The sequence below is a fragment of the Chlorocebus sabaeus genome, chromosome 1 (genome assembly GCF_047675955.1).
Source record: "Chlorocebus sabaeus isolate Y175 chromosome 1, mChlSab1.0.hap1, whole genome shotgun sequence".
Classification (NCBI taxonomy): domain Eukaryota; kingdom Metazoa; phylum Chordata; class Mammalia; order Primates; family Cercopithecidae; genus Chlorocebus; species Chlorocebus sabaeus.
The window spans coordinates 54,178,613-54,322,791 of record NC_132904.1 but is presented as its reverse complement, the minus strand read 5'-3'; the positions used below and the strand labels follow the sequence as shown (position 1 = coordinate 54,322,791).

The window sequence follows — 144,179 nt, the reverse complement described above, 5'->3', positions numbered from 1 at the left end:
TGAGGTCATACCCTTTTTGTCCAATCACATTTCTATTCAGTTGTCAATCATGCCTATGTGAAAAACCAAAAGGACAGGGTTTGGAGAGCTTCTGGATGGTTGAACACATGGAGATTACTGGAGGACGACAAGGGCATGGAATCTCTGTACCCCTTCCTCCCTGCCTGGCCCTACGCATCTCTTCAAGGTTATCCTTTGTAACAACCTTTATAACAAATCTGTAAATGTGTTTATATGAGTTCTGTGAGCAGCTCCAGCAAATTAATTGAACCCAAAGAGGGGGTCATGAGAATCCCTACTTAAAGCGGGTCATTGGGAGTTCTGGAGGCCCAGACTTGCGACTGGTGTCTGTGGGGTGGGGGGCAATTTTGGGGGCCAAGCCTTCACCCTGTGGGATCTGACGCTATCTCCAGGTAGATAGTGTCAGAATTTAATTAGAGGATACCCAGCTGGTGTCTACTGCTTGGTGTGTGGGGAAAAACCCCCTTACCTTTGGTCATTGAGTTCTTTGTTGGTGACTGTTTTGGTGGCGTGAGAGCAGAGGAAAACCAAGGCTCAGGAGGTTTTCTGAAACAGAGGCTTAAAACATTTTCTTTTTTCTTTTCTTTTCTTTTTTTTTTTTTGTACAAGCATGATATTTATTTATTTATTTTGTCTTTTTTATTATTATACTTTAAGTTCTAGGGTACATGTGCACAACGTGCAGGTTTGTTTCATATGTATACATGTGTCACGTTGATGTGCTGCACCCATTAACTCGTCATTTACATTAGTTATATATCCTAATGCTATCCTTCTCCTCTCTCCCACTCCATGACAGGCCCTAGTGTGTGATGTTCCCTACCCTGTGTTCAAGTGTTCTCAGTGTTCAATTCCCACCTATGAGTGAGAACATGTAGTGTTTGGTTTTCTGTCCTTGCGATAGTTTGCTCAGAATGATGGTTTCCAGCTTCATCCATGTCCCTACAAAGGACATGAACTCATCCTTTTCTATGGTTGCATAGTATTCCATGGTGTGTATGTGCCACATTTTCTTAATCCAGTCTACCACTGATGGACATTTGGGTTGTTTCCAAGCCTTTACTATCTAGAATTAGAAATACCATTTGACCCAGCCATCCCATGACTGGGTATATACCCAAATGATTATACATCATGCTGCTATAAAGACACATGCACATGTATGTTTATTGTGGCACTATTCACAATAGTAAAACATTTTCTTTTTGGTGTGAGAGACCCTCCCATTCTTTAGTAAAAACGTATTTACTTGCATGTTATTATTGTCCTTACAAACTTGTTTTTCCCTAGAGCAATTGATTTTGCTTTAGGTACTAGCTGAAGGTCTAGAGGCAATACAATTTAGGATTCTTGTCTAGAAATCAGTATGATTCAATTCTGTTCAAGCCAAATGATATCCGTAGACTCCAATTGTGTGCAAGCCCTGTGTGGAGCCTCAAGTCATCTGCGTTAGTCCAGCTTCCTATTCTTGGAAATCGGCTTTGCTTGATTGGACCTATATTGGCAAGTTAATGTTTGATAGTGGCCTGGCCTTTATAAAAGCATACAATTTTTCAGACGACTCCTTCTCAGGATAGAGTATCTTTGCTCGAAGGAGTGGATTTATTCTGTGTGAGCCAGGGAAGCAGGCATGAAGAAGGGGCATTCTGAAAGGGCAGGGAAGATCTTTTGCACCAGCTGAAAATGCCATCACATGGCTCTCCACCTGCCTCTTTTGAAGATTGACTGTGGAGAGGTGGACTGTAGGTCTGAAGTGGGGAGATACCTTATATTCTTCCAATTTCTCTTTGTTCAGTGGAGAGTAAAGAAAATTTAAATAAAGAGAAGATTTCTAGACCAAGTGCTAACTTTAGTTATCTGTGACATTGGGCTTCATTTTATTTACTCTGTGAATGAAGGGTTTAGAGGAAATTATTCTGGATCCTTCTAAGTCTTACATTTTCTGACCCTATGAGCTGGCTCAGGTAGGTCTTTGTTGAGGTTGGTGTCTACAATGAGGAGGCAGTTCTCAAAGTTCTTTAGTGGTTCTCTTTTTCTTCTTGTCATTGCCAACGGTTTTAAGATAGATTCTGTGAAGTTGACACAGGAGTCCTAAATTGTTTTCCTTACTTCACCCCTGTTGTTTTTGGTAAGTGTCCAATTTCAAGCTTGCGTATTGGAATAGTTTACATTTCTATATTGTCATTTGCAAGAGAAGCACTCTAGTGTAGGGAAAGGAGCATGGGCTTTGCAGTCACTCTGACCTTTACCATTTGACTAGACCTGTGACCTCAGAAAGTAATTTAACTTCTTAAACATCCAGTTTTCTAATTAATAAAAATGGCAGTAATTATCCTCACCTCTCAGGGAAAGTGTAGAGATTAAATGGGGCAACATGTAAAATGACTATCAGTAGATGCTCCATAAATCAGCCAGCCCTCCCTTCCTTCCTTCCTTCCTTTCCTTTCTGTCCTTCCTTCCTTCCTTCCTTTCCTTTCTTTCTGTCCTTCCTTCCTTCCTTCCTTTCCTTTCTTTCTGTCCTTCCTTCCTTCCTTCCTTCCTTCCTGTCCTTCCTTCCTTCCTGTCCTTCCTTCCTTCCTGTCCGTCCTTCCTTCCTTCCTTCCTTCCTTCCTTCCTTCCTTCCTTCCTCCCTCCCTCCCTCCCTTCCCCTCCCCTCCCCTCCTCTACCTTCCCCTCCCCTCCCCTCCTCTCCCTTCCCCTCCCCTCCCCTCCTCTCCCCTCCCCCTTCCTTCCTTCCTTCCTTCCTGCCTTCCTTCTTTCCTTCCTTCCTTCCTTCCTTCCTTCCTTCCTTCCATAATGATGGAAGTTACATTTTTATCAGTATGTTTGCACATATTTGGACTATTGAGGGATTCTATGTGGCTGGGTGGGGTTTTTCTCCTCCCTCCTTCCTCCTCCTGGATAGGGCACAAACCCGTTTAACAGGAGAAGATGGTAGCATTCTAATCTGTAGTAAATGCCCACAAGATGGGAGATCTGTGTGGTGTGGGAGATCTGGTTTTTTCAGCTAACACACAGAGAGAAGACCACTACTTAGGTGCTTTCCCTCTTTTCTTCACTCCCTGAGAACTGGATGAAGCTGATAAAGCTTAAGGATTGACAAACCAGTTTCAAACTCATAGACTTACAGGGCCAGGCAGGTGATATATAGGAGGGACATGGGCTGGGTGTGAAAAAAAAGGCAACAGCATTAGAAAGTTCATAGGAAAGGACACCTTTACTTTGGCATGAGTGTGCAATAGAGAGTCATGAGGACTGTGGTGAAACAGAAAGCAGACCCCATTGAAAGGGGACAGCCACTACTCAGTATCAGATAATGATTGCTATGAGGGAACATGGGTTCTTTACTTCCAGATCCTTCCATTTTTAGAGGAAACCTAGAAATGTAAACATGTGAAATCTCTTGATTTTTAGTGCCTGGCAATGAAACCAAATTTTAAGATTATACTCCGTGGGCCAACTGAAAAAGATTATGCCAGTAGGTTGTGGCATCTGGGCTAAAGGAACCACGGAGGTGTGGGAGTCACTGGTGAGGGGAAGAAGATAATTAGCAGTCTAAGGGAGAGGGAAAGAGAAAACTAGAAAAGCAGGGCTGTCAAAAGTGAGACAGGTGAGCCATCCTGAATCTCTAGCTCCCTGGTGAATTCTGAAATGGATGGAAATGTAGGGCCAGCATCTCGAGTAAAGGACTGTTTAATGTGTATGTACTTGGCCAACTCAAAATAAAATGTTTGGAGCATGAATAGCCCCATATGATATATGCTGTTTGGTTGACATATGCTTGTATTTTAACAACCAACGTTGTCCCTTTTATTTTTGCAAACAATATGGTATGATCTGGTCCTCACTTTAATTTTACATGAAAGGTATAATGCATCTATGTAAATAAGAGAGCAAAGACGTTTTCTAAATGCTTTAATTTTTTGTCACAAATATTTCTGCCTCTCTCAGGCCCTCCTTGCTGGAAAAAGGAGGGCTAGTGACACATTTGTTAATGGCACTTTAAAAATGTGCTTTGGTATATAGAGGTAAAAATGTACTTCTTGGGTATGTTAATAATAAATTAAGGTTATAATGGTTGCCATATTAGAGAAAATGAATAAGATTAGCCTCAGCAAAAGTAAAAATTAGTCTGGAAGTAGATAAGCTAGGGATATCAAAACTGAAAAAAAAAAAAAAGCTTCCCAGATAGCATTCTACTATATGCAATTTTTTGATGAATAATATTCAATTACAGAGTGTAATACCTTGCACAGCACTTGACATATAGTAGCTATTCAGCAAACGTTTGTCGAATTTTATTACTTTTTAAACAAATTACTGAGTAATTTCCCTCAGTAATCATTTCTGTAACTCAGATAAAAATACAAATTTATGTTTTTATTTTTGTTACTTATAAAAGTATATTTCCTAGAGAAAGTATCAGCAGTGGTAGAGACCAGAAAAAGTAAGTGTGTGTGTTCTAAACACTGATTCCAACTCAGTGTGTTCAGAGAAGAACACTTTGACCCTGTCTGTGTTTACAGTCCCTGATGACAGTGTTCTGTTGGTTTCCTCAGCCTTGTTGTATTTCTTTCTTTATTTTGGCTTTACAGACATTAGGTCTCAAGTTATGAGAATCTCCCTGGCCTTCAGGACCTAAACTTTTCTGTCATTCTTTTGCTTTTACCAGGCTCAGAAGGACATGCCAGGTGGGATACGTGTTTCTCTTCAGAGCTGAAGAAAAGGTCTGAGCTGTGGAATCAGTAGAGAAAGCCTTCGTCTCAGTGACTCCTTGGTTTTCAACCCACCTAGCCTCAGGCAGCCCGGAGGCCCTTTTACCGCTGGATACTGATGAGATGTTTTAGGTCCTTGCACTTTGCAAAACTCCTTTCTCCCAGTGGGATATTATTAGGACATAGCCAGGCTAGAAAGGCTGTGGGAAGCTTTGGAGGTAGGAGGATAGGATCCAGACAGGGTTGCAACAGGAAGTAGGGCATTCTCTTTGGTGCACTCCATAGTCCAACGGCAGTCCTGAGCTGATTCCAGTAAGGAACTAAGGGTGGACTTTCTTCTTTGGTTCTTTGGCCCATTTGATTTCCTCAGCTGGGGCAGGGTGAGGATGGTGAAAGAAACCAGCCTTAGGTGTGTCTCCTCATTTCTGTCTCATCTAAACTTCAGCTTCCAGGCATCGCACGGTAGTTTTGCTTGGACTCTTGGGCTCTTCTGGGTTGTTATCTGTTTTCTTTGATTCTTCATTAGGGTTGATATCATCGGCCTTCTCCTCCTTTACTACTTTGGTTTCAATCATTTCCTTCTGCTGATTCTTGTTTGTAAAAGGAAAGGCCTTCACATACCTTTAGGCATAAACATGAAATTAAAGTGAGAGACTCTGTGTAACACGCGTAATAATAGATAACACTTTTTTGGTCATGGTACATATTGGCATAGTACACTGGATACCTTTATTTCAGGGTGATGCTAGCACATGCATGCTCGAATACATTAACACATCACCACCTTAATGGATTCATTTAAGTGGGAAAATATGTTTGCAGGCCAGACTTTAGGCTGACCACATAATTCTTCCCATAAAAACAAAGAACCAGAAATCAAATAGAGCATATAAATTTTCCCCAGATGTCAATTTTTTTTATTTCTTGATTTTCAAAGGACAGTCATTGACTGATGACTGGATGACATGCATGTGCTGAAATAGAAAAGACTGGGCGGAAGGGAGAGAGATGAGATGAGAGAGAAATTTACAGTATAAGAGGACTGCTATCTCCATTTTGATCAGCAAAATGCCAATAGCGACCTTGAAAAAGCACAGGATAGAAACTTGACAAAGATTACAAGACTAGCAGTGCACCAGCAACCCTACCTTTTGACATAGCAAACTCCAAGACCAGCTGCAGCACCAAAAAAGAGGAGAGCAAGCACTAGCAGAGCCGTGGGGACACCTGCAAGGAACAGAGACATGGCCTGTTGGTCCTTCACTTAAACATTGTGTGTAATGCTCATTGAATGATCCAGGTGATTGAGACAGTAGATAGTGCAGGAGAAAAACCTTCTCTGTAGCCCTTTATGATGTTGGGCCCACACCAGCTTCTTTGCTTCATGCTTGTAGAATCATTGGCCTTGCCTCTCATACTCTGTCAATTCTATCAGTTGCAATATGACAGAGTTCATTTCTCCTCCATGGCCTTAAGACCTACTCTAGTCAACAAGCCTGCCCGAGAAAGCGATGACTGGAATAAAGTCATAGGCCTTTAGGGTATATATTTTAAAAAGAACTTCTACATAGGAACAGATAGTGATTTATTTTTAAAAGTCTTGAGTTTTCAACAGTGAAATTCTTTTATACTTATACTTTATAGCTTAATCACTAAGGTTCTTTACAGCTCTCAGATTCTATGACTATGAAAGTTGAGTTTGTGTTAAGCTTTTGTTAGTATTTGACAGGTCCTGAGTGCCTCATCTAGAGACAGGCAGGATTCTACGAATTGTCTGTTATACATGAACATACATATATATGTAACATAGACACAGAAACCATTTACCTCCAAACCCAGCAGCTTCATTCTTGAATGCTGCTTTATTTTCAACAAATGGTTCAGTTTCTGTAGACATGGTGCTAGTTTCCATAAAAACTTCTGTAATGCAAATCAATTTTTTTCTCCGTGGAATAGAAGTGGAAGCTGGAGCAGGAGTAGTAGTAGTGGCAGGTGCTGTAGAGTAAGGGGATGCCACCGAGTAGGTACTGTCACTGACAATAAATTCTGTTGTGTGTGTTGCAGTTTGAGTGTTGAATATGGGATCTTTGGTGGTGATAATTTCTGGAATGCACGAGTTAGTCCAAGTATCTGTCGGGAGAGAGAAACATGAAATAAAAGTATTGCAACAGCCTCCTAACTGTTCTTCCTGCCTCTAGTCTTACTACCTCCAAACCCCTTATACTGCAGCTGGAATGGTCTTTAAAAAGCACATCTAATCATATCACTTCCATCCTTAGAAGCTTTAGTAGCTATCTCTGTTATATGGCCTACAAGGCCTTCTGTGATTTGGCCCCTGCTGACATGCCAGCCTCATCTGCTCTTTTTCTCTCATTGCCCCTGCCATACTGAAATTACTTGAAATTCCTTGATACGCTTTATCTTACATCCAAGCCTTGCACCACGATGCTTTATTCACCTTTATGACTCTTTGCCTCTCTTTATTTAGCTTACTCTGACTCATCCCTCAGGTCTCAGATTGACCCTCTATTTTTCTCAGGCAGACTTGTTGACTTGATTGGGTCCCTAGGCATATGTTCTTGTACCTCCTTGTCACAGTTCTCATTACACTGTTCCCCACTGGACTGCAAGCGGGCTGGAAGCAGAAACCTCATCTGTCTCGGTCATCATGGTATGAGCACTGTGTGTGGTACACAGAACGGGCTCAATAACTATTTGATGAATAGGGAAGGAAGGAAAAGGGAAAAGAAGGAAAGTATAGATTGGAAGACCAAATATACACATGTGGTGTCACTTCAGGACAAAGATATGCTAAGACCTATTATTTTTGGGCTCATTAAAAAAAAAAGTGAACACAAAGGGGCCAGGAAAGGGATAAGGGTTTGCTTTCCAATCTGTTGAATATGCTAGAGAGGAAACACTTGTTAAGCATCTTAATCTGAGTTGATCATGGCAGTAAGTGTTTAAACAGGTATCTCATTGAACAATATTATCAAACCTTTGTTTACACAGGAGGGAACTGAAGTTTCGAGAAACTGAATAACTCACCCAAAGTCACATAGCTAGTAAATGGCAGAGCCATACAATATATTATAATATAAATTTGCATCTATTTTAAGTCCCTAATTATTTATGGCAGTGGGTAGCATCAGCTGAAATGTTTGCTATGAATAAATCATTATTCTATTAAGTGATTCATTTTTGAAAATTAAAATAAATACCAATCAAAATAATGATACTATTGATAAAACATTTTGACCACATGTGTACTGTTTTTACACTATTCATTTTACTTCGAAAAGACCTCCATTCAAATACATATAATCCTTGGCCTTATCTTCCCGGAACTGTTAACTATATTTCTCATTTTTAGCACATGCTAAGCCCTTCCTTCAGAAAATGAACATTTTTGAGTGTCAGGGGCAAAAAACATACTGAGCTCAATATAACTGAAAATACAGAGAAATATAAGACATCGCTCCCACCTCCAGAAGAACAGAGGATGCATTTTGATAAGGATAGGGGGAGATCACTAGGGAGTCAGAGGACATGGCATTTGGGCAGAGTATGGAGGATTAATGTGTTCATTCAACAAATGCTTATGGAGCACTTACTCTGTGCCAGGCATGGTTCTAGGTGCTAGGGACATGGAGCAAACAAGACAAAGGGTCATTCATGCTATTGGAAGGATAGAGATAATAAAAGATAGTAATAAATAAGCCAGAAATTTCAGAGGATGATAAATGTTGAAAGGAAAATTAAGCAGGAGATGAATTAGACTGATGAGGTGGATAATGGAGGACAGAGGGTGACAAGAGAAGGTCTCTTGGGGAGGCAATATTTACACTGAGTCCTGAATGATGAGAAGTAGTCAGTCATTGAAGATCTGGGGCAGAAACATTCAAAGGAAAGAGAACAGAAAGTTTAAGAGCCCATTTGATGAATAAGAAGGCCAGGATGACTGAAACAGAGAAGCAGCACATCTAGTATAGAAGAGGGAATAGGATATCCCAGTCAATAGGAATAGCATAATCTGAGAATCCAGAAGTTTTAATGTGTAGTTATGTTAGAAAAATGACAATGAGCACAGTGTGACTGGAATGTAGGGGGTGTGTGTGTGTAAATGGAGGTATGAAAGACTGCAAGCAAGAGATGAGACTGGGAAGATAGATTGGAGTCAGACTATCAAGATTTATAATTGCTATGTTAAAGAATTTGGAATTTATTTTGTAGAAGAGGGAATTTTCAACTGAGTTTCACAAATCTTCCAAATTATATACAAAAGTCCTCATATATATCCACTTTCATGTACAAAAGGCTTCACAATTTACATCATATTCTCAAATGGGAGGTTATCTGAGGCTATGGAGCAGAGTGGTAAAATAATTATCAATGGAAGTGTGTGGAGGATGAGATGCAGAGCAGAGCGGGTATAGTCCAGGAGCAAAGAAGGAGGTTATTGCAATTCCATCGAAATAGGAGAATCAGAAATTTCTGGACTCCTAAAACCTAGAGATCTTCTACGGAGAGGTGATTCCCATCCCTGGCTGCAGGTTAGAATCACCTGAGAAGCTTCTAAAAACTACTGATGTTCCAGGACTCACCTCAGGCCTTGTATATTACTGATGTGTGGTCATCATCCTGGAAGGTGCTACACTGAAATAGCATGACTCAATACAGTTTAGCTCAAGATTTAAATCCTGGCTCTGCCCCTTATTGACCATGACCGCAAGAAAGGTACACTCTAAGCATCAATTGCTGCTCCTGAAAGTAGAAATGATTCACAGGTTTCATTTTACTGAGGATCAATGAGATAGTAAATGTCTAGGGCCTAGTGTAATGTCTGGGCGTAATGGTAAGATCTGCAAGAATTTGTTTCCTTGACCTCTCTGTTCATACATGTGCCTGAGAAGGACACAGTATGAAGGAGTAAAAGCAATTGGTGGTCCCTAACTGATTAAGAGTACAGTGTATCTCACCTGGAAGTGAGATGCTCTCCTTCCCCTCCAAACTACAAATAATTTCTCTAGAATGTGCTGAGTGCTCTGATAGATATTAAACACAGGGTGCAGTGGGATCCCAAGGGGAGAGAGAGGGTTATGGAAAATGCATCTGGAGAAGATGGCACTTGATATGTGAATGAAGAGTAGGAGCTGGCCAGGTGATGAAGAGGATGGGCATTGTGGCAGCAGGAACAGCACTACACAAGTGGTGTGTGCAGAGCATTAACAGCGCTTTGACCCCAGACCTCACAGTAACAGCAATAAAAAAATAAAGTTAGGACTAGGAGTGGGGTTTGATTCCCTATTCTCACAAGGATAGCAACAAGAAAGACAATTAGGATAAGGTTTATATGGAGGGTCAGGGTTACTCCGATCCTCAAATCTCACAAGATAGCAATAAAAAGGAAATTACAAAAACAAAAAAAATTAAGGTAAGGTCAGGATTAGCATTAGGATCAGGGTTAGGGAACTCTAATTTTCACCAAGATGTCAATGGACACACACACACATGTACACACACGAGTGCACACACACACACATTTTGAACATCTAGGTTTCTATCCTGATGATATATCTCCATAGATGTGAAACAACATATTTTCAAGGTTACATACCTTAGAATTACTTTGAATAGAAAAAGATTGGAAATAGCTCAAAAGTCCATTAACAGAGGACTGGTTGAATAAACTATGATACAGCCACCCAATGGAGTACTATGCAGCCATTAATAAAAGAGACAAGTCTGTATTAACCAACATGGAGTAATTTCTAAGACTTGAGTGGAAACAGTTAGGTGCAAAGTGGTGTATATAGTATGCTAGTTTTTGTAAGAAAGGGCAACAAGACCACATACAAACACACTCCTTTATACACAAAGCAACACAGAGGAATAAACCAGAAATGAATGAAAGTGGTAGGTGGAAACTGTGGAAGGCATGAGAATAAGACTTCTTTGAATACAGTTTTTAAAAAGTGCATTTTGGGTCATTGAACCATGTAAATATTTTAGTTATTCAAAAAATAAAAATAGGACAAAAGTCAAACCCTAAAACTGATTACAAAGAGAAGTGAATGAACCTCAGTTATTTCAAAATGATAATATAAGTACACAGAGTAGCAAATTTTTAAAGTCACTGCTATACACAATTCACTGACTGTACATCCTTAGAGGAATATCTTCTAAGGACTAAAATATAGGCAAAGAAGTCTTAACTTTACTCAGTAGGTTATTATTCCTAATGCTGGTTTTGTAAGTTTGAAACTTGTAGGATAAGAAAATATATTAATATTATTTATTGTGAATTAATATTTTCATTATAAGAGATACAAACATAAAGTAGACTAACAAGGAACTTGAATTGTTAAATTTGAGTTGGAACTATCAATATAAACTTATGTATATAAAATTGTCTATCTGTCCACTGATAGGACTGAAAAGCAATGACAACTCCAGGAGGAATGAGAACAACTTGTATCCAAATCTTGGTTTCTAATTAACATTTCCCTTTAAAAGGAACTAAGGCTCCTTGGAGAAATAAGTAGCTGATTCCATGCCCGAGATACAGAAAGTACGAAGTGAGCCTGGGACATGGTATAGTGTAGGGAAACCAGGAATTACCTAAAAGCAAATGGGACAAAGGACACACAAATCAACTAGAAGGGGCTCCCACTTGCCAGATTCAGGACAATTTGAGCATCCAAACAAACAAAAGAATAATAATTGTAAAATGGATTATAAGACATTGAACATATTGAATAAGTAAAATGCATGTGCCCATGATAGTGTAAGAGGGAGGAAAAAAGGGTATGTGTGCATCTGTGTAGGTGTGTGTGTGTTTGAGAGAGAGAGCGACAGAGAGAGAAAGATTCTTCATCAAAGATGCCAACTAATAAATGTAAAAGGAAGGATAGATTTAGAAAAATCGCCATTTTCAGTCCCCCACATAATAACTGATTCCAAGAAGGATCATCAATGACTGCTTAAATGTCTAGGTAAAAAGTAGTTGAAGATCAAGATATTTGCATGGTGTCAAAATATCACATTGTAGATCACCCACTAATTGCAAAGGGAAAGATATAGTGTTACAGTTTCATAAGCAGATAGGGCAGTTGCCACTTTAATCAAGTAACCAAAGTTAGCATAATTAGTAGTGGGAAATACTGACATTAAGTGTCGTTTGTCGTGATGTGATCCAAAATACATAATATCATCTATGAAGTACTTTTGCCAAAAATATTGAATATGATCCTAATCAAGCCTCTAGACTTAACTTTCAGCATAAGAAATACACAGAAAATGTGGCACATATACACCATGGAATGCTATGCGGCCATAAAAAAGAATGAGCTCATGTCCTTTGCAGGGACATGGATGAAGCTGGAAACCATCATTCTCAGCAAACTAACACAGGAACAGAAAACCAAACATCACATATTCTCACTCATAAGTGGGAGTTGAACAATGAGAACATAATGGGCACAGGAAGGGGAACATCAGACACTGGGGCCTGTTGGGGGGTAGGGGGGCTAGCGGAGGGACAGCATTAGAAGAAATACCTAATGTAGGTGATGGGTTGATAGGTGCGGCAAATCACCATGGCGCATGTATACCCATGTAACAAAGCTGCACGTTCTGCACATGTATCCCAGAACTTAAAGTATAATAAAAATAAAATAATAAAATAAAATTATCTCTGGAAAAAAAAAGAAATACATGGGATAGGAGTACAAGTTAAATGAAACCATGAGGAAATAGACAAATCCAAGTCCTCTTTCTCTGGCTCTTCTCTGTTTAGTCAGAGGGCTGGGTATCATCACATTGCGGGCTGGCAGGAAGGCAGTTAAAAAGCAAAGTCATTTGACAGGCATTGGCTGGTATGAGGTATGCAGGCATGTAGCTTACCAATTCCCCAGCCAGTGATGATAGACCAAAGAGGCAGAGAAGGGAAGGAGGATGGCAAATACAATGTTGGGAAAAGTCCTATGTTCCAGTCTTGATTCTGCCACTAACTGACTGTAGGACCTTGAATAAGCTAAATCCCTGTTCTGAATTGTAGTTGTTTCATCCATGAAGTGAGGGAACTGGTCAAAGTTTCTCCATGGGCCTTTTCTGTGCCAAAGCCCTCCGGATCAGGGAACTACTTGGATCCTATATTGCCTTTCTGGGACAGCTTTTGCTAATATTGGCTGGTGCACATTTATCTCTGGGATCTTAGAGAATGATTTTGAAATCTATCCTGCGTATGACCTCTCAGCCACCTAACCTTCACAAGGTCAGATGGATGAGTATGTGTGAAGAGTAATAATCAGACAGGGGTCCTTATGACAAACTGAGAACAAGTGAGTATTTATTAAAAGAAAAACTTTCTGAGAAGTGCTTAGGTGAAGCACTTGGGCTAACGCAGCCAAGGTCTTCAAGCAAAGTTAGTGGGTGACTTCATGACCACGAACAAATCAGTGCTACCCTCTAGGTGTCAATTTCTTCCTTCATAAAATGGAGACTGGGTCTGGTTCTTAAAATTATAAGGGAATGTTGAACAGTGGAAAGAACGTGGTTTGAGTTAGACCTGAGTCTGAACCTTTACAGTAATGAGACCTTAGACAAATGCACTTAAATCCTTTGAACTCGGTTTCTTTTTTTTTTTTTCTTTCTTTTTTTTTTTTTTTTTTTGAGACAGAGTCTCACTCTGTCACCCAGGCTGGAGTGCAGTGGCTTGATCCCGGCTCACTGCAAGCTCTGCCTCCCAGGTTCACGCCATTCTCCTGCCTCAGCCTCCCGAGTAGCTGGGACTACAGGCGCCCGCCACCATGCCCGGCTAATTTTTTGTATTTTTAGTAGAGACGGGGTTTCACTGTGTTAACCAGGATGGTCTCAATCTCCTGACCTCGTGATCCGCCTGCCTCGGCCTCCCAAAGTGCTGGGATTACAGGCATGAGCCACCGTGCCCGGCCTGAACTCGGTTTCTTTATCTGCAAAATGGGGATGATAAAGCATACCTCACAGGGAAGTTGTCAAGGTTTAGTGAGATATCCTAGTACAGTAAGCCCTATGGATCTGTAGGTTCCATGTAGGCGGAATCAACCAACCTTGGATTGAAAATATTTGGGAAAAAAAATAACAATACAACGATAAAAAAGCAAATAATACAGTACAATGACTATGTAGCATCTACATTGTATTAGGTATTGTAAGTAGCTTAGAGATGATTTAAAGTGTACAGGAGGATATGTGTAGGTTATATGCAAATACAACCCCACTTTATATCAGGGACTTGGGCATCTGTGGATTTTTGTATATGACAGGGTGCCAGAACCAATCCCCCACTGACACTGAGGGACGACCGTGCATTGCTTTGTCCATAATGGATGCGTTACATAACATCTGTACCTTTATTTCCTTCCCTTCTGCCTGCTTATCTTATAGGATGCAGGGATGGTGGCAGTGGTAATTGAGCCTCCTGAATGTCTTCTCCTGTGTTGCCATTCAGTCACATTTCTCCTAACTTTTTCCTCTGAGGGGCATATTGTCACCCCTAGCCTGGCCAGAGAGACAGTTTTGGGAGAATCAGATGACCGTGGCTGTGATTGCTTCTGCTGCTGCTCAGGGTTACTCTTTCCAGACAGGTCTCAGATTGAGAGATACCCAGAGAATGCCACATGGAAAGGCTGCAGATCAGACTCACCAGATGAGTTGTAACAATAGGCTGCGAACTGTCGGTTCACTGCAACTTTCCAAATCAGGACACCCACCCCATTTTTCCCACACTTGGGGTTTGGGCTAATCCTAGAGATGACCACGAATCCATCTCCAATCCAGCCATAGCTGTAAAAGAATACACACTAGTTGAACAGAAAAATGATTAGAAGGCATCATCTCTATTGCTGAACAAGAACACAGAGCTAAAAAAGAACTCCAGCAGCGACAGTGAAACCAGCTGTTTCTCACCTGCAAGTCTCAAAGCTAGCCTTCCAGGCTGTTTCAACTTGATCTTTGCTGGCCAAAGTTAGTCCCAGCAGCCTACAGGCCTCCTTAGCTTCTGTGAAATTCAGCTGCGGGTTTGCTTTTTTGCTCACAAGGGTGATCCCCATAATTCTGCATGACACCTGGATGGAAAGCTCTGCAAAGGAATCACATAAGTCCTCAGTTTGCTGCTGTCCTTGTTTCCAGCCCTTAGGCTCTCCTTCCTAGCAGAGCATATTGTCTTGATGCAGCAGGGAGGTCTATCTGGCTGGGACTGGGGTTTAGAATAACAGGACATAGACCAGGCATCTGCTGGGCTAGATGGATGCTTGTTCTTGTCCAAGCTGTAAATGTCACCCGATCAAATTCTATCCCATCCCACTGCATTAAGATGCCTTGCCTTGCTCACCACATGGGGGCTTTGGCTACCAGTTGTTGGGGTGCAGTCTAAGGGATGAAGTTACTGCAAACCTTTCTGGAGTCTATAAAATGAAGCATCCGAGACTTTGAGAAAGATAGAATTCAGGGCTCTAGTTGATAGCATAGTTAGCAATACTCCAATGTGGTTTGGGGACACTACTATTTGTGAGATGGGCTGAAAATGTCACACTTGTTATAAAAGAATGTGAGTGCTCTCAGTTCCAGGTCTTTTGGCCATTGGGGGGCAGGCTTACTCAGAAGTTCCTGGAGGAGCTGGCAGTAAACCTTGCATGGCAGAAAAACTAAATAAAGAAAGCAGAATTTTAGAGTCAGACTTGGGCTTAGATCTAGCATATGTCACTTGCTAGCTCTGTGACCTTAGCCCAGATACTTCATCTCTTTAATCTTCAGCTCTTTGAGCCTCATTATTTATAAATCAAGAGAGTCACAGTGTCTACTGAACAGGGTAGTGAAAGTTACATGAGTAAATTCTAAACAAATGTTTAGCATAGTGCCTGCCACATGGTAGGTGCTTAATAAATCACACATAACATTATCATTGTCTTTAAAGCATTTTCGTTTTGGTCTGCTAATGATTGATCACCCCGCAGAAGCTGAGGCTGTTGAAGAGGTAAGATGTGAATAATATTTCTACTCAAAATCTAATGGATTTGGAAATTCTTTTGAACCCTTTTCTCTGGGTTCTGGGATGTACAGACCTGTATGAAATTGCCAAGCTGTATTGTATTCAAGTACATTATTCCTACTGGGCTTCATCCATGAACATTCATAAAAGGGCATTTAAATCTCTCAAATAATTGCTTGTACACAGCTCTGCATATTGGATGCTCAGTCAAATGCTTTGACCACTTTCTAGGTTGATATCTAATGGAAGTTTTTTTTTGAAAACATGAAAGGAGCATTTCTAAGTCCTCCATGTGAACCTTGCTGTGGTGGCAGATTAGGAGCACACACTCAATTATGCCTGATTCTAAAACCCCAGTTCCTTTTATTTCCTTCTTCTTTCCCAAGGATGGATCTTGCTGTCTTGCCCAGGCTGGTCATAAATTTCTGGGCTCAAGCGATCCTCCCGCCTCAGCCTCCCTGAGTAGCTGGAACTACAGTGTGCACCAGTACGGCCAAGCAAGAACTCCAGTTCTTTTTTTTTTTTTTTTTTTTTTTGAGACAGAGTGTTACTCTTGTTGTCCAGGCTAGAGTACAATGGCATGACCTTGGCTCACCGTAACCTCCACCTCCTGGGTTCAAGCGATTCTCCTGCCTCAGCCTCCCGAGTAGCTGGGATTACAGGCATGCAACACCACACCCAGCTAATTTTGTATTTTTAGTAGAGACAGGGTTTCTCCCTGTTGGTCAGGCTGGTCTTGAACTCCCGACTTCAGGTGATCCGCCCGCCTCGGCCTCCCAAAGTGCTGGGATTACAGGCGTGAGCCTCTGTGCCTGACCCTTTTTTTTGTTTGTTTTGAGACAGAGTCTCATCCTGCCACCCAGGCTGGAGTGCAGTGGCATGATCTTGGCTCACTGCAACCTCTGCCCCCTGGGTCCAAGCAACTCTTGTGCCTCAGCTTCCTGAGTAGCTGGGACTACAGATGCGAGACACCATGCCCAGCTAATTTTTGTATTTTTAGTAGAGATGGGGTTTCACCATGTTGGCCAGGCTGGTCTCAAACTCCTGACCTCAGGTGATCCACCCACCTCGGCCTCCCAAAGTGCTCAGATTATAGGCATGAGCCACTGTGCCCAACCCAGCCCCCAGTTCTTAACAATGACACTGTTTTACCTTTCACCGTGCTATAAGGAAATGAACACACACACACACACACACACACACACACACACACACCCCTAGGCTGAACTCCCTGAACACACCATTTACCCTGAAATTTGACTCTTTTAGCTCACGAGCTTGCTATATTGCTCAGGTCTCTTATATAGCTACTTCTTTGGGAATGTATCGCAGAGGTTTATTTGTCACATTATCAGGTGGTCTTACTACCCTCTCATCATATGTCATTTGTACTCTAAATACTATTATTTAGAGCAATGATATACTTATTCTAGGTGAATAGACTTAGCTTTGAATATTTTTTTCTGTTGTTAACTGGCTGTTGGGACATCAAGCAAGTCAGCATTCTCATCTGAAATGGGAATGGATATATCTTCTTCACATGATTTTTATCAGAATTAAATTAGATAACTTGTACCTAGCAGAGGCGGGGCCCAGTAGGAAGTCAACAACATTAGTCATTTTATGCTTTCCTATTTCATTTAGGGATCAAAAGAGGCAGTTGGAATCTAAGGGGGACTCTAGTAACTCCTCCCTTAAGATTTCTCAGGAAACAGCAAACATAGTAGAAATAGTGTATGCTTAGGAGTTAGATATAAGGATGTGGAATCAGATAATAGTATATGCTTAGGAATCAGATAGGGCTGAATTCAAACCCATTATTTATTATGTACTGCCTGCATGACATTGGGCAAGTCACTTCACCTATAAACTGTCTTCTTGAGAGGATTAAATGAAATCGTATATACACACCTAGCTCTGGATCGCTATATAATTGGCCCTCAAAAATAGTTCCCACCCCCATTCACTTACCTTCATCAGCTACTTTATTCTGATATGGTTATGATGACTTTTGGTTGTTGCCAAAAATGTAATTTCCTTAAGAATTTTTTTTTCCCTTGCTAAGCGTAGTCCAGAGTGTGATGGAGTCATTTTCAAAAAAACAGTGTCCAATAGTTTGAATAATGGCAGCTTTGTGGGGAAAAATAGTCTCCCCAGAGGATTTAAAAGAAGACCAAACTTATTTGAAAGTAACAGTATTTAAAAAAAACTAATCTTATAACTCTGACCTCCCTTATAAAATATAATGCAACAATACATAAATCAACTCTGGATGTCTGTTTCTAGCATATTTTATATCTCAGGTCATCTTCCAGCATAGGAACACACATTTTCCTATTAAAGTGCTCAGATTTTCATTTGCCCAGAGCTGCAATGAGTGATTTGTGGTTACAATTTTTTGCCTACAGTGCAAAATGAGGTTTCCATTTAGGCATCTCAAAAGCCCAGCAATCACTTTAAGTCATTCCTTTAGTAGACAGCCGATGTCTTAATTTTCAAACTTACATTTTTACAGATTTTTTTCCTGTTAACTTGCTATTTACTGAATATTTTTTTGAAAACATTGCACTTCATTCATGGTATGATAAAATTAAAATTAAAATAATTATGCTAACACTCCCCAAAACATAAAAATAGGCCAATTTTAGTGAAAGTTACCCATTATTCCCAAGCTTAGTGATTGCTTTGCATTTTTTACAATCATGGTTTGCTTCTTCAATGAAATCTTAATAAAAATTATTACTTTTAATTTTTATAAATAATCTTAAAAAAATTATTACTTCTGGATGCAGTGCCTCATGCCTGTAATCCTAGTACTTTGGTAGGCTGAGGCGGGAAGATCACTTGAAGTCAGGATTTCAAGACCAGCCTGGGCAACAAAGCGAGATCCCACTGCTACAAAAAATTTAAACACCACCCATACAAAAAGGAGTAAAAATCAAATGGTTTCTCTTCAATGTTTTATTTCAAAATGTCCTCATTAAAAATATTCCATAACCAAAAGTAAAAGTCAAGATGATACAAAGGTAAATGTCAATCATTTTGGTGAAGCTGACAATATAGTAAAATATTTTTGCCAGAGCAATACCACCAATTAGACCTGCTGTTGACATTGAGGGTCACCCTCATTCCCAGAAATCCATAGTCAACAGCTTAGGAGGCTTAGGACAGTTTGCAAGATCTTGCCTTGCTTCAGTTTGGAAATCTGGTAAGAAACCTACCTTCTGCATGCAAAGAGCCTTGGACCAGGAGCCTCGTGGTCCAGATGGAAGCGAGAAGCAACACCAGGCTGAAGCACCTGGCCATCGTGCCTACCCCTTCAGAGCCAGAGAAACACCTCAGATGGCCACTGGTGGTATGAGAGGCAGATGCTCAATCACTAGTCTGGATGGAGAGTTCTGGAACTATGCTGAGGCTCACACTCACTGCTCCACTTCATAACCGAGACATCCGGATTTCCCTGCTTTCAAGCTTCTGACTTGTCAAGGTCACTGGGGGAAATGAGTGACGTCCCTTGAACGCCCAGGCTGTACTTTGTGGATGGTCTTCTGGAAAATTTAGCTAATGCTGACTCAGAAAACACACAAATGAGGAAGGCAGATAGCACAGTGTGAACTGCTAAAGGTTCTCCCAATTCCCATATTCCCTGCCGTTCCTCCTCCCCCAGCAGCTCAGTTCTCACACCATTCACTGTTACTGCCTGTGGAGTCCATCATTTATGTACTCCTAGAAACATCTCTGTCCTTAAAGGAGACTGAGCATAAGTTGTGCCTCTTTTCCTCCCACAATTAGTGATTTTTCCACCCAGCTGTTCAGCCTTGTGATCTGCAGGGTATGATGCTGAAGCTCATGAAAGTAAATGTCCATTGAAATACTGAGTCTAGAACCTTCTGCCTTCCTTTGAGTCTCCTTTTACACATTTGAAATCTCTACACCACTACAGGTGATTCCTTTTTCAAAGAAACCAGGCACATATAAACATTCACATTTACATAACACAACTAGGAGGGCAATTTACAAAATTAAACGTTTTACACTTTCCCCAAGGATTTTTAACTTTACAACAGTAATCACCGCAGGGGTGCTTTATAAAATAACTTTCTCTTAATAACTCCTTTAATATTCTGGTAGGCCGGAATTCAAGTCAGATTCCACCTTTCTTGTTCGATGAACACGAGGTTTATCTGTGCTGTGTACTAGCAGAGTGTACTCCATGTTTTTCTAGCCGGATTTTCAGTGGTTTGTGCTTCATGGTAATTATGGAGTTTTGGCTTGTAAGCAATGTCTTGGGCAAAGGTTTATGAGCTTTTTCCAAAATGAATGTTTTTTATAGGAAAAGTATATGGATAATGAATTCTTTTTTATATAAGTGGTACTGGTCATAAAGCTAGATATTTTTGTGAAAAATATCAATTAAAAAAAAAAAGAATCTGCTCTAAACAAATGCAGGGAACTTCTAAGAGACCAGGGAAACAGCCCTTACACATCTCCAATACAGACCTCATGACCTGGGTGAGCACAAGCTCCAGTTTCCCAGAGACATGCATGAGTCTATCATCACAGTACCAGGGAGGCAGACAGGCAGACTCCTGGCCTCTTCGTGATTATTCTTAAAACCTAACACCATGCCCGAAAGAGAGCTAGCTTTCTAGCATTTGTTCACTTATTACAATAAGAATGAAGGAAGACAGGAAGGGGAAGAATGAATCATGGAAGGCAAGGCTTTGTGTCAAGGAGGAGAATGAGAGCCACAGCGATCACCAGCCATAGAATTTCTAAAATACCAACGAAGAGGCCTGAGAAAGGCCACTGTGCCAGCTTTCTATTGCTGTCCAACAAATTACGATAGACTTAGTGGCTTAAACAGTATTCATTTATCATTTCACAGCTTCTATATATCAGAGGTCTGAGTGGGTTCAATTGGGTCCTCTGCTTTGGGTCTCAAGAAACTGACATTAAGGTGCTGGCTGGGCTGGGCTCTTACTCAGAGGCTCTGGGGAAGAATCCACTTCCAAGCGCATTCAGGTTGTTGGCAGAATTCATTTCTTTGAGGTTGTGGGAATGAGGTCCCTGTTTCCTTGCAGGGGGTCAGCCGGGGACCATTCTCTTCTCCCAGAGCCCTTCCATTTTCAAAGCACCGATGATGCACTGAGTCCTTCTCATACTTCTAGTCTCTCTTTCACTTCTACAGTTAGCCAGAGAAAGCTCTCTGCTCTTTTAAGAGGCAGGGTCTTGCTCTGTTGGCTGGAGTGCAGTGGCGCCATCGTGGCTCACTGCAGCATCTACCTCCTGGGCTCAAGCAGAGCTCTCTGCTTTTAAGGACTCATCGGCCCACCTGGATAACCTCCCTATCTGAAGGTCAACTGTACCATCTAATGTAACACAACAAGAGCGATAGCTCCTATTCAAAGGCTCCAGGGATTGGGGTGGGACATTTTTGGAGGGCTATTCTAGAAATTCCGCCTTCCACAGTCACTTAACCTTGATTTGATTCTGATCTGCTTTCTGAGAGAAACTCCCACATCCACTGTTTTCCTCAGCCCTTTGCATCCCTCTGGGAGATTAATTTGTATATAATCTTCCTTGTCCACATTTGAAGTGGATATTAGGGAGTATGCCCTCCTTGGGAATAGCACAGCCTTTGCAGTCTGCTTCCTGCTGGCGTAAGCTAAGATCCCAAAAGTCTTCTTAATTTTTGTTAAAATTTTATTTTTAATGAATACATAATTATACACATGTACATTCTGATGTTTCCATACAAACAAGATGTAGTGATCAGATCAGGCTAATTAGCATATTCATCATCTCAAACATTTATCCTTTGTGTTCGGGGTGTGCAATATCTTCTCTTCCAGCTATTTGAAAATGTTATCGTTATCTACAGTCACCCTATAGTGTCATAAAACACTACAACTTGTTCCTCCTAACTATAATTTTATGTCCTTTAGCAAATCTGTCTTTTCCTTTTCTCTTCCCTTTCCAGCCACTAGTATCCTCCATTCTGTTTTTTACTTCCATGAGGTCTTTTTTTTTAGCTTCCATGAATTAGAACATGTGGTGTTAACTTTCTGTTCATGGCTTATTTTACTTCACATAATGGCCTCCATTTCCATCTATGTTGCTGTGAATGTCAGGATTTTATTTTTTACGGCTGAATGCTATTCCGTTGTGTATGTACACCATGTTTTCTTTATTTATTCATCTGTTGCTGGACACATGTTAATACCACATCTTGGCGATTGTGAATAGTGCTGCAATAAACATAAGGGTGCAGGTATCTCTTTGGTATATTTTCTTTCCTCCCAAAAGCTGTTTCCTCACTTGAACAATCAAAGAGGATTTTAGTCCTGACTTGTGTTTCTTTGTAAATTTCCTCACAAAGTTAGATTTCTGCTTCCATGTGCCAATAATCATACCCCAAATCCTTTCCCAGTCATAATTCCCAGAAGTATTTCTTGTTTCTCAGTACCATACCCCTCAAGTTTAGTGGTGAATACACTAAGTTCATTTGAACTCACAAAGGGCCACATCCTTAATCTAGCCTTTGCCATAAGGCTGAGTTGATCTGTTCGACTGAGACATTTTATTGGCTCCCACTCAAAGCTCTTTTTAGTCTGTCTGGGATTTAGAAGTTGTCAGATTTTCTCACCCTTCAATCTTTCACATTTCTGAATACTCTATATTCTTTTTCATTTCTGCTCCCACATAGCCAATTATTTCTCCTGTAATACTTTGCTAAAGGCAGCCGAGTTTCCATACTCCAACACTGATTCTTTCCACCACTTATAAAGCAATAGGCTAACCATGAGATGCTTTCCAAGTAATCACAGGTAAAACTTTACCATCTTACCATCTTTCTAGCAGTTTTCTTGTTTCTTGCCATGTAGCTGGTAAGCTAGAACCTCATATTTTGGAATTTTGCTATTAAAGTACCCAATTTCTGGTTCAAATGTATGCATTAGTAGGGTAGGCTAACTATTATAAACATTCTGGAATCTCTGTGGCTTAATACATAAAAATCTTATCTCTTATTCATGTCACAAAATTGGGAGTGCTCATTCAAAGATCCAGCTTCCATCTAGTGGTTCTGCCATGTTCTTGGGTCTCAGTGTTCTCATCTGAATCCTCTGGCTTTGGTAGGCAAAGAAGCGAGTAAAAATAGGTGTGAAGTATTGGGCGGGAGAGTTTATTTTTAGGGAACTAGATTTGGAAAGCCCACATTGCCCTGCAGCTAACTGTAAGAAAGACCAAAAAACAGTTCAGCTGTGGAAATCAGGTTGGTTAAAAACTCAGCAAACTCAATCACAGCAAAATGTGTTAATTAAAAAAATCATAGACCAGGAAGATACAGGAAACTGGGATCAGGAATGGGGAAGGGAAGAGGAGTAGGAACTGATCCAGTGCCTGTGAGGTAGCCCATAGTACAACGACCAAGGGTTGGGGACCTCTGACTTGGTTCTGGGATGCACTAATATATCCAAAGGCATCTAATTCTTGGTTGGGGTAAGACTGTAACTCAGCTCCATAAAATGAGGAGGCATTTGGCTGCTGCCAGAGGTTTGGAAATGTGCTTTTATTTTCAAACTCAGGTATGTGACACTCTACAGTTCAATGCTAGCACACCTGTGTGAGGCTTAACAACATGAGGAACTGACAGCCAGTGATACACAAATCCAGCACTCCCTCTCCATTTACTCTGTCAGGCTGTATATGGGGAGCAACACACATGGCTTTGTGGCAGCCAGAAAGTGAAGGTCTTTTTAGGAGGTGACATCAACAATGACACAAACACAATACTCTGCAACTGAAGGCAGGGAACCAGACTCCTAGGGCTAAGCAGAGATGTCAGACTTCAGAGGCATTTGGGGGGACTCTTCTTTCAGATCCACATCCTCATTGAAAATCCAGGGTCTGTTTCTCTCCAGTTCACTACTGCTTGGGCAGCAGCTCCCACTGCTTCAGGCTGGTCTTTGCTTTCCAGAAAAGATAGACCCATGAGCACTTTTTCAGTCGTGCCCTTGCACATATGGCTACTCTTATGCTCCCTTTTGGAGATGTCCTTTTCCTTGACCTCCCTTCTTACAAATGGAATAGGGTGGGAGAGGGCCTGTGCCTGGAAGTACTCTTGCAGGCCTTTCTGTGGGGCAGCTGGAGGTGCAGGAGCTTCCACATCTGCCTTCCTGGCCGTTACTCATCCAGAAACAAAGGTGGGAAAATTGTGACCAAGTGAACAATAAGAGAGGCAGAGATTGAACATTCCCCACCTGGAGTCCTGCTTCCATGGCCACCCTCTGGAACTCCATTTGCATCCTGTCTTTGGCTCTGAGGGCCTCATGTAGCTAAAGCTCCTTCAGTTGTATCCAGACCCCCTGGAAGAGGCCAGGAAAATCATCCACTTGTGCCCCCAAAGTCCCTCTGCCCTGCTCTGTAGCTCTTTACCTTAATGGCACATCCTTGATCAACCCTGGCTTGGGCCTCAGCCATTTTCTAGCTACTGTAAAGGATGCCCCCTTCGGTAAACATCCTGTTTTAAAGTGGGGCATCCTTGGGATGGGGGTCTCTCTGAAGGAGTGACTGCATTGAGCCCAGTCCTTGAGCTTGGAAATGATGTTGCTAGTCTGGTCTCATTCCTGCTCTCTCACAGAGTAGACTGAGAAACAGAATAAGCTGAGGTTAAGAAAGATGTTGCTTTTTGCATTGTGATGGTGGTGATGGTGCTGGTACTGGGAAGCATGCAGCATGTCAGCTGTCCCCAGGCTGCTCTCCACCACCTTGAATGTTTGTTTGTTCTTTTGAACAACATTTACCGACCAACATTTGAACAACGCTCCCAAGCGTCAGCCACCATGCTAGGCACTCACCCGAGAGATGGGTAAGACATGGTTCTTGTCTTTGAGGAAAAATGCTAGGGGAAACATAAATAAATAGGCTGTGATATACTATAGGTAAAGGTCAATAATAATGTTCAAAAAGTGCCAGAAAACATGGAGGAGAGTGTGACCTATTACATTGTGTCTGGTAAGGAGTATGGAAGGAAGGTCATCAAAGTTGGTATGGAGGGGATAATTTTTGCACTTGGTCGAGAAGAGTAACCTGAAGAAAAGAGAAGAAGAGCTGGAGAAAAACTAGTGAGTGGAGGTCCAGTGCTATGAGAGAAACTGTTTAGTTTGGGAGCCAGAGATGGAGTAGCTGATGGGCCACTTTGGGGAGTGAGACTGGAATGTGAGGCTTCCAGCTAGGAGACTATCAGAAGAGTCAAGGAGAGCACAGCTCTGGAGCCAGCCTACCCTGGGGTTGAGCTCCAGCCCACCCTGGGGTTGAGCGTCAGCCCCATGATTTACTAGTTGAGTGTCTTTGTCAAGTTACTTGTTCTTTTTGTGCTTCAGTTTCCTTATTTGAAAATGGGAAGGGTAGTATCCACTTCATATTTTTTTTCTTTTTCTTTAGGACTTAAATGAATTCATGCCTATAGAATACTGAGAACAGTGCTTGGTTCATAGTAAGTCATATATGAGTTTTAGCAATGAAAGCAAACAATATCACTAACAAAACAAAACCGCAAAACAATGACAATAAAACCCACATGGAAATCAACACTCCTACAAAACTGATGAAGGCAATGGCTGTAAAAGTGGGGAGAGAAGTCGAAGAGGGGATGTGCTCTTTCCATTCTGTGCTAAACAACTGGGGATGCTCTGAAACATCCCCAATTATACTTGGGTTGGAAATCCTATCTGAACTGAAGCACTGAGGTGCAAGTTTACCCTTGCATGTAGTCACACACAGAGTAAGACACTGAAGCAGAAAGCACATCTTCTCTCCTCATTCACCTGTGAGGTGGGTTAACTGTTTTCAAAGAGAGAATAGGGAATAGATTGTGCTGTACAGCAGCTCAGAGTTAGCATTTGAAATGGAGACTAGTGAGTCTGCCATTGAAGCCATGAGTTTTCAGTGTTTTTAAAACATCTTCAATCCATGTGGACAGCTCACTGAACAGGTGCCTGGTAACTGCCCCACACTAGTGAAAATCTGTGGGTTGGCTTGGCATGCATCTTATTTATCCAGAGGTACACACCCAGAGCACACTTTTGAAGGGTTTTTGGCTCTGTGCACATGCATGTTGTATGTGTGTACACAACAGTGTGTGTGGACAGATGCATATATATAATAATTCATATCTTCCCATTTCAAGCACTGAGCTAAATTCAGCCTGTACTTTTTTTTTCTGAGAGCCTTTCCTACTTCTGTAAAAAGAAACTCTCATTCCAAAGGAGAGAATGGGAGGCTGAAGTTATTGAAAATGAGATGGGAAATGGGAAGACAGTCACTTTGCAACTCCAAATTCCAGGTCTGATCCTTAGGGTATTAATCATTAAGCAAATTCTTCCTGATAACCGATTACAGAGAGGAAAAAAGAGAGTAAGTTTTTTACTGCCCGCTACCTCCTCCTCCCCTATGCCCCGCTCCCTACCCCCAACCACCAGTGAAGGTGTTTTAGTTCTCCCCAGCCACCTGAGCTAGGGGCAGGAGACCTTCCCTTCCAATAGAGCTCCTTGGTGAAGGTGACTTCTTTATCCACTGGATGCTTTCCTAGGGCAGTTCTGTTGATCCTCAAAGAATATCAAGTCACTGTGTATGAATAGCTCCCACAGAAGTGCCAAATGTTAAAAGAAACCTTCCTCATGACCTGATGGGATGGGATGGGATGGGATGGGATGGGATGGGATGGGATGGGCGGCAGTGTGTCCACACCTGGGCCTGACGTTATACTTGGGGAAAGGGTGGTAGTCTGAGTGTCTCACAGCAGGGCACTGGCTAGGTGTGAGGTTTCCTACTGCTCTGTAGGCTGCTCATGCTGGAGTCCTGAGCTCCACCAGGAGTCCCTCTGGGCTGCAGAGCAAGTGGATCTTCCAAGGGGCCCATCAGCCTGCTCTGCACAAGAGTTATAGGAATTGTAGAGCCCCAGCACAACAGTCAAGACCAGCATCACTGCAGCCATCATCCAGATCACTTGCCAGTGCTGACACAGTTTGGGATACATGACTTGTAAGAAATGGACCAATTCTTCAAATTTGCTGTCAATGAAAAAAAGAGGCAGAGGCTTTAGTATACGGGGCACACATATAATACGCAGACCCATAGTTCTCTCTGCAGATAGCTTCTATACTGTCTTGAGCAATAGTTCTCAAACTCAGCTGTGCCTAGATTAGGTTGGCAGTAATTGTTCAAAATACTCCAAGCATATTGAACGAGGATATCCAAAGTTATGGTCTAGGAATCATTGGCTACATTTTCCCAGGTGATTTTGATTCCACCAGTCCACAGCCTTGATGTTGAGAGCTACTTGTCTAGATCATTCTACCTACTTGTTTGATCATCCATCCATACATGCCCTCATCTATTCATGGGGCGATTCCTGATATCTGCACTCTCCCAAGCCTGGGAGTACAGGTTTGGCTGGCCATGTATCTTTTTAGCACCTAGCTGTATTAATGGTCAGTTCCAAGCTCTAACCTGTCCCTTGCCTCAGATGCATAATTCATTGTTCTCAGTTCCACATCTAACTGTGTCCAGAGTGGAAGGACGGTGCTAAACGCTAAGAAGCTTGATATCTAGTGATAAATGACAAGGGACTAGATCAACCTCAAGAGTTCCCTTCAAAACATTCAAGAGCAGGCAGAAGATTAGAAGCCTCTTGCAATGTCTGGGTGGTTTGTTCATGATGTTATCTCGACCTCATTAATATTTATTCTCTAATTTCTCCCTCTTCCTCCTTTTCTTTCTTCACTCTCTCCACACTTCTTTCTCCTTCCCTTTCATGTGTCTCTTCCTCTCCATTTTTGCCCCTTTCCCCTCTTGATTCCTTCCCAACTGTCTTTCATTTTGTCCTCTCTCTCTCTCTCTCTCTCTCTCTCTCTGTGTGTGTGGTGTGGTGAAAAGACAACAGGCAGATGGCCTGATTTGACAAGTCCATTCTAGAGCTCTCTGAAGAAGCCCTGAGCCCCTTCATTAAGCTAGGATTTCCTGCTGTTTTTAACCTCTAATTCAATTTTAAAAAATAATATGAAAAATGAGAATACTGAGGATTGCTAAACCGAGGAGGTGGGGAAAGTGACGAAAGTGCTTTCTGAAGATCCTGAGGCTCACACGCACACTACAATGACCAAGCCATTGGCTGAGAAGCAGAGAGCTCAAATTCAGAGCTAGCAGAAAATGCATGACTTGCAATGGATTGAAAGACCCAATAAATACCATCCTTAGAAAGGGACCAGATGCTCAGAGTGCCTGCCTGGGATGCTAAGGCCACAGGGAACATTGACAGGTTTCTCTTCCATGTGGGAACCCCATCAGATCATTTCAGTCACAATTAAGGGAAGCACAAAAGTGAGCACATTTGCTGATTTGAAAATCATTAACTATTTTCACAACTGTTGGGAAGGGAGGGTTTAGAAGTGGAAGCTTTTTTTCTCTCAGCCCTTTGTAGATTCTCTAGATTCTATTTAGACAGAGTTGGATGCTAAAATGGAGACTTTGGGGCTGTATTTCTATCCTCCAAAACAAGCTGCCGGAGTGGCCTCTCCCTACTCTAATCCCACTCTTAATTGTGGCTCCAAAGGAAGAGACCAAGATCTGGCTGTGTGACCTTAGCTGGTCACCCCATGCCTGACCTATAAGAGAGGTTAGAAATAGATTAGAAATAGAATTTCTTTAGAAGTCAATTTTTGGCTGTTATAAGTAAACTTCTGTTTCTTGAGAGTTATTGGAAAAGTAAAGGAACCAGAATGTCCTCTTAACCCCACAGAGCTGGTTTGAACAGCTGTTGGGAGAAAAGACAAAAGTTTTATTTTGTCCCCTTATGAGTCTCACTTGTTCAATGTCAGAAGGCTGTGCTCTCTCTTTTAATATGGTTAAGATATTGGGGTTCACCCAAAGTTTATTTAAACTGATCCTCAGGAGAGCAATATTTGTAATATAAATTGTTATATATAACAGATATGTGACTCAGACAAAAAGACTTTAATGTGTGATGTTGAATCTCTTAAGTGATCAGCAGCTGGGCTGAACCCAGTGTTTTAAAAATGCACTAAGTAGGACATGGAACTTTTAATAACCTCAAACCTTGCTTGTGAGTGAGGTACCAACATTTCAGGGGAGAAATCATGTTTGAGAGCAGGTGCATGATAAATGTTACAGGCACCATTGCCATGCAGTGATGACCAGGAGCTGGACAGAAAGGAACCAACCTAAGCCTTACTTCCCCGGGGGTTTCATGAAATGGGAGGGAGCCAACAATTGCCTGAGATTGAACTAGCTAGATAAGACATTGATCCCCTTGCTTTGCAAACCAGACTGTTTATATTCCATGTTCTCTCTCTCTCTCTCTTTCTCTCTGTTTATTTCTCTTTTGTTCTTTCTCAGTGTTTGGAAGTGTTAGAGGTTCCAGTTGGTTTCTGCTGTATTCACGGGTGCCAGAGGAAGGGCTTTTTGTCCAGGGCTTTGGTTGACCACATTAAAGGGGAGGAGGGCAACGTGGTGGCCTGAGAAATACGAGCAGAGAACCCTCAGGAGGGAGGTGAGGCCTAAGGAGAACAGGATCTGGTTGCTTGGAGTAGGGATTGCACTTTAATTGTTAAACTTGGAGGTTCTTTCACTGGGAAGGCAGTGTGTGATTTGTTTTCAGTGGAGAAGCATTTCTCCAGTTCTCCTAGTGGCTCTTCCCTTGAACAATGGGGTTGACTAGCATGGGTGGAGACCTCTCACTTTAGTTGAATCCTCCACCAACTGGGCTCTGTTGGTAGCTCCTGTGTGCCTATCCATTTTGCTTCTAATCTTCACTTCATTACCTATTTGTTGCATGCATGTGGTTTCCAGAGTTTTCCAGCAATGAGGCACAGATACATACCCGGATTAGATAATATTTCAGCAGCTGGTTAGATATTTTGTCTGGAGCTGCCCTGGACCCCAAGATAAGCCCAGGGGTCTAAAAGCAAAGATTTTGGTAAAGTTTTTCCAAGGTGGCTATTACTACATTTTAAAAAATCGAGATTCAAGACTTGTGGTTTAAATACACTAATAGAGACAACACAGCTGAATAAATGAAATTGGGCTGTCCTGAAAATCCAGAATGTTGGCATGGTTATTATATCTATGGGGTAGAGTGTACCTCTTCTATGGGTGCTAGTTTATCCTATCCCTAAGCATGTACTTCTGCGGGATAATTCAGGCCAGGTGGGGCGAGACCTCATTCCCATAATACTTTATTGCATGGAGTGCCCTGGAACTAAATGAGGTCATTTCTATGATTCTGCATCCTAAAGGCCAGGCAGGAACCACAAGTGGGACAAGATACAGGTCTATATTCTCTTTATCTACATGTTATATTCTCCTCTCCCAACTTAGGGGAACGTACCTTTGAAATAGAAAGTATATTAAAATAAAACCCCAAGTATTTCCAAACTAAAGTGAAAACACTGTCTGGGTGACCAAGCTTGATTGGTCAGCATGGTAGGCACCTGCTAGAGACTCACTTTTGCCACTGAGCTGAGTTTGCCCTCTATTCCATGTGTCCTCCCTGTCCCTGTTCTTGTGAGAAACACACTCCAGGCCTTCAAGTTAACTCTCTTGGTCTTGGGCCTTTTCATGCGGATGGCTACCCATAATTTCGTCTGGGAAATGAGCTAACCATGGCTGGGCTGGGAGGGACTCCACTTAGGGCCCTTCTCCTTTCCCATGACTGCCCCTGACCTCTCAAGCTTTTGCAAACTTCTCATTGCTAGCTATCTTGGCTCTTTGGGATTTCCTCTACTTCCTTCCCAACATGCGTGCCCTCTTGGTTTCTTTGGCTACTCACTGGGACCTGAGATTCACTGCTGCCCTGGACTGGCAATTCCAAATTAGACGAATTGTAACCCATTTCAGCAATGGCAAGGACTCTAAACACAGGCTTCCTACCTGCTTCTTGGGCCCTTTTCCTCTTCCTCAGTTTCTTCTACCTCTTCAGGTTCCTCAGGACTCTCACTCTTCTGTTCTTCCTCCTCCTCCTTCAGGTCTTGAAGTTCTTTGGTCTTCTTTAGACCTTCTTGGAATCTGGGGGGCAAAAAGGAACAGTTGAGTCTGGAAAGGCCAGGTGCAGTGCATCCTCTCCTGAGTTCCTAGGGGAGGGGACTTGAGCAGCACCTCCAATAATTATGCGCTTCCTGTGGTTCCACAAAACAGGAAAAAGCTGGGAAGCTCCACTGAATCCCAAGGCAGCTCATGCCAGTACCATTTCCCCTCACTCCTCAGTCATCCTTCCTGTTTACGTGAAAGTGTGATAAAACTGACAGGGAAAAAATGTGGCACAGGGTCTCCTGACTGGGTTCTTAACCCACAAAACATTCTGTAGGGCTGAGATTGTATTTGTTCTCCACGTGACCGTGGAGCTTCAGCCTCTCATCTGTAAAAGAGGAAGGGTGACACTCATTTTGCAGAGTGTTGGAATGTTTTTTGGAAGTGCCAGGTGCATGGCTTAACCTAGAGAGGTACTCAGTAAATGTTTACAAAACCAGTGAAGGAGTTCATGCCTATGCATTCCAAGGATAGAGGACAGTGGTGGGTGAAAAAGGCAGACTTTCCAAGAGAAACCCTTGCGGTTTTTCTTCCCCAGGATCAATATTACCCCAAACATACTCTGTTCACTTGTCCTACGCTGAGTGTCTAACACTAGCAGTTTGGCTGGGCAAACCTACCACTGAAGTCTATGGGTTCTGTGTCAGTGGGAAGCTACGTCTTTCTCATGAGGTATGGAGACAGGAGACGCTTAAGGCACCATACATGGTTGGAGGTCATTCTCTACCTTGAGGCTTGGGCCCTGCTCAGGACTTGGTCTCTCCAGTGCTGACAACTGGCCATGGGTGCTATTGAAGCTCAAATGGAGGAGGAGGCAGTTGGAAGTTGAAGAGACTCTGTTTATAGGAGGAAGGAGTAACCAAAGCAGTTCTAGGAAGCAGAGCTGCAGCTGCTCCTGGACACTGCTGGCTGCAACATGACTGCTCTGAGCACGTGTCAGGAAGCCTCAGGCACCACCAAGAGGAACCCACCCAGGGCCCCTGATTTCCAGACTATTCTTAGCGGTGGCATTCTGGTGGCTCTCTGCCTAAAAAGAGGGCAGTCTCGTTATTGTCTAACCACACCCTCTGACCCTGCTTCCTCCTGTCCTTCCTGTGGAACAGTCTTGCTCTTTCCAATGTAGTTCCTTCCCGTGGCAAGGAGGTCCTGTGGCCACTGGTTACTTCCCTAAAGCCTCTAAGAAATGGGAAGGACCTGTGGGAAGGCATCTTCTGAGACCTGCCAGGTGCCCTCCGGGTGGCTGAGGTCTGACTCACCCCTTGCTGTAGGCTTCTTCCTGCATCCTGGCCTTGGTCTCCTGACTAAGCTCCTCCAGGCAGCTCAGGGCCAGTGCAGGAGCACAGGCTTCACAATCTGGGTCCCCATTTGTCTTTCCACTAGTGAGAAGAGAGAAGTACAGGGCATCATTTCAGAAAAAGGTGGAGGCCTAAAAACAAAACCATGTTTTTGGCCTGATTCCTGATGAGGAGTGAGGAAACTCAGGCTTTTTCAGTAGCTTTCAGATTTTTTCTCAATCCTTCTACCCTGAGACAAGATTTTATAAAGGTCCTAGTCCATGAATAGTCCCCAGCCCATTAAATACCTCACCAGCTCTCCTTCTCCTCATGCTCCCAAACTGGCATTTATTCTTATTCCAGGAGGTGCTGTAATGGGTGCTCTACAGCACTGAGATGAGGAAAAGGGGGGCAGACCAGCATGTTTAAGGTCATTCCATTCCTGTTGTCTTTCACCGGAAGACCCTCACTCATTTTTTCAAATATCCACTGAGCATGACTAAGCCACAGGCACATTGTAATGTGCTGGGGGCACATTAGAAAATAAAGAAATGTTTTTTACCAACATGGAACTTAGCAGAAGGAAAAACCCCAAAAAAGGAAAGAAAAAATATGTGATTAATTACAAATTATAACTTTTATGAAAGAAATACTGTACAATGACAGAAAATAACAAGGAGAGAATGTGTTTAGAGTGAATAGTTAGAAAAGGCCTCTTTGAGGTGCTGAAGTTGAAGTACAGGCCTGAAGGATGAGAAGTCAGATGTATTAATAGCAGACAAGAGGGCTGGGAGCGGTGGCTCATGCTTGTAATCCCAGCACTTTGGGAGGCTGAGGCAGGTGGATCACCTGAGGTCAGGAGTTTGAGACCAGCCTGGCCAACGTGGTGAAACCCCTACTCTACAAAAAATTCAAAAATTAGCCAGGTGTGGCGGCACATGCCTTTAATTCCAGCTACTCGGGAGGCTGAGGCAGAAGAATCACTTGAACCTAGGAGGCAGAGACTGCAGTGAGCTGAGATCGCACCATTGCACTCCAGCCTGGATGACAAAGTAAAACTCAGTAAAAAAGCAGAGGAGAGATCATTCCAGGAAGATAATGCAGGTTATTTAAAGACTCTGAGACACAAAAGGTGCTGAGTTGTTTGAGAACTTAAAAAGAGGCAGAGTGGCAGGAGTTAACTTTTGGACAAGAGACATTTGCAATGCCTGTGAGGTATCCAAAGGGAGATGTCAAGTATACAGTTGGATTCATCAAAGTGAGTCAGGGAAGAATTTTAGGCTGGAGATATTCATTTGATGTCATCAGAACATAAATGTTACTTAAAGCCATGGGGATGGACAAGATTGCTTAGGGAGATAATATGAGGAAAGACAAGAAGAGGAACCAGGACCAAGCCATGAGGCTTTGCCACACTTGGCTCAGGTGGAAAAGAAGGCATCTTCAGAGGAGGCTGAGCACTAGCAGCCTGAGAGGTAAGAGGAAACCCAGGAGCGGGTGGAGTCTTGGGAGCCAGGAGATAAGAGCACATCAAGGCGGGAAGAGTTAACAGTGCCACACACTTCTGAGTTTGAAACACACAGATAAGGTGACTATTAGATTTGATAATACAGAGGTCAAGAGGAGCCTCTATGTAATGGTGGGAGCCAAGCACAGGTTGGAATGTAAAGTAAAGAAGGGGAGGTGAGAAAGGGGAAGTCACAGACACAGCAATTCGACTAGGAAGGAGTGTAGAAGTGTGTGTTGGAGGGAGTGTGCAGCTGAAGTAGGTCAAGGGAGGATGCACATTTGAAGGTAGGTAGAAATGATCTAGTAGAGAGGATGAGAGAAAGGGATGCCCAAAGGAACTCAGTCTTTGCAAAACGAAATAGGGACAGACTTTGGAAAAGTAGAGAATCTCTCCTTGTTTGTAACAAAGGGAAGATGATGATGAAGTTGTTGGGCTGGAGATCTGGTGAAGGAAAGTGAGAGGGCTCCTATGGGAGTGTAGCTTAGGTATTCTCTATAGAGTAGACAGCAAGGTCATCTGCTGAGAGTGAGAGGTAGAGGGGTCTAGGAAGGTCTGTGGAGAGAGGAGAGGTGTAAAAGAGTTATATGAGAAAGAAGAAAAACAGACATGCTAGAACATCATGGTAGGATGTCTGGGTGGTGCTGGGAGATCATTGCGGGTATGAGATCACAAGTTTAAAGGAAGTATCCAGACGGCTATGCTTTCCGTAGAAATCCTGCAGCCCACCTTCGTGTCCTGATTCCCAATGGGAGCAATGTCGTCATGGAAGAGTCCTCCAACAAGGCAACACTGTGAGCAGAGCTTTCTAGCCAGGACTCTGAAAGATCACAGCTGCCACCCTCCCTGACCTCTCAGACAGGGTTTATGAGTGAGCCTTGTATCTTCTCCTCATTCTTGGCATCAGTTTCCCATCTCTTAGTTTTCCTCAGACCTTTTAAAATTTACATTTAGTCAGGCTGGAAACCACAACCCATTGTGAACAAGAAAGATAACGCTCTAAAAATACCAGCTATTCATAACATTTCTCCTTTTGCAAATTACATTATCCACTCCCTTCCATGTGACCTTGGCCTAATGTGCAGTTTCCTATTTATCCAAATCACTAGAGCGAGAGGAGAAAAACATAGCTACAGCCAAGGGCAGGGAAAGTAATTCTTTCATGAAATATATATATATATATATATATGAAATGAGATACTGGTATTAGACTTTTGATTTATACACAGCTGTCAGTCTTATAGGTTCCTTAAGGTTAAGCATGCATGAAGGAGGACAGTGTAGTATAGAGGAAAAAAACTTGCCTGAGGCAAACTTGGATTCAAATCCCAGCTCCAAGACATGCAAATTATTTAATCTTCCTGAACTTCAGATTCCTCAACTGTAAAATGGGGATAGTAATACATACCTGATGGTGGGGGTGTAAGAATTAATGAAGAAATGTAAATAAACTTTCTGGAATATGTTTATTTACATACTCAACAAATTATTATATCTGCTATTATTATTGTTATATAGGAAATGTATTGGTTCATTTTGGGAGCAATCTGAGCTACCTCCAAATATGACTCATAAAAAATCCAGGCAATTATTTATATCATCAAGGAAGAATTTGTTATATATTACTGAGACACGTCAGAGTCAGAGGAACCCTAAATGTGAACCAATTTAAGGTATGGTAAAATTAAAATTACATTTTCATAAAATGGTTTTAGGAAATTTCTCAGGTGCACATGTATTGCATGTCATCACACACTATGCACCTTAGAATTTTGCAGAAGAGTGACCGTAAACAAAGCTCTCATTGTCCTTGGGTCACTGATCTCTAGAGAAGAAAACTTTTCCTTAGCAGGGCCAGGAAGCCCATTTCCTTGACCCTTTTACATGCAGATCTTCTGTCCATTTCAGCTCCCCTATAGGGCTCTCATATACATCCTCTCACTTGATCTTTCCAATGATGAGAAGAGCTAAAAATTAACTTATACGTATCAGACTGTGATCTAACATCTCACTTACGGCTCACAAACGACCCAAGAAGGTTTTACTGTTCTCTGTTTGACAGATGAGGAAACCAAGGCTCAGAAAAATTAGGCTGAGGCATGAGGATCGCATTTCAAGTGATTTCATATCTGTCATATGATCTTGGGACCAGCCCAAGATCATACAACCAGTGTGTGGTAGAACTCAAATTTTACCCTGTGCAGTCTGATATGCACCCATTCTTCTGACTGCACTATCTGTCACCTAGGTGGGGTATTATCCCATTTCACAGATAAGAAACCTGAGCTCAGGTTGATTAAGTGACTTGCCTAAATTCACGTTATTGGTGCTGGGACTCTTATCTTGGTCTTCTACCTTTGTGTCAAGATGGACTTTCCAGCCCCCATGAACCCCTGCCTTTCTTTCAATAGAAGTCTCTTCCTTTCACTCTGGTGAGTGAAGCCCTTCCTGCCCTCAGACTGGACTGTGGCTTCTATGCTGTCCCTCTTTTCAAGGCTGCTTGTCTAGAGTGTAAGTGGTTGGGAGGGCCTTTGTTTAATGTGTGTGTGGGGGGTAGGGGGGAATGGAGGGGTTGTGGGTAGGGTGGGAAGTGGGGAAAACACAGTATGTAAAATGTTTGCTGTCCTCTCCTGACCTCTGAACTGAGCTTGTAGTTTTTTAAATATGTTATCTAACTATCTGGAAGTTTCTCCCTAAGCATCTTTAAGACTAAGCTCAAATGCCTTCTCTGTGAAACGTTTGCGGGTGTTCTCCCCTCCCCCATACCCTCTGGTTAAAGTTGATCTCTCCTTTTTTTTTTTTCTTGAGACAGAGTCTCCCTCTCTCACTCAGGCTGGAGTACAGTGGCATGATCTTGGCTCACTGCAACCTCCATCTCCCAGGTTCAAGCGATTCTCCTGCCTCAGCCTCCCAAGTAGCTGAGATTACAGGAGTACACCATCACGCCTGGCTAATATTTGTATTTTTAGTAGAAATGGGGTTTCACCATGTTGGCCAGGCTGGTGTCGAACTCCTGGCCTCAAGTGATCCACCTGCCTTGGCCTCCCAAAGTGCTGGGGTTACAAGTGTGAGCCACCGCACCTGGCCCTCTCTCTCCCTTTATTCTGCAACCACACCTCTATGACAGCGTGACTCACAGGGAGGGCACTGATGTTTCAGATACCTGCATATGACTGTAATCATAGGAAGGAGGACGGTGTTTGGGTCAGAATAGTGCCTGGCACACAGTGGATACCTTTAAGTGCCTGTCAAGTTGCATCAGTTTCACTATGACTTATCCAGTCCCCACCTAGGAATGTTGTAAAAGGCACAAGTCCTCTCTGTAAATGGTTATTTCCTGAGAACCCAGTGTTTGGGTTGGGCTAAAGAAATCTGTAATCATGGCTGTAAACTGGAGCTGAGCACAGCCTGTGCCTACCCTAGGGATTTCTGGCCCAAAGGCTCATGGATCTTGGCATCTGTTCCCTGCCTGAAATCCTATGTGCTTTCTTTCTGAGATGATTCATGGAAATGAGGCTCATTGTTCTCACACATGTACCAGGTCAAAAATGTTTGTCATTGTGCTCAGCTCTCAGTAATGTGAAGAACTATTTAGTCAAAATATGTTTTTGGGCAGGCAGGTATATTAGATTCAACTTTTCCCATGTGGAAAACAATATTTGAAAGTGACTACTATCCTTTGTGATGGGCATATCTTCTTGGGCTCAGCAATGTTTCCAAGTCACCCCCACTGACATGGTTCCCTCTGACAAGCCCAGCCCAGGGAACCCAAGCTTCCTTACTCCCCGTTACTCAGTCCTAGATACCTGGGGTCCTCCACAAGTTTATTGGGGTGGTGGAGGGGGGCGGAATTCACTCCAAAATACCACCAGCAAAGGGGAGTTGCTGACTGTACACATTTAGCGTCCTACGAAATCTTTAAGGAATTTACCCTGGGTGCTTCAAGAGTATAGAAACATGGCTAGTTTTAGACAGTTAAAATTGCTCTGTGATACATTAACATAATAACCCCTTTCTGACACTAACGCTGTGCATCATCTACATCCTGGTTTTGCTGATCCCTCTGTGAATGGTTCCACGCATACCCTGTCTCTTATCCCAACTCTGCTCTCCATTCCATGCCCAGTTGGTCACCAGGCTCTTTCAAAAATAGCTCTTAAATTCATCCTCTTCTCTATGGGCACACTGAACTTCGTTTTATCCTTCCAGTTGGGCAGTCTATTAAAAGGGTAAGGGCATGTGCTCTGCTATCTACCAGCTTTGTAAACTCAGGCAAGTGACGATTTCTCTGAGCTTCAGTTTCCTCATCTATAAAACAAAGATATTAATAGTATACCTACCTCATGGGATTACTGTGAGGATTAACTGAGATTCTTTATACAAAGCAATTAGTAAAGCACTTGGCATAAAACGAGGTGCAGTAAATAGTTAGCAGTAATTGTCATTGTCAACAGTGCAGTAAATAGTCAACAGTAATTACCATTGTCATCGGTTATCATTGTCATCCTTATCATTATCATCATTCCTTGAATACTCCATACTTTGTCACATGGACAAAGCCTGGAATGTTGTTAACCTCCTGGTCACCTAGTTAATTATGTACCCTTTAGATTTTACTTTTAAAGTAAGTTCCTAGAGGAAAACTTTGTGGGTTTCTTTTGTTTTTTTTTTGATACAGGGTCTTGTTCTGTCGCTCAGGCTCCAGGCTGCAGCGCAGTGGTGCAATCTCAGTTCGCTGAAACTTCTGCCTCCTGGGGTCAAGCCATCCTCCCACATCAGCCTCCTGAGTAGCTGGGACTACGGGTGCATGCCACCATGCCTGGCTAATTTCTATATTTTTTGTAGAGATGGGGTTTCATTATATTGCCCAGGCTAGTCTCAAACTCTTTTTTTTTTTTTTTTTTTGAGACGGAGTCTCGCTCTGTCGCCCAGGCTGGAGTGCAGTGGCTCAATCTCGGCTCACTGCAAGCTCCGCCTCCCGGGTTCACGCCATTCTCCTGCCTCAGCCTCCCGAGTAGCTGGGACTATAGGCGCCCGCCACTGCGCCCGGCTAATTTTTTTTCTATTTTTTAGTAGAGACAGGGTTTCACCATGGTCTCGATCTCCTGACCTTGTGATCCGCCCACCTCGGCCTCCCAAAGTGCTGGGATTACAGGCGTGAGCCACCGCGCCCGGCCCAGTCTCAAACTCTTGAGCTCAGGTGATTCACTTGCCTTGGCCTCCCAAAGTGCTGGGATTACAGGCGTGAGCCACTGCCCAGCCAAGGGGAATCATTTCCTAAACTCCCTCTTCCCCTACTTCCCCACTTCCCCCAACCTTACACCAAAATCGGGTTAGGTGCTCATTTTCTGCTGCGCCATTCCCTTAGCAACCTACACTTCCTTACGATCCCACCCATCGTGTTATATTAGAATAGGCTGCTTCCCATCTGTCTTTCCCGCTAGACTGTGAGCTCCCTGAGTACATACTATGCGCCTGGCCCTTGGTGATTAATTGTTAAAGGAATGAAAGAACAAAAGACTACAATTACATAGCTATTTCTACTTGCAGATCTGCTCTTGGGCTTTGTTTTCTCTTCAAGACTAATTTTAAGTATCACTCTCCACCCATATGTTTAAGTCTACAGGTTTCTAGGCCCTTGTTGAGTGAAGAGCAGTTCATTACTAAATGACCTCCAAGAACAAGGCTCAGCATTCTCTGAAATCTCACGGAGCAGTGTAATCAGGTCTCAAGTATTTTCCTGTCAACTAGCCACAGGGTATTTGACCTTCTTATCCTTTGCTTAGCCAGCACCCTTCCTGCTTCGTCACTGTATGCTTAGGAAAGGTGAAATCATTTTAATACAAAGCTGAATACAACAATCTCTGAAGCAATGTATATTAAACTATAACACATTATTTCTCTTTCACAATATGGCTAGGGCAGCTAGAATTGACTACGTATTTGTGTATAGGACAGAAGATAAGAATTCACTTTTACTCATATATTGTCTGATTGTTAGTCCATTGGGAATCAAGTAAATGTTTCCAGTTTTTATTTATTTATGTATTTATTTATTTGTATTTTTAGTAGAGACAGGGTTTCACCATCTTGGCCAGGCTGGTCTTGAACTCCTGACCTTGTGAGCCACCTGCCTTGGCCTCTCAAAGTGCTGGAATTACAGGTGTGAGCCACCATGCCTGGCCATGTTTCCAGTTTTAAATGGAAATCACTTAACATCTTTGAGAAATCCAGAAGGGGAAGCTGTTGTTCATCCTGAACCCCTCTTAATCTGAAGATGCCCTCCCCTCTTTGCAACCATTCTTACATGGGTACATTCCCAACTGGAGAGTCAACCCCAGTGTGCTTGACTTGCCTTAATCCCCACTCTGTCCCTATCTCTTCAGGTTCTATAAATTCCTGGAAGGGTGATGGCACTATTGACCATTACCCATTGACGCTCCTAATTTGGGGCTGCTGCTTATTGTCTCCAATTTTGTACCTCAGTTTCCCTTACCAAGGATAATTCATGTTTTCATGATCCCCACTGCCTTGGACAGAAGTGCTCAAATGGCTTGGCATAAGTTCTACAGAGTTCAGGCCCTGCTCTGTCATGATTAGAGTCTGTTGAAGAGATCCTCTGCCTTGAGTGGCTCTGCAGGCCTAGAGTTGGGAATGGGGCTAGAGTTGAGGGTTCTCTGAAGTAGCGATTCATGCACCCAAAGGGAAGGTTGTCAAGGAGAATTTTAGTGGGTTTCTCAGAGCATCAGGTGACCATTTCTGGAGAGATTCTATGACTCTAGGGTGAGGATGAGGCCCTATGACTCTAGGGACTTGGTAAGTTTCTGTAAACTCGGTCACTTCTACGTGGTCCACATGGTGGTGGTTGTGTCACCTCTTGACAATTTCCCTGTAGTGATCAAGAAAAGACAGAGAGAGAGACCCCAAGAGACCTTCAATAACACAAAGGACCTGTGAGCTTATGGGGGTGAGGTGGTAAAGAGAAGAAATGCTGGGCAAACTTCAAGACTAACAGGGGACAAATCACTGGGTGATAAGCTGGTGGCTGCACATAATGAGAGATGTAGGAAACAGGCAGGGTCTGGAGGTGGGAGCCTGTCTGTATTGAAAAGGGTCCCAACATACACTTTCCCTGCCAGATAGCAAAACTTTTCTGACAGCAAAGAAAAACGAAGGACTAAAGCTGTCTTGAGGCAAGAAAGAAGGAAGAATAAGGTATATGTTCTACCAAGTGAGAAAAGACACAAGGGGAAAATTCCGAGAGGCAGCAGGTGTGATCCAGATGTTTTTCAGCAAGCAAATGAAAGAATTTGAAAAGTAAGCTATGAAGTCCTCTGAGTGCATAGAAACAGCCTGCCTTCCTCTGGCTGAGGATGAAAAGATCTGCACATTGCACAGATGCCTAGAAAATCACAGACACTGCTGGCTGCCAATCCAATATGCATTTTCCTTCCTAGTTCCCAACAGCAACATGATTCTGTTCAGGAATTTACTCTTCTTCATGGAGTCATTTTGCTTTTTGGGAAGCTGACCCTCTCACCAGCCCCAGGGAATAGTGTAAATCCCATGATGACAATCCCATTCCCAAAGTGATTCTTTTAGAAAGGGACCTCCTTCCAGATTTTTCAATGAGATAATAGGGAAGACTGGTGAAAGGTTTCTGGATTTATTCCTAAGAAAGGAACACGGCAAGAAACAGGCCCTTTCTTCCTCTAGGTATTGTCTTGTCTGGAGGGGATGCCAGGAACTACCAGCCCTTTGCCACAATCCTGATGATGAAGTTAACATACAACATGGCCAGAGGCAAGGAAGTTGTAGGCATGCTGAGCTAGAGCCCTGCTGTGCCGTACCAGAAGCAGCTCTACCTCTGGACTTACTAAGTCCCATTGAGTTGGGGCTTTCTTTTGTCTGTAGCCCAAAGAATCCCAACTGGCAGAGAAGGCTCCAGTCTTCTCTGGGCTCTCTCAGATTGGGTCCACTTGGCCTCAGTCAGGGCATCTTCCCGGTTCAAGAATCTTGCAAGCGGATTCTGAAATCTTTGTGGGTCTCAGACTCTCATTCATTTCCCTTAAAACTTAATTTGCTTGCCACTGCATTTTGGGGATGAAAATGGGAGGAAGGAAAGTAAAATGGGGAAATTTTCCTGAGAGATCCCTGAAGCAAAGAGGAAAATCAACAAACTTACTTTTCCAAAAGTGCAGGCAGTGCTGAAGTGACAGGTAGGCTGCCTTTCCCATTGGGTGATTCCGACTGAATGAAAAACAGAAGACAGAGAACTGAGGATGTGCTATGTAAGGAAGAAGCCAGAGCTGCTGGGTTTCTGATGATGGGAGGGGGACTGCTGCTTCTCCTCTTTCCTCCATGCCCCCACTTTCCAATCTTCATCTGAGCCCAGACCTTGGCCCTTTCCCTCGGGCCTTCCCTGTCCTCCTTTCCTCAGCATTCCTTTCCTCTACGGCACATGCAGCTTGCTCCTTTTCCTTCGCCTCTGCTAAGTTTCCTTAAGCAAAGAGGAGAGTTTACATCTTGAGGCTCCATTCTGGAGAGGAGCCATCAGTTTTTCTCTGTCCTGTTTACTGACTGTGACTGAACACCAGTGAGCCTCCTACAAGTGCAGGTCCCAGGCTCCCTGTGATAAATTCACACAAGCCCATCACTGTCCCGAGAGACACAGCTCCAGGTACAATTCTCAAGAGATGCCAGTCACTATTGAAAGCTCAAACAATCAGAAATTTCATTACAATATGTTCCCCAGGATTTCCATGTTGTGTTGTTGCAATGGATTTGGTTTAAGTAATGGTTCTCAATGTTGGCTGCACATTAGAATCACCTGGGGGAAGTTTTAAAAAAGTATTGATCCACTCCAGAATCTTGGTGTGGGGCCTGGGGGAAGAATGGTTTAAAAGTACCCTGCGTGGTTTTTAATCTATGGCCCTGATTGCCAGTCCCTAGTCTAAAGGAACATATATTTGGAAAATAAATTTATGCTTTTAGGCAAAGTATGGGAAATAGATCTGTTAAAACACACTAACCAGTCCTCTCCAATATCCTTAAACATTTTTTTCAGGTTGTTCTATTTTAGTGGGTAATTTGGGAGTTTAGGTTGATTTCATACATGACTGAAATGCTTGAGGCAGGAAACAGTGAGTACCACCCATTGGTATTACATAGGGCTTGAATTTCCAATTGCTTACACAATCAGATTGTTTCCTTATAGGGTAGTGCTAGTCATAGGCAGGGGATAGAGAAACCACTGAAGAAAGAATTAGAGGGAATTAACCAGATGCACAAAGGCCTGGGATACAGAAAATATTTTGTTATATCCAAACTGTCTTTGCCTAAAAGAAATGGAAATGTATTTTTCCTGATTATTGCTAACACATTCGTATTATAGAAATATAAAAAGGCATCAGGAAGAAAATAGAAATGAACTATTTTACCATTGCCTAGAGATAACCATTGTTAGCTGTTTCACGTATCTTCTACCAGAAATTTCTGTCTACGCACAGAAACACACTCTTTTAAAAAGTACAAAACAGAATTATACTGTTTATACACTAGGTTTTGTATATCCTATTTTACTTGCTTTAGATTCATAATAAGTTATGGACCATTCTACAGAAACCCCTTTTAGGGATATCCATTTGCTTAACCAGTCTCTTATTAGTGAACATGGAGTTGTTTCCCGCTTTTCATTGTTATGAACAATGCTACAATGAACTGAGGCAGGAGAACAATGGGTTGGTTGAAGAACTCAGGCTCCTGAAACAGAGAACCTAGGGTTCAAAGCTGTTCTACCACCTATCACACATTACAAACTTCAGCTACTTAAGCCCACTGCAGAGTAGAAAAAAATTATAACCACCTTGGCGGATTGTGGTGTAAGCACAAAAAGAGCTATCGTTTGCAAAGAATGCTGAGCTGCCAACACCATGCTCAAGGGCAGTAGGACTTCCCAGAGTAGTAGAATACATGCAGCCTGGTCTGTATTGGGTTTTTGAGCCTATCACTCAGATTCTATTCTGGAAATTTCCTCTCCTTGTTGACCCTGCCCCCATTTGGTCACCCCCCTAGGACTGAGTATGAAGGAAAGGTTATTTTACTATTCCGTGCTGGGAGGCAGGCATCATCATACTTACCAAGGCTGGTAAGGAGGGGATGGGTGATGAACTGGGAGTTTGGCCAGGCAGATTCAGGGCATTAAACTTAGGAACAACGGCAACGCTGACCCTCCGGCGAGGCATATTCTGTGGGGAGAGAAGTGACCAGGCTCATTGTCTTGGAGGTAGCAATAGCCATAATTCAGAAGGGCTTGGGAAAAAAACCTACTCATTTCTAATGCTGAAATGGCATTCACTGGATATTTTGGTTTTGCAGTAGCAATGATGGAATTGGTGCGGAGAGAGTGGCCAAAGTTAACCCAAATTTCCCAAATTGGTGGTGAGTGAACGCTCAATCTGTTCTATTTTAGCTTATGAGATCTTGGAGATACAGAATGGAAATGACCCCACAGTCTCTGGGTAACACCCTGGACACTGTATTAAAGCTGCCTGTAGCAATATGAAGGCTTATGATCATTTCATGTTGATTTAAGGGATGTATACATAGTTAAGGAAACCACGAGCAAGAAAGGTAAGATGTCAGAGGCTAAACTTGAGACCGTGGGAAGCCGAATAGAAACTCTGTTCAGAGATTCTGTGGCATCCATGGATCCCAGAATGCATGATTGTTTGGGTGACCATGGAAACTTCTGTCATACTCTTTCCAGGAGCCCTGGTATTCCTCGAACATGCATACCTTTCCCAGCGTGAGGGACATGGACCGCGCCGTGCGAGGGACCCCATCTTCTGCAGCAGGAGGGAGCAGAGAAGAGAACACAAGTAAGTTTCAGACTAGGCACCAGCAGGAAACAGAAACTAGGCTATGGTATCCATGAGCCAGAACTGGCCCTCAATGGATAGCCCAAGGATCTGGGTGTTGGGGACGCTGAGTTTGGCACTTCATCCTTTGAGATGGGGCTGCAGAGTGGAGGTTTTTTTTGGACAAAACCTTTATCCTAACTCCGCTTCTCACTATAGGAAGCCCCAGTCTTGGACCTCTGATCTTTATCTGACCCCACTAAACACACTCTGCATAACACCCTAGATAGTGTATGACAACTACTCAGCAATACCAAGACTTATTGGGTTATTTCATGCTCGTTCAAGGAGGTACAGTCAGAGAAACTATGAGCAAGGAAGGTGTGGTGCCAGTAAATAATGAAAACTTGCTGACAAAAGTAGTTTCAATATGTTACCTACCAAATGACTCAGAACAAAGGAAGCTACCACCCCAGGATTTTCTTCTCCTTACTGCATACATTAAGTGATATAACTCATGTAATATGTTTAAACTTCGCACCTGGATAATACTACCACCAGGAAACACCTGAGTACTTTCAGAGAAAGGTATTTGCTAGCTCAATTCAATTTGATTCAGTTTGACCAATATTATTTAGCCTGCATCTCTCTCTCTTTCATATCCATGTATTTTTGGCGTGTCTCTTGAAAAGCACATAGCTGTTCGTTTGTTTTTTTTCAAAAAAAAAATTTTTTTTTGAGACTGTCTCACTCTGTCATGAAGGCTGGAGTGCAGTGGCACGATCTTGGCTCACTCAACTTTTGGTTCCTGGGTTCATGAGATTCTCGTGCCTCAGCTTCCCGAGTAGCTGGGATTACAGATGTGTGCCACTATGTCTGGCTAATTTTTGTATTTTTAGTAGAAACAGCGTTTCACCATGTTGGCCAGGCTGGTCTCCAACTCCTGAGCTTAAAGTATCTGTCTGCCTTGGCTGCCCAAAGTGCTGGAATTACAGGCATGAGCCACCACGCCTGGCCTGTTTTTTTCATAATCTAATCTAAGATTCTCTATTAACCAATAGATTTATACTAGTTATAGTTCTTGTGATTAATATATTTGTATTTATTTCTACCACGTAGTTTTATATTTTCTATTTGTTTTATTCATTGACTTTTTCCACCCCTCCTCCTACCCTACACATTTGTTTGGAACTTATACATTCTATTTTTAACCTTCAGCATGTCCTCTTAACTTTTGAACATATTGACTTTAAATTTAAAATTAAACAAGATCTCTATTCTTTTCTTGAATAAATCTTAAAATAATAACCCTCCCTTTTAATTATATTGCTTTCCAGTATTTTTATTTCACCTTGCTTTTGTATTCCTAAATTATTCATTATGTTTGTTGGTTTCTACAGAGAGTGCTCATTTAGATTTACCTACATGTTTACAAATGTCTTTGTTGACTATTCCTTCTTGTATCCTACTTGTTTCTTTTGAGTTCAATTTTTTTTTTAACTTTTATTTTAGGTTCAGGGTACATGTGCAGGTGCATTACATAAACTTGTCATGAGGATTTGTTATACAGATTATTTCATCACCCAGGTACTAAGCCTAGTAGACAGTATTTATTTTTTCCGTTCCTCTCCCTTCTCCTACTTTCTACCCTCAAGTAGGCCCTGGTACCTGTTGTTCCCCTGTTTGTGGCCATATGGACTCAATGTTTAGCTCCCACTTCTTAGTGAGAACATGCAGTATTTGGTTTTCTGTTCCTGTGTTAGTTTGCAAAAGATAAGGGCCTCCAGCTCCACCCATGTTCCTGCAAAAGAGGTGATCTCATTCTTTTTAATGGCTGCCTAGTATTCCATGGTGTATATGTACCATATTTTCTTTATCCAGTCTGTCATTGATGGGCATTTAGGTTGATTCCATGTCTTTTCTATTGTGAAAAGTACTGCAATGAACATTTGTGAGCATGTGTTTGAGTTCAATTTCAATCTTCCTTAGGTACATCCTCTAGTTGTTGTTTCAGCGAGGGTCTGTGAGAGGTAAACTTTCTCAATTGTCTCCAAATGGTCTTTACCAAGCCCTCAGTCCTGCATGGTATCTTAGCCATTTGTGTTATCTCTAGGTTGACCGTTATTTTCTCGTAGTTCTTTTAAGAGATTATTCCATTGTCTTCTACTATTGCCATTGAGAATTGTCATTCCTTTGTAAATAATCTTCTCTCTTTGATGACTTTTAAGATCTTCCCTTTGTCTTTACTGTTCTATAGTTTCTCTTTGGTGTGTTTTTATTTTTCCTGCTTGGAATTCACTGTATTTTCTGAATCCAATGATTGATGACTTTCCTTAGTTCTGGAAAATCCTCAGCCATTCTTTCTTGGAATATATTCTCTCATTGGCTTTCCCCTTTAAGGATGGCCTAATAAATGTATTTGGGACTTTCTCATTCTACATTCTATATCCCATATCTCAATGCTTCTTTCATAATTTTAATCAATTTATTTCTCTGAACTGTACATTTGGTAACTTTCTCAAACCTATCTTCAAGTTAACTAATTTTTCTTCAGCTGTGCCCAATTTGATTTAAATGTTATAATCAATCAGGCTAAGCTAGGTTATACTAGTTTAACAGCATAGTAATAATAAGCAACTCCAAAGTATTAGTGGCTGATAACAAGGAAGATGTGATTTGCTTATGCTACATGCCCATTTACTTCTGAGTCTGTAGCAGGCTTAGTTCAGTGTTTCCTCATTCTGGACTCAGCCTAATATTGGCCTTCTAGTATTCTGGAGCAATGATGGTTATTCACGTTAGGAGGAAGAAACAGGGCAGACTGCATACTAGTTCTTGAAGGCCTAGGTTCAGATGTGACACGTCCTTCTACTCACATTTCATTCACCAAAGCAAGTCCCATGGCCTTGCCTTGTGACTTTAATGGGATGGGAAAATGTGCCCAGAAGGAGATCTGGAATAACGAAGAATAGCCTCAAATATAGTAACTAACACACCTAAACTCCTGAGTTTTTAATTTCCGTGACTTTATTCCTCACTTTGAGAAGTTCTATTTTATTCTTCTTTGATAACTGTTTTCTTTTACTCTGTTTTTGATCCATTCTTTTATGTCTCCAATAATTTTTAAGTTAGAGACAGGGTCTCACTCTGTCATCCAGGATGAAGTGCAGTGGCACGATCACAGCTTACTGCAGCCTTGACTTCCTGGGCTCAAGCAATCCTCCCACCTTAGCCTCCTGAGAAGCTAGAACTATAGGTGCCCACCACCACATCCAACTAATTGTTTTTTATTTTTATTTTTTGGAGAGACAGGGTCTCACTTTGTTGCCAAGGCTGGTCTCAACCTCCTGGCCTCAAGCAATCTTTTCACCTTGGTCTCCCAAAGTGTTGGGATTATAGACGTAAGCCACTGTACCCAGCTACCCCTAATAATTTTAAGCTTATCTTTAAAAAAATTATCAGATCATTTTATTTTCTGAGGTTCTTAGGATATGATCCTATTCTTTGGGGTACCTGATGATTTTTGTTCATGATGAATTGTTTTCTTGCGTATTTTATAATTTTAGGTTGTGAAGTCATCTTCAGTGAGGCTTTATTAGAGGAATCCTGTGTGTCTGGGTACAGCGTCTGTCTCTCCAGAGTGCTTTTCTACTTATTTCTAACATGTCTTAGAGGCACCATCTTGCTGTTCTTTTCAAATCCTCTGCATATTGCATCATCACTGCTGTCACTTTGTGAGTATGTACTTTTCCTATGAGGAAGGAGAAAGTGTTTTTTCCTACTAGAGCCCAGGGTGAAACAAATTTCCTTGTTTCTCTGCTGGTTGGTGATTATTATTTTTCCTTATCGAAATTCCATCTGAGGATCTAGTCCTTGGACAGCCTTAACTTTCTGTGGGAATCTGTGTCAACTCTCTACCATAGGTGTTCCAGTCCTTGTCTCAGATCACAGGCAAGTGTAAAAGCTCAGCTCCCAGATAACTGAGGCTGCCACTTGTCCCCAAGGAAGCTGCAGGGTCAGCTTGGTTTCAGTTCTCTTTTCTTTTCTCGTATCTGGATATTTCAATTTCTTTTCTTGTGGATTCAGCTATTTAGACATAGGTTTGCTTTATTTTGTCCAGCAGAAATTTCTAAGTGCTTGTGGTCAAAAGATTCTCAAGTTTTCCAGTCAGCCAAAACAGCAGAACCAGAAAATGTTCTTTACATGTGAAGAGTTCATAAACATTAGTAAACTACCAAGCTTACAAGTGGACAAAGATCATAAATACAGAATTTTTAAAAGTAGAAATACAAATGTTCGATAAACATTTGAAAAGGCCGAGAAATACAATTAAACCAGTGAGATAAGACACAATTTTGGCCTATCGAAGTCATGGATACTTACAAAAAGAAAGAATAAGAATGGTGTCAATGGCACAGTGAATTGAGTATTGTAACCCATTCAGTGAAAACATAAATGGGTTATTTGAAAATAATTTGCTTTAAGAGCCTTAAAAAATTTCTTTCCCCTGAGCTAGTATTTATACTTCTAGAAATCTACATTAAGGAAATAATCCAAAATGCAGACAATTGGTAAATTTCATATTCAGAAAGAAACATATTATTTTTTAAAAATGTATATCACCTTCCTTGAAATCAGGGATATTTTATTTACTGTAGTCTTCAAAACCCCAGGCATAGACAAAGATTGCAGAGGTTGTATAAAAGGCTTAAGACACAAACACTATTAGGGAACAGTCATAGAGTGTCTTATGGAAACACCTGCTGAGTGGTTACGGCCCCTCTGCCTAGCCCAAGCTGAGGTATAGCTTAGAAGAACAACTGGAGTGGAAACAAATATTGGAAAAACATGTACAGCTATCGTTGACCTTTGCTATGGTAAGCGTTTTATCATCCTCCTAGACTGAATATGGGACTCTGTCGTGTGTTCTGCTTGGAAGTCTGCTTTCTTCTGTCATAGCACTGGCTACACTGCCTTGACTTCCCAAAGGTTGGAAGCTCCTTTGGGTCTGTGACTGTGTGCCCGTTACCTCTATATTCCAGTATTCCATAGGGCAAACCAAAGGTACTTAGTAAATGTCTGTAGAATGAATGAATGAGACTCATGGGTAACTGCTCATCCTATAAATCTTAGATAAGGTAGTTTGCAGGAGGCCTTGTGCAGCAATAAATGTAGGAGCCCATGGCATTAGGATTCCTTTGGCGGCAGCTTCCCCAGCTTGCAACATGGACGGAAAATGGTTTGTTAGAAGCCCAGGTGCATATGGGTCAGGAGCCTTGCTGACAGATCCAAAGCAGACAGTCTGGAGCATGTGTGCATGCTGCCTTTGGACTCTGGGACGTGTCACTGATATTCTCCAGGAAACTTGTGAAACCTCCTGTTTATAAAGGTTTCTCCATCTGTTATACTTTCTGTACTTTCCCTTCTGCAGCTCTTGGTAACACGGATGTTTGCATTCCACAGGGATTCCTGTTGCTAAAAGGTCTGTTTTCTCCTGCTGGCCACCCTCATCAGCCAGAGTCCAAACCCTGACAGTGCCCACAGAGAGACCTGGTCCAAGGCACCAACCTCGTCCTGCTGGACTGAGAAGGAGTCTCTGACTGTGTGTCTCTTTACCTCAGCTTTTGCACACCTCCAATATATTGTCCACTGAAGTCAGAATAATCTAAAAATAAAGCCTGATTACATCATGAGGTATAAACTTACCATTAACTCCCCATTGCCTAGAGGTTTAAATTGCTAGCATGGCCTGGCATGTGGCCCTGGTCTACCAAGTCTCACTTTCAACCTGTCACTACCACACCCCGACACTGCCACTATGGAAAACTGTTTGTTTCATCTTCTTTCCACCCCCAATCTCCACACCTTTGTCCATGCTGGTTTCTCCACCTGGGATGTATCTTCCTCTATTGACTGGAGAACTCCTATTTTTACTTTAAAACACCAAGATACCATCCCTCTTTGAAGCCTTCCTTGTCTCCCTTCAAGCAGAATCAGGCGGGCCCTCCTCTGTGCTCCTATGGCAATTCATATAGAACTTCTAAACAAGAATATTTCTTTGAGACCTTTGTCTTATCCATGAGTCTACTGTTTTTCTCCATAACCTCTTCAGCCAGACTCTCACTCCACCCTAGCTGCCCAGGTTTCACCCCTCACCTGGACTGTTGCAAGAACATCTTCATGGAGTTTTCTGTCCCTGGTTTGTCCCAGTAATGTAATTGCCACACCATAGTTCAAGGGAATCTTCTTAAGCTACATATATGATCAAGTCATTTTCTTGATTAAAATCATTGGCTGGATCCCTAATGCTTTCCAGAAAAAAGCCCAAATTCCTTAGCATGTGCTGCCTAAAAGGGGGTCCCAAAGCACACAGACTTATAGGGTCTAGGGTCACTCTCAGACCCTATAAGTCCAAGAGTTCTAGTAGCCTGTGGGCTTTGTATCCATGGTCAGCCACTGTGATTTATTGCTTTGGGAGTTAGGAAGTCACTTTGGGAATGCTCATGTTTCCTGGTTCCAGACTGCCCTGCCAGGCCCACTGAAGCACCTGCTGGGAGGCCCCTGTGGACAGTACTGGACAGGGGTGCTGCTCACCTGGAAATAAGTCATGGGGCTGCTCTGACAGCTCTAATCCTAGCCAAGAGCTCTTGGAAGTCTACCTTGTAGGGCCAAGATGGGGCAGGAGCCTAGGTCCTTACCAGAGGGGCCACAGCTGCGGCTTGAATTCTGATTTGCAAGTTTTTTAAACTCCATGAGCTCCGCATGGTCCTTCTCATATGTCCTCTTTAGATTCTCCACATACTGCATCATCACTTCTGTTGCTTTCGACATGCGCTTTTCCTGCAGGGATGGAGTGTGTGAGTACATGAGGCCACTGGAGGAAAGGCTCCATTGGCACTTATTTGCTCTGATCAAGCCCAAGGGTCTGGGCTAGGAGAATCAAAAGGATACAGGGACGAGGCCCTGCCTGAGCTGAGAGGTGGACTCAGCACCTGCACTCAGGGAGAATAAGAAAAACACAGCCACCACACTGCAGGAGGTGAGAGGCAGAGGAGAGTTGTTTCTGCTTGCAGAGAACAGGTCAGGGGAGGCTTCACGGAGATGGAATGAAGTGGATATAGGATGTGAACAGCATCTGGGCACATAGACAAGGGCAGGAGGGACAGAGAATTCAGGCCAGGGAACTCCAACAGGATTCTAGAGGCAGGGAAGCACAGGGCTTATATGTAGATGAGGTTTTATCCTCTGGATAGGAGTCCTCTGGAGAGTGAAGAAAGGTACTATGACAAATTGTGCTGGGACAATCGACATAAATCAGGGCTGCCCAGAAAGCCCAGACACTACAGGTCTCCTGCCTCTGTAGGAATCAGCAAGCAGTTGGGTCTATTTGTAAGTCTGGGTTGTGAAGGACCTCGAATGCTAGACAAAGGAACTTGAACTTATTCTGAAGGAAAAGGGAAGCCATTGAATATCTCCCTTAAAGTAAGAGAGTAACATAATCAGGTCACAGATAGAGATGGGACTCAGGGGAGTGAGACTGGTGGCAGTGAGAGCAGCACGGAAAGACCGAATGAAGCCTGACCTGGCCCAGTGGAGCCAGAGAGGAAGGCAAAGACTGAAGCATAGAAGCCAAGACGAGGGAGCCATTTGGAGAAGGGAGCAGATGGCGTGAGTGGCAGTTGGGCTTAGGCACACGTTTGGGAAGCCTGCACACAATGAGAACAATTTCTCTCTGCTCATACCCTGGTTAGATCCCTCAGAGGATCTAGCTCAGGCCCTGCCTGGCCACAGAGGGACACACCCAGTGGCTTTGCAGGAACAGGTCCCACAGCCATGCATGGCTGAGACCAGCCACTTCCCTAGAGTCCTCCTGTGTTGCTGCTCCCAGCTGGAGTGACTTCCTGTGCACCACTGCTGAGTCAGGTGTCCTTGTCCTGAAGGACACAGGGTGGGACGGCCCAGCGGCAGGCCCTTTAACAGGAACTGCTCAGGGCTGCACCATCCCAGGAACCTCCTCTCTTGTAACCAGAGCAGCAGGACATAGATTCATGTCATAGCAACATAATAACAACATCCAAACGCTTTACAAGTACGGCAGCAACCCCCTATGGGAAATACTGTGACCATCCTCATTTTATACTTGAAAAGACTGAAGCAGAGAGACCTCGGTAAGCGGCCCAAGGTCACACAGCGAATGCAGTGTGGAGCCTGGATTGGAACTCGGGCAGTGTGCTCCTGCTAAAACATGCAGGGCCAGGGCGGGGCTCTCTGTGGTTCAGGACTTCAAAGTGGCCAAGAGAGAGACAGACCTGGGCCTGTGTCCCGCTCTGCCACTCACTAGTGCTTTTACTTTCTGAGACTCTGCATCTTCATCTGGGAAACAGGATATTTATAGGGTTGCTGGGTGGATTTAATGAGACAAAGCAGGTTTTCCTAAAGCATGTTTTGCCAAATACTAGCTCCATGGGAATTGAATAGGTATTTTTTGAGAAAAATAAAATGGAGGGCTGTGGGGGGAATTCTTCAGTTAAATATGTTTGGGAACTACGTAGGTAAAGTGAACCAGCCTTCTCCACCACAGCCTTGATTAGGCCAATGTGTTAGACACCACTATCCTCCAATCAAAGCCTTGATTAGGCCAATGTGTTAGACACCACTATCCTCCAATCAAAGCCTTGATTAGGCCAATGTGTTAGACACCACTATCCTCCAATCAAAGCCTTGATTAGGCCAATGTGTTAGAAATTTCCAAGAAAGAAAGATGGTATGCAGTAGTCCCCAAACTTGCTTTTTTCCACAAAGCACTTTGAGGGTTCAGTGATCTGCCAGAAATACTCTGAATAATACTGCAATGATATACACAGGATGCTTGGCCCAGAGGAAGCCACCTCTAAGTGGTATCTGTAGTTGCTGCTGCTTGGGTGATTGCTCTACTTTATGTAAGTGGAGCAGAGTCGGCAAGACTGGGAGCTGGAGAGGCTCACCTGGCGGACGGCACCCACCACCTCAGCTCGACTGGAGAGGCGGGCAGCCAGGCGGTGCAGGACAGTGATGTCCTCCAGCAACTTCTGGTAGGTCTCCCGGTGCTCACAGTGGTGCCAGAGTGAAGCTGAGGACTGAAGAGGAGTAGGAGCATCAACTGGGGTCCTCAAATAATGTTATGGAGTAAATCAGCAGTCCCCAACCTTTTCGGCCTCAGGGACCGGTTTCATGGAAGACAATTTTTCCACAAACCTGGTGGGGGCAATAGTTTGGGGATGAAACTGTTCCACCTCAGATCATTAGATTCTTATGAGGAGGGTACAACCTAGATCCTTCGCATGCTGGGTTCACAACAGGGGTCGTGACCCTGTAGGAATGGAATGCTGCTGCTGATCTGACAGGAGGTGGAGCTCAGGAGGTCATGCTCTCAGGCAGCTCACCTCCTACTATGCAGCCTGGTTCCTAACAGGCTATGGTTGGGGACCACTGGGCTAAATGTACTCCCCACAAAATCATCTGCTGACTTTTGGGGGGACATATCCTAACTCCTCAATGTGATAGTGAAGTGGGGCCTGAGCGAGGTGATTAGGTGAGGAGGGTGGAGCCCCCGTGAATGTAATTAGTGCTCTTATAAAAGGGACCCCAGAGAGTTCTGTTCTCTTTCCACCACGTAGGATATAATGGAAAGGTGGTAGTCTGCAAGCCAGAGAGGGCCCTCACCAGAACCCGACCGTGCTGGTGCCCTGATCTTGGACTTCCAGCCTCCAGAACTATGAGAAATAAAGGTTTGCCATTTAAGCCACCCAGTCCATGGCCCTTTGTTACAGCAACTCAAACTCACTAAGACACATACCAAGCCTAGACTCAGCTCTCATGAAACCAGCTCTGGGCCCCATCCAGGCTGAGAGAAGTGGCCTCTGCCAGGCCTGGGCCACAGTTTCTTCTGGTGCTTGGAGAAGCTCGATGTGAACACACTATCCCTGGCTGGGCTGAAAGGAGGAGTCATACCCAGGCCACCCTGCCCCCTTCTGAGAAGCTCCCAAGGGTTCGGAGGACTTGCCCACAGCCCTGAGGGAACCAGGCCTTTGGGATCTCTGCCTCAGTTTCCCCCAGCTCTCTGAGGAACACTCTGTCAGAGTCTTGGCTCAATTTTTCACTTCAGGAGACTCTACTTGGTACCTGAGAGAAGGATGACACCCTGTATGGCCCTTGGAGACAGTTCCTGCTCCAAGGATTCCTCACATCAGGCTCCACAATTACCGTAATGGAAGCTTTGAAGTTTTCCAGTTCCTTCTCAGTGTTCTCCTCTGTCAGGTTGCGTTCCCTTTCAGCCTGGTTAATTCTAGATTCCAGAGTGTAGCTGTCATTTCTAAAGGCCAAGGACAGTTGTACAAACACGTTCTGTTGGGAACAAGAGTGTGAGAGAGGTGCTAGGAGGAGTTATTGCAGAGGACAAGGCTACAGGTGTGTTCCTTGTACGAGCATTTTGCAGCAGTCCCTGGAAGCAGCTGCCAAAGCAGCCATGTGCAAGTGAAATGCTCACTTCACAGGAAACCACAAAAAAGATGGTAAAGCAGTAACCCAAGGTCCATGCTAGGCCCTTCCCAGAATTAGAGGGCCAAATGTATTCTACCAAAAAATAAGAGAATAACATTTCACTTTTCCCTGAATTTTAAGAAAATAACATCCTGTATCTGGATTTAGATAAACTCAGGCCAACACAGCTAATTGTGTAAGCATTTGGATTTATGCTGGGATTTATTGCATGGGGGGTTTTGGAGATTTTGCATGAAAATATTGTGTTGAAAGAAACTCCATGTGAGATTTAAGCATTGGTGACTTAAAGCAAACTTCAACCAGCATCTAGCCCTAGTATTCCAAATTGTATATCGATAGAAGCTTTAAGTAGCTGCCAGGATATTAAATAAGGCCAGGTATGATTCTGTTAGGTTAAGCTTTCTGGAATAGATAAATATTTCATGCCAAAATTGCAGGCTGCACGAACAGACTTTGAAAAGGTAGTATTGGTTATACATGGAATTCCCGGAATAGTGGGAAACTACTAGGGAGAAGAAATAGACAGATGAATGTCACTCAGGAAGGAAGCAATGGTCTTCAATTTTTTAGCCATCATCTGCCCTGAGTGGTAGCAGATTTATACCCTGCGGGGTTAGTAACCACAGGGGCTTCTGAAGTTCATGTAACATGGCCCATGGAAGGCAATCATCTCCAGATACGGAACTGAAGGCACAGAATTGACCCAATGATGATGTTTATGGCAATATTGAAAACTACTCCTTGTTGAGCATCTACTATATGTCAGCACTGCTATTCACTCTACAAATTCATGTGATCTCACAATAACCCTCTGGGGTGGGAACTGTTATACCTGTTTATGGGTAAAGAGACCAAGACCAGAAATATCATTAACTTGTTCAAGGTGACACAGGGAGTAATGGAGCCAGGATTTAACCTCTGACTATCTGATTTGAAAGCCTGTTTTATTTCCACCAGGCTGAAAGCTGTGTCCATATACATTTGCGGTCAGCATTTGGACATTAAACAAACCACCCATGGCCCATCTTCACAAATGTCAGGGCGTGGGCTTTGAACTCATAGCCCAGTGATGGAAATTTTCTGCCTTATCCTGCCTTGGTCAAGTCTACGAATAATGCTCAATGCTTAATTTTCTATACTTTGATTACCCCTTAACAGCAGTGTGACAAAACAAGTTCTGAATTCAGTGAGAACACTCGGATCCAGGTCTTGGTTTTGCCAACTACAGTATCTAGAAACTTGGTGCGGTTATTTACTCACTCAATTTTCTCTTTTGCGCTGATTCTTGCTTCTTTTCAGACCTGCTGGGAGGATCAGCTGAAAGGATGGCTATGAGTGTGTTATAGACTGCAAGTGCAATGCTTATGTGCAAGTTATTAATACTATCTGCGGTAGATACTTCATACTGTCTGTCTTCCTCTGCTCATCTGGTCCACATCAGCAGTTCTCACTGTCTCACCTCTGATAAGTTCTCTTTGTCCACCACAGAATGAAATGCAGATTCCCCTCAGCTCTCTCACAACCCTGCTGGGACAAGGAGGCCCCATTGAGGAATCAGGGAAGGCCGGATTGCTGACAGCACAGCTTCCAGGCTCCGCTGAGCTGGCATTCTTGTAGCTGAAACCCTGAGGTGGCCAGCCCCCTTTCCCACTAAGCCAAAGCTTAGAACTTGAAATCTGATCATTGTTCAGTAATTTTGAAATAAATTTGAAACAATTCTGCAGGCTCCCAGCTGGTTTTGTGTATCTAAGTCGCACATTTAAAGAATATAAACAATCCTTACAGAAATGTAAAATTTCCAGCTACCTTCTCCCCTCTGCCCAAATTTGTCAAAATCTTCCATGAATGGATGTGGGAATGGGGATCTCATGGTTCAAGAGGGCTGGTCATGAATGTTCATATTATCCCACAGTCACTCTTTCTCATTTTTGTCTAAAAATGTCAGGGCTAGAGTCTGGAGGAAGAAATGTTTTAAATAAGCCCAGTCAAGCACAGGCACTAAATTTCATAACACACTTGAGCCACTTACCTCAACTTCCTTTTCAGTGAGTGGAGGGGCACTGTGAAAAAGAAAACACACAGTTGAACTTTATGCAACCTAGTCAATAGACCCAAAGGTGACTCTGAATGACCAGCAGACCATGTGTTTCCCGGGGTGGAGTAAGCTGTGTTGCTGAGAAGGAAAAGATGCAATGTCCCCTTGCCTGTGCTCTGTCACCTGTGAGATGCTGACTCTTACAGCACCACAACTATCTCTGTGACTTTGGACAAGTTATTTAATCTCTCTAAGCCCGGGCTTGCTCATCTGCAAAAATGGGAATCATATCACCTACCTTACAGAGGTGCTATAAGCACTATACGTACTCATGTATATGTGTATATGTGTTTGTATGCATAAATATATGGCATCCACACTCAGTGGGCTCTCAGGAAATGTGACCTGTTCATGTTAACTATGAACTCACAGCCTTGCTGTGAGAAATAAGAAAATGCCTGTGATAAGGACTTTATAACTCACACACATCTAAGTTGCCATTGTAGTTGTTCTGGGGATATCCACCCAGGTCTGCAAAGCCTCACCCTCCTCTGTCTCTGAGGGCCGTGACAAAGGTGCATGCAGGCCAGAGAATAAATGGTAGGAGAGAGTGACCAGGGTTCTTCTCCACAGCAAGAACTTCTGATGGCTAGAATCACAGAGTGGCAAGAAAGCCCCAGCCGACACAGAGGTGTCCTTTTGAGCAGCTCCTCCTCTGTGCCATTCCCATAGCCAGGGCTCTCCAGCCATAGGCAGTCCCTGCATCTGCACGTCCACTCGGTGTTGCTGCTGCTGCTGCTCTTGCTGGTAACTAAAGCTGGTCCCATCTGAAGCCCAGACAATGTAAATAATACACAGGCCCTTTCCTGTGCTGGGGCGGGGAGGCTTGGGAGGGGTCCTACCAGTGTCACAGGACTTGGCAACAGAGCATGCCATTGATAAGCTTCTCAGGAAACACAGCTTCCTCTCTTGAACGGGTGTGAAGGGACCCCAAGAGCAAAGGTAAGGGTCAGCCATCTCTGCAAGGGGCTGGTTCTCACCCCTAGGGAATGATATGAGTGCCTTCCTGTCAGGACGAGGTGACAAGACCCCATGGCCATGAAGTCAGCAGAGTCCAGAACATGGGACAAACAGCTGCAGGGATGTTTGATGCTTACAGTTCTTGTCACACCCATCAGGCCCTTGCCTTAACTGTCATCTACAGCATACACATGTGATTTAAATGATTTGGCAAAACTTGCCAAGTTTGTTTCTAACTCCTGGGTTTGTTGGGATATTATGTGAAATGTACGTATTTTCATAAATTATAAACCAAACATTTTTCTATTTCAATGACTAACATTCTGCTTTTTTGCTATAGAAGACACCCACCTTATTTTTATTTTATTTATTTATTTTGGGGGACAGGGTCTTGCTCTGCTGCCCAGGCTGGAGTGCAGTGGCAGGATCACTGCAGAGGTGGCTTACTGCAGCCTTGAACTCCTGGGTTCAAGCAATCCTCCTGTCTCAGCCACCAGAGTAGCTAGGACTATGGGTGCATGCCACTACACCTGGCTAATTTTTTCTTTTATTTTTTATTTCTGTAGAAACAGAGTTTCACTCTGTTGTCCAGGCTGGTCTTAAACTCTTGGCCTCAAGTGATCCTCTTGCCTCGAGCCTACAAAGTGCTGGGATTACAGGTGTGTGAGCCACCACACCCAGATAGAATATACCCACCTTAAAAAAAAAAGTGGGGGTCGGGAGGAAGCTCTGAGGACTCAGAGAAGTATGATTTAGGCAGAGAAGCCACATGGCAAGTCTGGTGTCTGATACAGATAACTGTGCCTCATAAATGAGCATAGGTACCTGGGGGCAGAACTGTGAGCCTCTAAAAGGACAGAGCATCTTTTTATGTGACCATTTGTATATCTTCTCTGAAGAAATGTCTATTCAAATCCTTTCCCCATTTTGAAAAATTGGTTATTTATCTTTTTATTGAGTTGTAAGACTTCTTTATATGCTCTAGAAACAAGTTCCTTTTCTGATAAGTGATTTGCAAATATTTCATTCTGTGGGTTGCCTTTCACTTTCTTGACACTGTTTGCAGCACAGAAGTTTTTATTTTGAGGAAGTACTATTTATTTTTAAAATCTTGTCTCTTGTGTTTTTGGTGCTATATCTAAAAAACCCAAAGACATGGAGACTTACATTTTTTCTTTGAAGAGTCTTATAGTGTTCTCTCTGACATTTAGGTCTATGATCCATTATGAGTTAATTGGTGTGTTTTGTGTGAGGTAGGGGTCCAACTTCACTCTTTTGTATGTGGCTATCCAGTTGTCCCAGCACCATTTGTTAAAATTATGATTTTTTCCTCTGTAAATGTTACCAAAACCCTTGCATGAGTGGCTTCTTTTTGTCATTTGTCATTTGCACATCTCAAATTATTACTTTATCACAGAGGCCTTCCTTGACCTCCTACCCAATGTCCCACTCCCATGCTATTCTCTAGATGTGCCCTATTTCGTGGTCTTTCTACCAACTTTACTCTTTCAAATCATTCATTTGGTTACTTAAATGTTATTTGTACTTTGGGAGGCTAAGGTAGAAGGATCACTTGAGGCCAGGAGTTCGAGATTATCTTGGGCAACATAGCAAGACCCTATCTCTACAAAAAATTTTTGAAAACTTAACTAGTCATGGGTAAATGGTGTATCTGGGATTGAAACCCATGTGTCCTGGCTCAAAGTCCATTCTCTGCTGCCATGAGCTTCTGGTGACCTTCATGCCTTCATGAGCTGTGCCCACCTAAGAACCCCACCTGGTCTTTGAGTTGAAAACACCCAGCCTGGCCTTTCATTATTCTTTTTGTTTTGAATGCATTATCCCTATCTAGACAATTGGACTTTGGCCCTTCTGGGTTCAAGAATTAATACTGGTGTTCCTCTGTGTCCCACCTAGAATCCAACACAGGGGCCACTCCGTACAGGGTCTTCTGTAACCCACATCTTGATTTTACCTTCCAGGGAGACTCTTGTGGACCCGCAGTTTGCGCAGCAGCACATCAGAAATATTAGGCATGACATCTAGGCCACTCTTTGACTCTTCTTCCTCAATAGCTGGGGAGAGTTCAGAAGAAAGCCCTGAAAAAAAAGTGCTTACTTATGAAATGTCTCTTTGAAATCACAGTAGTACTGTTGGCAGTTAGCTTCAGGGGGCAAGGAAGAGCTTTAACATTTATAAGTATCCAGTTCTATGTTATGGGTTTTTTATTTGTTATCTTACATTATCCTCACAATAAGCTAGAATTTAGTCATCCCATTTTACGTGTGGAAAAGCCAAGGCTCAGGAAGGTTAAGTCACTTGCTCAAGATTACAGAAGTAGCAAATGGCATGGCCAGACTTCAAGGTCTACCTGCTTCAAATGTTATGTTCTTCCCTTTTCTTCCCACAGTATTAAGCTGGCAATTGGAAGCTGGTTGGCTCTTTGGCTATAATGTTTGGGAAAAAAACCTACTCCTTGGCAGGCTTCTCAGGAGACCTGTTGTGCAATTATTCCTCCTCAAATAAATTAAATTATTCTATATTCTGTATACTACTTAGAAATATGCATCTGATTCCATACCCCATAGATAAGAGATTTTCCAGAGTAAACCTAAGGTTGCTAGATCTTTTACAGATCTCAGAAACATAAGTGCCTCCTAGTCAACAGAGACAATGAACAGCTTTTTGTTTTTTAACCTTCTAAAACTATCTTGGGTCTGTGCTTTGAAGACAGAATGAACAAACCAAGTATTCTCTTTTCCATAAATCTTTCTCCTGTTTGAAAATAGCTCCTGTGCCTCTCTAAAGCTTCTCTTCTCCAGACTCTAGCTCCATTTTTCCAACAGCTCACTGTGGTCCACTGTGGCCCATGGTCTCTAGACACCATCCCATTCCTGCACACATTCTGATTTGTTGCTGTTCCAGAGGCCCAGATGTTCTCTAACAAGCTCTTAGCACAGGAGGACTTTGGTAAATGTCCCTGGCATTGATGTTTGTTATCCATGCAGTACAGATTTTGTATGCCTGACTATAGGCTTACAGTATACTTAGCATTAAGCAAAACTCTCAACCTCTTTAGTTGACCCAAATCAGGCATCCTTATCCTGTACAATGGTTACTTTCCATTTGCATGCAGAACTTCATATTTATCCATGTTTTACTCTTTCTCATGGATTTTAACCTAGTATCTTTCCAATCTGCTCAGTCATTTTCCAGGATCCTAGGCTAGGTTAGAGACCAGGACTATAGGCATAGTTGTAGCCACCTAAAGAGTTAAGATTGGGAATCATGTGAATAGAAAGAAGTCTTACCAAGGAAGACCATGAAGAAACAAGAGGATATCTAGTTTGGCTCAAGGTAAAATATATTTAAATACTTTGAACTTGCCAATAAGAGAATGGTAGGCATGAATTCCTTGGTACTCAAGGTATCCAAGTGAGTTGAAGGATCATCTGTCAGAGATGGGTCAGTTAGCAACTCTTCTTTGGATGCAAGATTGAACTAGAAGTTATCTTAGCTACCTGTTACCTCTGTGGTTCTGTCCTGGCATTTATAGCTCTCTGACAAGGTTTCTGCGGTAAACCTTGTGGCACCCCTGGCATCATTCTACCTTTATGTTTGTATCCCTACCACACTCAAAAGAGAGTCAACTGAGCAGCAAACTCCTGAGATATCTATAGGATGATTGAAACATGTGAGGTCTAATAATCAAGTGAAATCCATACCAGGGTTTTTGCCTAGAAAAGTTTCCCAAAATTGTGCCTGAAGAGTAATGCCAGAATTGGTTGGTTCCAGGAACCAACCTCCTTCCTCTTGAATTCAACCAAATTAACAACAAAACACTTCAGAACAAAGAAAAAATATACCAGAAACTTTAAGATACAAGAAAAGGCAATAGTCTTTAAAAACATTGTTTACAGAAAGAATAAACATGACTAGGAATAAATGTAGGGCTTCCACCCATGATAGCCCTTTCTTCTTCTCCAAAGAAACAGTATTGAAAGGAAGATGGGAGAGAAAAAATTCTTACAAAGAGTGCAATACCACAGAATAGAGAGGGAAAGGGATGGAGGGGGCAAGTAGGCAGTTGTCAGAGGAGATTCAGAAAGTTTCCCTAGAATAGAAGGTTCGCCATTCCATCTTGCCAGCATTTCAAAGAGAGAAAAAAAACCGCCTGGGCTGCCTGCCATTTTGCTTTTCTTACTGATGAGAAGAAAAGAGGAAAGTCAGAATGATTGCACGGAGTGGATTATCTTGAATGATATGAAGGGATTTATAAGGAAGGAAGACTAAAGATAAAGTAAATAAAACATGCCCCTCTGAAGGAGTGAATGGCAGGAGACACATGGAAAGCCCCAAATACCATGTTCTCCCCCAACTCCTGAAAACCAGTGGCTAAACTCCTTGGAATTGTCTTTTTTTCCCTTCCTTTCCTGGCAGAGGAGTGAGAGGCTGTTGGGAAGCATTGGGTCAAATCTGGAAAATAAACCCACGGACAGCCTGTCTCTACAATTCCAACCCAAATTGGTGAAACAATCTGAAACCCACTACTAACCAACCTCCAAAGGAATAAGATATGCCCCCAATTTGGTATAACAAACTCATGTTTTGGACTATGAAGAGAGTTATGGAAAAAGAGCAGAAACCAATTCTACAAACAGCTCTATCTTAACTTCCCCTTTTCCCCACCACCCAAGCAGTAACAAAACAAACACAAAATATACAATCCTCAACTAAAGCACTAAAGGGAAGGCAAAGAGATCTCAGCTAAGGTGGGAAGGAGTCAACAAAAATTAACTTACAATACAATATATCTAGGGAAAAGGAATCAAGGTAGAAATGTACAAATCAGAAAGAAAGAAAACGAAAACAGATGGCATGGCAACTATACAAAAATACTACAGACAAAAGAGGAAGGATGGTAGAAAGGAAGGAAAAGGGAAACTTGAAGGAGACAGATGTCAGGATGGAAACATAGTTGCAAGAAACACATCAAAAAATGCAAAAGTACACTTCTGTGCAAAATATATACCATAAATACTTTGACTCTAGAAAAAATAAGAACTTGAAAAAAAATTAAGAAATTAGAGTTGGGATGAGAAGATCATGCAAGATGGAAGATGATTGCTATTTAAGGAAGCAAATTGAAGACCAAAATAAAAGGACTAATCAAGAAATTGGGAAATATACAACCAACCAATTTATTGGAAAAATAAAGGAACAAAGCAGATATAGCTTCAAATGGAATTACAGGAGGGTGGTAGAGATTGGGTAACCATAAGGAATGCAAAGAAGGAAAGAAAGATTGAAGTATATAGAGATAAAATAATGGACCTGGAGTTGAGACACTGATGATCAATCTATGCATTATGTCGTCTCCAAAGTAGTGAACAAAACAAATGGAACAAAGGACATATTCAAAGATATAACAGAAGAAAAATTTTCCTCACTTGAGGGGAAAGTTGAACGTTTCGGGTTGACAGACCACACCATGTTGAAAAATATATTCAAATGCTTCATACAAAAAAAAAAGACAGACATCTACAAGGGAAAGTGAAGATTAAGAGGTGCTAGAAATCAGCTGGTCCCAGCCTTCTCCATAACTTTGAATACAGTGGAGCAACATCTACACAGTTCCAAGGAAAACAGTCACCCAAGAATTTTATAACCATGCAAGATGTCCTTCAATAATTAAGACAAAATTTTCAAATGTGATAGAACTCAGGGAACATAGCACCTCTGAACTCTTTCCGGAAAATTGTTGGAAAACAAAATCCAGCTAAACAAGACATAAATCAGAATAAATTTGGGAAATACGAACCATGGTAAAAGGACCAGTGGTGAATGTGAGATCCTTTTACATTTAAGTCTAAGGCTAAATAACTGTGGAAACCATAATTACAGAATATGGAATGTAAATGTTATAACCTTGACGATGTACAAAGAAGAATTCAAGATGTGTAGAGGTAGAAATGGAGAGGTAGGAAGAAACGTGAAGGTGGGAAGATATTCGGCCATTCTCATCTTTTCCTGCAGGAAGTCAGTAGGTACCACTGTAGTGACTAAATATTCTTATCTTCTGTATTCTTGATGTTCTGTCACTTGATGCCTTAATCCTGGAGAGACAGCCCCTCTCAAGGCTAGCTGATTCTTAGAGTTAGGAAACAACTCTCCTTCAAGTGCATCTTTGAAATACAAACCAACCAATACAGAACCCATACCTGCAAACATCGCCTTTATCAAATTCTCACACACCAAGCCAATACTCCCCCTAAATCACCCCAGGGCCAGTAACTGACAACTGGGGGCCTAGAACCTGCCAAAATTATTCACACTAGCCAACTCTAAACATACTCAGGGTACCTACCCTGCCTCTACCTTTCCTTCCCAAGAAAACCCCAGTAGAGGCTTGGGGCCATCATTCCCCTCACCACTTCTGCCTTCTGACCCACCCTGGTCCTTCCCTAAGGGGCTTTGTGTGATGTGCCACATGTCCTGCTATTAGGCATCTGTGAGTACAAACCTATTCCTTCATGAGAATCATTTGCAGGTCTCTATGTCATATCATACCTGATTAAAACAAATGCCAGGTCCAAAGTTTAGATCAAATTTAAAACATATAGTACAAAAACACTACCTCAGTAACTGCAAACCCTTTATGCATTTTATAATACATTTTTTGTACTTTTAGAAACCAATTTCTCTTCTTTGGAGGAAGCAATTATCAAAATTCAGCAAGTCTTAGAGTTCCACTTCAAATTCAATTAAATTCTAATACTTTTAATTTCAAAAAAGTATACGTAGCATAATCTGCCTCTTTTTCCCTTCCTCCTTCTGTATTTGTGGGGAAGGAGGTATTTAGTGTAAGCTATTTTTACTTTCTTCCTTGTATTTTTCACTATTGGTTGAATTTTTAGATATGAAGATAAGCCACTTTCAACAAAAGTAATACGATTATTTTCAAATATATCTCCCAGTACTATCTCATTCCAATGAAAATATTTGTTTCTGACCATGTCAGCAACTTGCAAAAATTGCTTTTGGGGCTCTGGTTAAAGATGCTCTGAGTCCCAGGATGGTTCCTGAAAGTCAAAGCTGCTAGTTGGGGATAAACTTTCTTTACCTCTTTCTTCTCAGGGAGGCCTCTTTCCTGCCCGAGACCTGAGGCTCTGAGTCTAGACTGGGGGTTTTGGAAGGACTGTCCATGCAATGTACTTCTCTGCCTCAGCCTACGTGTCCCTCAAAATCCAGGTCCAGATAGCCAACTACCTCCTAGATATTGCCACCTGAATAAGGAGAATAAAAAATCATTTCAAGAGCCACCATTTACTGAACATCAACTATGCAGTAGATACACTTTGTTACTTCTTACAATAGTCCTGCAAATAAAAAATAGCTTAAACACGTCCTTATCCACAAATACAGAAGTAGCAAGGGAAAAAGAGGGAGATTCTACTAGATATACTTTCTTGAAATTAGAAGTATTAGAATTTAATTGAACTTGAAGTGAAGTGAAACTGTAGGACTTGCTGAATTTTGGTAATTGCTTCCTCCAAAGAAGAGAAATTGGTTTCTAAAAGTACAAAGAATGTATTATGAAATGCATCTTCTGGAGAAACTGAAGCTCAGCTAAGTTAAAGTGATTTTCTAGGGTCCAGCTCATCGCTGTAGAGCCAGAATGCAAAACCACGTTTGTCTGTTGCATTCAAGTTGTTTTCCATGGGCATTTGACATGTCCAAACTCAAATTCACTGTCTTCCTTCTCAAGCAAACTCCTCCTCCTGCCTCACAATTCATCACCCTCACAGCCATACAGACAGGTACCTGGTGGTATTCCTGGTCTGCCTCTCAGCTCCATCTCCTCGTCAAGTCCTGACAAGCTGATCTCCAATAGCTGTCAAACTGTCGTGTCCACATTCACTACCACCTCATTACCTCTCACCAGGCTATTTCCCTATCCTTTTACCTGGTGTCTCCCTGTCTCTAGCCTCTCCTGTTTCAGGCCAGCTCTCACAATCTGTCCAGAATAATTATTCTAAAATATAGATTTGATCCTGATGTTTCCTTACCTGCAGGCTTCTCTGACTTTCCAAAGTGTCCTAAATGAAATTCAAACACATTAATTGGCCTTCAAAGCCTCCTCTTACCCTGGTGCCAGCCCACTGTTCCCACCGTGTTGCCCATCTCTCTGGGACATGTAGCTCACACTTAGTTCACATGACATTCCTTCTGTTCCTGAAGTATGCCAAGCACTAAAAGATGCCTACATGCTTTTGCTTCTGCTGTCGCCCTGCTTGGGATGACTTTCTCTTCCCCAGATCAAGGTGGCTCCTCCTGAAGGCCTTCCCTGACTCAACCCCACTGAGCTAGCTGCTTCTTCCTCTTTGTTCCTAGGTACTTTACGGCCTGTTAAAGTTTTATCATAATTTATCGTAGTGACTTTGTCTATCCTTACGTTTCCTCTCCTAGACAGTGAAGGTGAGCTCATTTGTTCACACATTTATTTAATGTTTATTGAGTATTTACTATGTCCCTGGCAATGAGCTGGGAGCTAAGGATACAATGCTAAGCAAAACTGACATGCCACATCCTCTGGAGCTCATTGTCCAGAGGGACAGAGATTAATCAGAGAAACATCCAAACAATTTCACACTGAGAGATTTTACAAAAGAGAAGGGATCTGAAGGTACCAGCAAACCCTTCCCAAGAAAAGTGACGTGAGCAGATATCTAAAGATTGAGTGGGAGTTCATTAGGCAAAGAGGGAGAGAGGAAGAACATTCCATGCCGAAGACAGCATGTGCCATGCCTAAGAAGAGGAAAGAATGAGCTGCTGAAGGCAGGCCAAAATATTGTGAGTGAGAGAGTGTGGCCCTAGAATATTCTGGGGAAGTGGGTGGGGATAACCACCCAGGAACTTGCAGGTTCTACTGAGGATTCAAGTGCTCCTCCTAAGAGCAGAATGAAGCCTCTGAAGATGCTGAAACAGATTTGCCTTTTAGAGATCCCTGCAGCTGCTATGTTGGCCATGGTGTGAGCTGGGTTGGGGGTTGGGAATGCAGGGAGAGGAATCAGGTTGCAGGCTGTTGCGATAGCCAAGGGGACTGATAATGGTAGCTGGGACAAGGCCTTCTCCCTGATGGTGGGGCCTGAACCCTTTCCACTTAATGCATCCCCAGCACACAACCTAAGAACTGGCCCAGTGTCAGTCTCACATCTTTGGCTTGAAATAACCTGCAAATGATCAAAGATCAAAACAGCATACAATAGAGTTTCTGAGAAGGGAACTGATTGTGTTGTTGGAAAGACTAGATGCCGCGCAGAAATGAGCCTCCCAGTCCTCACAAACTGAAGCAGAGCCAAAATTCTTCAGACTCCAGAATGTTCTGATAATTATCTTTTCCCATTTCTCAAAGGAACAGCCAACAACCATCATAAGAGACTGGAGTTTTCCCCACGAGTTCATATGCAGGGTTGTATTTAGAGCCTATAAACATAATCTGAGCCAGCTCTCATAAAATGCTCCCAAAGCCTTTTATCCTGGGTATGGGAGGGAATGGGGCTCTTTGATGGGGCTTTCAGAATATGAGAAAAGAAAGTCACAAGTCTGCAAGTATTCATTAAACACAGAGGGTTGTCCACCACATCTCTAGCACTGTGGAGCACAGTGTACGAAAATATCCATTTGGCTGGCAAGATAGAGTTCTGCAACCTAAATAACAGAAATGAAAATGTATGCCAGGTTCCTGCTGGAATAAAGACCAGTATCACATGCAAACATTACAGCAGCTTAGTGAAGTAGGTACTATTATTAACCTCCTTTTAAAGATGAACAAACTGAAGTGTGGAGAGAATTAGAACTTTGACCAAGGCCTTGCAGCTGGTAAGTGACGCAGTTTGAGCTCTTAAGCATCCAGACCCTAGAACTGACAGAAAATGAGAGGGAGTATATATTGTTGGACACTGACCATGGTTAATTTTAGTTTTAAAATTTGGTGCTTATAGGAATCAAATTCATTTGACTGATAATTTTACTTCTAAGATCCATCTTATGCCCTATTAATATTGGATAATAAAGTTTTGCTGTAGGTAGTGGATGTCTAAATTGGTATATTTTTTGTAAGTTAATCTGGCAGTATGCACATATATATTTAAAAGTAAATACTTTTAATAAATCAATTGCAATTCTAGAATAGTAGCCCATGGAAAAAACAGATCTCTATAAAGATCTATGTAAGAGTGTATTCATCATAACATTGTTTTTAATAGAGAAAAAAGTGGAAATAACATAAATATTAATGAGATAGGTCAAATAATACAGTGTTTCTTACATACTACAATAAAACAGTTAAAAATGTTTAAAGTTCCACATGCTTTAAATGAGATACTGTCTACAGTATGTTGTTCAGTAGAAACGACAATGCGACAGAAGCACCTAGTCATCCCCCAACATGTCTTGTCTGCCTTCCATGCGAATGGAGTTTAATTTGGGCATAGGGCCAGCTGCCCCACCAGCAGCCACATTCCCCAGCTTCCCTTGCTGCTAGGTATGGACACGTGACCATCTTATCACCCACGCAGTGGGAGCTGAAGGGGTGTGTGCAACTCCTGTGCTAAGAAAGGAAGCTTGGACTTCCATTCTCTCCCCTTCCCTCACATGAGAAGCCAGATTTGCCCATAATCCAGCTTCGACCTTGTAGCAAGTCTGACACCTCAGGGCATGGCAAAATGACAACAGGGAAGGAGTGAGGGTCCCCAAATGATCATATGGAGCACTGCCTGCTGCTAACCTGATCAGTTCACCTTGGAGTTGTTTCTTGAGAGTGAAACAATCTTCTCTCTCCTATACATTATTGTATTTGGGTCTCTATGTTATAGCAACTTAGATGTTATCTTAACTAATGCAGGAAAGTTGCAGAGTACTTTAAAAGAAATACTCATATATAGAATTTGGTAGTACATATAAAAGAAATAAACTATGATCAAATGAGTTTCATTGTCACACCACAAGGGTTTATTTCTATGGAAAATCATTTTCATATATGGGAAATATTTAATATATTAAATATAATACATGATTTTTTCAGTAGATATCCATAGCACATTTAACAAAATTCAACATATATCTTGAAACTTGAAAAATATTTTCTTAAAGAAATAAAAAGTATAAATTCTGTATTTTAATATTTTATATTACCTCTCATATACTTTAGTGTATAATTATAAAATAAAAATTGAAATTGTGCCTCTATTTAGTAACAAGATACAACATGATGCTTGAGAGAAAAATATAAAAAACAACTCAGTTAAAAACAGAAACAAGGTCGGGCGTGGTGGCTCACACCTGTAATCCCAGCACTTTGGGAGGCCGAGGCAGGCGGATCATGAGGTCAGGAAATCGAGACCATCCTGGCTAACATGCTGAAACCCTGTCTCTACTAAAAATACAAAAAATTAGCTGGGCGTGGTGGCGGGCACCTGTAGTCCCAGCTACTCGGGAGGCTGAGGCAGGAGAATGGCATGAACGTGAGAGGCAGAGCTTGCAGTGAGCTGAGATCATGCCATTGCACTCCCGCCTGGGTGACAGAACGAGACTCCATTTAAAAAAAAAAAAAAAAAATCAAGGCACATGTTCTCCTTATCACCATTATTGAATTAGGGAATATTGCCAAAGTAGTAAAACATATACAGATACACACTGAGAAATACACACACACACACACACACACAAGCATACAACTAAGACAAATGGCGAATTGGATAAAATAAAAATAACAGATGGTTTGATTGTGAATTTGAAAAAGAAAGGTGTTCTGAAAAGTGGTCAAGAGTCTTTTAAGTTAGACACATCTGGGTGCCAGTTCTGGCTTTAGCAATTAATAACCACGTGACCTTAACTTCCCCAAACCTCGATTTCCTTATTTATAAAATGAGTGTAATAAGGTCACCTCCCAAGATTGTTGTGAGCATTAGGTATCAGAAGGCACTTAGCACAGTATCTGGCATGTAGTAATCACTCTAGTAATAATAATCATACTGATTAATCACTATAGTAATTACTCTACCATTTGGTAACAATATTTTTTATGCAAGAAACATGTATGACACCAAGCACCATTCACCTATGCCACAAATTATTAGCTAGAAAATCTAATATGAAAAGAGTCTTAAGCAAAAAGCTACATAGAATGTGCCCCAGTCAGAGAGATGGAAGATGTATACAATAGAGGAGAAAGAAGGAAACATGTAAATTAATAGAGGAACAAACCATGTGCCTGAATGAGAACTACATGTCTGCAAAGTACTTTAAAAGTCTATAAACTGTAAAGCAAACAAAACTTAGACAGTTCTTCTGAATTCAATGTGTAGGTTTACAGCAAACACAATTAGAATGTTATACAAAATAGTGTACATTTCGAATGGGAATGGAGGCCCACAGAGGTGGAGGAACACATTTAAGGACTCTGTTAATTGGTGTCTGGACTGGGACATGAGCTCAGATCTCCTGACTTGTAGTCCAATTGCTCTGTTATTTTGCACTGAATCGCTGTATCTAGAATATCAATGAATATTCTGAAAAAGAAAAGCAATGAGGAAAAACTAACCCCATTGCACACTAAAATATAAGGCAGCAGTAATTAAAATGGGGTGGTATTGATCCCAATAAAACAGAATCAGGAGCCCAGAACTAGTTTTTGGTGTATATATAAAAAAGAATGTAACATATGACTAAGCCACAAGAGAACTATAAACACAATTAAAATATTATTGAGGTAAAAAGACCTTAAATCTTAAAATACATATATATTAAAATAAGTTTCAGAGGTATTAGCAAAATAAATATAAACTAGTAAAAAATAGATCTATTATTACAACTGGGGAGAAGTAGTATTTTTATAATGGCTGAAATAATAGAAGACTTCTCAAAGGGAAAGATAGGCAAACATGATTATATAAACTCCTTAAAATTCCTCTAAAAAAACACAAAACTTACTAAAAAGCCAAAAAAAAAAAAAAAAAAAAAAAAAGACTGAAAATACATTAAAATACAGACCCCAAAAAGAAATAAAGCCAATTAAGGGCTATTATCTATAATATATCAAGTTTACATATATTACCAACAAAAAACAAATAAATCAATGAAAAACCCCAGACCCAAATGGATACACGGGCAAAGAAGTGAGAAGTTAATTCACCCAAAAAGAAAATAAAATGACTATTTTAATATTTTAAGTTTGAGCTTCCTAGAAAATTAATTGAAATAATAATGAAATTTCACACATAATAATAAAGTTATAACAAATAATTACTGATTATTCTTAATATATTCTGAATAACAAGGAGCAGAAGCAAACACCAGTGTGGGTAACACGTAAGAGAAAGATGTCCATTCAGTTTTTGTCAGTAGCATTATTCATGGCAAGTAATTTGGGAAATGCAAATGTTTCTACTCTTTAACTTTGTGATTCTCAAGTCTGAACATTTATCTCAAGGGAATAATTTAAAGGAAGAAAGAAAAACAACTAACAGTCCATAATTGTTTATACTAGTGTTGTTAATCCTAGTTCAAAGAACAACAGATATGTTAATACAAAAGGAATTATGCACCCATTAAATCGTAACTGAGGAGAAGTTACTGAGTATAAAATAATAAGAAAAAGAAGCCATATCTATTCATCGAATCAAATGAAAACATTATAAATACAGGCAAATATTGCAAAGGAAAAAAATTGTTTTTCAGAATTTATGGGGTTGTGGGTGAAATTTTAAAGTTGTTTTTTTTCCAGTGTTTTAAATATGCTTTAGTAAATTTAAAATTATAAGTAGAGAGGTATATACTGCATTTTCAAAAGATCCCTCTAAAGATGGTTAATTTATTTAAAACATTTAGCCCTTGGGAAAAATACTGTTTGAAATTTTACTTCTGGGAACCTTCTTACTAAAGCTGAATAAATAGGTAGGTGTAAGTTACTATTGTTCAGACTAGGGGCTTCCACCATTGTTAGTGACATCCTGGACACATTCACACAAGCATCCATAAACAGAGGGCTCTTATGCTGAGACTGGCTACCAGCAGCTTGAAGCGGGGCAAGGATTTTCAAATGGTGCTCTGTGAAGCCTGGGTCCCTGGAGGTACCTTGGGCCCACAGTCTCAGAAGATGCAGGATCCAAGCCCTTCTATCCCCTTCAACTAGAGCAGCCCCACTTGTGTCTCCCCAACACACTGGTCTCCTACAAATCAGCTTGTCTGAAATGTTGTACAGCTAAAATAAGTTGTAAAACTGTTCATGAGATGGCCAAACCATGAGATTTGGAGTCAGGAGATCCTTGGGCCTCAATTTCCTCAACTATAAGAGCAAGAATCCCTGCTCCTCTTAGCTGACTGGGAAGATTACATAAAATCAGAGGTGCAAAATGGTTTATACTGTGGAAAATGCCATGGGCAATTTATTAATTAAGATTGAATTTAAAGGAGTAAGTGACATGGATGAAACTTGAAAGTGTTTTACTAAGTGAAATGAGCTTGACACAAAAGGACAGATACTGTATGATTCCATTTCTAGGAGGGATCTAGAACAGTCAAATACATAGAGACAGAAAGTAGAAGGTGATCACCAGCGGCTGGGGAGGGACGGAATAAGGAGTTACTGCTTTAATGAGTATGGTGCTTCAGTTTGCGATGATGAAAAAGTTCTAGAAATGGATAGTGGTGGTGGTTGCATAACATGAATGTACTTACTGCCACTGAACTGTATACTTAAAAATGGCTAAAATGGCAAGTTGAAAGTTATATATATTTACAATAAACAATAGTCCCCTACCCCCTCTGAAAAAGGGAATAGTATATAGAGTAAAATACAAAAGAAAGTCAAGAAAGGAGGATGATTGCAGAGCTGGTGGGACTAACCCACTGCTTTAAGGAATAGGTATCATAGATTCAGAGAGGAAGGCAACAGCCCAGCAGGAGGGAGATGCCACGGGGACAGAGGCACAGAGGCAAGAGGGTGAGTGGCCAGGGAAGAGGGAAGAGCCAGGAGTCTGACCTGTTGGAAACATTCATTCCTCTCCACTTGCCCATGCCTCTTTGTCCACCTCACGGCACTATGGTTACAATTACAGATTTTCACATACCTATCTCAACGCTGCTGTCACATCTTTTTAAAAATTTTTATTTTGAGACAGGGTCTCACTCTGTACACCAGAGTGAAATCCTGGAGTACAGTGGCACGATCACAGTTCACTGCAGCCTTGACCTCTCAGGCTCAAGCAATCCTCCCACCTCAGCCTCCCGGATAGCTGGGACTACAGGTGTGCATCACCGTGCCTGGGCAATTTTTGTATTTTTTGTAGAGATGAAGCTTCATCATGCTGCCCAGGCTGGTCTCAAAGTCCTCAGCTTAAGCAAGCCACCTGCCTCCCAAAGTGCTGGGATTACAGGCTCACCTAGCCCCCCGCCACATCTCATACAATTTCATTAGTTCATTCAACAAATACCTATGCAGGCCCTAGTAGTGCCAGGGATTGTTGTAAGCAGTGGACACACACACACACTCCTGCCCTTGGGGACTTCTTCTTTAGGGATGATAATAGCTGACACCTAGATAACACCTGTCATATACCAGGTACTGTTTTAGGTACTTTACAGATATTAGCTGCTTTAATCTCCATAATCACCTAAGAAGGCAAGTACTGTTCTTAGCCCGGTTTTACATGCAGCGGGGATCAGGCCCAGGGAGGCTGAATAGCTTGCCCGGGTCACGTGGCTGAGTAATAGCTGGGCTCGACATACTCATGCTGGAGAACGGGGCCGAGGAAGGGTGCTGGGGGCACTGGGAGCAGGGCTGGACCTGCCCAGCCAGATATAGAGGGATCAGAACCCTACTGAGAACATCGGCAAGGTGAGTGCAGACAGGGAGGCAGGGTGGGGACTGAAGCCTCATTTTCAGAAGATGGTTCTGGCAGGAGGTGGGCGGGGAACCAGAGGCTCAGAGGAAGGTGCCTGCAGCTACCCAGCAGGGCAGGGCTGGGGTATGGACTTTGTGGTGACAGCAGATTAGAAAGCAAGAGATGGCCGTGATGCCTGGAAAAGAGGAACTCTTCAATTTGGGCAGCTTCTTGGGTGTACGAGGAACAGGAAGTGTCAAAAGTTCAGGCCTGAGGCACCCTTCCAGGCCCACTAGATGCCAGCAGGGCTCAGGGATGGCTGGCAGCAAGGCCTGGGGGCTGGCTGGAAGGAGGCAGGTTTGGAGGTGCTGAGGGGGCAGAAGACACAATCGGATTCATTCATTCACCTGCAAATGTTTCCTGAGGAAGACACAGGAAGTCTTGTGTTTACACATTCACCTTCCTTGATCTGGCACAGATAAATCAGCACTCGCTGAGACAGTATCTGCCCCAATCCCACCTACCTTTTTCCTGCTCATTCGCTTCACTAAGGTCTGGAAGCTTGAGCCCCACTAAGTTCTGATTTCTCATCAGGATGTGCTCCTTTGTGGTAAAAGAAAGAGACAACATTTCAGATGATGACACTGGGCTGGGTTGTTCTTTTGGCTCTGTCTATGGTTCTGTAACCACTATCTGAGGTGGGAAAGCGGGGCAGCCTGAGAGGTGGGTGGGCAGGTATGGCCATGGTGAGGCCTGAGAAGCACCAGGAAACAGTTCCTCTCCCAGTCCGTGAAGGTGCCTGAAACACTACTGTCAGCACCACATTCCACAGGTGAGGGACTACCCTTGGCATGGTCTTTTTAAACAAGTCTGTGGGCTTCAGGGTAAATGAACTGCTTGGCCTCACTGTGGCTGAGGTTTGTAAAGGACATACAGGGGCAGAACTAAGGGCTCTGGGACAGGAGGGTCCCCTGGGTGTGTATGGCGCTGCTCCTGGAAACAGCTTTGGTGATCTCATGGCTGGCTGGATCTTCCTGACTGCTCACTTCCAGGAGCTGCAATTAGCCCACACACTCGGGTCCTAAATGGCCTTTTATGGAACCTCTTGAGTTTTTAAACTCTCCAGAAAAGTGAGGCCTGAGAATTGCTGGCTTGGGGCCTCAGCTGGCAGAGCCCAGGGAGAGATGGGATGCTGACCACAGGTATGCGGCCCAAGTGGGCTCACACCTGCTCTAAGCCAATTAGCACCAGACCAAGGCCCTGAGTGAAGGCACCTGGCAGAGCTCCTTGCCCCTGTGACTTACGGATCTTCAGTCTGCTGTGTGGCAGCGGGCACTTGGGAATGGTTTGTGCCCCAAGAAAGGAGGAAAGGAAGGGGCCAGCAGAGGGTGCTCATGATCCAAGTGGAAGTCATAGTCAAAGACCCTTTACCCATTTGCTTAGCAAGTCAGAGGCCCACAGCCCATCAGCTTCAGCACACTGGAGTCGGGTAGGGGCTGGGCACTCAGGTGCCAGGGTAGTGGTTAGTGACACGGGGCCTCCAGGTTCCCTGTAACTTCGCTGGGTGAGCAAAACCTACAGGAGTGTAGGGAGTGAGGAGGCTCTGATGACCAGAGGCCCATGAAGGCAAATCCCTGGCTGTCGGCTCCTTGGCTCCAACTTCCACTAGAGATCTGGGACCTTGGCAACCCCTCTGGGCCCTGTGCTGTTTGATCCACTAGTTAGTTGGGTCTTTCTGACTAGGTAGAGTTTTGTGTGTAAAATGTTAACATCAGCAGCCACGCCAAAGCTCCCCTGAGCCTTCAGTTCAGAGTATCATGAAGGTTTCTGAATAGGATAGTGGCCAGCATTGGAATGTGTCTGTGCCAGCACAGAAATCCCCTCTTGAGTGTTATCGGGCACATTCTTTTCTTCTTTGCCCTACATTCCCCTCTGTAGAGGAGCCAGGAGGAACCTCCCGCTCTGGGGGTGCTGGGCCCCACTCTATGGAACCCAGGTGCCTTGGTTTGTATTCCAAGTGGGCCTTCTGGAGGAGACAGGACTGGTCAGGATTGCTTTGTCCTGTTATCTGGTCTCTATCTCTGGATGCCCCACCATACCCTGCATAGGGCGGCAGCCCCGTGCGAGACCACTGTGCCTGGTTTGATGGCCAACAGAAGCTGGGGGGGACACCATGGGCACTGGAAGAAACTCACCATGGGCGGAGCAGCCGTCACACTTGCAGATGGACTTAAAGCCTTTGTTAACAGGCATCAGGAAGGAAGGCTTGGGGCCATCGCAAAGGAAATCACTATTTCACCCTTGCTAGCTAATCCTAGGCATGACTGGGCACTCCATCAGGGGATTCCTGTTTAGGAGCCACTGCACTCCAGTTGGAGGAGGAAAGCAGCCCAGGACTGAGGGGCCCACATGTCCCTCCACACGTCTGCCTTCCCCTAGATTCTAGACTGAGCTCTGCCTGGTAACTGACATAAAAAGCACCTAAAACGGGTGTTTAGGAAAGAGATGCCACATAAATAGGCCTGACTTCTCAGAGTGGCAAAATTTACGCCTCCACAAGGCCCAAGTCCAGGCCAGAGCTGCCCTGGCCAGGGGCCCTAAGTTTACTTTGTTCAGCCCTAAGGTCTTCAGCCCAGGGGGTACCTGGAGTACACATTCTGCCCAACTGGCCCCCAGGAACCCACCTCTCGGAGCTTGGTCAGTTTCTGCATCCGCACGGGCTGCACTTGTATCTGAAAGTCTTTGAGTCCAGGGGCCTTGGCCAGCTTGCCACCGGCTTTGCCTGCAAAACGTTTTTCTTCCTCTGCCAGTGGCAGCTTGGCAAGCACTTTCTGCAGCCGGGGGCCAGGTTCTTCAGGTCCACTGTCCCAGGAGAGCCCTCGCAGCAGGGGGGGGCGGGACACAGTGGGTGGAAGCTCAGCTTTGGAGCCAGCCTTGGGCCCCATCGGCTCTCCAGCTGGGCTTCTCCCCTGGGGGGCTGGGGGAGCCACTCCTCCCGCATCCTGGGTTGGACTTCTCGGCAGAGGGCTGCCCTCCCAGGCTGTTTTCAAGAGCTGCTTCCCCAGCTCGCTCTCCACGGGGCCAGACTGAGGGCTGTTCAGGGCCATTTTCCCACTGCTGTTTGTGACAGGAGCTAGGCCTTTGGGTGTGGTCTCCCGGTACTGGAGGGGATCAAAGTTTTCCTTTTGTTCTATTGCAATCTCTTTGGACTTCTCAACTGGAGGAGGACGAGGAGCCAGCCTGCCCTGAGACACTTTCCTCTGGTCATTCTGCTTCCTGTCAGCTAGCCCTTTGGGGACATTCTGAAAAAGACAAGGTAGAGCTGGAACCCTGGGGGCAGGTTGAGGGGAAACAGGTGGGGCCACTTCTGCTGTGGAGTCTCTGCCCCCACACACCTTGCCAAGGGGCCCATTTGTATAAGTGTGTATGGGGTATGAGTGGATGATGTGGAAGGAGAGGGCTTCTGCCTGAGGTTTGTAAAACAGGAAAATGGAACCTGCAATTCAAAACCAGCCAAGAATTTCCCAAGGGATAGGAGCTGAGGAAACTTGAATAGAAAGCAGCTTGGGCCCTAACTCAGTTGCCCCAGATCTAGCCTTGGTGCTGCTTAGCAAGGCCCTTAACTCTTAGGGACCCAGGTTGGTGAACCCTCTGAAATGACATATGTGTATGTCTGTGTGTGGAGGGGCGTTTTTCCAGGAAGAGCATCCACAGCTTTCAACAATTTCTCAGAGTTCCATGATCCAAAGAGGTTAAGGATCATTGGATGGGGTGATTCTTGCAAAGGTGATGTCTTCCCGCTCAGAAGCTCTAAGATTCTGCAGTGTTAGTTTACTTTGTTCATTCCCCAAGGGAAACCTGGGCTGTGAGCAGCACGTGGGTCTGGGGGTCTGTGTGGCTGCCTCAAGTGTGCTGAGACTCTTCCAGGGGACTGTATCCCCGACCCAGTTCCAGGTGACACTAAATTCTACTGCTGCGCTTGAAACACTGAGCATGTGGGCCCCTCGTTGTGAGCAGGGTGGGGTGCTTCTGTTGCTCATCAACAGAGATGAGGTTTTCCCGGCTTCCTCAGACAGAATCCTAGGCAGGGGCTGGCGCTTTCCTGCCCTTTCCACTGGAGCTGACAGGAACCAGTCTCACCTGGCCTGGAGGTCCCCCTTGTCTCCAACCAGCAGCCTGACTAGGGGTCAGCGCTGTGAGTATTGCCTCCACGGAGTTCATCCCCCTGAATCCTGCCTCCCCACCCCTCCACCTTGGACTTCTAGTCACTATAGGGCAGGGGAATCTGCTGTTTTCCTGGCCCTGACCCTCCACTCATACGTGTGCATGCACACACACACTTGAAGGCTGCTGAGGGGCCAGCCCAGGCTTCTAGGAGACTGTGCCTCCCACACTCAAATCATCCAAAAGGGAGCAAAGCTCAAACTCACAGGCTCGCCAGGGTGAGGTGAAGAGATGTCGGCCTCATCCCCCTTCTGCTGGAGAAGGTGAACACGAGTCAGTCAGGAATGGGAAGAGACCATGTTTCCTCTTGAAATATCCCCAAGAGGCCCCCTAGCAGTGGTGTTCATGCCCTCCACCCAGCACCCTCATCTCCAGTGGGTCACGAAGGGCCTCCTTGTATTCGGAGTAAGGGGAGAGACCCATTGGCATAGAAACAGCCCAGCAGGGAGGAGGGGTGGGTCCTGTCACCTGTGGTGGCGCTCCAGGCAGAGGGGATGGCGGACCACTGCACACATCCAAACCTGGAAGGGTCCAGACACTAGTGAGTGAGGCCCAGCAGCCCAGGCCCTCAGCCGTGCTTTCAACCACATCTCCCTCCCCAGACTATCCTCCCTTCACAATCTCAGGCCTGGAAGATTTGCTGACTGCTTCCCATGTGCCAGGTTCTCAGGTGGGCCCTCACCGAATGTTCACAGAGACCACAGGAGGAAACTGAGGCACAGAGAAATCAAAGTCTCATGGCCAGGAAATGTCAGCACTGAGATTTGGGCCCAGCCTGCCTGGCCCCAACCTGAGCGTGCCCCGCTGTACTGATGAGGGCCAGCTGCCCTTCCTGGCACTCTCCCCCTTTCCTTGCTGGCTGGAGGGTGTAGCTCTGGGCACAGCCTAATGAAAGGGAAGAAGTCAGACCCCAAAGAGGCCTTTCCGTATAAGCTCTTGGGGGCTTCTCTGAGCCTCCCTGAGCAAGAGAGGCTGTCCTAGTCCCCTTTCCCACCCAGCTTTCCTGACCCTGGGGTACATCTGCCTCCCAACACAAGGCCAAGACACTAACAGAAAGTCTATCTGCTTCCTCTGGGTGGCCCAGCAAATGCCCCCTGGAGAGGGGTCTTGCTGTGGGTGTGAAGGGGCCAAACAGTTCTTGAAGGGGAAGCCTGCAGGCTGGCAGGCATGCTGATCAGTCCAGGCTGAGTTGCCACCCAGAGCAAGAGACAGGGCGGGAAGTCCCCGGGCAGCTGGGCCTCACCTGGCGGGGTGGGGACTGTAAGCGAGTTGCTTCGAGAGGATGTAGGAGAAGCGCTGGGGCTGAGGTTTGGGGAAACAGCTGTGAAGACAGACACAAATTGGCTGGCATTCGTAAAGGTTTAGGACTTCAACCTGGCAAAGATATCCTTTTAGGTATTCCCAGGCCCTGGGAACTGGGTCTGCCTTGCTGGGCTCAGGGGCTGATGCTGGACTGCCATATGATGCTCCTGTTACAGCCCAACTCCTCCCTGCTGCTGCCCAAGAGAGGGGTGTCCTCAGGCCATTTGGGGGTTCGAGGATAGAGTCACACTCCTCAGCGTGTCTGGCCTGACCTCAAGGCACTGTCCAGAAACTGAGGCCTGGCGTTGGTTGGCAGGTACAGCTCCAGGGGCTGCTCCTTCTAGACTTCCCAGGGTAGCCCTGACTTCAAAAGCTCCCCTTGTCCTCCTAAGTACACTCACACACTTGCCCAACTTTTTGCTCCGGAAGAAAAGTGAGTCTAGCATAGAGGAAGCAGGAGGATTTCTGGGCCCAGGAAAACGTTTCCTCTAACCTGGAAATTCCCCGTAGACCATCTCCCCTTCCCCAGAGGGCCTAGGATCCTTCCCAGCACCCACAGTTAGAGATCAGGGGAAGGGAGCCCGGGACAGAATCCCTACCTCTGCTGAGAAGAGCAGGCGAGTGCAAGGCAACCTCCTCAGAGGTGAGGTGCCCCCTGCAGCTGGTGCCAGGCCCTTCTCTCCCCACCCTAGAGGGGCTCAGGGTAGCCACCTGTACATCCCGGCCCACCCTACCTGATGGGGAGTCTCCGGGGCTGCTCCTGGACTTCCTCCCACGGCGGGTCAGGAATCGCTCACTCACTAACTTGGCTTCTTCCAGCAGCGCCAGGTTTTTCTTCTTGTCCTCCTCTGAGATGCTGATATCTGGCAGCTGGTCATTCACCAGGTCAATGATGTGCCCCGTGGGGTCTGCAGAAGGAGGGTGAGCTGGGGTGAGAGCCACTGCATCCGTGGCCCCAGGCTGAGGCCATGCCACACCATGCCACACCATGCCTCATTCCAGGGACTCTGCCCACAGCTGACCAGACAGCCAAACCTCAGCCCAGTGCCATCAAGAGAGTCGCATAGGGACAGACAGTGGCTTCCTCTGTAGGCCTGGCCCCTCTGGCTTATGGCCTGTGGTCCTCCATCACAAATGGTCCTGGAGCCATCTCAGGTTCACAGAATTTTCCTAAACTCTGTTGGGAAGGGAAGGTCACCCAGGAGCCCTACCTCTGGCGCCATCTGCGCCCCCAGTGCATTCCTGCTTCCGGTCTGTTTCTTTCACAAGCTAATGCGCTTAAGGTTTGTGAATAAAAGAGGGAGACCAAAGATCATCAGCCACGGCCACAACCCCGTGACCACCTTCCCTCCACTCACATTGTTGACGCCCATTTTTCTCCAAAACTGCCCCTCTAGATGAGGTGGGTGAATGGCACCACCTCTCACTCGGCTGCTCAGGATCACGGGAGTCATTCCCCACTTCTCCCTCTTCCTCCCTCCCCCAACATCCAATCAGTTGATCAAGTCCTCCCTGCATTTACCTATAAACATCTCTGGAGCCTGTTCCTCATCTCCATTCTTGCTCATTAGCTTTTTTTTTTTTTTTTTTTTTTTTTTGAGACAGAGTCTCACTCTGTGGCCCAGGCTGGAGTGCAGTGGCACAATCTCGGCTCACTGCAACCTCCACCTCCTGGGTTCAAGTGATTCTCCTGCCTCAGCCTCACTATCATTAGCTCTTACCTGGACAACTATGTCTGCCACCTAAGAGGTCCCTGCCCTCAGGCAAGCCCCTCTGTCCCATCCCCCACTGCCTATCAGAGTGGCTATCAGAGCCACATCTGGCCAAGCCATTCTCTACCTCATCTTATGGGGATTTCTCATGCTCCTCAGTGTGGCATCCAAACCCCAAACTGGTCTCAGCCAATCTTGCTGGCCCCACATACTCCCGAGTCCCTCCACTTCAGCCCTGCTGGAGTGAACAGCTCCCATTTCACTTCCATCAGGTTCTATTCTTCTTTGGGCAGCAGCTCCTTGGTTTTCACTTGGTAAAAACCCCTCTGATTCCCCATTAGCTAACCCCCCTCCCCTATGCCAAGAGTGGGAACGTGGACCAGTCTGGGCCAATCAATGAACCCAATCCCCTTGGCCACAGAGATTGGCTCAGGGACGGCCATGTGAAGCCATTGAGAGGCAATCCTGGTGTGGAGTATGTGGGGAAGAGGAACTCTCCACTGATGGGGCGTAAGCTTGGAGTTGCTGGTAGCTGTTGGCTACCATGTGTTGAAGAGTCTGCCAAGAAGAAAGTTAACACACAAGAAAAAAGATTCAAGAGATGGAATGGGACAATTGCTAATAATCCACTTTGAGCACCTGGATCTAGCACTACCTGAAATCACAAGCGCTGGCTTTTGTAAATTTTTTTTGGTGTGAGGTAGTTTGAGTTGGGTTTCTATCATTTGAAAAAGTCCCAACTGGTACACATGGCAGAGTTTCAGTTGCCAGCAACATGCTCCATGGAGGTTCCTGCTCTTTCAGTGTGTTTCATATTCCCCCTGGCATGCCCTTCCTCCCTCGCCTATCTGTCCAGCTCTCTAAGGCACAACTCAAGGTATTCCTCCTCTGGAATACCTTCCTAAAACTTCCTCTCCCCAGAGAGACTTGCTCGGTCCCCTTCTTGCCTTGGCTGCCCTAGCTCTTCTGTGCAGTCCCTTATCGTACAGGGTCCCAATTATCTGCTCATTTCTCAGTCTCTTCATAGTCTATGAGCAGCATTAAGGCAGTGACCAACTCTGTATGATATCTATGTTCCAACAGCCCAGGGCAGATCGTGAGCCACCATCTGGGGATGAGCAGATGACCAGGGTAGCCGCCCTTACACTCAGGCACCCACTCCAACCTGGATGTGGGCCTCTCTAGCAGAGGCTGGAGGACTCTGTCCCCTAAACCTCAGAAACAAGCTTCACTCAGCTGTTCTTTCTTTCTTTCTTTGACTTCTGCATCTTCCTCTTCGTGTCCTGGTCTTGTCTTTTGAGCAACAAAAACTGAATTAAATATGTTTTTCCTAGACCCAGATGGGCTGATCTACTCTGTCCTGTTGGGCGTATAGGGAGGGACCACCTTGAAGAGAAGGAGAGAGTAAGGGGTCAAGCCCAGCCATGCTGCCAGACCTCAGTGTTTCTACTCAAACATGACTTAGATTGCCCTGGTCCTTACCCACAGATGTCAGGGAGGCAGTGGACACCTTCAAGTGTCGGTGAGAAGGCCTCTTGTGGGGACTGTGAACTCTGAAAGACAGAACAGTCATCTTGTTCAGAAAATCAATCCACGACTTGAAAATAGGCAAAAAGATGCCTGTATATTATTTTTTTCTTTCTTTTTTCTTTCTTTTTTTTTTTTTTTTGAGACTAAATTTTACTCTGTCGCCCAGGCTGGAGTGCAGTGGCGTGATCTCGGCTCACTGCAGCCTCTGCCTTCCAGGTTCAAGTGATTCTCCTGTCTCAGCCTCCTGAGTATCTGAGACTACAGGCATGCACCACCACACCCAGCTAATTTTTGTATTTTTAGTAGAGATGGGGTTTCACCATGTCAGCCAGGTTGGTCTCGAACTCCTGACCTCGAACTCCCCTGCAGTGATTTATGCTTTTCTTAAAGACTAGCCATTTCCATGGGAGGCCAAGAAATGGAAAAATTCCAATTTCTCTCTCGTATTTTGAAAAACTGCTTGATTATAGTTTAGTCAATAAAATGATACAAGAAAAAAGAAAAGATTTATTTTAAAATATAGCTGTCAGATCCTCATGTTCTAGGACATACTGTTCGTCACAATGCAAGGATCAGGCACCTGTACCTGTTGGCCAGGTTTTTGTCGGTTTCTCCTTCTGGTGAAGTGGCATCCCCAGTCAGGACAATCGTGGGGGGTGGACTGTGAGATATTCCTGTGGTAGGAGGACCCTGCTGGTTTAGAAGAAAAACACAGTTAGGCTTGGGCCGGTGGGAGCTTCCAGGGGCAGGAGCCGGAGCATTTATTCTCACATCATGATGATCAGAGCCATCTTGATTAGGTGACAAATGCAGTTTACTCTTTATTGCCCCAGCTTTATTGAGGTATAGTTGACAAATAAAAATTGTATATATTCAAGGCATACGATGTGATGTTTTCATTACCTCGATACAATGTTTTTATACAATGTCATATATTCCAGGCATACAGTATGACGTTTTGACGTGAAATGATTACCATGGTCAAGCTAACTAATATATCCACCAACTCACATAGTTAGCTTTTTGTATGGTGGACAATACTTAGCAAATTTCAAGTACACAATACATTATGCTGTACATTAGATCCCCAGAACATATTCATCTCATAACTGAAATATTAAGTTGAATCCTTTGACTAACATCTCCCCATTTCTCCCACCCCCAGTCACTGGCAACCACCATTCTACTCTCTGTTTCTGCAAGTTTGACCTTTTTAGATTCTACATATAAGTGAGATCATGCAACATTGTCTTGCTGTGCCTGGCTTATTTCATTTAGCATAATGTCCTGCAGGTTCACCCACATGGTTGCAAATGGTGGGATTTCCTTCTTTTTGAAAAGCTGAATAATATGCTTGTGTGTGTGTATGTGTGTGTATACAGATACAATATTCTATTGTGTATATATTTTTCACATTTTTAAATTCATCCATTGACAGACATTTAGATTGTTTCCATACCTTGTCTATTGTGAATAGTGCACATATACAGGTTATTCGGTTTACTCAGAAAACAAAAAAAGAAGGCAGTTTCTCCTTTATTCCCCCAGCAGGCTCTCACCTGAGCTTAACACAGTTCACTATTCATGCACTAAGATTAGGGACACTACAAGCTATCCCTCGTTAGTTCTCACTAGCAATGCAGGAAAAGAACGATACAGAGTCCTCAGATTGAGGCCAGCCTGGCGGGGGAAGAATGATGGCCTGGAGAAAATGTAGTGGCACCCACACACCCCTGATGTTCCGACAGTCCTACCTTTGGGTAACTTTGACATTTCAGTAATCGTAATTTGTTAGAAGAGACCCTCCTGGAGTTCTCTCTTAGGTCCCTCCATCAACTTAAGAGGGTGCCTGTCATTTTCCTTCTCCTCCTTCCCACCCCCTTGACTGGCGTGTGCTGCCACTGCTCCCTCTGTGAGCACCCGACTGCCTTCGCCAAAGACCTGCCTCCGAGCGCCCCAGAGTGTGTCGCTGCCACCTCCACTATTGGTGCTGCCTCCTGCAGCTTCAAAGCAGTGGGTACCCACTGTCCCTATTGCCACTTCCCCTGGGGGGCCAAATCCTTCTAGAGCCCCTGCACATGAAATGTTTTCACCTCCACTAGCCCTGCTGGCAGAGGGTGCTGCCGATGGGCTGGAGCCTCTGGCAGAGCCAGGCTGTGTTCCTGAGCCCTCGATGCGCAGGTGTTGGTTCCCTACAAGGTAGGGAGGAGGCCAGCTCTCCTTTTGACATTATGCCTTGTTGTGAAATGGGTCTCATACTGCTATCTGGACTTCTTAAGTCCCACAATTTTAGTGAACCCAGTTTTTCCCATTTTCATTTTCATCCCTTCCCTTGTTTGGCCCCAAGCATAAGGCCACATGAGCTGGAGAAGTCTGGGTGAGAGTCCAGCCTGAGGAGCACCATGCTGCTTCTCTTGTGGAAAGGATGCTTTTATGTGGAAACTCAGAGCCAGATCCTTGAGGAGATGTTCATGGGGCTCTGTGTTCTTATCCAGGAGCTCTTCAGTGCAGGGAGCTACAGTGGCTGAAGGAAAAGGAGGCACTCAGAATCTCCCGGGACACAGAAGGGAATCTTGGGCAGGGACATGGGCTGTGTAGAAGCAGGAGGAAGCAGCATTGCCTATTGGAAGAGTCAGACAAACCTGGGCTCAAATTTAAACTACTAGCTGTGTGTCGTGGACAAGTTATTTAACCTCTCTATGCTCCATGATTACAAAGTCTAACTCACAAGGTTAGTGTGAAGATTAAAAATAACATTGATAAGGTACCTACTGCATGATTGATATTTTTATTTATTTAATTTATTTAGTATGGAGAGGGACTCTCACTCTGTTGCCCAGGCTTCAGTGCAGTGCCACAATCATAGCTCGTTGTAGCCTCTGCCTCCTGGGCTCAAGGGATCATCCTGGCTCAGCCTCCTGAGTAGCTGGGACTACAGGTGTGCACCACCATGCCTGGCTGACTTTAAAATTTTTTTTCTGTAGAGACAGGGTCTTACCATGTTGGCCAGGCTGGTCTTGAACTTCCAGAATCAAGCGATCTTCCCATGTCTGCCTCTGAAGGCACTGGGATTAAAGGTGTGAGCCACGATGCCAGGCCATGATTGATATTTTTAATGTGCTAGGCTGCTAGCATATGATTAATATTTTAAATAAATGTTTATATTACTTCAGATTTCTTTCTCTTTCATTCAACAAACACTTTATGGTTATCCACCATGTGCCAAAAGCAACTTGAGATATGAAGAGAAGACCCTCAAGGACTCGCAGTCAAGCAAGGGATACAAGGAAATAACTCATAATAAATATAAAGTAACAAGGGACGGACCACATTCTGTGAAAGTTCAGAAGAAGGAAAAGAAAACTCTTTAGTGAGAGGAGTTGAAGAAGACTCTATAGAGGAGTGGACTTTTGAGCTGGGTCTTGAAGGATGAATAGGAGCTTGCACAGCAAAGATGTTAGAGGACAGGATTCGGCCAAAGGGAATAGCATTAGCAAAAGGCATTACTGGGAATCAGGGATTTGTCAGTGTAGCTGTGGCAGGTGCATGGACTATGACATGTGAGATAGGAGAGGTCAGGGCTGGGGGAAATGTGAAACTACAATAAGAGATTGAGCCAGCTTCTGAAGGACCTTGAAGCTACTCTAATGAGTTTGGTCTTTATGGTTTTGGAGATGGGAAGTCCTGAAGGTTAGGCTTGAGAATAGCTTAACTACCCAAAGGGAAATACAGAAATGTTGACAGCAGATCATCCATGCATCCCTCTATTCATACTGGTTGAGATGAAAGAAGAGGCCCAGTTATTAGAATATCCATCATCCCCTATAGGAATTCTGAGGAGTTCCCTGGTAAATTGGAGCTGTGTCGCTCTCCATTTGGAAACCTAGAGTTGGCCAAGACGGAGTGACGAGAAGTCGGCATGGTGCTTGTGGCTGAAACCAAGACTGGCTGACCTGTCCTCATGACCCCAGAGCTCCAGTCCCTCCGAGGACAGATACCCATCCTTCTGTCAAGGACTCCCCCTAGAAGAGACATCCAGGGAGTTTTCTAAAAAGCAACAACTCATTCTCCTGATAGTATGCCTTGAGGGGCTGGTGACAAGCTTGTCCTCCTGTGGCTTTATCCCTCCATTCCTATAAGGGTACAATGGCCAAAGGCCTGCTCTGTCTCACAGGAAGATTATGCAAGTAAAAAGAAATGACGAATGTGTATACACTTTGATAAGTGTCATATGGTCTATAAGTACCCTTGAGTCATGATCATTATTAAAATTAATGGTGGTTCTATTCAAGGTGAGCCAGTTTTTCCCATCTTTTGTCCAGTGGGCTCCCTTGGTGGGAGGCCAGCAAGCAGCAGAGAAGCTGGGGATTTCCAGGGGACCAGAAGGGAGGTGGAACAATGATCTGGGGCCCTGAGGACATGCAGTGGAACAGTATTCACAAGGGCTGGGTAGGTTAAGAAGGGGAAGCAGCGTGTCAAATGGCAGGTGGCCAGATAGAGGGGGCAGCAGGCAGGGCCAGGGGCAGGTGCCAAGCTTAATGGGAGAGCCAGGGAAGAAGAAGGAATAGGGAATTTTCTACTGTGCGGGTTTTCTGGTGAGTAGGAAGAGCTGAAGTCTTTCCAGAGGAATCTCTTCACATCATTAAAAGGGAGTAGCATTAGCAAAAGGCATTACTGGGAATCCAGGGATTTGTCAGTGTTTCCGGCAGGTGTGATCTCTTGGATATCAATTAAGCAATGAGCAACCTCTGACACATATTCTGAGCTCAGAGGCGCAAATTAGAGACCCATGTGCCTGTTTGCTAGCAGTGTTTACAAGTTTTTAAATTCGTTACCAATGTTCCATAACTGTAAGAATTCACATAAAGGTCTGGATAGCCTGCTTTTCCTTAAACTGAAAGATCAAACAATCTTGGGCCCACATTTCTGCAGAGTAACCCGGTTTGAGCTATCCTAAATTGACTTCCTTCAGTGATTTGTGCTCAAAGGCATCTGAGTTACTGCCCTGTGTCATGTAGTTTTCATCCTGGCCTGGTTTTCTAGAGCACAGGAGGTTTGTGCTTAAAATCTCTCCCGCCCACATCATCTGGGCAGCCTCATGCCTATCACCATGGGAACGCCAATGGAAACTCTGACTGTGCTTATAGCACGCACGGGCTTCTTTCCCTGGATTTTATTCTGACCGTGAAAATTTGAGCTCTGAAAGTTGCCTTTTTCGTGTCTGTCATATTTAGAGAATTTCTTTCTTGTATGAGTCCTCTGATGAACAAGAAGAAATGCATTTTGGCTAAAATATCATTTTTACGTGCATTCTATCATATGGCTTCTACCACGCCTTGTGGTGGGGCTTTACAAACTCCTGGCATGCATTGACGAGGATGAGCTATTTAAAGTGGCAGGAGGGCCAAGCGTGAGCTAACTCCATGTTGTAGTCTGAAAAAATAATTGTGGCGGTATTAGGAGAGTTACAGTATGTATCCATTTCTAAGAGTTTCATATATTCAGGCTGCAAAATAAGTAAAATACATATTTTATTTTATTTATTTATTTATTTTGAGATGGAGTCTCAGTCTGTCTCCCAGGCTGGAGTGCAGTGGCATGATCTTGGCTCACTGCAACCTCTGCCTCCCAGTCAAGCAGTTCTTATGCCTCAACCTCCCGAGTAGCTGGAACTATAGGCGTGCACCACCATGCCCAGCGAATTTTTATATTTTTAGTAGAGATGGGGTTTCACCGTATTGGTCAGGCTGGTCTCCAACTCCTGGCCTACAGTAATCTGCCCACCTTGGCCTCCTAAAGTGCTGGGATTACAGGTGTGAGCCACCACCCCTGGCCTTTATTTATTTTTAATCTTATTGACACTATCTACTTCTCAAAGTGATTTAAAGTAACCAACAATAAAATACAAGACATGAAAACATGAGACTATATAAATGGGGGAATGATGGATGATTTGACAAACATAAATATCCCGCAGACAAAGAGAACTCATGCTCCTAACTGTCTATGATTGGAGGTTGTGGTTAAACTATTTGCCCTGAAACCTAATGAAGCCATGATCCATGTGGCCCAGTCTCTGAGAAGGCTCGCCTTACAGAACTGTTCAACAGAAACAAAACCAACATAGAAGGAACTTCTTTCTGTACTCTCACCTTTCAAACGACATGGAAGGGGAACAAATCTTCACTCCCAACCTCACCTCTCCTCTGCCTTTTTCTCTTTGCTTCACTTTTCTCATGCCCCGCTCTCTGATGACTCTTCCCCTGCTTGCCTCGCTGCTCAGATCCTCTGTCTACCTTCTCTCTCAATTTCTCCCGCTCCAGCCTTTACTCCCGCAGCTCCATCTAGTTATTTTTTGTGCAGATTGTCTTCATTTGTTCGTATGATTGACTCACAAACATTTACTGAAGAGTCTTGCAGAGCAAAGAACTTCTTGGAGAAGAGAGGGGCACTGGGCTGGCAGTGATCAGATTCTGTTTGGCATCCAGGAAAGGCATGTAGTCTGTGACCACTCCCACATTTTGGACCTTATTCTGTCCATTCATCAAGCAAACATTCATTGAATGCCTGTTGTGGCCAGGGTCTATGCTAGGGTCTGGGAAGACAAAGGTGAACTGGGCAGGCCTCTGCAACGCTTCTCATTCATTAGCATGATGGAATGGGGAGAGAAGGAGAAGTAACCTCCACTGTTATTACCGATAGTGTCCTTGGTGTTGATACCTACCAGGTAAATGGGTACAAGGCACTGGAGTGAGCTGCCTTCTGATAGAAACTTTCTCTGCTTGCTGGCTAATGGCTACTTGAAGCAAAGCTCTCCTGACTGTAGGCACCTCACTGGGGAGGAGGACCAGGGCAGAGGTGCCCACACAAAAAGGCAGAAACAAGCCATGGGTGGCAAGTGCCAAGCATGTAACCACAGACACTCACAATTCTAAGTGGCTTACAAGGCAGGAAGCATAAAAGCAATCAGGGGGAAATCCTCTAATCCCTTGATGGAACATCCTGGAAGGCTCTTCACGCTTGCCTTCTCATGTGTGCAAAATACCCAGGTCATAAAATCATAGTGTTATTTCCCTCATCAGCTCACAGAATCATTGAGCAAGCTCTGGGCGACTTCTCCTTTTCTGCAAAACTGTTTTTGTGGGAACATTCAGGTCTTGTGGGGGCTGTTTTTCACTCTGTCAGGGACTGGGGAGACAGTAATCCAGGAGAGAGTGTGTGGGAAGATTCTAGGGGCCCTCTGGGATGAATTCTGACAGATTTTAACACAGTGCACACACATATCCCTGCTCCCATTCTGAGCTGCCAAACACAAGGCAGGTGTTCAAGAAAGCTTGGGAGAACCGTGAGACCAAATATCATTGGCCAGGCAACTTACTGGCTTAGGGGCTTCCGGGCCTCAGGCTCAGAAGTCACACTACCTTATGGCATACTTTTTAGCTGTATAACCTTGGGCAAGTTACCATGCCTCTCTGTGCCTCTGTTACCTAATCTGTAATGGAACTATCTCACAGGGTAGTTATAAGAATCAAACAGGTTGATATAGAAATACGATTTCTGGATAAAGCACAGGATGTCCCTGTTATATTTGAATTTCAAATGTACAACAAATAACTTTTTAGTATAAGTGTGTCTCAAATATTCCATGGACATAACTGTATTCTCTCTCTCTCTCTCTCTCTCTCTCTCTCCTGAATCTTGCTACGTGCCCAGGCTGGTCTCAAATTTCTGGGCTCAGGTGATCCTCTCACCTGAGTAGCTGGGACTGCAGGTGTGAGCCACCATGTACAGCACATAATCATATTTTCATTTGCCAAATCTGGTAACCCTAGATGGCAAGCCTGTGGAAGGGCACCTAGCACTGAGCAAATGCTCACTAAGCATTAGATGTTATGTTCCCTTATTATTCCCTTTGGGATTGAATTAATGACTTTGGCATTTGGTTTTGAGAAGATTGTTGCTCTTAGTTCTGGGTCTCATCAACCATTTGGAGTTAAATTGGGAGGGTCCAGCATCTCTCCTGCGGCTTCTGACCACATAAGCCCAAGTGATGAAGGACCCACCTCCAAGGCCACCTTCACCTGGCTCCACTCCCTCTCTCACCCTCTGCTTCTCAAACCAATCAATGCCCTTCCTGGGTTACAGACATGGAAGCACAGAAACAAACGTGGCTAGAGGGAAGTGGCAGTTACTCAGGTCCACTGTATGGTGGGCCCTGTCCCAGACCCTCCTTGTGTTTTCTCACCGAATCCTCCCAGAAACTCAGTGAGTAAACAGGACACCATCTACACATTGGGGGTGATAATACCTCTGGCACTCATAGAATTGTGAAGAGGAAATGAGAAGATGAAAGTGCAGGCCACGAGCGTGGAGTAGAAGATTGATATCTTTCTTTTTTCTCTTCTGCTTTTCTATTTTGATCTCCACTTTATCAATGCAAAAATTGACTTGTCCAGGGCTGTGCCACTTGTAAATAGTGGAAAGGACTGAACACAGGCTGTGTCCTTCCCATGACACCATGCTGCTCTTACAGCTGCATCCCCAGTCTTTGGTCTCACCTCCTCTGGTTCCTGGTGCCCTGCTGGCCTCTGACACTCTTATTCTTCCAAGCTGCACTCTCCTTCGCAGAGGGTACCTCTTCCTCCAGGAAGCCTTCAAACCAGCACGAGGCTGAACACACAGCTGGAGAAAGGGACAGCAGGGGCAGAGGATGCCCTTGGTTCACTGCCCTTCTCACTCATCCATGGGCCCAGTCTCCCTGGGGGTCCATTTCCCTTCCCTGGAATCAGCCAAGCACTGAGGGCTGGGTCATCTCCCAGAAGCTCACCCTCGAATAAGCCAGCAAGTCACATTTTGTTCTCCTTAAATAAATCTTATAGAAACATTTAAATGTTTATTTCACTCATAAATTCTCAGGAATGCACAATAGTTTTCCTAACTGCCTGGGCACAGGGATAAATATAGGCCAGTGTCATAGATGGGAATATTAGCTTCCTTTCCCCAGAGTCACACGGCTAGGCTCAGGCTAGGAAACTGTAAGGAACAGCCCCAGCCCCAGCTCCAGCCCACTCCAGCGCAGGCAGGCATTGGGGGTTTAGATCCTGTAGATGGGCACTGGCAGATAGCCCAGGAGAGGAGGACCCGCTGGGAGGCAACGCGGGCTAGTGAAGAAGTCGGGTAGGCCTAGACCAGAATCCCACCTGGGTGACCTTGGGCAAGTTACTAGTTACCAAACTTCTCTTTCATGGGCTAAAACATTATATAGAGCTAATAATCACTATTCTCTAGGCTTGTTTTAAGTATTAAATGAGAGAAAGCAATAATAATGACAGTGAAGGTGCTGGTGGTGAGTGGGCACTGTGAGACTGTATCCCCAGATCCCTGTCTTATAGCCTGGAGGGCAAACAGGGACTGCCTTGGTAGAGAGGAGATCCAGCAGCAAAAGCAGCCAGTGCTCTTACAATAGGATAAAAGGACTCTCTGGGCCGGGCGTGGTGGTTCACACCTGTAATCCCAGCACTCTGGGAGGCCAAGGTGGGTGGATCACAAGGTCAGGAGATCGAGACCATCCTGGCTAACACGGTGAAACCTCGTCTCTACTAAAAATACAAAAACAAAATTAGCCGGGCATGGTGGTGGTCACCTGTATTCCCAGCTACTCGGGAGGCTGAGGTGGGAGAATGGTGTAAACCCCGGAGGTGGAGCTTACAGTGAGCCAAGATCACACCACTGCACTCCAACCTGGGTGACAGAGCAAGACTCCATTTCAAAAAATAATAATAATAATAATCTCTGGGGACTTGAAAGAAAATTATTATCCCAGCGGCAAGTCCTAGGGGCACAGGAGAGAGCAGAAGTGACTCTGCTGAGGTCTGCTGGACATGAGACTCCTCCCTGCCAAGCACAGAGGGCTAGTTCCCTGGCTCCCCGAAGACTCCACGGTGTCCTCCCTTGCACCAAGGGCCTGCCCTGCCTCTGGTGGATCTTCTTTCCTGCCATTGTGCATTTATTTCTAGAAGTCAGGGATAAAGAACAACTGCCTTGTTGATCACTGTTTTTACTCTCATGCCAACAGACTCTGGGAGTGTGGAAAAGCACACAATGTGTGTTAGCTTTATTCCAAGGAGAGTAACTCAGCTAATCGTTCATCCGTCATATCTTCTATCCTCCCTTCCTTCCTCCCTTCCTAACACTACTCCACCCTCCATTTATTCTGCTTTTTAACGCATTTAATCATCTAGCCAGCCAATTATCTACCCAACCTATCACAACACAATCAAGCATCCATCCACCTTTCTACCTATCCCTCCCTCCCTCCCTCCCTCCTTCCCTGAGCTCCCACCGCAAGCTGGAGCCTATGCTTATGGGTGGAGATACACAGATACACATGTGAAAGGCACAGTCTGTGGCCCCCAAGTAGCTCACACATAGCCCGATGTGGGGAGACAGAAAAACAAACAACAGCAATCTGTTTCATTTGCTTACAATAGGAACTAAGGGAAAATAATTGTAATATGCATTTCTGACTGTCCGTAACCGTCAACATTTCTAAAACACTTTTTGCCTTGTTTTAGGCACTTCCACAGCTAAATTCTCACAGCTCTTACCCTGTGACCAGAACCACTAGAGGCCAGCCTGGTGGAACTGTCCTCTTGAGCTCTTTTTCATAAGGATGGGGCATCAAGCACCTGCTTCCCATGCCTGGGGCCTCTGGTGTCCTCGCCAGGGCCAGGAAAGGAAGGACAACCTGGCAGGATGACATCAGCAGGAAACTTGAGTTTGAATCTCCATTTGACCACAGCACAGCTAGGTGATCTTTGACAATTACATAAACTGTCAGAGACTCCATTTCTTCATTTATAAAATAGAGATAATAATATCTACCTTGGAGGGATTAGACCACATACCAGGTGCCCAGTATTTGCTACCATTATCTTGTATACCAGATACTAATATTTTACTGATAATTTATTTTATTTTATTGAAGGCCTTAATTGAGGCTGCTCTTGCACAGGATGTGATAAGTGGAAATGAACTCAGAATATGAATTCAGAATCCTCGATGGAAGCATCCAAGTACTTCCTGGTTTCTGGTGATTACAGTGCCCTTACCTGCCTCAGTTTTCTCATCTATAAAGTGGGATAACAATCATGCCTGTGTCTTGGAGTTGTTGTGAGTTGTTATGTGTAAAGTGCCTAGAGCAGTGCCTGGCACATGGGAGGCACCGTATGACGGTTCTCACTGGGAAAGTTGGGGGGCAAGGGGATCCCTACTCTACACAGTCCTTACCAGGTTCCAGGTGTTTTACATGCTTTGTCTGTTTCTTCTTCATCTCATTCCTGACAGATAATTGGTCCTTTGGGTCATATGACTTTTCTCCAGTGGGGGAGTGCACACGGTTCCCAAGGAGTTTCCAGGGAGGTATAGGCAGAACCTCTCTGTTGGCCAGTGAGGACAGGGCTTGAACAGCCAAAAGGAGTCAAATGGATAGAGAAGTTGGCAATCTGCCTTCAGCAGTAAAGTATATGGCTAAACTCGAGATATTCCCATAGACAGCACAGAACAAGGCTTCTCCAGGTCCTGATGGGAGAAGGCCGTGGGAGAACACAAGAGCAAATTGGATCCGACAGAACTGGCATTTGGTAGTAAATCTACCAGGAAGTGAGCTTCCTAAGAGCAGGACCTTAGTTAGTTAATGCTCAATAAACATTTATTGAGCAAAATTCAATAAACATTGACTGAGTAAATGTACTTCATTTCCTCAATTCCATATTTATTGAGTGCCTACCATGTGTAAGTGAATAGTCATCCCTTGCCTCTGTGCTCAAGCTCTATTGCACATAATGGGGTATTTTTGGAATAGAAATAAGAAAACAATTAATTATAGCCCACTTCCTCAGCTTACAACCATTAGACAGTAGAATCAGGCCTTGCTATTTCCTTATTATGTGATTTTCAACAACTGGCTTAACCTTTGCAAGCCTTAGTATCCTCATCTGTGAAATGTACGTAGTCATCACTACCATGTAGGAGTGTGTTCTGAAGGTTAAATGCCTAGAAAACACTATGAACCTGTGTGTTAGTTTCTTTCCCTTCATCTGGATGAGATACCTAACTTCTCTAAATTCACACTTTCATGGGGGTGACTCTCTCTGCTCTGTCTACCTCACAGTGGTTTTGCACTTGCAATGACACATGTGGAAACTTTTTGCAAACTATTTTGTGCTATAGGGACTGAGCACCTCTTGTGAGCTAAGTACTTTGCTCACCACTTTATATATACTATTCTGATAATTAAAGTCAAGCTGACTGGGTTTGAATTTAGCCTCAGTCACTTCCTTAGCTATGTTACCCACTGCATATTACTCTTCTGTGTTTAAATTCTTTATCTGTTAGTGGGAATACTAATAGTATTCCCAGGAGTATTGTCAGAATTAGGTGAGATAATGTAACATACAAAACAAGCCTAATATGGTGCCTGGCACATAGTGAGTTCTCCATAAACGTTGTTAGCTGTTGTTAGTGGCTATTCCTATAACTCTTAGTTTCTAGATAAGGAAACTGGGGCAAGGTGAATCACTTATCCAAGGTAGCAGTCAAGGATGTGAAGCCTAAGTTCTTCCTGCTCTGCCATGCTGCTTCTACCTCACATTCCTATAAGCCTTTCCTGTACCTTCTGGAACTCCCGGCTGCTTGGTCATCCTCCTCTTCTAAAAGGACAGATGGGTTGACTCTGAGCCCAGCCCACTGACAGAGGATGTAAGCCAGGAAAGGCCTCCTACAACCTTGCTCACTATTTTTACTCTCATGCCAACAGACTTTGGGAGCGTGGAAAAGCACACAATATGTGTTAGCTTTATTCCAAGGAGAGTAACTTTATTCCAAGGAGAGGATATCTACTATCCTCCCTTCCTCCCTCCCTTCCTAACATTAGTCCTCCCTCCATGTCTTCTGCCCTTTAATGTAGTCATTTAATCATCTAGCCAGCCAATTATCTACCCAACCCCAGATTTCTTATGGTGGCACTTATGTCAGTCCCCATTTCTGAGCCAAAAGAGAAGGAAGGCTAGCAGCTCCATGGCCAGAGGTTCTAGGTGCTCCACAAGCAGATCCCTTCCTATAAGGGCCACACAAACAGGACTGCTTCTCCGGCACACACTCCAACCTCATCTTGTTACTTAAAAGTTAGGGGAGGGGAGGGGCGTGGATGCCACTCATCAGTGGAGTGCTGCAGTGACCTTAAGTCACAACAGCTACTGCATAACAGGGCTGAGCATCCATGTCTGCCTAGAGCATCAACGAATGAAACACAACGTAGATGCTCGGGGAGACCCAGAGTGTCTCATGTATGTGGCCTAAACCAGGCAATAGCATGGTGGACTGTGTTTCTAGGAGTCGACGTGCCCTTTCCCTTCCTCAATGTGTCCATGCCCCTTCCTCATTCTTCAGCCAAGCAATCAGACAGCCCACTCAGGTTAAAGTTGGGCTGTTTGATTACCTGGCTGAAGGAGAATGAGCAAGGGGCATAGACAGGCGTGTGACATGCAGCTTTGGTGGCTGGCCCCATGAGCTTGTGCTCCCGAAGGGCTGGCAGGCAGAAGGGTGGTGCTTTGGCATTCCCCTGACAGCGAGCTCTGAAGTTGGCCCCTCTGAGGTGAGTGACTTTGGGAACACAGGACAACGTACTGTTGGCCCAGGCCCCAGGGCTCTCACAGAGGACCCAGGGGCAGTAACAATGCTCAGTGCAGGGTATGGACTAAGCATGGGCTCTGGGGTCAGGCTGCCCGGGTCCAGATCCTGGGCCTGCCACTTATGAGCCGTGTGACCTTGGAGGAAGGTAGTTAATTTCTCTGTGCCTCAGTTTCCTCAGCTATATAATGGGAATGATAATACCTACCATAAGGCTAATTATAGGTTAAATGAGTTAATACAGTAGACAAGTACCTGGCACAGGGTTAGCTATTATTATTAAGTGGCTTTGTGTGCAATGGAGGTAGGGGAGCAGGGGGAGGTGGTAGGTAGCTGGGGTGCTGGAACTGGTGATATGAAGAGGTGAAGTCTGCTTATGAGTTCACACTGATCTGCCCCTGGGGGCTTCTAAAACCCTTTGGAAGAGGATGGGAGTTGTTCAGGTGGAAGCGAGAGCCAATGAAAACTGGGCTTTTTCAGTTAACATGAGCCTCTTTGTACCCTCAGGTTTACAAGGCACTTCTGAGGATGCTGCACTGTCCGGGTGAGTCAGCTTCCTACTGTGGCTGCTGGTCACAGTCCAGGAAATCATCCAGGCCTAGGTAAGATTGCATCTGGAGCCTGGGGCCAGGTCTGGGACCCTACAGTGAGGGGGAGGTGGGCTGGTATGTGTCCTGAGCGGAGGTTAGGAAGGCTCTGAACACTGTCATGGGAGCAAATACTGAAGAAACTAGAGAAAAAGAGATTCTGGGAAGATGCTTGTGTCCTGACAGCGTCTATTCCTGCTAGAACCCCTTGGCTACAAACTCTTCCCTTTGAGTCTCTCCCTGTTCAAGGGCCAGTGCAGAAAACCCCACTCAGGACATAGCCTTGCAGAGTACATTGTTGCAGGGCTTTTTTTGTGTGGTATTTGATTGCAGCTTCTGATTAAGGACCTGAAGGGTATGTCTGTCTGTGCATGCATGTGTATCTGCGCATGTGTCTGTGTGTGTGTGTGTGTGTGTACGTGCAGAAAGAGAAACAGGATCTAGTCCTACAGATTTTGTGTTTGTGTGTGAGAAGGCCTTGGCTAGTGCTCATGCCAGTGATGGGAAATAGGGGCTGGGACCTGAGGAATCACAACTAGGGCTGGACCCCGGGGAGCTGTAAACTTAGAGGGATGCTCTGTTCTTTGCCTGCTTCACAGACTGGGAATTCGGGCAGGATTGGGACTTCCAGCCGAGTCATCCTGGCCAACCCCGCTTCCTTGGCTCCCTGGCCTCAGATGCTCCTAGGGACTCAGGTTCCAACCCCCTGAAGGCTCCAGGCCAGCTCCTGAGGCCTGACCCTCCCGAGGCCGTGACTACCTGAGAAACCCAATGTGGGTTGTCTGGTGGGTGCAATAGTGGGAGAAGCACTTTACCCACCATGCCTGGTTGCCTTCTGAAAAGCTTTGAAATGCCCAGGGCAAGGCAGTAAGGGAAGAGGGCAAAAGAAAGTTGAGTTTGATGTGGACTTTGGTTGGGGAGTCTAAACTGCCCCAGCTTCATGGTCCCTCAGGCTATAGAAGGCACTTGAGGGCTGGGCTGAACAGGCAGAGTCCAGGAGGCAGCAACTAATCCTTGTACTGGGTAACACACAAGAAACCAGCAGCACGGCAAAGTTGACAGACTTGGTCTCAAGTTTCTTGGCCAAGACAAGGTCTCTTGACCAGAACGTAGAGGAGCCGGGATTGAAGCCCAGCTTGGTATGACTGCACAGTTTATATTCTTAAATCCTGTGCTACGTGTCCTCCCTGATAGGATCTAGGCCTCCCAGCTCCCGGCTCCCCTGAATTCCTCCTGGTCTTCCTAACCATCATGGTTTCAAAATGCTCATAGGTACAGCACCATTAGGTTGGCATGATGAATTTCTAGAGGTTGCCACAATGCGGGGAGGGTTCCATGAGCCTGCCTGCCACGAAGTTGAGAGTAAGGGATATCTGATTGGCTAGTGGGAGCTCCAAATTCCAGTTCCCCACAAGTTCAGTCTCCCTGTGACCCTGAGTCAGAACCAGACTCTTATTAAATAATGGATGGTCTCTGAGACCCTTCAAGTGCCATGATTCTCTCTGCGCTCATGGGAAATCAAGACTATAGAGAGAATGTTTGCAGGTACTGATAGCTTCTGCGTTATTGGGGCCCAGCAGAAGGACCCATGAGGGAAGAATGCATGAGGGAACATTATTTTTTCAAATGGATAGATTCTTAGTGAATATTCTCAAGTTATGATTACATTTGTTTTCTTACACATTACAACTCTGGGAACTTAAATAACAAACACTTTAAAAAGAATGACCCTTTGGATCTCCATATCCCAAACCCATAGGATCAAGATATTGTAGAACTTGGCAGTCTTGTGGGTGGAGAGATGCCCTTCCCTTGAATGTCTAAGTGACAGGTGTTTATGTTGTCTGTTTTGTGTTTCCTGAGGATATACTTTGAAAGAACTTTTAATTATAAAGCTTTGTAACCAGGAAGAACTTAACTCAATATAAAAGCCTGTCTTCACTGACAGCAGAGGTGCATCTTTGCTGGTCTTTCATTATCTTATATTTTAGGAATGCTTTTATTCTTGGGGCAGCTGTTTGGGGGAGTTGCCCAGGATGTAGGAGCTAGATTTTGCCTGAGAATCTGATTCAAGGGCACTACCATTGTTAGTGAAGTGGAAGGGGCCAGGGATGGTCATTTTCAGAGGAGTCCAGGGTGAGGAAATAGGGATGCTAAGGAGACAGAGAAAGTCACGGCCTGAGGGTCTGGAAGCAGTCGCCTTTGAACGCAGTTGTGAGTGTCTTGTCTCCTTTCCTTAATCCCTAAGCTTTTGGAACTTGGCTCCCTCCAGCAGCAGGACCCACTATTTCCCAGAATGGGGGCCTGGACTTGATAAAACCCTGGGCTGGGCTGCCTGAGGCTGAAGGGCTAGGAGGTTGACCCACTGTCACTTAGACATTCAAGAGAAGGAAAACCCCCTCACCCCTAAGGTTGCCAAGTTCTGCAACATCTTAATCCCATGAGTTTGGGATATGGAGCTACAAGGGGCCATTCTTTTCTAAGTATTTACTATCTAAGTTCTCAGAGTCGTAATGTGTCAGAAAGCAAATGCCATCATAACATGAAAATATTCACTAAGAATCTGCCCATTTGTAAAAATAATGCTCCACTCACAGATTCTTCCCTCACTTAATAAGTGTCTATCCCACTGGCTCAGTCAGTTTGGACGACTGTTTGATATAACAAGATAATACCATTTCAATGGAAATCAACTGCAAAGTTCATGAAATCAAAGAAAACAGTGATGGAGAATTTCACATGCAAGGTCTTTGACCAAGGAGATCAGATAGAGCTTATCAATTAAGTGAAGAAAATACAATGAGGATGATGCTCAAATAGGTTCTTCAAAAGGGAATAATTTGAATATTGAGGGATTGAAAGAGATCCTTAGGAAAATGGATGAAGCCCTTAAGTATTATATTAAACAGATAGAGTCTCTTAATTAGGTGCTGTAAAGTAAAATGTGAAGAGGATATTACTGTGTGAACAGATCATTTTGCTGGTATAATAAATAAATATATCCACACCAAAATCAACATTTTATTCTTTCTTCAATCTGAAAATTAGTACATAACCTATATTTCGTAATCTGTATAGCTAAAAATAGCTTGTTTTGAATGCCTCATTTGTACAGTAAAAATCTCAATGTCCCTCTAAATTAACTTGCTTTCATCATTTCCTTTCTATTATAAAATTTCACTGAAAACCTTTTTTGCTATTTACTATACAATTTTGATTTCCATTTCAAGTGGATTCACTTTAAGTGGCCTTTTCTCGTGCCCACTCCCCTGACATAAGAGGTTCTCAGTGCTAATGGTTCTCATCTAAGTCTTTCCCCAGTTTCAGAGGGAGCCTGCGTGGTTTATAGTTTGACTTCTGAGGCCTCAGTCAGACACAGCCTAGATGGTTGGTTCTATACTCAGAATATTTGGGGCCTCGGTCAATTCAAACCAACTCAGAGTAATCGATTCCTCGGTATGGAAGCCACATACCTTCTCCAGGTACCCACTGCAACCTACATGAGCTGTCAGCAAACCCTCTGGCCAGCCTCAGAGCTGTGGCCTCAGCCCAGGGTGCTTGGCTTGGCCCCCAGCCAGGCTAGCTGAGGGCAGAGAGGGGGCACTTACTTGGCCGGCAGGGCTCTGGGCTGCCTGTGGCTCTCCGGGGGGCTCCTCGTCCTCGGGAATGTGGGGCATGGCAGCCTCCTGCTGGGAGTGGCCACGTGTGCCCGGAACCTCCGCTGCGTCAGCCCCAAAGATGCTCCAAGAGGCCTGGGCTCCACAGGCTGGGGAGACGCCAAAAGGACAAGTCAAATCCATTCCCATCCCTGTCCCAAGCTGGGTTCCATTTCCCGGAGCCACAAGCCACAGTGAGAGCCGGCTTGAGTTTGCATCAACACCGGAGGTCAAACCAGGCTAGGCGAGGGCATTTGGAATTTCATTTCCTCCGGCTCTCTGGCTTTGTTTACAAAGTCAGAGGTGACCTTAGAGATTTTGCATCTAATTTGGTCTTTACAGTAAACACAGCTATCCCAGAAGGGAGAAAAGTGCTTCAAACTCCTCAAAGCTGTAGCTAAAGGAAGATACTCCATTGAGATCAGATTGGCAGTTGTTTACCACTTACTGAGCACCTACTGGGTGCCGGGCCCTGTCCTAGGAGCATCATCATGATCTAATTGAATCCTCAAGATGACCTCTGATGTAGGCATTAATATTCCCATTTTACCGATGAGAGAACTGCCGCAGAGAGTGAAAGTCACTTGCCCCAAATCATACAGAGAACCAATAATTTGAAGCCAGATCTTCCTGATTTTGAGGCTGGGGCTCTTTCTGCTATACCACACAGTGTTCCTCAGCCATGTAGATGGGGAGTAAGGGGTGCTGTTTCCTGACTTCTTCCCTGACACCTCCCCTCATGCTCTTACCCTAAGCACACTCTCTCTCATTTGAGTTCGGCCCTCACGAGGCCTACACCAGCCCTGCTAAAACCTGGAGGCTCAGGCAGGGTGAATTCCGTGTGCCCTGTGCCCACCCCCAGCAACCTTAGATTGACTCCCAGAAGCCAGGCTATCCCCTCCCCATGGTGCAGCAGCCCGGGGCCTCTGGGGTCCCAATGCTGATTGGGACTGCAATCAGCACAATCTCATCCACCTCCTACAGTGACTGGCTCAGGGACAGACAATGGACCCAGCCTACATCCATGAGCTTCCAGTAGTGTTCTAGGACCAGATGTTTTCTCCTGCTCTGAGTGGTGGAGTGTGAAGATATGAGACCTGGTGCTACAGACACCATTTTGCTTCCATGAGGAAAGCAAGACAGAATCTAAATGACACACACAGAGGAGGGCAGAGCTAAGGCACCTGCAGAGAAACAGAACTGGAGCCCTGATTAAAGTATGCCTGAAGCCCAAACACTTTCTGGACTAGCCAGTTACACGAACAATTAAGCCTCTTGGTGTTGAAATCACTTTGTGTTGGGTTTTTGTTACTTGTAACTGAAAACATACTCCACTACTCTTTCATGCTTCTTGTCTGTCAAGATGCCTAGGAGTATGATCCTGCCAACAACCCTGAGCCAATGGGTCTAGCTCCTCTGCTTCCTCTTAGAAGAGGAGACTAGCAATGCCAGGTTTCCATAGGGAAAGGCAGGATAGCAATGTCGAAAGAACACAGGCTTTGGAACCGGATATCTGGGTGTGAGTCCTCACTCTGCCACTCACTGGCTATGTGACCTTGGAAAGTTGGCTTCATCTCTGAGTCCCGCTTTTCTTGTCGAAACAGAGATAAGAATGCCTCCTGAGCAGGATGCTTCAAGGATGAAACACACTCAGTTCAGAGTAGGTTCCCATAGAAGCCACCTGCACGGGGGTCTGCAGCCCAGGAAGTTTGGCCCAAGTTCCAAGGGCTCTGCCTGGCCTCTCCCCATTGTTAAACTCCCTTCTTCTTCTCTTAGTGGGGTGGGCAATACCTTCAGGGATCTATAGAACTAACAACTGGCCTGGTTCTGCAACTTTTAGAGATTCCCCGAAGGAGCTGCTCCACTGGACAGTAGATTAAGACCACTGTGCAGATAACATAGGCAGGTGAACTTTGGCTGATGGGACACACGGTGGGTGGGCATGGAGATGAAGGACACTGTCATTTACTGAGCACCAACTGTGTTCCAGGTCCTCTGGGAGGTACTGCTGACTGCTGGAGGCTGTAGGAGGAAGAGCCAGAAAGCCCTGCACCTCCCATAATACTTGGTGTTCTTCCTGTCCTTCATAAAGGGCTCGGAAAGGCCCTAGAGCCAGAGTGCTGCAGAACAGGCCTGAGCTGCCATCAGCCCAGCTCTGACAGACCCCCCGACTCCCTACCAGCCAACACACATACCTCTAGACTCCTGGACTGGGGTCCTTGAGATAGGCAAGGTGTCAGATTCATCCTAGGTACCCAAAAGATTCAGCAAAGAATGATTGTTGATTTATGTTTAAAGAACTAGGGACTTTGAGTCCCAGGATTGGTCAAGGTGACCACCATCTTGACTACTGTCTTTCTCTGCAATGAACAAGTTAGCCCACTCAGCTCTGGAACAGTTAGGGCGACCCCTACTGGTCACCTCAAGAAATCTCAAGTAGAGCATCCATAGAGTCATTCATTCTTTCACTGCCAACACTTTACACCTATTCTACCAGGCCTGTGCCAGGGGCTGCTGACACAAATATGATAATCTTGGCCCTCAAGGAACAGAGTCCAGTGGTAGGAGACACTGGAGAACAGTATAATGGGGTAAATATTTTGAAAGTGAGAAGTTGCAGGACCCCAGAAAAGGGTTGCCTAACTGTGGAAACTGGGATGGTGGGACATGATTTTAGCTGATTTTAGCAAATATTTCACATTAGAAATGATGTTTGAGCTGAGCTGTGAACACAAATGCTGAGTGGAATTTCTTGGAGCAGATTAGCTGGGTGTCTAGTGGGGAAGATAAGACAGGATGGGGAGAAGCCATACTGGACAGACTTCACCTGGCTCTTGGGAATGAGAACTATGGGGCCAGGGCATGCTGTCTGTGTCTTCCATGCCAAATTCTTACTATATGAATAAACTGAGCATCAGGTTCACCCAAAGGTAAGCTCTGTGATTAATTTCTATCATCTTTACTTGGATTTCAGCAGCAGTGGCATCAGTGGTGCTGGGTAAAGTATTTGGTAACAGGGGTTGAGGGTAGCAAAAGAGTAGCTACAAACCCTGATTCTACTAAAGGAAGTTGGCTACATCTCCTAGGAAACCTTTTTAAGTTATGTGTGATGTATGTACAGGTCCAGGCTGTCTTAACAGGTGTATGGTTTCTAAAACATGGGAGGTGACTATTCCACTTTTCTTTTGTCTTAATCTACACAAAGTATATTGTGCTCTGCCTGTTAAGAAGGATTTAGACAAATTGGGACATATTTTGAAAACGGGAAGCAGAAGCTAGGAGAACAAAATTTGTGTTTAAAGAGCTAGAGAACTTTAGCCTGGAGAAGAGGAAGTGCAGGGAGAAATAAAAATCTCTTCTCAGATGTTTGGAAAGCATTCATGTGGTTCTACTGTCCCCAAAGAATAGATGTCATAACTAATGACTGAAAGGTCAGATGGCGGTAAGGGACAACCTTCTAGTGGTTGGAACCACCTGAGGATGAAACAAGCTGTTCTTTAAGGTAGTGAGCTCCCCATTCCTTGGAGGGTTCTGGTAAAGGCTGGGACAAGGGTCACAGGATTCCTAACCAGTTCAGGGGCCTTTTCTAACTCTGAGAGTCCCTGAAATCCTGGACTCTTTTTAGCTACAGCAAACTGAAAGACCTGACAATTCCATCCCAGGATTCTGGGATTATGGTCTGAAGTCTCATGAGACATATCTCATTTTCTAACCCTCCACTTTCTTTCCTCCACCTCCCTCTCTTCCAAAAAGAGCTTAAGTCAGTCTCTGTGACAGAAAGCAAAATAGAACAAATGAATTAAGTCAGATGTCAGCTGCCACAACATAAAAGTAGAGTGGATGCTGGCTGAGGCCCCACTCTTGACAAGATGGAACCCCAGGCTCCTCAGGGGGAGCCCCAGCAGCCCCGCCTGCCAGGGCCATTCCCACGCTGCTCCTGCCCTGTTTGCTGTCTCTCCCATCCATTATTATAAACTCACTGCTTAAAATAGCAAGGTAAAAGCAGAGTCCCTCCCCCAGGGTGACATCTGGGTTCTGCTGGAGCTTGTGGGCACACGGACCTCACATCCATCACAGCAAAGTTTAGAATATAATCTCCAGGAAGTGGTGATCTAGAGCACCAGCCCATAAAAGGAAAAAATATTTAGCAATGTTTGGTCTCCAAGCTGTTCCTTCTTTAACCCATGTTCAGGGCCCTTCTTGCTGCCTCTCCGGTCTGGTTAAGAAAGGGTTAGGTGGGCCAGTGCCAAGAGCTAATCAGCTCTTATGACTCTACTCATTCTGCCCCCAGCTAGTGCCTAAGTAGAACCTGGCCCATTTTACAGGCCTGGAAACTGAGGTGCAGTGCAGAGACGGAAACAACTTGACTGGTTCAGCTACCCTTGTATCTGGTGCAAATTTTCCAAGAGACTCTGCTGGGATAACTATCCAATCATTTATGCAACTGAAGAGGCTAGAAGTTCCTAAACCATATTTAAATATTTTATCTGCCCCTGCTCATGAAAGAAAACAAACTAATATGCTTTTGTTCATGCTTGCATTCTTCAGTTATTTCTAAGTTGCCTAGTGAGCATCAGACACTATGCTAGATGTATTTCAAGTGCTATTTTCTTTAACCCCATGAGATAGGTTTTATTATTTCCATTTAATATATTAAGGATCTAGGGCTCAAAGAGGTTTCACAAATTGCTCAAGATCACACAGCTAGTAAGTAGCTGGTGAAGGGTTATAATCCAGGCTAGTCTGACTCCTAGGCCCCTCATCTTTCCTCTCTTCCACTCTGGCTTCTTCACCAGGAGTTCTGCTTGAGTGTGGCAGAACAGCCTGCCTCCCAGGGGAGGGCTAGAGTGAGTACTCCCAGTGAGGCTAAAGATGGTGGGAGGCAGGGGGAAACAGGACCTACACTTCGGTTGTCGGGCCAGGGGTCTTATGAGGACTAAAGAGTGGCCTACAGTTGAGCCTACATGTCCTCTGGAAGGTGATAGCAGCAGGTGGAGGAAGGGGAGGTCAACCCTGCCTTGTAGGCTTCAAAGGCCTTACAGTATCCTAGAAAGTACAGAGCCATCATCAGGACGCAGGGTTCAGGAACAGAATTTACAGAGACTATCTGCTTCAGTGCTTTCAGCAACCCTGTGAGATGGGGAGAGTAAGTATTATTATTATTAACATTAAAATTAGACCCATGTTATAGATGAGGAAACAGAGGCCCAGAGACTTGCCCAATGTCATCACTCATGAATGGCAGTGCTGGGAATTCACTGAATCTGGGTCTGATGCTCCCCTTTCTTGCAGGGCCAACACTATTCTCGGCAGGCAGCAGCAGTCTCTCATCATGGCCCCAAAGATGCCTCTCCCAGAGCCTTGTGACCTGCCTAGAAGAAATCAAACTCCTCTCTGAAACCACAATATCTCAGGAGCACGGCCTGTAAGCTGAGCGGCTCTCAGATTCTCTCTGTGAATCTCTGAGCATTGAGGGAAGAGCCAAGAAGCCTTTTCGGGAAACAATGGGTTAACCTAGCCTCCACTGACCTTTCTGGAGTGACTCAGTATTCTCAGAAGGGAGTTTTTTTTGTTCTTCCAGCTTTGAATTTTTGCTTTCATTTTAGCAGCACAAAGAATGTGAAAGAGATTAGGTTGCTATTAATACCACGGGTCGATCCCTAGATGAACAACTGATGGGGGGAATTGTTTGGGGTGACTGCACATGGAGCTCTCATAGCCCTTCTGCAAATCCAGAGGGTGACGGAGGGGCCACTGGGAGCCCACCAGTCTTACCCATGCACCCATTTTTACCAGTGGGGAACCGAGGCCCAGAAAGGGGCAGGCATGTGACCAAGGCCACACCCATGGGTGAGGGGCAGAGTCAGAGGAGGCCCCAGAGCCCCCACGCCCCGAGCCCGGCTGCTTGCAGCAGCTTTCTGACTTTTCGTTTTGACGGTTTTGCTCATAGTAAAGGGTAAGCCACTGTGTCTGTGCTGTGAAAGCAGGTGTCCTTCGGCAGTGGCTCGTCATTGTCCTCACTCTCATGGTCACTCTCGCAGGAGAGAGGATAGTCCCCACAGGAGATCTGCTGAAAGTGCTGAGAGGTGCCTCTGGGGGTCCCCTGGGCCTGACCGACTGCAGAACTGAGTTCTGCACCTCCACACGTGAGCCGGAGGGGGAGCCCGCCTCGGGAAAGCCCCATCCTGCTTCCTAACCTTGGCCTGCTCACGGGGCTTTGTTGCTTTGCAGATTCCGTTCTAATCCTTTCTCTGCCTCTCCCTTGCTGGATAAATCTCCCCTGGCCTCAGTTTCCTTATTTGAAAATGGAGGTAATAGCACCTACCTTTTAGGGTTGTTGTAAGGATTAAATCAGGAAATACATGCAAGCTGCTGGCACATAGAGTACACTCAGCGCCCTTGCCATTCTCCAAACAGGGCAACTGAGTTCTCTAAGCATGGCATCAACAAAACCAAGCCAAGGCTCAGAGAAACTCTGGTGTTCATCCTAGTTGGCTCAGAGCTCCCAGATTTGTCTCCTGCAAGTAAAAGAGATTCAGTCCTGGTCTTTGCTGTGGACAGTCCCAGGTCTGTACTGTGCTCAGTCCCAGGTCCATGCTGTGCTCAGTCCCAGGTCCATGATCTTGTCAGTCCCAGGTCTGTGCTGTGGTTACCCCATGTCTGTGCTGTGCTCAGTCCCCGGTCTGTGCTGTGCTCAGTCCCAGGTCTGTGCTGTGGTTGCCCCAGGTCTGTGCTGTACCCAGTCCCAGGTCTGTGCTGTGCTCAGTCCCAGGTCTGTGCTGTGGTTACCCCACGTCTGTGCTGTACCCAGTCCCAGGTCTGTGCTGTGCTCAGTCCCAGGTCTGTGCTGCGGTTGCCCCAGGTCTGTGCTATGCTCAGTCCCAGGTTGGTCTGGTTTCAAAGCCACAGTTCTTTCCACTATCCCTGTACTGATGACGACTCCCTGAAAACAGAGGTTTTCATTCCACAGGTGAGACATGAGGCCTAGCGTGGACTCCCTCCTGGAAGAGGGTCAGCCACAGTGTCTGGCCACGTAGGTATTTGTGCTGTGCTGAACAAGTGGGAAGTGAGTGACCTAAGGGGGTAGAGCCACCCCCAGTGTGTGGTAGAAGCCCGAGGATTCTCTCTTGAAAGTGGATCTAGATTGAAGGGAATTGTAGGGGAGCAGGAATGGTGAAGGGTAGAGAGGCAGGGAGAAAGCCTCCGTGGCAACAGAAAAGGGAGGATGAGGAAGTGGAAGGCACTTCCCCCATGACTGTGTCCCCTAAACAAAGTTGTGCACCCAAACACTCCTGGGGTTTACACCTCTGTGGGAAACCTCAGTGCCTGATATTCTCCAGCCCTACTCTCCACTCCTGTGGATCTCGTATAGGCTTTGTTGGCTGGGGGTGCCCTGGGAAGGAGCCAGTACCTGCTCAGACCAATGACAGGAAATAAGCCCAAACATCTCCCCAGGTTTCCTTTCCGGCTTGTTCACTTCAGGAATTCTTTTTTTAAAAACAGGTCCACTTGAAAATTTTTTTTCTTCTTCAAAATATGTGCAATTGCTCAATCGGAGGCAGTTCAAAGGCACCGAGAATAGCAGCAAAGTATCTGAGCCTCCCATTTAGTGCCTAGCAGATATAAATCTTGCCCAGTTCTGTTTGTTCCAGGCTGCTCAGCAGCCTCTTCCCTGAGTCACTCACTCCAGAGTGACATGAGTCATCATCCTGGGGTCAAGGACCACACGGCATTCCCGGGTCTGTGAGATCCCATAAAGGGCAGGGCACCGAGGGGTCTTCAGGAAGACATGGAGGATCAAGAACTGTCTCTTAGGCCCTAGGCTTGGCTCTGCCTCCCCACATGGGTGACTTTAGAGAGTCACTGAGCCTGAGAAGTAGGTGGATTTCTGGGACCTTCTAACTTGTACTTTGGAGGAATCTCTTTAGTGGTGCACAGGAGCCTGCTTGTTCTAGCTCATAAGAGTCTAATGTAATTTTGAAGAATTTTATGAACTGGCTGTTAAACACAGACATTATTAAAAAATAAATTATAAGAACTTACATTAAACAAAAAGGAGATACTCAAAATAACTGCTTTTTAATTATTTCACTACAGTTTACTATTATCTATGCTCTTAGGAAGATTTATTTCTATTGTCTCTGCATGGTGGAAACACTCTATAATGATTTTCTACTGCCCATCTCTTCTCAGTTCCATGATCAGTGAGGTGGAGTTAGTAGCTTGCCATTGGTCATAGGGGAGTATCTATACCATGGAAATCGGCAAATGCTACATACATATCAGGGCCTTTTCCCCCAGAGAGCTGGCTGTGAAATATTGCCAGCACACAACTGAGCCACTCAGCCCCAGGTTCCCTGATTCTTGCTCCTACCAGGGTGCAGAAGGAGCACAGATGACTTTAATATCACCCCAAGATAGCATAGTTTTGGAGATTTCATTGCCAATTGTCTTTGGACAACTTTTCTCAAGTGGACCATGGATCCCTGACACTCACCATGTCCCTGACAGAGCTCATTGTTTCTTTCCCTCCCCAGCCCACTCCTCTTGTGCCCTAGAGAATGGCACTCAAGCTACAAACCCAGAAGTCACCGTGACTCCTTCATTTCTGTCACCTTCCACATTCAATTAGATGCCTCTGAGTCCTGTCAATCCTAGTTCAGAAATGCCCTTCCTCCCATCCCCGCCACCCCTGCCCATGGCTCTGTGTGACCTGAATCACTGCAACAGCCTCATGTGTCTCCTTACCTCTGGCTTGGTCCCTTCCAATGACCCTCCATAATGATACCAGAGCAGTCTGTTTGAAACATAAATCGGATCATCCTTCCCCTTCGTAAACTCTTTGAGGATTCCCTTTTACCATGGGGCTAGTTCTGAGTCAAGCTTCTAGCCCCTCTCTCGGGGCTGATCCCCTCTTTCAGCCTTCATACACCTTACGCCCCAACCATAGTGGACCAAAAGCCAACCTCCAAACATGCGCTGCTTTTTTTACATCCTTTGCATACATCCTCCTCCTTATACTTGGGCTGCTTTCTGTCCTCTTTCTATACCTTATGGGTTCCTACTTATCCTCCAAGACCCATTTCACATATCCCCTCCTTCCTAAACCCATTCCTCCTCTTCAGCCCAGGAAAAGTTACTCCCTTCCTGTGTTAGTTTCCTACTGTGTCTGTACCAAATTTCCACACATTTGGTGACTTAAAACTGCACAACTTCATTATCTTACAATTCTTGAGGTCAGAAGTTCAAAATCCATCTCAGGAGGCTAAAGTCTAAGCATCGGCAGGGCTGTGCTTCTTCAGGAGGCTCTAGGGGAGAATCCATTTCCTGCCATTTCCAGCTTTAGAAGCTGCCTACATTCCTTAGCTGGTGACCCCTTTTTCTCCATCCTCAAAGCCGGCAGAGTCGCTGGCATCTTTTCTCCCCTCTGATCTCTGCTTCCCCCTTCACATTTCCTTCTCCTCTGACTTTCACCGTCCTGCCTCCTTATAAGAACTCATGATTACATTGAACCCGCTCAGTTAATCCAGGGTAATCTCCATCTAAGTATCCTCAATTCAATCATGTCTGCAAAGGCCCTTTTGCCATTTAAGGTAACATCTTCATAGGTTCCTGGGTTAGGATGCAGACATCTTGGGGAGGGGGTAGTATTCAGCCTACTGCCCTATCCTCCCAGGGTACTTTGCACAGAACTCAACCCAACTAGAATTTGAATACCTCAAGAGCAGGAACTCTGCCTTATTCATAGCTTTATGAATATTCTTATAAATATTCATATTTTTATGACCTGCCTCCAATACAGTGTCAAACACAGAGTAGCCATTCACTAAATGTTTATTGAATTAATAAATGAATGACACTGTATTTCTAAAAAGGAGAGAAGGTTTTACATAGGCCAGGTGCAGTTGTCCACGCCTGTAATCCCAGCACTTTGGGAGACCAAGGTGGGTGGATCACTTGAGGTCAGGAGTTCAAGACCAGCCTGGCCAACACGGTGAAACCCCATCTCTACTAAAAATACAAAACGTAGCCATCATCTGGGTTGCTATATAAGCAGGTGGGTAGCCTTGCCTGCCCTCATTCTCATTGAACTTCCCCAGGTTAATGGCCAAGTTTTTCTCTTGATGATGTACCTGGGTTTCATGTCTTCCTTGTCACACAGATGTGCAAATTTCCCCCATAGTCTTCAACAACTAAAACCTCACAAAAGGGCAGGGCCTCCTTCTCTGACACCTTCATGCTTCTATCCTACCACCTAGGAGTAATTTGCAAAGTGAGTTTTCGGATTAACTTATCAATGACTCTTCTAGCTCTAACCTAAGCCCAACAGAAGACCACAGAGCAGCCCCACTAGCCTTTCTGGCTTCGCTTGGAATGCTGACCAAACCTTTTCCTCAAACAGCTGGTTGTGTGTGTTCGAATGAGGCAGCACCCTCGTGTCTGCTGCCATGGTACTCTGGAACCATCTCCTTCCTGACAGAGCAGAGCCAGGAGGCTTTGCAAGGTGGTCACTGTCTCTAAACCCAGACCTGGACTCATGGCTTGATTCCTGCTCCAGCAAAGGCACAGACTCTGGTATTAGGGTTCCTGGCAATCCAGCACCTGGGATTGCCCATTCCCATGAAGCAGACCTCTGGGAAATGTACCTTATTTCAGGGAGAAGGCAGGAGGCATTGCACCCACCTGATGGGATCTCACTAGGCCTTGACGGCCTTGGCTCTTTCAGAAGCCAACAAGTGGGCTGAATCTGAGCCAATGGCCTCTTCCTTGGATCTCCTGGCCTCTGAACCTGAAGATGCCCTTTTCTTAGGATGGGGGCAAGGATGGATAAAGGCAAGCTGGTGTTTTGTCCAGGCCCAGAGATCTGTCAAGGGCCATCTAGACCACCAGGAACCAGAAGCGGCACCCTATTGCCTTGGATTCTTTAGAAATTTTGTTCCAAATAAAAATAAAACTTCCTTGCCTTGGCAACACCACAGCCGAATAAGTAGATAAATAAGTGAAAAAAGAAAAGAAAATTAGCACCCAGTTCCCAGTGTGGCTCTCTCATTCAGTTCCTCCTACTTCTCCTTCATCTCCCCTTCCCTTCCCAGTTTTGTTCTAGGAAGAGGTCATCAGGGTCTATTAGGAACATGTAGGAATACATACAGGAATATACGTAGGAACTGGTTTGGGAAAGTTAGAAGGAAAAGATGGCCTCCATGGTGCCTGCCTAAATCATTCAACCATTCTAGAAAAGCTTGTTGAATGCCTCCTATGTATCAGGTACTGTGCTGGGCACTGGGGCTCTGGGGTGTGTCCTCCAAGCCCACCTCCTCCAGAAGGGCCTCCCAGACCTCTCCTGGAAGCTATATTCTCTCTAGTCTGTGACAGCACTGTGTGGCTATCCCAGTCTGCCAAGCAGTGGTTTCTGTACCTCATTTGCAAAGTCTGAGGGCAGATAACTTTCTTTTATGCTGGGAACATAACACAGGTACAGAGAAAGTTCTCAATACCTGGTGGATCTCTTCTTTTGAAAGCAAGGACTCTAGGATTCCAGCCTTACTTTTCACATGGCCTACTACACACCCAGCACAGTGTGGATATGCTAGCTCTTGAACCATCTCAGGTCTGTGAGAAAGGAATTATATCTCCATTTTACATATGAGGAAACAGAGCCTTAGACAAGCAAAGTGACTCGCTCTAGGTCACATAGTCAGAAGGCAGAGTCAGGATTAAACACTGGGTCTCCTGTGCCCAAAATGGGATGTTTGGCTCTTCCTTAGAGAGATCTTATTCCTATGCTTCTCTAATCCTAGCAAAGACAGAACAAGGGTATTAGGAGATATTTTTTGACAGGATAGGGCTCTTGATCATTCCAGATCCCAGCCCTTCTTCAGGGCCGACAAGAACAACACTAGCTGAGACGCAGCCCCTCTCTGAGGAACTGGAAGTCCTTCTCACGGCATCCCCTGGGGTAGATAGGAAGCAGCTGTGACTGTGATCATCTAAGACCAGGAGGAGAGAGTGTTCTTCCCTGCTGGGATGGAGCACCCCAGCTCAGGTCCCTGCCTCCTGTTCATCTCCACTCTGGGAATCCCAGTTCTCCAAAGCCATGGAAATAGGCCCAATAACCTTGGACTGGGCTTCTGGGCAGAGTCTGGTGTAAAGCGTGCTTCAGAAAGCTAAAACAGGATTGAGATGGGGGTTCAGGGACAGGGCCTTCTGGGTAGTGAAGAGCAGACTGCCGTGTTAACTGCCTGTGTAGGAATGAGTTCCTTCACCATGCAGGCCTCAGTCTCTCCATCTCTATAGTAAAGGCTGGGCTAACTTGCCAGCCTGATCCCTGCTTTCTGTCCCATGAGTTCAAGTCCATGTTGCCTATTGAAAGCAGTCACACAGGAGGAAGTTAGGGGCCTTCCTGGCATCCCAGGGCTGGAAGCAGCCATCACATCCCCCTGATCACAGTGATGGGCTGGAGGGTGAGCATGTGAGCTGACGAGAGCCAATGACGTGCAAGAAGACTTTACTAGGCATCCTGGGAAAGCCATCCTTAACTGCAACCTTGAGTTCCAGAGGGTGAAAACAGAATCCCTCTTAAGATGATGAAGAAGAACTTGTCTAAGGATGAAATCAATGTGAGACAGAGCACAGCTAAGAACCAGAAAGAAACTAGGTCCTGAGGCTTTCTTCTCAGGTCCTGATCAAGCCATGCCTGATATCCCCAGCCTTTTCTGTTTTGAGAAACAGTGAATACCCCTTTTTTCTTCAGTTGGCTTGTATGAGCTTTTCTAGCACTTGCAATAAAGAGTTCCAACTGGTGCAAACAGCCTGTCCTTTATAATGCTGCCTGTGGGGTCTTTCTTGGCACCAAAGTCTTCTCTCACCTCTCTGCTCTGCTGCTTACCTGAGAATTTAAGCTGGGAACTCAGATCTAGAGCTGATGAGCTCACCATAAGTTATTCTGTAACTTAGAATATCACCATGCCCTTTTCCTCAGAACCTGTTCCTCTTTCTGCATTCCCTGCTACCATTGATGGGCCCAGCATGTGGCCAGAAACCCCAGTCCAAACCACAGAACCTTCTCCCACCTCTCCAGCATGCCTATCCCTACTTCTTCCTACTAATACACACATCTAAACTCTTAAGGCTCCAGAGGAGGGACTCGGTTTGACCAACCTCCTTGTTCCTGCCTAGAAGATAGACTGGTACACACCAAGATATGTTTATTTAGTCAGATTTCAACCTTCAAATGATTTTCAAACATCATTACTTCCTGGGGGTGACCACTCCACCTGCCTATCCCTCAGCTCAGAGTTGGATAGGCTCTCACTCTCAGTCCTCCCCAGAAGAGCAGACCCCAAGACCTGGACAATGATTGACTGTGTGTACAGGCTCACATCCCTCTTCTTGGAATCCCAGCACCAGAGTTCAGGGTGGGGACTCCCATGCACAGGACAGGAAGGAAGCTCACACCTTGCCCATTGGGGCCAGTAGCAGGGTGGGAGCAGCTGTGGATGTTGGCCAGGGTCTTTTTGTCACCAGTAGACTCTGAGCTGAACTGCAGGATGGTGGATGTGTGCACAAGAAGCTACATGATAAAGTAAATGTCCCTTGGTTATCCAGATCAATGCAACCAGCTGCATTAGCTGAGTCTTTAAGCCCAAGTTGAGAACAGGCTTTGGCGAACAGTGATATGCAATGGCAGGGGTGGGTAGAAGCCGGGAGGGTAGAGCCTGGGAATGGCTCTCCCAACAGCAAGCTTTGGTGATTGGAGGCACATGTATTTCAAGGTCCTACATGCAACTGTGACTGCTTAATGATATGAGATTGGAAGTAACCATAGAGAATTTCTCCCCAGGGGAGCCATTTTTCCACCATGGAGAGGTGGGGATGGTCTGGGAGTGATTCTGAGGCATTAGCAGGAGAGAAACTGACATTTATTGTACCAGGTGCTCTATCTGACTCTTTACATCCTTTATCTTATCCATTCCTTACAACAGCCCTGTGTGGTACAATTTTTCCCATCTTACAGGTGAGAAAATTGAAGCTCAGAAAGGTGAAGTTTCAGACATCACAATTACTAAGTAATGTAAACAGGGTTTGAGCTCAGGGTAACCTGACTCCAAGGCTAGGGTTCTGCTCAGTATACCATAATGAAGGCTTCTAGGCCAATACAGAGCCAGGCGACAGCAGCAGCAACAACTTCAACCAAAAATGAAAGGCTGACATAGGACCAGAAGAGGTTTTTCTGGCTAAGGCTTCACCAGTTTGTCACTGTGGAGAAGGTATCATCCCTAACAATCAGATTTACCTATGTTCTCTGTTAGCCTGCAGTTTGTTATATGTGCACTATCTCTGCTTAACTGGTAAATAGCATAGAGTTTATCCAAGGGGTTAAGCTGAGTCATTCTCATGAAGCATTTTATTGTTTTTAGAAAAATCTGAGTAAAGAGAGATCTGAGGGCAGGTTAAGGCCAGGGTCTGCCGGGAGATGCCTCAGCAGTTTTGCAGGAGCTGTTCTGGGCTGTGAGTGGGCAGGCAGGTGAGCAGACCCCCTTCCTGGCCCAGGTTCCACAAGGAGCATAGGCAGTGGAAAGCACTGGGTTTTGGCAGGGTTTTCTTGGATCACACTAGCAACATTACCAAGGCCTGAGTGGAGCTCCTGCACCTTGGGGAACATTTTCCCAGGGTGGCCCCCAGGCTCCTTACGTCAGCCCAGGCACCCCTCTTTCCTGTGCCCACAGTTGGTATTTCCTAGTTACAAAGTGATTTTTTCATTAATGCTATGATAGAATGTAGAGGAACGTAGATACTTTCAATATGACAACATACATTTATAGAACAGAAGTTTTTTGTTTTTTTTTTTAAGCACCTAATTTGGAGTCACCCTGGATCCTAGAAGCCCCAAAAGCCTGGAACATTGTTCTCTTGGCCTTTCATCTCTTTTCCTCTGATCTTCTGGATCCCCTACACAGGCCCTTCCTCTAGGGTTGGCAGAGTTTGGGAAAAGCAAAGGCCCTCTAGGGCCCTGGGCTGGAATGCTGGCTGGGGTATGGCTGGCAGGCTTTGTGGTTGGGACTGGTTGGGAGCAGCAGCTCTGCTGCTGCTCAGCCTGCAGGTCAGCACTGGAAGGCCCAAGTTGGGCAGGGGCCCCAGGACAGGAGGGAGGGAGCAGCTACTTAATGCTTTCCTGATATCCTCTTACTGCCTCAGTTACCTCCCAATTTCCTACTCATCAAAATCTAGCCATCCTGCAGCCCTGTTCATTCTGCATGTCCAGACGAGAAAAGCTGATAACCAGAAAATCAACTCCTGGGGTGGGTGGAGGGTGGTTCTCCTATGAAGTAATCCATCTTCCACACAGCTGGAATTCTAAAACATAGCTGCGGTTGCAGGCCTCCCTCAAGTCAAACACTTCAGTGGCCCTCTGTGTGCTGACTCCCAAATCTGGCTGCTTACTAGAAGCATCTGAGGTGCTTGATAAAACGAAGATTCCTAGGCCCTTCCCAGATCTACTGAATCAGAATATCTGGGAATAGGGCCCGGAAGTCTGTATGGCTAAAAGACCCTAAGGAGAATCTGATCCAAAGACCAGAGCTGGAGAAACCCTTGTCCACAGATGAAGTCTGGGTTCCTGGGCACTCATGCAAAACTTTCTGCTCTGAGACTGCCAAACCTCTCTGTTTTTTTCTCCAGCCACTAGCACCAAGGGATCCTGCACCCCAGCCTCACCTAATGCTCAGTTTCCAGAATATTCCATGTGCTATCAAACCTCAGTGTCCCTCCCTCTGCCTAGAAGGCCATCCCCCCCATCTGTCTCCATGAAAGACCCTACTCACCCTTCAGGAGCCACCTCATGATCCTCACCAGATTAAACCCTCTGCCCCATTTCCTTTTAGCATTTTAAATTGTTTAGTTGGAAACATAGACTTTAACCTTCTATTTGCCACTTTCTAGCTCTATGACTTTGGCTCTTGAATTTCAATGTCCTCACAAACTATTATGAAAAATATTCAAATTTGAAAAGTATGTAAATATATGTAAATTTGATATACAGTGTCTAGTACAGGGTCTAGCACAAAATAACTAACAAAATGGTAACTTTTATTATTATTACTCCTATATTATGATGGCATTCCTCTATTACAGAGTTCAACAAACTATGGCCTTTGGGCCAAATCTGACCAACTAATGGTTTTTGTAAATAAAATTTTTTCAAAATACAGCCACAACCATTCATTTGTGTACTGTCTATGGCTGTTTTCATGCTATGAGGGCAATTGAGTAGTTGAGGCAGACACTGTCTGACCTACAAAGCCGAAATATTTACTAGCTGCTTTTTTTTTTTTTTCAGAAAAGTTAGCCAACCCTGCTCTAACATAATTGCAACTATTTGTTTTTAGTTTGGTCTCCTCCATTTGACTGAGAGACACTCAAAGATCTTCATGGCAGACTCCTATTCGTCCTTTAAAACTAAGTCTTTCTCATCTTTGTATCTCTAACATTTGGTACATAATTAGGGCTTGGTATATGTTAAATTAAAGTGAATAATTTTTTAACCCAGTTTAAGTACACACATCTCCTGAAAGCCCTGGTGGGAAGATGGGGTAAGTGCAAGTGCCAGCAGACCTGGCTCTGAGCCTGCCTCCTTCCTGGCTTCAGGATCCCACAGTCTCACTGCCACCCACCACTCAAAACCCAGCACTCTGTGCTTTGCAGCTGTAATATTTCTCCTGATAGAGAGGGGAGGAAGAACTCCTTCTAGGAAATTGGCTTTTCAAAGGTTAGTATATTCCCATTATCCAAGAGTGTACAAATGGACGGTCTAATGGTCCCCATGGTCCTTAGGGGTCAATTTGGTGGACCCATTTTTAATAAATGAACTAATGGATTGGTATTTTTTCTCTGGAGATTTATGTGTTGTTTAGTTTTCACTACCCATGAATTTGCATTTCCTGACCAAAGCTCCTTTGGAGAAGAGAACTAGGATTTCCAAGCAGTGAGACCGTTTCTTTGTGAGCTGGTTATGAAACTACTCTGTGACCTTGGGCCAGTCACCCGCCTCTCTGGGCCTAGCTTTCAGCTTCTGTATAACAACTTTCAGACTTGACTCCCTGGAGTTCTAGCCAGAGGGATGAACCAACTCATGGTGAGTGAAAACAGTGGCCTGGCAACATGCAGCTTGATAGAGAGTCTTCCCTTTTCCATGCTGCAGTAATACATTCCCTGTCCTCCCCAGCAAATACAGCGACTCATTCCTACTGCCTTTTCTTGAGACTTAAAGAAGATGCTTTAGCCCTGAAGTAGATCTTCAGAAGATAAGAAAATGCCCTGGTGTGGAAAACTCTGTGCTGGATGAAATGGAAACACTCAGCTCTCCCCCGAGGCCAGATGAAAACCACATGGATGAAAGCCAAAGTCCATCCCTTCCTTGAGCCTTTGGGAGCAAAAACCCGCCCCCTCTTTCAGAAAGTAGTTCCCCCGCTTACCCTTCACCCTCCTTGCAGACACCCCCATGGGATAAAATACTGAGCCTGCAGGATCCCGGTTATCTGGGGGCAAATCGGTGTAACTGTGGATTGAACTGACTTTTATTGATTTCCCAGCAGGTGATTTATAACTGCCTGCTTCCTAAAAGGGCTTGTGGCCAGATGGCAATAAACACACTCAGAGGCCAAGTGAGTTAAAAATAAATGCTGAAAAAGAGAGCAGAGGAAAGAGGGAGATAGATAGCTCCACTAGCTGAGGTGGGATGACTGCTCAGTCCGATAACAGGGACGGGAATCTTGCTTTTCAGTTCCTACTGACATAACAAATTGAGATCAGCAGCATCTTGTTTTTGGCTATTGCAAGAATTGCAGAGCAAGGAGTAGCTACATCTTGAGCTTCCAAAACTAACCCTTAGCCCAACAGAGAACAAAATTAGAGTGAGATATTGCATTTTAGAACTTTATAAAGCTCACTTCATAGAGGGACTCCTCATACAACTATGTCACCGTAGTGTTCACACAACAGGATCTGGAAGTATTTTAAAGCTGGCAGTGTAAATCAAAATTCTAGGTGTTATGTGCATGTCTGAGTCTAATGGCTGGTCATCCACCCTCCCTGACGTGGCTTTAGAGTAGTCCTTAACTAAAATGAGTTCTAGGGTCATGCAAAACCATGCACGAGGATCCTTTAGCTCAGTGAAAATAGGCAGTGCTTTCTCATTCTGGCCATAGGTCACTGTTATTTGGTGGTCATGGAGAATGGGTTATTTAACAAATTCTGTCTTCACTAGTTGCAACTAACCAGAAATCAGATCTCTCAAAGGAAAACTAAGAAGGTTATTGTTATGGGCTTCATTGTGCCCCCCAATCCTCCTCCTAGTTCTTATGTCAAAATCCTAATCCCCAATACATAATAATGTGACTGTATTTGGAGACTGGGCCTTTAAATAGGGGATTAAGTTTAAATGAGGTCATTAGAATAGACTCTAATCCAATCTGACTGGTGTCCTTATAAGAAGAGGAAATTGGGATGCAGAGGCACCAAGGATGTGCCTATACAGAAGAAAGACCGTATGAGGACACAGAGAGAAGGTGGCCATCTATAAGCAAGGAGGAGGCCACAGAAGAAACCAGGCCTGCTGATACCTTGACCTGGGACTTCCCTAGAACTGTTAGAAAATAAATTTCCATTGTTTAAGCCACCTGGCTTGTGACATTTTAATACAGTAGCCCTGACAAACTAATATAGCTATTGATAGAATCTCTCGGCCATATCAGATTTAAATTCAAGTCTGTTTCAAACACTTAATCTTTGAAGTTGCCATCAATACATTTTGGAGAATAATTGCTTTAGTATTTTTCCAGGCCAACCACAAAACTCCTTTCAGAACCTTTCTAATAAAATAAAAATTCTCTAGACTAGGTCCCAAGAATTCTACCTTTGAAGAAGTAAAATTATCTCTATTTGCAGGTGATATGATCTTATATATACAAAATCCTGAGTAATCCACTTAAAAAACTATTAGGACTAATAAATGAGGTCCATAAGGCTGCAGGATATATGATTGATATAGTACAATTAATTATATTTCTATACACTAGCAATGACCAATCAAAAAATGAACTTAATAAAGCAATTCCATTCAAAATAGCATCAAAAGCATAAATACTTAGGAATACACCCAACGGCTGGCCGGGTGTGGTAGCTCACGCCTGTAATACCAGCACTTTGGGAGGCCAACGTGAGTGGATCACCTGAGGCCAGGAGTTTGAGACCAGCTTGGCCATCATGGCAAAACCTCATCTAAACTAAAAATACAAAATTTAGCAGGGCAATGATGGCGCACACCTGTAGTCCCAGCTACTCTGGAGGCTGAGGCAAGAGAATTGCTTGAACCCAGGAGGTGGAGGTTTCAGTGAGCCAAGATCATACCACTGCACTCCAGCCTGGGTGACATGGTGAGACTCTGTCTTAAAAACAACAACAACGACAACAACAACCAACAAATAACAACAAAAACCAGAAATATACTTAACAAAATAAATGCAAGACTTTTACTCTCAGAGATATGAAATATTTTTTAAAGAAATTAAAGCCCTAAATTGTTGGAATGCCATCTCATTCCAATTTCATATGGAAGCACAAGGAACCAACAATAATCAAAACAATCTTTAAAAAGAAGAAAAAATTGAATTATCTACACATCGCAATTTCAAAACTTACTATAAAACTATTGTAATATAGTATGATACTCTACACTATACAAGAAGAGACATACACATCATACACATCAATGGAACAGACTTGAGAGTTCATGAATAAGCCCTTACACTTATGGTTAATTGGTTTCAACAAGGATGCCGAGACAATTCAATGGAGAAAGAATAGTCTTTTCAACAAATGGTTCTGGAACAACTGGATAACCACATGTAAAAGAGTAAAGTTGAACCTCTTCCTATACCATACACAAAAATTAACTCAAAACATCTAACTGGGAGAGATATAACTATAGAATTTTTAGATGAAAGCATGTGAGTAAATCTTGGTGTCCTTGGGTTAGACAATGCCTTCTTAGATACAACACCATAAGTGCAGGCAACAAAAGAAAAAGTAAATAAATTGGACTTCATCACAATAAAAAAACTTATGTATTGAAAGTGATGCTATCAAAAAAGTAAAAAGACAACCCACAGAATTGAAAAAAATTTGCAGAAAGCATATCTAATAAAGGACTGGTATCCAGAATAAAGAACTCTTATTACACAATAATAAAAAGATAAGTAATACAATTTAAAAATCGGCAAAATATTTGAATGCACATATCTCCAAAGAACATATGCAAATGGCCAATAAGCACGTGAACAGATGTTCCACATCATCAACCATCAGGGAAATACAAATCAAAACAGTAATGAGATACCACTTTACACCCATTAGGATGGCTAAAATAAAAAAGACAAGTAACAGCAAGTGTCGACTAGGATGTGAAGAAACCAGAACCCTTATATATTGCTGGTAGAAATGTAAAATGGCGTAACCACCTTGGAAAATAGCTTAGCGGTTCCTCAAAAGGCTAAACATAGGATTACCGCATGATCTACCAATTCTCCTAGATATGTACCCAAGAGAAATGAAAATGTATATCCACATAAAAACACGTACACAATGTTCATAGTAGCACTATGTATAATAGCCAAAACATGGAAACAAACTAAATGTCCATAAAGTAATTAATGGATGAATAAAATGTGGTATATTCATACAATAGAATCTATTCAGTCATAAAAAGGAATGAAGAGCCAGACTCAGTGGCTCACGCTTGTAATCCCAGCACTTTAGGAGGCTGAGGTGGGCGAATCACTTGAGGTCAGGAGTTTGAGATCAGCCTGGCCAACATGGTGAAACCTCGTCTCTACTAAAAATACAAAAATTCGCTGGGCTTGGTGCTGCGCGCCTGTAATTCCAGCTACTCAGGAGGCTGAGGCACGAGAATTGCTTTAACCCAGGAGGCGAAGGTTGCAGTGAGCTGAGATCATGCCACTTGCACTCCAGCCTGGGTGACGGAGTGAAACTCTGTCTCAAAGGAAATGAATGAAGTAATGATATAAGTTTTAAGTTTCATGCTAAAGTATGAAACTTAAAATGAATGAAAGGATGAACTTGAAAATATTATGGTAAGTGAAAGAAGCCAGTCACAAAAGGCCACACATATTATTTTATTTATATAAAATGCCCATAATAGAGAAAGCTATAGAGACAGAAAGTAAATTAATGGTTGCTTAGGGCTGGGAGGATGGGGAAATGAGACGTGACTGTTAATAAGTATGGGGTTTCTTTTTGGATGATAAAAAATATTCTGGAATTAGATAGCTGCATAACTCTCTGAATATACTAAAATCCATTGAATTGTACACTTTAAGTAAGTGAATCATATGGCATGTGGATTATACTTTAACAAAGCTGTTTAAAATTTTTTTCTAACTTCCATTAAAAAAAAAAGAGAAGGAAGCTAGCCTTTGATCCTTAATGCCTTGTGACCTCTCTGGGCATAGATTCCTCAAACATAAATATTAGACATTAAGCTCGGTGATTTATAAGGTGCCTTCCATCTCTGAAATTGCTGAGTGTACATAATGTAAGAAAACAGGTTGAGGAAAAGAGATAGATTATGTGTCTAGGATGGGCTTGTGTGAGGTGAAATGAAGGAGGAGGCAACAACAAGAAGATTAAGAGAAATAGAGATGAAGGGGCAGGGACACGGGCTCAGAGAGACAGAGACATGGAGACAAGACTACACCCCAAAAGAAAGACAGACTCATTGGGATGAATGTGCAGATTACTCATCTGTTCTTCCATTTAACAGATATTTACAGAGCATCTACCAAGTGCCAAGCTCTGTGCAGTAGTAAACCAGGTAGACCAGGGCACTGAGCTCAGAGGTAAGAGACCTAGCAGTAAGCAGGAAATTTGCAAGCAAGCACAAAGAGCGAGAGCTGGGATGCAGTAGTTCAAGATGCTCCAGAAGTGCACAGATGCAACACACACCCCACATCACTCAACATGCACAACATTCCCAAAGGTAGAATCATTTTTGTAGGGAGAGCCACTCCTCATCTGAGGCATTTAGAGTTCTGCTAGCAAAGACATTCAAATAAACGGGTTTTTACAAGTATGGGCACGAATGGGGGTGACACCTTTCAGTTCTCACCCTGAAGTCTCTATAAAAATGAGGCTGAAGGACAGGATTCATCCCTCACTCCAGAGCTTCCCAGTACTCTTTCCCTCTCATCGGGAGAGACTGGCTTTGGAAACAGAGAGGAATGTGGCCTACTACAAGCACACTGCTCCTCTGGGCTTTCAGCTGGAAACTTCCCAGAACACATTCTGTTCCACACTCCTTTCATCCCATCCAGACCTGGCGACCTGGCCCAATAAAGGTATCACATGTTGCCCCTTCCTCTGTCTTGTGGCTTCTCTGCTGCTGACAGGCTCATGAAAGGGAATTAAAGCTCCACAGAAACGTGACTGCTCCCTGCACAGTGTCAGTTCCCTGCCTGACTCAGATTCAGCCTACTCTGAGGAGGGAAGGTCAGGGACGTTTTTGGATATCTCTTGCCCGGGTCCCTCTTCTTCTAACTCCAGATTTAGCAAGAATCCAAGCTGCACAATATTCCTGAAATAGCCTCAAGTCACATCCTAAGATGAGGGTTCATCCCCTCATATGAAGGATTCCCTTTGGAGAAGATGTTGGGGGCTTTGGACACCGTGTACTGGCACACGAATAGGAAATGCAGAGTGACCCGGAGCAGAAAGGAGTGGGCACCGCCCTGTGGATTCTGGACAAGCTGCACCAGTACTGGGCTGGGAAACAGCCCTTGGGCTCCCTGAAGGCCTCCCTGGCTGTGCACCATTTGGAGCAGCAGTGAATTAATGTGATTCAGGCTCCAAAAATAGTAGCCAGAGCATCTAAAATTGCTTACCACCCTGGGCTGGGCCAGTCCCCTGGGAATGTCAGCATTTCTAAAATGTCCCCATTCACCCAGAGTGCCTTTGTCAGACCCCAAGTGGGATCTGGGCCACTGTTAAGCTCTCCTGGGTCCGTTGGCTCCTGCCCGGTTCCCCTCTACTGTGTCACGTGCTCTGCCTCCCAAAGAGGAAATGCTAATTTATGCCTGCCACTTGTTGTTACCAGGTCCAAGAACTTTAACACTGCAAATGACTTGCAAGGGCAGAAATGGCTCCTTGCAGAAGTAGCCTGGGTGGCTCTCTATCATGGAGTTGGGACTTAATTCCTAATAATGATGACTGGGGAAGCAGAGTCACCTGAGGAACCCTGAGCCTCTGGTCTGCTGCTGATGCCACAGGGAGCCATTTCCACAGTGGCTTGTCTTTCTCTGATAAAATTATTTTGGAATCTCAGGGAATTTCATCATCATGAAGACTTGTCACTCTAGGCCTACCTCAGTGCCTTTGCACATCCTGTGCTCTATGCAGGAAACACCCTTTTCGCCCTTTTCCTGACTGACAAATGCCCCTTCATCCTCTTATGTAGCGCCTTCCTAAGAGTGGGAAGCTGCAGTCTTTACTAAGTTTGTCAGCAATGAATGCTCTGGAATGGCCACCTTCGCCCAGGTTACACTCCCATGCCTAGAGATCCACACCCTGCATTCTCCTGCACACTGATCAACCATGATTCGCAGCTGCCTTATTTATGGACAGGAGTGAGGAAGGAACAAGCCTCTCCCCTGCCTCATGGAGGCTGGCCTCCCATCTAACAACTAAATGGCCAGGATCTGTAACCACTGCATGGGCTTCTTGATTTAAATGCACTTTGGGTATCTCTCTGCCTAGAGAATCGTGATTTGATCTTTATGATCATGTGCTTTAGTTCTCAGGTTCTTAGCTGTGATGCTCGTACTGCCTCTTAGTGGCTTCACTTTGCCTCCCTAAGAGATTCCAGAAGCGCAGAACAGAGAAAATGATGGAGGGGTGAGAAGGAGGATAAGTTAATCTACACCTTGGTTTCTGCCTATGCAGTGGGAGAAAACAGTTTCCACCTCAGAGTGGTTGAGAGGATGACATGAGATGTGAAAATGACTCAGCACAAAGTCAGTACTTTGCGGGGACAGCTGCATTTTTGCCCATGTGGCCCCCAGTCCCCCTTCTTCTGGTAACAGCAGCATATTCATCACACTTGTGCTTGGGATGGGGGTGGTCGACCCCACTGCGGAATTGGAGCTATAACACTGGACTGGCCCCACAGAATATCCCATGCTCCCAGCTCTGGGTTGTAATTGAGGAATGAGCACATGACTCAGACCAGGTCAGTACATTCAGTTCGGTAGCTTCTGTTGGAACTGTTGGAGGAGTTCTTGCTGCAAGGATTGCTGAAAGGATAGGCTGGGAACTGCAGGTGCCACAGTGCCACCATGCAGGAGAAGTCACCTGAGAATACTTCTAATACCAAGGAGAGCCGAGAGATAGAGGGAATGAGGCCATGGATCCAGCCATGTCCGAAATTGCCCTAGAACTCTCAATGATACGATCCAGAACATTCTGCTAATTTGCTAATCTAATTTGAATCCGTTTCTACTCCAGGCAAACCAGAATCCTGGCAAATGCAAAACTCAATATGTTTGGAGGTTCACCCTTCTCACGGCCATTGCTCTGGGGTGGGGGTGCTCCTTGGCCTCTGCAGAGACAATGCCACAGCTCATCTCTCCGTCCTCAGTCTCTCGTTCTTCAGGCTTTTTCTGCACTGACTGTTCTCAAACACAGGTTTAAAAGATGCCTTGACTCCCCACTGCCTGGAGATCATGTCCCAACTTCCTCAGATCCACCTGCAAAGCTCCACATCTGACCGTAATTCCCTTTGCGCATCTCTCCCATGACCTTCCCCTCTGGGTCCATGCATACTCTGTGCCCCACTCATGCCAACCTCTTCCCCACTCTGAAATGCTCCCTCCACTCTCCCAACCCTATCCCTTTCCCAGGAAGTTCCTCACTTCTTTCTTACCTACCTGGCAGATCCACAACTACCTTCTCTTCTAAGAAGCCTTCATGGATGGCCCCAGACTGAGTCAATGTCTCCTTCTCCTGAATCAATGTCTCCCTTGTACATACTATAGTACCTCTTGGTGGTTATGATGTGAGAGTAATTTATACATTTTTTTGAGAGCAGGGAGCATGTCTTACTCCTTTCAGGATCCCCTGGGACACTTGCACAAGATTTGCTCACTCTAGACCCTCTGTGAATTTTCTGACACAAGACTTTGGCTTCCAGCTGACAAACTCTGACTACCCTGTCACCTCCCCTCAACCATACTGTAGGAGAGGGGTGCCTAAACTTTGGGTCACGTTTCCTCTTCACCAGTAAACTTCTTTTTTTAAAAAAATATTATGATAAAATATGTGTGACATAAAATTTATCATTTTAACCATTTTAAAGTGTGCAATTCAGTGGCATTAAGTACATTCACAATGTTGTGCACCTATCACCCCTACCTAGTTCTAGAACTTTTTCAATATCGCAAATGGAAACTCTGCACCCAGGAAGCAGTCACTCCCTGTTCCCCCTTTCCCACAGGTCCTGCCAACCACGAATCTGCTTTCTGTCTCTGTGGCTTTAACCGGTTTTGGATAGTTATATGAATGGAACCATACAATATGAGACTTTTTCTGTCTAGCTTCTTTCACTTAGATGTTTTTGAGGTTTATCCACATGGTAGCATGAATCCATACTTCATTCCTTTTTATGGCTGAATAACATTCCATCATATCTATCTATCTATCTGTCTGTCTATCTTATCTTATCTATCTGTCTGTCTTATCTTATCTTTCTGTCTATCCTATCTTATCTGTCTGTCTATCTTATCTTATCTATCTGTCTATCTTATCCTATCTATCTATCTATCTATCTATCTATCTATCTATCTATCTATCTATCCATCCATCCCAGATTTTGTTTATTCATTCATCAGGTGATAGGCATTTGGGTTGTTTCCTCCTTTTGGCTATTGTGAATAGTACTGTTACATTGTTATACAACTTTTGTTTGAACACCTGTTTTCAATTCTTTTGCATATATACCTAGGACTGGAATTTCTGGGTCATATGGAAATTTTACATTTACCAAGGATAAGAGCTGCTTATCCTTGCTCTTTCCAAGCCTCACCCACATACTGGGTCTATTTAACTGCCTTCACCCTGAGAAAGCCCAAGCTTCTCAGAAGGAAGGGATTTCATCTTGTCATCTCCCAATGGCAATCCTTAAAGGATGTTCTTAGTTTTTAATACTGACCTCTTGCTGTTTAGAGCTTTCCTTTGTCTAAGATATTTCAGACATATGATTTAATTTGTTCCTCACAGAAATACGATAAGGAGGAAACTATCATGTCTGTATTTTAGATGCGGAGGCTGACAGATTCAGAGGATGAAGTGATGCGGCAAGGCCACACGGCCATTAGGAACCCAGCTGAGACTGACCCCAGCCCACTGCCCTTTCCACGCCACCACAGTAGCCCTCTCTCAGTTTGCCTTTTTTCCCAAAGTCTTTGTAAAATAGCCACCTTCTGAAATGTATTCTCAGACCCACCATTGTTTAGAAATGCCCTCTTGGTAGGCGACTGGTCGATGTTGGCATAGACTTCTGCACACACTGTCAGTTGGCACCTCATTTATAATCGAAGCTTTTTTCCTGGGGCAGATTCTGCCTGTACCAAACAGACCAATGTTTACCTTTTCTGGGTCTTCTGTCACCTTCTGCAATCCCAGGTTAATGTTCCCTTTTGATGCTGCTATGAGTCTAAATCTGAGTGTGCCCCACAAGCTCAACCTCAGCTCTCTAAATTTCCTCCCTGTTCTTTTGTTCAACCCAAGGTCAACCCAAGAGTATCCCCTTCCCTTTCTCAGGAGGAAACTATCCTTGGACCGAGGGATCCCCTGACCTCTTTGGAGTAGAAAAGAGGCACAAGGTCCTTCAGCCTGACATGGTGAAGTTGTCTATCCTGCTCCTTGGAAGCTTCCAATCTTAGTGTCCTAGTTCTACATGAGACCAGGGAACTGTAGAAATAAGCAAAACAGGCAACGATAACAATAACAACATTCTATCCATCAGAGGCGTAGAGCTTTTTAAAAGCATACGATTCAGTGGCATTAAGTACATTCGCAATGTTGTGCACCTACCACCCTTATCTAGTTCCAGAACACTTTCATCATCCCAAATGGAAACTCTGTACCCATGAAGCAGTCACTCCCTGTTCCCCTTCCCCCCAGACCCTGGCAACCACAGATGTGGTGCTTAGTGCTTTAGGCATATTTACTCATTCAATCCCCCAACTGCCCTATGAGGTAGATGCTACTTTGCAGATAAGGAAACTGAGGTTCAATGTGATGCTGTGACCTCCAGAGTCACAGAGCTAATGGGTGGTCAAACAGGGATTGAAGCCTTCAGAGCCATGCCTTCCCCACTCTGGCCCACTGTCTGTCTCTCAGGCAGAAGCTTCGTGAGCTGACCTGGCTCACTGAGAGCCTTTCTTAGCAGTTCTGCAAGCAGCGAGGACTCTCTAGATGCCATGTGATCCATCCTGTGTCCACCCAAGTAGGGATACCACTAGCCACTTTTCCCAAAGTTGTATAGAGTTCTATACAACTTCAGTTCTGGGCGATGTTGTCAGGAGCTCTGAAAAGAAAGGTTATGTGTTTCATTATATTTGGGAATATCAGCAGGAGATAGATTTCTGTCTTGCAGGACATCTCAGAGCCTTTAAGAAGCAAATGTGCAGTATAATCTCCAAGAAGGGGTGAAAGGATATAATATTTCCCAAATTTATTTGACCACGAAATGTTTTTCCAGGGAGTATCTCAAAGTGTCCTCTTTAAAACTCCACTCTGGGCCAGGCACAGTGGCTCACACCTGTAATCCCAACACTTTGGGAGGCCCAGGCAGGCGGATCACCTGAGGTCAGGAGTTTGAGACTGGCCTGGCCAACATGGTGAAATCCTGTCTCTACTAAAAATACAAAAATTGGCCAGGCGTGGTGGCACATGCCTGTAATCCCAGGTACTCAGGAGGTTGAAGCAGGAGAATCAGTTGAACCCAGGAGATGGAGGTTGCAGTGAGCAGAGATTGCACCACTGCACTCCAGCCTAGGCAACAAGAATGAAACTGAGAAAGAAAGAAAGAGAGAGAGAGAGAGAGAGAAGAAAGAAGAAAGAAAAGGAAGGAAAGGAAGGAAAAGAAAGGAAGGAGAAAGAAATATCTACTCAGAAATGCCCTAAACCTTCTCAGGTTAGAGGATGTCCAGAGGTGAGAGGGGACAGTAATTTTGTCCATTGGCCCTGGAGCTGTGCTGCCTGGGTTCATATCCCAGCCCTGCCATGTGACTTTGGGCAAGCTGCTTCATCTCTCTATGCCTCAGTTTCCTCACTTGTAAAACATGGATAATAATAATCATGTGAATTAAGTAATATAAACTTCTTAGAACAATGCCTTTCGTGACATAGGGCTCACAAAAATCCTAATAAGGTCCTTGGGGCCGGGCGGGTTGGAGGTGGCAGTGAGAGGGGTTATGTTACCTATGATGCATAAAACTGTAAAATCCAGATAATTCATGAAAGATTACACAGATAGCATGGTTTCATGGTCCTCAGGGAGGGTCAGTGAGTTCCAGTGGGAGGAGAAAGTGCTATGCAGATGTTAGTTAGCTGCTTGATCCATTTTCCTGGGTCTTTTCAAGTTCACCAGGTCTCATCTACTTAGGGAGCTCTTAGGGGGTGCCCAACGCCTTCTGGAGGCCCCTCAAATTCTGGTGCCTGTGAGTTTCATCCCTTCCAAGGAACAGAAATCCTGTCCTTTTGTCACCACCCACTACTCCTGTAGGGCATAGTCATCTGCTCCCAGAGCTGGAGACTTTGGAGAAGCTGGCCCTACAGTGTGAGAGGAGAGGGGCCAGGTTCTAGTGGCTGCCTGGACCATCGTTTCCAATCTGAGCAGTAAATATCTAACGCATGAGTCAAGAGCCTTGTTAATAAAAAAGAGAATAAATAGACATTCCCTTTAGCAGTAAATTTAAAAAAACAAAAAACAAAAAACACAACCTTCCATTAACTTTGGACCCGATGCCAGTTCTAACTGTCACCAAAGGACTTGAATGGGATTGTAGAAAGCAAATAATAACAGTTGACTCTTCAAACACACCTGCAGTCCTCCTGCTTGTCACTGACAGTGCCCAGCACAATTATTGCTCTGGGACAGGCTCCGTTATGCAACTATTGAGGTGAATCACTGGGCCTTGGGGGGTGAATGGTTCACAGATGAGGAAAATGAGAACTTGGAAAGAAGATTTGATTTGCTCAAGAGCACAACATGACTTGAAGGCAGAACCAGGTCTACAACTCAGGACCACTGCTTATATGCTGTCTTCATTTCAGCCTAGGAAGTGGCACCAGGGATGGATGCTGGAAGACCTTAACTGTCCTTAAACCTGAGTGGTTTCATTCATGCATGCATCTGTTCATTCACTTAATGTCTCTACCAAACACCTGCTACAAACTTGCCATGGTGCTAGTTTTCCTTAATACCTTTCTATAAACCCATAATGATCTAACCCTTTTTGAAATCTTATTGTCCCAGCTGTACTCTCTCCCGGCCTGACAAACTCCAAATATGAGTTTCTATCTGTTGATGGGCTGCATGCACTTTGCACCAAGGGCAATATGGCCTTGGCTCTGCCACTTTCTAGCTGTGTAATCCTGAGCGAACTACTCGGCCTCACAAAGCCTCCATTTTCTCATCAGTAACATAGAGTTATGATTATAACCTGTATCATAGGATGCTGCAAAAATATGGGATAATGTACGTAAAGAACTTAACATAGTATTTAGCTGGTGCTCAATAAATGACAGGTGTTACAGTAATAAGCACATTATTATTGTTCTTGACATGTGAAACAAGTCTCTGGAGATTCAGCAAATGGAATCTTCCCCTCTGGGACTCTAAAAAGTCAGGCTCTCTTTGTTCATGTGCCGAAGCAACTTTTGTGCTTTATAAACTATAGGATTCGTGATATAGGGACAACTTGCCAAATGTTTTCAGGTCTAATGCAACAGATCCTTGATGTCTATAACCACCCATATCTTTCTGGGCCCAGCTGGCCTGAGAAATAGTCTTCCTCTAAGTCTGGTAAGGTCTGTGAACACCAGACCTGTTAGGAATGTTGGCTATACATGGAGATAACCACAAGGAAATGGGGCTGCCCTCCAATGTATTAACAAGGTTAAAAAAAAAAAAAACCCCTATATCCAATGGACATGATTAGTTATCTATGGAAGTAACCCAAGAAATTCTCTGTATATGGGGTTGCAGAGTTGGGAGGCTTAACAGACATCTCTAGAAGGCAGGACAGAAAGACAACTTTAAATAAGTAGGTGTTGACATTCTTCGAAGACACTTTTACTTTAAGCAATTTTCCCTTCTTTAGTACGAACCCCTGTATATGACAGATGGCTTCCCCATGACCACATTTATACCCCACAATCCTGTCCCCTGGCCATGACTGATTGATCCTGATCAAAGCTGGACTTATCAGATTATTTCTGTCAAGAACTTAGAGACCAGGAGCTTCTGGAACCTAGTCAAACTGGGCCTGTGGCCTGGGCAGTGGTCTTCAGAGTAGAGTATGTCATCCAGGGAATGCAGGATGATTTGGTGGGATATAGGAAGGAAATTTAAAATAAAAAACTTCCATTTTTAATTAAAAATAGTAACAAGGTACACTTCTTAATATTTAATAAACAGGTTGGCAATGGTGCTGGTTCATGTATTGAAAGGCCACTGTTACGTCAAGTTTGTGAGCTGTTATAAGGAATCACGGGGAGTTCTACAATGTTACGGAACTGATGTAGCACCCTCACGTATCCATTTGCTTTCCCTGAAGGGTGACACAGTTTGTGGGTGCCCAAGTAACTAGATAAAACATATTTATCTAGTTTTAACCAAACCTACTATCATAAAATGGGTATGTGGCTTAAAAGGCTTATGCAAAAAAAAAAAAGTACAATGAAAATACTTCTACCAATAAAGCTAAAAGTAACTCTCAAAAAATTTTTTACAAACTAGTGGATGAAACTGAAAATTTAATATAATAATTCAGGAAGTAAGGATGTCCCTCTTCCACATGAGGTATCTGAGTTGGTTTTCCTCTGCCCTCCTTCCCTTTCTCCCTGCCCTGCCCCCTGGTTCTCTGCTGTGTGCTTCAGGATGACACCTATGGAATGTATAACCTGGGCTCCTTTGCTTGCTGGCTGAGTTTGGCCAATGGACCAGTACGGGATGGGAGGAGAGAGAGGCCTGGGCCTTTCCTTCCTTGCTCCAGCACCACATCTCTGACAGTGACTGTGCCTCTCCTTAGCTACAGCTCATTCTAGATGGACCCTCTTCCCTGGCTGTTGAACTCACCGGCTTCTGGTAACATGATTTTCTTCTCTTTCCCCTTGAAGAAGCACATAGAGTCATGACTAAAGAATACTTATTTAGGGAAAGCAGAAAAGTCATTGACACTGTTTAAAAAAAAATAAAGCATGATTTTCAAAATATTATTTCATCTTTCTTATTCTTTAAAAAATTCTATTTTTATGTTTTATAAAGTAAAACATTAGTACAATAGCTCATGAATATGATTTATAATAAAGAAACATACATAAATTGGAGGTGCATGCTAAAAAAATTTTCTCTAAACTAATAAGATGCAACATCCAAAATACTTGAAGACCACTCCTGTAGAGAAAAGGCTGGCAAGTTCCTACTGCTGGGACTCGAAAGCTGCCCTGGGTCCTGCCTTCCTGAGGCATTGCTGTCTACCTACCTTTTCCTCTGATTTTCTCAAATACCTTATAATAAATCCCACTTTCTCTTAAGTGAGCCAACATAGGTTTCTGAGACCTGGCAATCAAAGAACTTTAACCAATATATAGGTGGGATCTGCAATTTCTTGTGTGCTGGAACAGACTATGTAAATATCACATAATAACCACCATTGTATAGAGCATTTTTCTACAGCAAAGAGAAAGGCTTGCCCAAACTTCCCAGAGGAAAGAGGCCCTTCCTGAGCTCTGGGGAAGTCTCTCTGCTGCAGGCAGAGGTGGCTCATCAGGCTGCATCATAGCCTAGGTGACCCAACCCTCAGAACTTTCTGCCTTCCCCTCATTGGAAAGGGTTTCTCTCCCATTATATATCGGCACATAGACATTCAGCATTGTATACTTGGCTGGGTGCAGTGGCTCACATCTGTAATCCCAGTACTTTGAAATGCGGGAGGCAGGTGGATCACTTGAGGTTAGGAGTTCGAGACCAGCCTGGCCAACATGGTGAAACCCTGTCTCTAGTAAAAATACAAAAAAATTAGCTGGGCATCGTGGCACACGCTTGTAATCCCAGCTACTTGGGAAGCAGAGGTTTCAGTGAGCCGAGATCACACCACTGTACCACAGCCTGAGTGACGCAGCAAGATTCCGTCTCAAAAAAAAAAAAAAAAAAAAAAAAAATTAAAAGAATCGTATACTTTAGTAATCTCAGTGCTTTAGGAGTTTGAGACCAGCATGGGCAACATAGCAAGACCCTGTCTCTAAAAAAAAAATGTTTAAAACATAAGCCAAGTGAGGTAGTATATACCTGTAGTCCTAGCTACTTTGGAGGCTGAGGTGGGAGGATCACTTGAGCCAGGGAGGTCAAGGCTGCAAGTCAGCTGTAACTATACCACTGCACTCCAGCCTGGGGGTCAGAGTGAGACCCTGCCTCTCTTGAAAAAAAATAAATAAATAAAAAATTGTATACTTCAGTCTCTTGTGAGTTTGATTATTGTGAGTCGGTCTCTGCATAAGCAATCAACTAACCAATTCCAGGTCACTAACCAGGCTTAGGGATAGGTCCAGGACTCTAGAACATCCCCAAGGTGATGCTTCTTGGGGAAGCCTCTTAGAAGCCAACTAGCCTGGTTTCTCTTGACACCTAGCCTTATCATCATTGCCTTGCAACCTACATCAGGGACCAGTTAGATCTCAGGTGGGAAACAAGAAAGATGTCTTAGGTAAGAAGCCCAGGAAGATATTACATTCTTTCTACCATTCTTTCTACCATACCCATACAAGTCGAAAATATAACAAGAGAGTCCTTGGGAAAACCTGACCATTTGGGGGTATCCAAAATAGAGGAGACCCATGTGTTCAATATTAATCTGGGCTCCATAATAATAATTACTTATTAGGTACTTATTCAGGTATAAGTACTTTAGATCTAGCAATCCATATCATAGGTAAGGGGACTCAGAGGTTAGATCATTTGCCCAAGTCAAACAGTAAGTTGTGGGGCTGGGATTTGAACAGACTGGGTGACCTTGGCAACATTTATAGACTTTTAGGGCACAAATCTTGGTGAGCCATAGAAAGCGACTGAAGACACACAATGTAGGACATGGCATTTCTTGCCAGTAAAAAGCTTATGATTCTAAATTTGTATTTTTCCTTCTAAATAGAGGAAGGAACTTGTTCATAAACAAGATTAGGAGACCTGATAAAGATGGTTACATACTGAAAGAAACCAAGAGAAGTGCAAAAAAGAGCAAGCCTAGTGGGGAAGCTGCTCCAGTGCCCTGCCCCAAGAGCTCTGGACCTCAGCTCTGAGCAGCAGCACTGGGACCTCCAGGGCTTTGTTCTTACAGGAGCAGGAACGAAGGGTCAGGCGTTATCACTCTGTCCTGCAGCCGGGTCTATAGGCCACAGAGAGATGGAAAGAGATGGGGCGTGGTGGTCTGATGGTTTTGGTTTGACTCTCATTCTTCTCATACTAGTTACTATCCTCCTTGAATCAGTTTGTTCACAAATACCTCCCTTGCATGGCTAAAGTACAGATTTAATGAGATATTGTATAAAATGTGCCTGGCACATACAAACTTGCTCAAACAATTGTAGTTCCTTTCCCATATATTTTCTCATCTACCTGTAAGAAGTAACGCAGAAGAAAGGAGTTAAGTGATCACTTGCTCCCTGTCTGGAGTTGCCTAAATGAAACTTCTGTGAAAAAAGGAAAATTCATCCCCACAGATACTTCTAGTCAGATGCTTGCCTTGTCTAAGGAAGGTCTCTGCATTAAACAAGTTCCCCACCAGGCATCTCTGGAGAAAAGGTGAGGATTGATTAACTGGAAAAGGGAGGAGAGGGGGTGCCCATGGGACCATGTGGCAACTCCTGCAGCCTTGGCCCTGCCTGTCTCTCACTATGGCAGGGCACAAGTCTCACCAGGTGCCCATGAGAGACCAGCCTTGCAAGTGGGCTTTAGCCAGGCCCTCACTGTGGTACCCCAGAGTTCAGTGCCAGGCTCTTCCATGCCTGGAGAATGGCTATCTGATGGTGAGTTCTGAGAAATGTCTGCATGAAGAGCTCAGCCCTCCCTCTTCTGTTTCTCTAGGGAATTAGCTGCTTTCAGGGGACACGCTTTCTGCTCTGTTTCTCCAAGCTTTAATATTTAAAGGGCCCTACTTTCCCCACTGAGCATCCCATAGGGCTGGTGGATAAATCTACTCAATACAGTATTAGAAAACCTACTTGCCTGTTGATCCAAACCACATTCTCCAATACCAGCTTCATCAGTCATAAGGGTGATATTAGTCTCTGAATTCCCAACAAGCCTTAGAGCTTCAGTGAAGGAGGAGGTGTTATTTATTGGGCCTCCTTAAAGACTTCACCAGATACAGATGCCCAATCCTCTTGAGAGTAAGTCCACTACTCTACTTGGGGTGTTTCTGGAGTTGAGAATAGGACCCAGGATTATGCATGGTCAGAGCCTCAAACCCAGTACAGAAGTCTTCTTGCTGGAATCTCTGGAGGGGAACAGACAGGGGCTAGAAATAATAAGAGCTAACGTATACTGAGTGCTAAGAATAGACACTGGGTTAAGCGATTTAACTTTGCAAAATGGACACTATCATTACAGGGCGAGCATCCCAAATCTGAAAAATCTGAAATCTAAAATGTTCCAAAATCCAAGACTTTCTGGGCACAGATGAAACACTCCAAGGAAATGCTCATTGGAGCATTTCAGATTTTGGATTTTTGGAATTGGGATGCTGAACTGGGTAAATATGATGCAAATATTCCAAAGTCCAAAAAAAAAAAAAAAAAAAAAAGTGAAATCTGAAACACCTCTGGTCCCAAGCATTTTGGATAAGGGATACTGAACACATATTACAGGAGAGGAAACTGAGGCTCCAACAGATTAGGTGCAGCTCAAGGGATACAGCTGGTCAATGGTGGAGCCACACGGTCGCTCCAGGGTCTGCACTTTCCATAGGGACACTGTGCTGCCTCCATTACAAGATGTCATCTCCCCACTCTGATAATAAGAGAAGAGCTGGCCAACACTGAGTCCACCTCCTGACTCAGCGTCCAGGGTTATTTTCACCACACCTGTATGAGCAAAGTCATGGATGTCTTCAGGCTTTCTTCTCCTTCTGATGAGCCAGCAACCTTGGGGTCTCTGGAAACACCCTCTTGATCGGCTTGTCAGCCACAGAACTCTCTGTGGCCTCTCTGTGTCCCTTCCCTGGTGGCCACTCTGGGAACCACATCCCACCCCTAGAGCCAGGCTGTGTGCAGTGTGTAGTCTCATCCCTCCCAGCCTCTCTCACTGAGCCCATTGGTTCCTAAATTCCTGTTGGTTTTGCTGGGACGACTCAACTTCCCCAACACCCTGCACTCACCAATACCGGGATTCCACCAAGTTCATACAACCCGATTTCCACCAAGCTGTGGTGGAATGACCTGACTCATTTATACACCATGCTCACAATTTTTGCCATGTCTGTGTTTCACTTATGCATTTATTTACTTAATATTCTTTCATTTGAGGAGCAATGGGCCAGAAAATGAAGACTGAAACCCCACTTGGCCATTTACTAACTTTGCATTGTTAGGCACGTTTCTTACCCTCTCTGTGCCCCAGTTTCCTGATCTGTATAAGGAGGATAATGACAGTAACTACTTCAGAGGGTTGCTATGAGGACTAAATGAGCGACTGCAGGTAAAGCATTAGGAAAGTGCCTAGCACATGGCACACACTCAACAAGTGTTAGCCACCATTGTCATTGCTTTTATTTAAAAGGGAAACTTCATATTCCTACCTTAAATGGATAAAGCAATACCACTTACCACAAATAGAGTTATAAAAATAAATAAAATGAAAACAGTTATTAAACCTTAGTTAAGGCCTGCTCTCATTTTGTCAAGAAAGGAAACAAACAGAAAGATGTTGAAGGCATATGAGGCTTAAATGAGGGTGATCAACCTTTTGGATTTGTCCAGGACCTGTCCCAATTTTAGTACTGAAGGTCCTGCAGCAACTCTCATTCCTGGGTGGCCCTGGACGATTGGTCACCCTACCTCACATAGAGGCTTTCTCTCCTTCATTTAAAGGAATAAAAAGAGCTTAAGAAGGAATAATGTTCTTACAATGTGATGTTGTGTGTTTAAGGCTGGGTCCGTATCCCACATACAATCATCTTGCAGAGCAAGCCCACACCACACAAACCCACCTCTGAGAGCTGAGTATCCAAATGCTATAAATCTATGGAAAAGCCATCACGTCACATGTGCTACTGAGAAAGTCCCCAAAGAAAAATTACATGTGTAAATGCCAAGAAGAGGAACGGTGATTAAATTGCTGCACAGCTAAAATGACTCTAAGTTATAAAACCATTGAAAAATCATGTTTTGGAGAATCTTCAATGGTATGGAAAAAAGGATTATATTAGAATGCTCAGTTTTAAAAAGCAGACTAAAAAATAACATATACACTAAGATCCTAGTTTTACAAAATATAGAGAAATGTAAAGAAAGAAACACACCATAATATAAACAATACTTATCACTGAGGAATGGGATTCTAGAGGGTTTTTTATTTCTTTATATTTATTTCTGAATTTCTTATTTATATCCATTTCTGTATTTTCCAAGAAAGTCTAGCAAAGAACATGCATTACTTTTTTTACTAGAAAAAACTGAATAAAAATTACAAATTACAAATAAAAAAGTAATAGGAAGAAAGTAACCAGAGCTGATTAAGCCCAGCCTTAGCAGACTTTTTTTACATCTGTTCCCTGCTAGGAAAAGTTTTCAGTCTGGCCAGGTGCAGTGGCTCATGCCTATAATCCCAGACTTTGGGAGGCTGAGATGGGCTGATCACTTGAGATCAGGAGTTCAAGACCAGCCTGGGCAACATGGCAAAACTCCAACTTTACTAAAAATGTAAAAATTAGCCAGGCATGGTGGTACTCCCTGTAATCCCAGCTACTTGGGAGGCTGAGGAATAAGAATCGATTGAACCTGGGAGGTGGGGGTTACACCACTGCACTCCAGTCTGGGTGACAGAGCAAGACTCTGACTCCAAAAAAAAAAGTTTCCTGTCTGAACAACTGTCCTCTGCTTTCCAACTCCCCTGGAGAAAGTCCTTGCAGAGAAGGCAGGGCTTGTCCAGGGTCACGGGCATGGGCTGCCTCTGCTAAGACTCTGAATTTGAAGGCCCATTGGTGAGGCTTCCTTGGACTGTCACCTGAACTCACAGTCTAGCCTCCAAGGTCCACAGGACTAACATGATATCCCCTTTCCCTCTATTCATGATTTTCCCATGATTTGGACTGTGATACTCAATAATTGCCCCAGGACCTAAGTTACTAACTGGAGGCAAGGTGACATCTAATGCAGGAAGTACCCACTTCGGACCAAGGTGGCTTAAGCTGGAGTCCACCACCTACTGGCTGTATGCTTCTCTCCTAATCTCTAACATGAGGCTTAAATTAAATAACAGATCTAGCACAGATCCTGGCACAAAGTAGGAGCTCAATTAATACCAATTTTCTCCCCTCTTTCCTTTTGCATCACTATCTGAGAACTCAGCTCTCCATCTCCCTCTTCTGACTCAGCTCCCCAAGGGGCAGGGGCAGGGCCAGAGTCTAGGGGCCCCAAGCTCTCTTCTCCCTATCTACCCAGGCCTCTGCATCTACTCAGTCAGCAAACAGAATTCCTCTGCTGATAATAAGCCCCAGAGAAAGTGGCTGAGGGACAGTCCAGGCTCTGTGAGGTGACCCAGGAGAGGAGGCAGGGGGAGAGAGGTGGGTAACTTCAGGCCCCGACATTGTATTCTCTCAAGTCAAACTAGATGAATCTGATCATCAGGCATATGTACAAAATCAACCTGGGGCCCTGTGTAACCAGAATCCACTTTATGAGCATTGTGTCCATGTGTTCACAGAAACATGGTTGAACCTGAGTACTTTGTGTGCTCCCAGCATCATTCTTGGTGCTAGACACATAGTGGGTGAGGAACAGGATAAGGTCTCTGCCCTTGCAGGGCTCAGTCTGCTCCTCCAGGAGGTGTGGGGTGCTTCTGCCCACCTCTGTTACAAAGGCTTAGAGGAGAGACGCAGGGCTTTTTAGAAAGCTGAGGACCCATCATGTATAGTTCAGCCCATCGGGCAAGGAACCTAGCTTCCTTACACAGACCCACAGAACTCCTCATCCCCAAACCATGAGCCCTCTCAGCCTCCCAGGGATTCCGTTTCAAGTAAGTTTCACATTGCCGTAACTTCCCTACCCAAGATACTATTTAAATTCCCTGTTTTGTCACTTGGTGGCTGGGTGAGCTTGGACGAGTCATTTAACATCCCCTAGCCCCAGTGTCCTCACCTGGAGCAGTGAGGTAAAGACACACCCCTCATGGCATTCTGTGAGGGGCATGCGAAATCCCTTGTGGAAAGCCTCAGATGCACCGTGTTGCAAGGGGGCCAGTGATTCCCCCGCTGCACTCTGACACGAGGTCCCAAGCAGGGAGGAGCTGACCATGGAGGTCAAGAGCAGAGCCTGCAGAGACCACAGCCTGGGGCCGAGCACCAGCTGTGCAGCCTCTCTGTGCTAAAGTGTCCTCTACAAAACCAGGGTGGAAAGAATGACCCCTGCTTTGTAGAGCTGTGGGAGTCATGAGTTACTGTATGGGAAGGGGAACAGTGTTCAATACACAGTAAGAACCATGTGTTTATTTTCTTGTGGAAACACATTTATGGGGATAACCAATCATGTCGTAGCAGCTAGCACATGGTTATCCTTCCAAGATGATAAAGGACACAGGAATGCCTCCCTTACCTCCAAGCATAAAGATAGGTACATCTGCTCTGAACATAAACAGCCACTCACCAAACATGCGTGCGCGCGCACACACACACACACGCACGCACAATGGAATCATGGATGGCACAAACATGATAATGACAATGGTTTTCTCCATTAGGTCAAAAATTGCAAGACACAGTTGGAGGTAGGACCATACCCTGGCATTCACAGCTGTGTTGAGAGGCACGGGCACTGGAGTTAGAGTCATACAGACCTGGGTTTGAGTCCTAGCACCACTCCATCTTGGTAGAATGACCTTAGGCAAGTCACTTAACCTGAGTTCCCTCCCCCATAGAAGTGTTGGGGTAGGGGAGTGCAGGGGGATGGGCAACTCCACCTGCCTCACTAGCATGTCATTGTCCCTCTGTGGGGGCAACACAATCCTTGGCAAGTCCTGACTCCTTTGGACCCCCCAGCCTCACAGTCCCGGGAAGCTTCCTCCTTTTCCCTGCAAAAGACCCTGCTCAGACCAGCTTTACTTCCCTGCGCCACCCCGGCAAGCAGCCTGAAAAGTGTTAGGAAACAGCAGCTGCCGAGTTCTGGGAGGCTGGAGCGCTGGCCAGGGGTCCCAGACCCCGGGCTGCTGTTTACTCAAACTGCAGAGCCTCTATAGCCTTTACAACTGTTTCCTGGGCAGGAGGGAGCAAGACAGCTGGGCCTCTCTCTGGCCTCTGGCTTCCACTGGCTTTTGCTCTGGAAAAAGCCAGTCCAAATGCTGCTCACTCTAGGAATCGCTTCAACTCGGAGCCCTGGAGGTGAGCAGGGCCAGGCATGAGCCGGGCACATATACCCCCTCTAGGGAGCGGGGAACTGCACAGGCCAGGGGAAGCTGGAGACAAAAGAGGAGACAGGGACAGAGATTAAAAACAGGGGCTGTGACCAGAACACAGGATGGGAAGGGCAGAGACAGAAATAGGGGGCAGGGTTAAGGATCTAGACAGGTCATGCTGCCCAGGTTCAAGGCAGAGGGGCGTAGGGGGACAGAGAGAGAGAGACATGGGAAGCACAGAGGGGAGAAAGCCCTGCCTAGCAGACTTGCCTAAGCTGAAGACCCCATTGTTGCCACAAACAGGCCCACAGGAAAGCTACGGGTTGCAATCGCCTGTCACGACCCACATTTTCACCCTGAGCTGTGCACACTTTCCAACAGCAAGCAAAAGGAGCACAATCTAGTTAAGTTAGGACTGGCAAGATTCACTTCTGCTTTAAAACTTAAGACAGCAACAATAAAGATACTCAGCTGAAATGCCACCCAATAAAGCCAGCTCCCCTGGAAAGTTAAAGTTTAGCGCCCCCATCCCAGCACCCTGTACCTTTAAGGAGGAGAAGATTCCCTCTGCTTCCCAGCCGAAGAGGCAGGTTATTCTAGGATATAGGGGAGGCTTACCTAAAACTGAGTTATTCTCCTTTCCTCCTCTGGCCAGCCTCCCTTCACTCTGGGGAGCTTTTACCATTTAAGGTCAATGTTACATCTGGCTCCGGAGCTCAGAGCCGAGAAGCCTCTGGCTGTAGAACCTCGGCCGCACGCCTCCTCTGAGAGGGGCTGGGACTTAGAGCCGAGAGCTCCTCTGGGAGCCCCCTCCGGCCTGGCTCGGGGCATAATGGCAGGGAAAGCCGACCAGCTGGCCTCAGGGTTCAGGGCAGGCTGGGCCTTTGGGGCAGTCGCTCACCCTGGGCCCCTCCGATGGGTATCCACACAGCAGATGGCAGTCCCCATGGCAACTCATGCCACTGGACACTGTCCTGGCTGGATGGGGACAAAGGGACCCTGCAGATCTCGCCACCCGCCTGGAGCCTCCAGCAAGCATGTGAGCCTGGAGAAGACCCTGGGCCAGCGCCAAAAGAAACTGGGAATGGTTCCTGTCCTGGGGATTTGGGGGCAGGGGCTGCTCCCACTGCGTTAAACTCTTGGGATTGCCAGAGAGAATGGCCTGGGAGATTCAGCTACTCCCAGACTTACCAGACTTGGCACAGGCCCCAGGGGTGTCAACCCTGCTCCTCTACTTAACAGCCTGTGGTCTTAACATCATGGAGCCTCAGTCTCCTCATCTCTAAAGTGGGAATAAAAATGATAATGCCTAACTCACTGGGTAGTCAGGGGATTAAATGAGATATTAGTCAAGTGTTTAACACACTGCCAGCATCTCATAGAGCTAGATCAGCACGAATGAGCTTCCTGCCCCTGCCCAGGAAATCCACACCCTGTCCATACACACTCTTCACCTGCCTTGGGTATAGGACCCGCCCAAGGCCAGGGTCATGGAACTCCAAGCTGGGGGCAAGCTACATGGGGACTTCAGCCCCTTCTGTGGTTAGAGCGGCACAGAGAAACCCTAGGTAAAGTTGCTAGATAAATTACAGGACACCCATTTAAATTTGGATTTCAGATAAACATGGGACATACTCGTACTAAAAGACTGTTATTTATCTGAAATTCAAATTTAACTAGTCATCCTCTATTTTTGTTTGATAAATCCCGGAACCCTAGTTTTGGCCATCATTAGCCATCTAGAAAACATTCAGTAGTCATGGTAGAGAGCACTAGGGATTGGAGCTCCAAGGCCTATGACCTCAAGCCCTCCTGGCAAACACAGTCCTTATGCTCAGCTCCTGGCCACAGATCAGTGGTGCAGCAGTGGCAGACGTTCTCCACTGAGCCTGGCCCACTGAGCCTCCATCCCTTCCTCAGGCATGTGGTTCTGAGGAAGTCCTGTTTTTTCTGTGTAGTTGTCGTAAGAGAGATCACTAACAGGGGTGTAGCTCATGAAGTCTGCTACCCTCATCAATAATTGTTTTTCGTAAATGAAACCAGAGCAGGCTGTCTTGGGTACCAGCCAAGCTTTCTCTCAAGTGTCCACACCTGTCCATGTGGAGGTGCAGGCTCCCCCCACAACCCCCGTCCCCTGCAAAGCCACATGGCAGTAACTACTAGAATTGCAAGTATATGGTATAGAAGGAACCGACCAAACTCTTCAGTGCTGTTTCTCCAACTTCAATGTGCATTAGAACCCCCAGTTGTGAAGCTCCTTGGGCTCCTCTTTCAGAAATTCTAATTCTATGGTTCTGAAATGGACCCAGAAATCTGCATTTTAGTGAAGACCCTTGGGTGATTCTTATGTACTTGGTCCAAGGATCCCACTTTAGGGAATGTTGCTTCAAAGGTTGATCTTATGAGTCCAGCAGCAGGTACTACAGGGACAATCAAAATCAGAAGTTGAAATGGAACCTAGGGCTGGCTGTGTGTGTGTGTGTATGTGTGTGTGTGTGTGTGAGAGAGAGAGAGTTCAAAATCATATATTGTATTGAGCACCTACTATATTCCTAGCATTAGATTAGAGGCTTTACATAAAAGCACTCTATGTATCCTCACAAGTACCTATGCCTTTCCTTCAAAAGGAAACCGAGGCTGGAAGAAGTAAAACAACTTGCTTGATGTTCTGCAGCCAGTAAGTAAGTGACAGTGCTGAGATGTGAATTCAGGTGGTCTATCCCTAAAGCTCTGTCCTCTTTATCATGCTGCCTACCCTTCAGCCAGGGTTTCTGAACCCAGGGTTCATGGATAACCTTCAGGGCTCTCTAAGCCAACTGAAATTGCATGTAAGCCACCATGTGGTTTGTGTTTCTCTTGGGTAAAGACCCACAGCGTTCGCCACACAAAGGTATCACCAAATAACTTTTTAATCATTGCATTAACGATACCATTTTATAAAACACATGACTGGTCAGTGTGTAAAAATGGAACAAGTTCTATAGAGGATAACTTAGCACTATCAAGATTATACCCTTTGACCCAATTCCACTTCTAGGAATTTATTCTATAAACACACTCCCACACTTGGGAAACGACAAATGAACAAGGTTATTCATTGCAGCGTTATTTACAAAAGCAAAAGGATTGGAAACAACATAAATGTCTAGCAACTGGGGCCATAAAAGAAGATGGAGTGCAGCCACAACAAAGGGCGAGGAAGCTCTTGGTGTACTGACCTGAAAAGACTCCAAGATACATTAAGTAGAAAAAGTAAAATAACAGTGTCTATCAAATGCTACTATTTGAATGAAAAAGAGTGTGTGTGTATGTATTTTAATATGTACATATATACACACGAATACATATATACACTTATGTTCATGTATACATACAAGTTCATATGTGAGTATGCATATCATCTCTAAAATTAGCACAAGAAATGAATAACATTTAGATTAGTTGCCAATGGGGAGTAAAACTAAGTGACTGGGGTAAAGACTGACCATGGTACGCCTTATTGATACATTTAAAGTTTTGAATTGTATGAGCAAAAT

The 144,179-nt window shown here is 44.5% G+C and overlaps 2 protein-coding genes across 13 annotated transcripts; both read right to left on the bottom strand.

Moving 5' to 3' along the window:
* Nucleotides 1-3,919: 3,919 nt before the first annotated feature.
* Nucleotides 3,920-19,790, bottom strand: LYVE1 (lymphatic vessel endothelial hyaluronan receptor 1). Its single transcript, XM_008006775.3, has 6 exons — nt 18,987-19,790; nt 14,685-14,856; nt 14,422-14,561; nt 6,564-6,866; nt 5,885-5,963; nt 3,920-5,357 (listed from the first exon to the last, which is right to left on the bottom strand). Exons 1-6 carry the CDS (start codon nt 19,069-19,071, stop codon nt 5,171-5,173), a joined length of 966 nt encoding a protein of 321 aa, XP_008004966.1. The 5' UTR covers nt 19,072-19,790; the 3' UTR covers nt 3,920-5,170.
* Nucleotides 19,791-23,311: 3,521 nt separating this feature from the next.
* Nucleotides 23,312-141,447, bottom strand: IRAG1 (inositol 1,4,5-triphosphate receptor associated 1). Of its 12 annotated transcripts, none has more exons than XM_008006829.3 (21): nt 141,262-141,445; nt 100,644-100,801; nt 83,346-83,452; nt 82,712-82,782; nt 80,252-80,425; nt 79,459-79,536; nt 78,684-78,736; nt 78,422-78,469; nt 76,676-77,293; nt 74,516-74,594; nt 60,083-60,206; nt 57,082-57,112; nt 54,756-54,896; nt 53,498-53,629; nt 51,212-51,353; nt 44,452-44,498; nt 43,794-43,901; nt 41,840-41,904; nt 32,130-32,249; nt 30,718-30,852; nt 23,312-26,840 (listed from the first exon to the last, which is right to left on the bottom strand). In XM_008006829.3, the coding sequence occupies exons 1-21, from the start codon at nt 141,326-141,328 to the stop codon at nt 26,597-26,599; spliced, it is 2,742 nt and encodes a 913-aa protein (XP_008005020.3). In that variant the 5' UTR covers nt 141,329-141,445; the 3' UTR covers nt 23,312-26,596. The 12 variants fall into 12 exon arrangements, with proteins under 12 accessions (XP_008005020.3, XP_008004995.3, XP_008005015.3 ...); XM_008006804.3 differs by having other exon boundaries at nt 44,452-44,501; nt 141,262-141,444; XM_008006824.3 differs by having other exon boundaries at nt 44,452-44,501; nt 83,346-83,449; nt 141,262-141,444.
* Between the last annotated feature and the right edge of the window lie 2,732 nt (nt 141,448-144,179).

What these genes read in the sequence shown, in the direction of transcription:
- IRAG1 (XM_008006804.3), bottom strand. Translation starts at nt 141,328, where the DNA reads ATGGTAAAAGCTCCCCAGAGTGAAGGGAGGCTGGCCAGAGGAGGAAAG. An exon ending in TACAGTCCCCACCCCGCCAG is followed by an intron (nt 78,737 to 79,458) that starts GTGAGGCCCAGC and finishes GGACCCTTCCAG; the next exon opens with GTTTGGATGTGTGCAGTGGT. An exon ending in AGCGAATGAGCAGGAAAAAG is followed by an intron (nt 60,207 to 74,515) that starts GTAGGTGGGATT and finishes CTTTTTTTTCAG; the next exon opens with GGCTTTCTTCTGAACTCTCC.
- LYVE1 (XM_008006775.3), bottom strand. Translation starts at nt 19,071, where the DNA reads ATGGCCAGGTGCTTCAGCCTGGTGTTGCTTCTCGCTTCCATCTGGACC. An exon ending in AGGCTCTTTGCATGCAGAAG is followed by an intron (nt 14,857 to 18,986) that starts GTAGGTTTCTTA and finishes ATTCCTTTGCAG; the next exon opens with AGCTTTCCATCCAGGTGTCA. An exon ending in GGAGTTTGCTATGTCAAAAG is followed by an intron (nt 5,358 to 5,884) that starts GTAGGGTTGCTG and finishes TTATGCCTAAAG; the next exon opens with GTATGTGAAGGCCTTTCCTT.